General features: G+C 46.4%; 1 protein-coding gene and 1 long non-coding RNA gene across 3 annotated transcripts; one reads left to right on the top strand and one right to left on the bottom strand.

The window, feature by feature from the left end:
- The first annotated feature begins 3,350 nt into the window (after nt 1-3,350).
- On the top strand, nt 3,351-17,009 carry LOC139053103 (uncharacterized). Its single transcript, XR_011510220.1, has 2 exons — nt 3,351-3,484; nt 16,645-17,009. It is a non-coding gene; the product is annotated as an uncharacterized lncRNA (long non-coding RNA).
- A 32,659-nt stretch (nt 17,010-49,668) lies between these two features.
- LOC139053101 (uncharacterized) lies at nt 49,669-123,474 on the bottom strand. Of its 2 annotated transcripts, XM_070530258.1 has the most exons (8): nt 123,367-123,474; nt 123,091-123,188; nt 120,174-120,318; nt 119,396-119,636; nt 101,249-101,387; nt 94,431-94,472; nt 85,030-85,257; nt 49,669-49,901 (listed from the first exon to the last, which is right to left on the bottom strand). In XM_070530258.1, exons 3-8 carry the CDS (start codon nt 120,298-120,300, stop codon nt 49,728-49,730), a joined length of 951 nt encoding a protein of 316 aa, XP_070386359.1. In that variant the 5' UTR covers nt 120,301-120,318; nt 123,091-123,188; nt 123,367-123,474; the 3' UTR covers nt 49,669-49,727. The 2 variants fall into 2 exon arrangements, with proteins under 2 accessions (XP_070386359.1, XP_070386358.1); XM_070530257.1 differs by lacking the exon at nt 123,367-123,474 and having other exon boundaries at nt 123,091-123,281.
- Between the last annotated feature and the right edge of the window lie 20,705 nt (nt 123,475-144,179).

Here is a 144,179-nt window from a genome sequence, read left to right as displayed (position 1 = left end):
ACACATAAAATGATCAGGCAGGATTATCACACTGAAGGTACGTAGTTGAAGAAGTCCAATAAGCAGGGAGTGATCGGAAACAGATAAAATGTCGACGGGAAGGTGGTTCCAATCGTTAGATCTGTGTAGAATGAAGGCACCAGAAAAAGTGTGTGTGTCGCAGAAGGCGCACCACACTTTGTGTTGATTATGTGTCCGAGATGAGCGATGAGTCGGAGGCATCCCGAGTTTGATACGCAATGATGAATGGCGGTAGATTCTGTCGAAAAAGGCAAACACGGTAAAGCTGACGGCGCACGGTTAGATTCGGTAATGACAGTCTACGTTTCATTGCTGCCATACTTGGTGCGCGTTGGTGAATAAATGGAATGGAATGAGTGGCGGTATTTTCAATTATTCAAGAGCCTTAATTATAGTTGCGTGATCAGCATCCCAGATTGCGGCGGCGTATTCTAATTCTGAGCTCGCAAGAGTTTTATAGAGAAGCAGCTTGAGTAAAGGTAGTGCTTTATTGAAATTACGTCGCAGGTATCCTAACGTACGGTTAGCACTGTTGCTGATCAGGTCAACATGACTTTTTCATGTTATACTGAAGGTAACAGCTACAGCGAAGTATCGGTATAGATGAAACACGCTCAAGTTCAGTGTCACCTAGTTTATACGTTGAAAAGCTTTCGCGTTGCCGGGCATTTGATAGGATTTAAATCTGTGAGCCGTTTATCGCAGCAAGTTCTCATGTTATTACAGCCCGTCTGCAAAATAGCTTTACCCGTTTCGTATTTCCCTGTAAAGCAGACTATTTCATTGCCAATTGCTTCAGTACCAGGACTCTCTGTCTACATATAGAATCTGCATACCCGACTTGAGCGACCCCTACACCGCTGGATGAAACTTCTATCTACGACTTTCTTAATTTCAGTGACGAAGAGCGGCATAATCATGGCTTACGTCCCATAATGGACCATTTCAGCTTCGGGGCCTCTGACGTATTCCTCCGGGCATTTACGGTGCACAGGGAAACTTGATGACGCCACAGCGTATTCCCCCGCGTACCTAAGCACTCGCTCGTTTTACCTGCCTAGCAGCCCTCCACGGTCCTCAAACGACTTCACGCTGAACACGCAGCAGGGACTTCTATTGTGACGCGCACTTATAAGTACAGCGAGGGGCGTCGTTTCTACTGTCCTGGGCTTTTTTTTTTCTCTCTTCAAGAAGTGTGCTGGCAGCTGCGAACTGTTCCAACTCAAAAGGTGACCGTTATTGCTTACTTGCCTCTCCACGATTAATTTACGCATCACGGTCCCCTTTGTCAGCTGCTCTCTGACCTGCTCGGTTCAAGCTTTCTACTAGACACAAGCTCACTGTAATCTGAAACTGGCTCACTCAAGTGCGCTACAATGAACATGCCCTATTTCAACATTCTTTATACTAACTTGAGAAGAAAATGTTGTGCTTGTTGGTACACAATAAGGAAAGAGCAATAGTGCAAAAAAAGAGAAACAAACAAGGACAGAGCAGAGGAGACAAACAAGCGCTAACTTTCAACAAATCTTTATTGGAAGGTGGACAGTAAATATACGTGCATGATTTCACGGGAAATGCGCCTGCCAGGGACACACGACTTTAAAAACTATCTAAAGTTGGCCCGAAGGAGCGGAACTTCTTTTCACCATAACCGAACAGACGGCGAACCAAGGGAGCTTGTGCAGAGCCTGTCAGTCATTTCGGCCTGAAATGATTTATATTGCTTGCTTGTCTTTACCTTTTAGAAATTACTTCAGCTTATTCTCTATGTGCTATCGCGCTCAGCATGAGCTGCAACGTGCGACCGCTTTGTCCCGCGCTTTCGAGCTGTGGCTCACAGTGAAAGCGATAGCACGTTTCCGCCGACCTACGCGACTGGGACGCTTCTGTGCCTTCTCGCATATTCATATTCCCATATAATTGATCACACCATGACACTGCCGGCTGTCACCCTTTTATGTCTGTTGAGGCCTTCAACCTCAATCATCGGAGTAGGCGCAAGACGCACTCGCACGGGTAAGCGCTGCACGTTGTCAGGATTGGGGGCTCAATCCCATCGCTCGTGATCCTTTGTCAAGATTGGAGTCCGGCATGAATTCGAAGGTAGCTGGCCCATGCCATCGTCCATCTTATCCACGCTGAGGACGTTTATGAAGGGAAGGGCTGCTTCTCATCGAGAACGAGGAATATGGGTTTATTTACAGTATTTAAATCAGTCTAACATGACTGCTTGAGAAAAGAGTGTCAGTCCAACATGACTGCACGAGAGAAGTGTCAGTCCAACAAGACTGCTCAAGAGAAGTGTGTCCAGCATTCGCACCACAGCAGTTTTTAAACACTCGGTCCTCCCGCGATACAAGGTGACGCGAACGTTCGTTTACTCATTGTCAACTTGCAGCCGCCCCGCAGAACAGTTTACGCACACATAGGCACACACATTCCGATGTCCGGCGCCGACGTCAGAGGGGCGCCGTTCCGGGAAGCTCGGAGCCATGGTGGCTAGCTCGTTGTCCTGCGTCCCGGAAGGCGCGTGGGAAGCAACAAAAAACGGCTTTCCCGCGGCAGCTCGCTCACGCGTAGCAGATCAGGTCCGCGCTGGGGAGCTCGGGCACAATAGTTCGCCCGCCGAACTCATTCCGTCACAACGGCGATGGAGCTGGAGGATGGCGGCGGTGTCAGCACAAAGCCCGCTTCATCGAACGCATCCTAGCTGAAGCGACGGAGAGTGGGGGATGCGTGTCTTGTTCCCCGGTCGTAACTGGGTGGCAATCTTGCATTGCAGCTCGCCATTCTTAACAACGTCATATTGCCCGTGGCCTGCTGACGATGTCGGATGGGTCACAGAAGTCCAGTTACCATCGACGTTACAAGCATGCCTGTTACTCTATCTCCTGGTTCCCTAGTGCTCATTCGGTCCCCATTTTGAAGAGGCTCACAACGAAGCTATACTAGCACGCTATAACGGTTCGTATAGCGCTTTGAATCAAGGCTCCAACGTAGCCTACGAGACTGCCCTGTTGAAACTTGTGGCGCCATCTGCGTGCTCCCAGACTGGTAACTTTCATGCTGTTTGGCCAGAGCCATTCAACTAGGCCTTTGATGCGCTGTCTTAGCTGCTGTCATGCGTGCGTTTCTTAGTTTGCCTTCTAAGTGATATGTGCTTATCTTATCATAATATCCTAAATATCTGTAATGTGCGTATTTGTGAAAGTGTCTCTCCAGCGCGAAAAAAAAGTTTTCCTTTTGCATTTATGTACTGGCCGTTGACCTGTGTAAGTGATGCGCATTTACAGCGCGTATGTATTTTGTCCAAACTGCTTCAGAGCTGCTTGCGCGGCTACACCGCTCAGTGCACCCCGTTCGCGGAGCTCAGCTGGCTGCAAGACTGCTTCGACCCTGAAGAGTTGGAATCTCTACGCAGCCTGTGGCCCACGCCCGCTAAGAAGCGCGGACGTCCGAGGTAAAGGACCGGACAATGCCTGGCACAATAGAAGCTGGAAGCTACTTAAAGGCACCCTAGGGCCAGACGAAAAGATTTGTAAAAATTACTTTCGCCCTTCCTCGTCAGTTGATACGAAGCCGCGTCCCGCCATCACCGGAAGCGGCCACACGTCGGGAACAGTAAAAAGAACAGAGTCGCAAAGAAAAGAATTGCTCCACAATACGGCCCTTGGACTGCACTGTGCGAGAAGGGTGTCTGATAGTAAAAGGCCACTCATCTATAGAGTTTCACACTCGCGGTATGAAGATCAGGCGCCGTGCGCATGCGCCGCCAGTTTTGCTGCTCAACTTGCATGACGAGCAATACGCTGATTCGCAATAACTTTGCGGCTTCAAACGACCTTGTAGGTTCTTAATCTACTTAGCTAACTTTTTGGTGCGAATTCGCTGTAAAGCAATAATTAGTCTGACTTTAGCCTCCAGTTTCTAGCATTTTTTTTTTCAAAATACTGCCAACCAATGTAATCATTAAGGAAATAAAAATGATTTCGCATAGCCAAATCTGGCAGTGTTAACCAGCGGCGCGGGCTAACACCGCAGGCTCATCTTGTATAGACATGCATGAGCAAAAAAAAAAAAATCTAAGCAAGTGGGCAGGAGTATGGCCGCCGGGGTAGCTGAATTTGTAAGAGCCCCACATGGATAATGCGGAAGATGTGGATTATGCTTTCACCTGCGGCAAGTTAACTATTCGTCCACTTTCATTTGCCTTTAGCTAAGTATTTCTACATTTCAATTTAACGTAACCGTTCATCTGTACTTTTGGTGGCTTCATCGTTTGTCACTTCATGTGGTTGTGAATTACAAATAATCGAGCCCCTCCGGTCCCTTAATTATTATCGCTACGCATGCAACAAGCGCTATCTAGATTTAGTGGTATGCGCGTCGTGTGGCGTTTCATAAATTGTGGCACTCATGAATTGAAAATTTCGTAATGAAACTAATTGTAAACTCATAATTACTGAATTACTGTAAAAATAATTCTAGCTAGCATGCAACAGAACTGAGCCACAAAAAAGAACAATTTTCATTTATTTCTTCATTTTTTTGGACACGCTAAATGCCTGGAAGGCATTAGATAGAAGGGAGGGATTGAATAGAGAGTAAAAAAATAGTCACAGTGCAGGCGAACACGACAATTCAGTAAACATGCAAATGCAACGGCAAGTATAGCATGGAGAAAAAAAACTAAAAGCAAAAAGTACAGTACTAACAGGGACAGTACAATATAATTTCTTTTTTCTAAGGACTCGCCAACCGAGCACCCGGACGGCTCACGCTAGGATCAGGGAGGGATCGCATGGTCAGTTACCAGGAAATAACTCAGCACTACAGGTTAGCCAGGGCAGTGTACCCGCCAGCACACAAATCGCTTAACAAGCGACAAGAAGTAGCTTGGAGACGACTTCAGACGAACACCTACCCCAACGCCGTAGCCTATCACTACTACTACCCGGACCAATACCCTAATACATGTAAGCATTGTAAGCAAAAAGCGGATCTATTCCATATTATGTGGTCGTGCCCAGCCTAAAATCACACAAATCACGAAGTGAGTAGTACTGAGCAGTGGGAGGCCGTGTTGCTCAGCTCCGACCCTGACCTGCAGACCAAGGTCATCGAGAGAGCTGAAGAAGCCGCCCGGGCCCAGCGCCTCGTGGCTGCCTAACAACAAGGTCATCCGTCAATACCTTGTTTCCAAATAAAGTCTTTACTCACTCACTCACTCTAAGTGCAATCTAGCAACACTTCATAAAACAATGAGAGCATCAGGTGGATAACTTTTGCACTTTGTTTCGTTTGTAATAAAAAACGACAACAGGCACCACACGCAGCAGCGCATGCAAAGAGGAAAACAATTGTGAAATGTCTTGCCTTTCGAAAAAGGAGTGAAGCCTGCATGACTGAAAAGATTGAGAATCGTTGTTAGTCGCAGTGCTAGATATCAAACAATTCCGTTGATCTATATTGCTAGTACGAGATGTGAATTCCGGTATTTTTCAGCGCGAGCAAAAAGTGGTTTGACTTTGCACACGTGATCCATTGAGTTTCCTACAATAATTACTAGAGTGAACTCTGGTGCTGCAGTCGTTGTACTGGTTGTACCACCATGGGAATGACGGGAAGTGCATGGATTTGTCTGATCTTCGTGCTCGTGGATTGAGACGATGTTGTGGATTCGTTTATTACGCTCTGCATGCCTTAATTGTCGTAAATTTCTGAGAACTGTATACTCTTCGAAGTGCAGAAGACGCTGCGAACGCGCACAATCGCTACTAATTGCAACGATTGAGCTTGTCGATGTGGCCAAATCAAAACGCGCCAAGCGTCTCAAGGCACTGGCTTGCCCGCTATAAATTCGAAAGGGCGTTCCATATTGCTCGTCGGCGCATGCGTCCGTGGCGTAATGCTTTCAATATCGGCCGTCTGTGCCAGGGATCCTGTGTTCGAATCCTGCCGTCGGACACGATGTCCAATTAATTATTTATTACGCAGCACGATGTTGAGAGTTACGACCTTACAAAGCCGTTTGAAGCCAGAAGGACAAAGTTTAGCCAAATCTATGCACTTCCCACAATTCCCGTGCTGACTCCGCCGCTACCATTGCAGCTACCGTAGACACTAGCGCCAGAGTTCGCTCTAGTAATTATTGTATGGAACTCTATGATCTAACCTGGTCGTGATGTGGTGGCCTCGATAACACGTGAGCTGGAAAATGACGTGTTACTATGGTGCAGGGTGTGACAAAAAGATAAGCGGACAAATGCAGTGCGCATGGTGAGTGATGTCATTGTGAAGGTGTCTCTGAGTTTGGTGACGCCTTGAAATCGCGAATAAGACCGCCTCGAGGTGGTTAGTCTCGGTGATATGAAGGGATGCCAAATGATAGATGCGCATTCTAACGAAGGTCGAATGATCGAGTTATATGCTAATAGACAGGTGTCACGGTTGGCGAGGTGAGGGGGCCGCTTGAGGAGGCCGAGTCTCTTTAATGCTTTTGAAGTTGTGTTCTATATCATCGTTTCATGTTAAGTTAGAATTAGATTTTTTCCCTAGGTATTTAAATCTCGAGATTGTATCAACTGGTACATTGATAATTGCGTATGCATTGACCTGTGTTTTCGATGTCGGGATGTTTTGTTTTGTCTATTTTGATTTTCCCCTGCCATACTGAACACGATTCTGTTAGTTTAATGAGGGCAGACTGCAGATTGGTAATGTCGGTAGGGCTTGTTATATATTTATCTAGTATGCAGTCGTCTGCGAATAATCGAACTTTCGCGTTTAGGTTAGTTATCATATCATTATAATAAATAAATATAGATGTGGGCCCAACACGGACTCCTGTGGTACCCCTGATATGATGCGTGCACGGCTCGTGATATGGTTTTGTGGTTTGACGGACTGATGACAGTTTGTTAAAAACTGTTTGATCCATTGCTTGTTTTGTGATAAGATTACGGATTGTTATGATCAAACGATTATGCGATGAAAGAACGCGATGAAATGCATTTGAAAAATCGACAAAGGCTGCGTCGACGTACAGCGATGAGTGCAGTGAACGATGAAGACCAGTTATTTATTGAAAGGGTTGAGTATGGCAGGAAAGGTTTTTCCGAAAGCGGTGCTAGTTGACGAGGAGTAGGCCGTTTTCTTTTAGATGTGTTGTAATATGCTTGTGTATTATACGTTCTAGTAACTCACAGCTACCTGAGGTTAACGAGAAGGGCGTGTAGTTGCTTGGAAGGGCACTGTCACCAGGTTTAATACAGGTGTATAATCGCCGACTTCCAATCTTCTGATACGCATCCTGTGTCGATGGATTGGTGAAATAAAAATGAAAGTATGGGAACTGAATACTCACTATTTAGCTTTAGAAATTTAGCGCTTCACCGTCGGGATCTGTACTTGATTTAAGCGGGAGGCATTCTATTGCACGTTGTACGTCGTGTGTTGTAACTGCGATGGGTGTAAAAGGAAACGCAATACGAGATTGTTAGAGATGAAGTGAACTATGAAGATGCATTTCATCTGTAAAAACCGTGGCAAAATTATTGATGAATTCTTCGGCGTAGTCGCCTACTGGCAAAGCACAGTCGTCATACCAGGCACGTACCCAGGATTTTTTTTTTCGGGGGGGGGGGCACCACCTCCATCATCATCATCATCAGCCTGTTTTATTTCCACTGCAGGACGAAGGCCTCTCCCTGCAATACGATCTCTAATTACCCCTGTCCTGCGCCAACCGATTCCAACTAGCGCCCGCGAATTTCCTAATTTCATCGCTCCGTCTAGTCTTTTGTCGTCCTCGATTGCCTCGATTGCCTTTTCTAACCGGCGCATTACATGACCTGCCCAGCTACATTTTTTTCCTCTTGATGTCAATTAGAATATCGTCTATACCCGTCCGCTCTCTGATCCAAACCGCTCTTTCTCTCTCTTAACGTTATGCCTAGCAATCTTCGTTCGCTCGCTCTTTGCGCGGTCCTTAACTTGCTCTCAAGTCTCTGCCCCATATGTCAGCACTGGCAAAATGCACTGATTGCACACCTTACTTTTCAATAATAATGGTAAGCTTCCAGTCAGGAGCTGGCAATGTCTGCCGTATGCGATCCAATCTATTTTTATTCTTCTGTGAATTTCCTTCTCATTATCGGGTTGCCTGTGATTAATTGACCTAGGTAAACGTGCTCCTTCACAGTCTCTAGTGGCCGACTGGCGATCCTGATCTCTTGTTCCTTTGCTGTTGTTGTTGTAGCCTGTGGCACGTGTGGCTCCTATGCACGATAGGGGATTGGCCAAGAAATGGGTGGATTATTCCAAAATAATATAGAGCATAAATTTCCTAATATATATGCGAATAGCATTGAATAGGGTTGAATTACCGGCTAAAATAAAATCAGGAACGTGCTGTTGAATGAGGAATAATTAATTTAAAAGTAATAAAAAAATCGAATTTAGCATGGCATTCGTTTAGATTCTGTAAGGAATGTTTGGACAGCGAAGCATGCATCCCTGTGGCTGAATCCCAAAGTGGACGCCCCGAACGAAAGAATTGCAGGTTCTGTCAAGTCCAGGCCAATTCTTCGAAAAGGTATCTCCAACAATCTTTTTCTTAACGCAGCAAAGCGGCGGCAAGATAGAAGAAAGTGCTGTATCGTCTCCTCCTCCTCACAAAAAGAACAAAGAGGAGAGGGAACCAAACCCAACCTGTATAAATAGAAATTTAGGGAGGGAATGCGGCAGCGTAATTTGGTGAGGCAGACCTCAAGCATCTTTGTGTAACAAGATTCGCTATGCCAGGGAAATGCCAGGTGTTTATACTCTGGAGAAGCTGTGAAATGGGGGTTTCTGGGTCTCTGTGGGTTTCAAATGTGGTTTCTGTCAAATAGGAGTTTCTGTATCCTGTTCATTACTGTTTCTAAGTGAGGTATCGTGACTCCTCTTGGTACTGTATACAGGTCAGCTTAGAATTTTTCCGCTGCTTTTACTATATCTTCGAGATTGCTGGTGATATTCCCCTTTTTACCTTTTAGTGCATACATCATGGTTTGTCCTATGCCAGGTTTCTTTTTTACTGATTTCAGGCTGCGTTCATTTTTTACGGCTTCTTCAATGTTTCTCATGTTATAGTTTCGAATATCAGTTATTTTCGCCTTGTTGATCAGTTTTGACAGTTCCGCGAATGGCGTAACGCTGTGCGGCCGCCAGTCCCAGACAACCGCGTAGAGCGCAGGACTCTGCGATTCTAGGCGTACTGCGCTCACCGCGAAAGGTTAGAAAAACACCCACATAAGCACAGCAGAGAAGTGGCTACGTGAGGCGGTTCGACCGATAACTGTAGAAGCGTCATTCAAAACAAGTAGTTGTTCTCCACTTCCGGCGGCGTTTTCTCTACTTCCTTTTTCAATAAAAAGATGTTGATCCATAAATAGTCTCATAAACAACGCTTAACTTTTTTTTTATTATTCGCTCTTGCTTGCAGTTTGTTTGTTGCCTTGGCTTTCTCCCTTAGTATATCGCTTAATTTATCAACTCCTTGCGATTTTTGTTTCCAGTTGCCAATTTTGCACGAAAAGTGATATACAGTTAGGGAAAAACAGACGAGGTAACGGGCGACAGTCATCTTGCTTATGGGTTTAAGGGTTATTGCAGGGTTTCATGATGGACGCTCTTTCACATTATTTTATTTCCCACCTTATCTAACCCCTATCACGTGTATATGGTTCTAGGCATCTGCCAGCGTCGCGGCGAGCCGTAACTCAAGAAAATAATGAAGCAAAGGGAAAAGTTAAACGCAATTGGCGTTTTCTCCGGCCGCAACTCGTTCCATGAGAATACAGACCAGCTGAGTAACAGCCGCATCCCTCTCCTGGTCCCAGGATCAGCCTAAACAAAGAAGGTTGAACTAACAAAAGCAACAGCTATGCGCGTGACGGTTGAATAGATGGTGACAACTGAGCGCATCTCGAATTAATCGCGCGGGTGCGGAATCTATGAGAAACCTGTCCTTCACATTATTAGAGGTGCCGATAACTACCGCCGTCTAAAAGGAGTGAAAAAGGCGGCATAATGCTGACCGATGAACAGTTGTCAAGTCTCAACATTGATCTGGTGGCGCTTTAGGAATGTGTGAGGAGTGGTGGCGTGGGTGGGGAGGGGAGGGGGAGGTATGCCACTTGATTTCGGGGGAAGGGGGGGGGCGGGCCCCCTCGGCCCCCCCCCCCCTGGGTACGTGCCTGCGTCATACCCTTGCAGTGTTGTTACGGAGAGCTTATCTTTTTCTTTTTTACTTTCCAGGTTTCTTTTGGGATCCGTTCTTAGCATGTTCGGAAGTGCTAACTCAAAGTACTGATTTTTGGCTTCAAGAATATATATATATTTTTCTGCCAATCCCGGCATGCTTATGTAGTTCTGCCAATCAGAAGAGATGTAGGTTCATGATGCCTTTTTGTACGATCCTATTAAAGCACTTGTTCACTTCTCGTGTGGACCATAGAGAGTCAGCACGTGATATTATCGTAAATTTGGGCACGGAGGGAGCCTCTAGCTCCTTTAAATTATCGCGAAATATGCGCCAGTTGTGATTATTCCGTTTCAGCCCTCTTGAAATTCGCTTGAAAAGGTTTTCAGCATTCCGTTCATGTTTTTAGTGTCGGCTCGTGCATAGTTCAGAAATCATTCTTTAATTTTTGTTTCGTCAGCACATGGAAGCGAGGAGTGCTGCACTACCTTGTGGTCACTGATGGCTTCTAGAACCTGTGTTTCGGCAATATCAGGTGTTTGAGAATAAAAGATATAAAATGTGATTGCCGCGCTCGGCGTCGTGCACTAGTTAAGTGAGGTCATGATAATGTAGAGAATCCACAAACATAAAGGGTTTATGCCCGGTTAAATCGTGTATTAACGGATGGTATTCACAATCCTATGGCAGGGTAGTTGAAATCACCGCCTATTATTTAGAAGCAATTAGGAAACCTGTCACTAATCAGCTCGACTGCTTCGGTAAATGAGTCAGTAAACTCGGGAGGGATGTATGCTGGCCGGTAGCAGACGCCTAAAACGCACCGTGAGTGGCCCAATTTGAGCAAACTCCAAAGTTATTCCTGGAGTGCGTGGGCAGCAATGATGAACTGTATCTACGCATATGTGTTATTACATATCCAAGTAAAATCCTAGAAAGACATCTGTTTACACTATACCCATGTTTCCCATGGAGGCTGGACGATTGTAGCGCAAGGTTTCGTATGCTCTGTGTTTGAACTTGGTTATCGGCAATCAGATACTGGCCCGTCCTCGCAGCATTCCGCACCTTTTAGTCGCACTTACCTGCGCTTAATGTGCCACTGTGCCCACGCGAACGATATCCGCCATGGTTCGCCCATTATCACGTCGACAAAAGGTCCCTGCGTTGAGCATGTGCATGTAATGTCCCTGCACAATGAGTATAAACTTCGCTACGGTGAACTATATGGCTCTGTATAGTCATCGGTAGCTTTTCTTTGTAGCTTCCTCGCAGGAGAGCTTTACACGTTCCCCTACAGGGAACATAGAGAGGAACGTTACACAGAGCCTGGGTGCATGCCGCCATGACCTCGGTATCGTGCTGTGTTATCATCTGTCACGTATCCGGTTCTTTGAGGCCATAGTGTCGGCCGGCCTAGTGGTATCGTTCTCTGTCTACAAAAGACGTAGCCGCCCTTCTGTCGGGCAAAAAAAGTCTGGAGACGACTGAGCACATTCTAATGCCAAGATAATCAGTGAGTTAGTACCGTGGGGAACGACCACCTTCCAGAAGCTCTGTGTTTCAAAGCTAATGAGAGTGTTCAGTGGTATTATAGAGTATTGCAAAAAAAAAGGGGGGGGAACAGGGAAGAGAGAGAGAGAGTCTGGGTCGTTAAAGCCATTAAGAACTGTGGAATATACAGATAAAGGTTTGAATGAAGAGAGCGACCATGAAGAAGAGATGAGGCAAAATGGAGACTGCAGTAGATGTAGTAAAACCTGATTAGCTCCAAGGTAAAAGCAGCGCAGAAGTACCGGCAACACGAGCCAGAGAAATGCCCGGGGCGACAGGCGCTGAGCTACGAGTCTGAACTCAGTCGTTAGTTCAGCGCGTGTCCCGTATATTTCTCGGTCTTGTGCTGCCGTTATTTTTGCGCTGCTTTTACCACGAAGATCAGCCAACTCGCCCAGTTTTACGCTCTATCGCTGATTAGCTCAAGCAGGTTAGGCGACTCAATGTCGCCGTCCCGCTTCAAATGCGATGTCATTAAAGATTATCATCATCATGCGATTTCTCTCCCTCTCTTTTATTTTTTGATTCCGCTAGAGGCACCAGTTCGTCGTGACGGCCAATGTCAATCGTATTAAGCAATGTGTAAGAAAAACAGCGGTAGGTATGAGGAACATTGAAAGAAGGGTAGGCGGTCTTTTGAACGGACCTGAACACTTCCTGTTTGAGCGCAGGAGTATTATTCTGTTCAGACATTCATGACTGAATTGTCTAACGTGTAAATATGCATACTCCGAATGGCCAAAAAAAGTACACCACGGCCTGTTTAAGAAGAAAGCACATGACGCGATTCTCTCTGCGAGATTCGATGCACCAATTATTTGCGCTAACAGCTGGAACCAACGAGGTTAAAATAGGTTGCAACTTTCGGAACAGTCGCCTTCTGGACGCCTCGTATACGCTGTATAAGGCGCCGCATCCTTCCAAATGTGCCTCTTTCGGACAAATCTGAAAGTCGTCTTGAAACGTGGATTTCGGCTCGCTAAGATTTTAGTTCGTGAAAGATGTTTTCTTTTTTTAATTACCGGCCGCCTTCCATAATATGCTCTAAACCTCGATAAGTTTACGCTATAGATGGCTCTTGCGAACCGTTGCAGCCCGCCAACGTGCTGAAAGAATACTGACCTCCCGTTTTCCTGCTATATTGGCTCACCGGTCTTTTTTTTTTTTACTTCGAAAGCATGCCCTCAGGCATAATACAAAAGATGTTAAAAATACACGAACAGATTCGACTCGTGCAAAAAATCTAGGAGTGAACGATGATGTGGTCCATGAATCCAACGTTCCAGGTCGGGTGGGCGGCCAGGCCGAAGGCTTGTTGCCCGGAGGTGGCGGAGACGGCTTAGATGAAGTCCGGGGCACGTCCATAATAGGTGTGTCACTGTCACATTTTGGATTTCTGTGTTGCAAAATGGGCACGATGAGCCGTAAGGACCATGCACCCCTCACCGGTCTTGCAACTTTTACTCCTCGGCAAGCGTTTCCCGCGGGCATATACGTTATTCAGGTTAAACAACCGCTACGCCAAACACAAATAAATGCGCTCCTCAAGAGATGTGAACGTCTCTTATTCACTCTTGTATGGAACTGCGGTGTCCCAGATTGCGTTGGGGACACATTGCTACAACCCATGTTCCGGAACAGCTCGCCTCAACGCGAAGAGTCGCTTGTGTGTCCCTTTCCCATGCTTTATCGACAACGCATACTGCAGCAAGCGCGCGAAAGTGAGTGCACACGAGAAGAAAACGGAGATACAGCGCTTGATCCACAAGTAAAGTTTAGTTTGAAATGTGCCCACCAATAGACACTTTTAACGTATATATGTACGTTCTAATTATACACGAGCATTTATGATTGTCTGTATTTGTTGGCGTATTCAGAAATGCTTCAACGACGGCTAGTTGGTACGGCACGACATAGTGGTGTCAGTTTCGTTGCTTAAGTGGCGCCAAGAGACAGTGCAACCAAGGAAACCAGAGCTGTTTTCGCACTTGCGCGGGCTATGTAGTATGACGCGGGGTATTCTAGGTGGCAAACGCTTCTGTGAGACGTACTGAAGCGATTTAAGTCGGCATGGGCGAGTTTTGCTGGCGTTTAGGCAGGCGGAGCCTATACATCAGCCTCGGAGATGAGTTTCGTATTTCTGAAAATTCGTTTCACGAATTTGACCTTGCTGCAGCATTCTCAGTGTATTTCTAAACTGTGGTTTAGCAGCAATGAGTAGTTTCAAAACGTATGACGATCCTACGGCGTGGGTACCGTTATGTTGCGCAATAATTTGTGCAGTTTACTTTGACGAGGGCTCAAACTGTTATCTGTATACACATTGCGCGACTGCCTCGTTTGTTGGACGATGTTCCCGCTCACGAATACAATAGTTTTCCCTAGTAATGGCAGCATACCGTACAATGCGAATAACACTTCTCCAGTGGTATAGTTCACTTAGCAGTGGCATATGCTCGGTTATAGATCTGGTTGTTTTAAAATATAGCATGTTCAAAACATTGGCAGCAGCGATTGCACCACCTCCATACTCTTCCAGTAATACCTGGACCTGTACGATATATATATATATATATATATATATATATATATATATATATATATATATATATATATAATTTTTGATCGAGGGGCCCGATTTTTCATAATCATAAGAAGCCAACAAACAAAGACACCAAGACAACATATGGGAAATTACTTGTACTTACTAAGTGACATAAAGAAATTATTAATTTATGGAATTGAAAGTGGATGAGAAACACGTTCCCGCAGATGGGGAACGATCCCAAATCTTCGCATTAGGCGTGCGATGTTCTACCAATTGAGCTACCACAGCGCCTTCTTCCCATCCACTTTGTGGAGTATTTGTGTGTTACTACTAGAACTAAACCAGGGAGGTTTAGCCAGCGCCACCACTACCAAACCTTGGCAGCGGATGTGAAACATACTTTCTGACGCAGGCGTCACGAGTACGTGATCTTTCTGGGTGAAGGCAACTGGTCAATAAACCCACACGTGCTACCCGACGGTATAAATGTTGCCGAATTCGAGACCCTCGTTATGTAATGAACTAGAAGAAAAGGGGTTAACCGAGGGGTGGCATTGATGCGATGGCTTCCGAAGCTGCGATAGATACGCAGCGCGTCCATACTACATCCAAACGAGACCGTTTAGTTCTCTGACATGGCACAACGATAATTACGATGACAGATATGCATTCGGTACCGCTGTGCAAGCAAACCTCAGAACGGTGTCCTCCATTTTCCTTTTGTCTTCGAATCTCGCCGCGCCGGCGCGAACGCGCTCGCGCGTTCCCTTTTATAAAGATGATGGTAGTACACTGCAGCCTCTGGTTCTCACCTTGATGTTCTGGACCGGTTGTGTGGATAAAGACCACCCGCAGGCATGTACGAAGGAAGACGTTCAATAAATAGAGCCATGAGCCAGTGGTGGGTACATAGTTGAACATGCTGCGGACAGTTAGTAAGAACTCGTCGAAAAAAAAGGGGGGGGGGAAGAAAGACACCTCCTCTCTGGAGAAACAGGTAGGGGGCAGCGAAAACTCATCTACAGAAGGACATTAGTATATGTGTCCTCTAGTAATGCAGGATATTTTTGTCGTTGTATGTGTAAATGTAATGTATATGTAAATATGTAATATTCTGTCGAAACCTCAGCAGTCATGGAGGCATTACGAAATCAGGGTGTAGACGAGCCGTATGTGAAAATACTGAAAGATATCCATAGCGGCTCCACAGCCATCGTAGTCCTCCATAAAGAAAGCAACAAAATCCCAATAAAGAAAGACGTCAGGCAGGGAGATACGATCTCTCCAATGCTATTCACAGCGTGTTTACAGGAGGTATTCAGAGACCTGGATTGGGGAGAATTGTGGATAAAAGTTAATGGAGAACACCTTAATAACTTGCGATTCGCTGATGATATTGCCTTGCTTAGTAACTCGGGGGACCAACTGAAATGCATGCTCACTGACCTGGAGGGGCAAAGCAGAAGAGTGGGTCTAAAAATTAATCTGCAGAAAACTAAATTAATGTTTCACAGTCTCGGGAGAGAGCAGGAATTTACAATAGGTAGCGAGGCACTGGAAGTGGTAAGGGAATACATCTACTTAGGGCAGGTAGTGACAGCGGATCCGGATCATGAGACGGAAATAATCAGAAGAATAAGAATGGGCTGGGGTGCGTTTGGCAGGCATTCTCAGATCATGAACAGCAGGTTGCCAGTATCCCTCAAGAGAAAAGTGTATAATAGCTGTGTCTTAGCAGTATTCACGTACGGGGCAGAGACCTGGAGGCTTACGAAAAGGGTTCTACTTAAATTGAGGACGACGCAACGAGCTATGGAAAGAAGAATGATAGGTGTAACGTTAAGGCATAAGAAAAGAGCAGATTGGGTGAGGGAACAAACGCGAGTTAATGACATCTTAATTGAAATCAAGAAAAAGAAATGGGCATGAGCCGGACATGTAATGAGGAGGGAAATTTCAAGTGAAGGGAAGCGTAGCAGGGGGCGGCAGAAAGTTAGGTGCGCGGATGAGATTAAGAAGTTTGCAGGGACGACATGGCCACAATTAGTATATGACCGGTGTTGATGGAGAAGTATGGGAGAGGCCTTTGCCCTGCAGTGGGTGTAACCAGGCTGATGATGAGGATGATGATGCGAATGCGCAGTTAACTTCATTACGAACAAATTTCGAGAGTTGCAGCCTGTCCTGCCTGTCTTTACCTTCTGTGAATGTTCGTCGGACTAGTAGTTTGGAGCAGTGCGTATACTGAATGACCCGGCTTTCGTTTCTGCAGCTGTCGCCAGCATACAGCCTCCACCAGCAATAACGGCGCACTCACCGAGCCTGGAGCTGCGACCGTCCCGGTGAAGGCAACGCAAGTGCCCCAGGCGGACACCACTTCCCTGGGCTGTGAAGCCGAGCCGACCACGCTCCTCTGCTGGCCAGAGGTGACTTTCGGAGGTCGTTCTTGGCTGAACTTGTCAGTACCCCACAGCGCTCTGGCCAAAGCCTCCTCGGTGAAATTGACGGAGTTGCTTCCAACTGACGGCACTGGAATGTACGTTCTGCCGGACGGCCGTATCTTCCCAGTGGTCGGCCTCCGCAAATGATGAATAAAGCATATGCCACGATGGGAGGAAAAACGCTCGCGTGCCCAGATATTTGTGCACATTAATCAGATCAGACTGTCGTTTTGGTCCACAGCACCTCGTAACACTTTGTTGAAAACTTTTAGTTGGAAGCTAGCCAGCGTCCCTGCGGTCCGGTAGCGATTTGCGCTGTTTGCCGTATTACGTCGTCATACCAACTTACTCGGCTAAGAACCATGTTGCAAACCCATGTTTTAATTTTATTTTAATTGACTCCCACCATCGTTGTTTGTGTGTGGTTGCACGACCTTTCTTGCGGTAATTTCCGGCCTGCAGTGCTACATTGTGTATTTGTTTTTAAAGAGAACCACCATATGTTTTCCGTATCGGACAGCTTTCTATAGTCGGATACAAATTTAGAAAAAAAGGGGGCGTTTACTCTTCCGAGGCGGATGCACACGAACAATCGTACATTGATCCTCAAGAGGCTTGCACCCATGATCGCGACAGTGGATAGCCAAGAAACCCCCAGAGCCGTTTTTAACATTGTTGCTGTGCTCACGGAGCCGATCATTGAGGCAACGCCCAGTTTGTCCTATATATTTCTTCCCACATGAAAGCGGAAGGTTGTACACCACCCGGTGTACACACTCGACAAACTTTTTTCGGTGATGCTTTCTGCACTTATCGGAAGGGACGGCATTTGGATCCGTCAGCCTGCAAAGCCTGCCGAGCTTGTCGGGAGCAGAAAAAACAACTCTTACATTCGCTCTGAGCACAGCAACAATGTTAAAAACGGCTCTGGGGGTTTCTTGGCGATCCACTGTCGCGATCATGGGTGCAAGCCTCTTGAGGATCAATGTACGATTGTTTCCCGTGGCAGTACGCAGCTCATCCGTGAGATATCTGAAGCGCAGATGATCGCGAAATTGGGTGATGCGTGTGTCAGCTTCCCGTCTCTGGCTCTCACAGAAAAAGAATTACGTTACTTGGACGCGGCATTACATGAATTCGCACTTCATTTCCTTGTAAGCGCATGCGCGATCTACGTTGCCTGCCATGTATATTATGACGCAGTGGCACAATAAACTTAGTTGAAAGTTTGCGCTTGGTGTGTCGTCTTCTTTCACCTCCGTGTCGTTTTTATGTCGCGCAATATCATTTAAGCAATGGATTACCAACTTGCCCGGAATGCTGCTCTCGTGATGTGTCGCAATTAAAAATTCCTAAGGCAGTGTTAAGAGAACGGTTAAAAGAATGAAAAAAAGAAAAAAAAAACATGCGAGAAGGTAGGCACAGCAGCTTGTGAACCCGCTCCTATAATACCTCTACCCAAGTCTGTTTGTAAATGTGTGCATGTTTTCTTGCGTTTGTCAATTTTTTTTATTTCCCACATTTCTTTATATTTGAGTTTTTCTTAGTTTTCGCGTTTGTGTGCCTGCTTCCATGCGTGTCTGCGCTTACCCTTATTTCTGTCCTTTTATCTTATATAGGCATTTGTTTTCTGCTAGTTTTCTTTCAGCGAAGTCTTTTTAGACATTTTCATTCACCCATCTCATTCAAAGCACCAACTCCTGTAAACTGCAGGGCTGGACTCTTCCATCTCATTAAAGCCTTTCTCACTGGTCTACATCGTCTTGTCTATCTGTCTAGTTTCTGTGTTTTCTGTTCTTGTTTCTTGTGTTGTTGCTGCAATGTGATTAACCAACTTGCTCAAGACACATTTTGATCGCCTATGAAAACAAATGTTGACAGAAACATTTTCTTAAAAACGTCATGTCGGTTGCACAGCAACTTTGCCTCTTACCTTTGTTCATGTTTATGCATCAGTACGTGTAGCAGCTCGCCAGAAGTGCACATGAAAGGCTGCATATTGCGAAGCAACATCTTTCTATGCTGTTGCATTTTTCATGCATTCAGTCTTAGTAAACAGACTGTTTCGCTGCCCATCACAAATGATGGTAAAAGTTTTCAACACGAATAACATTGTGCAGTGGGGAGTCATTTCCTGTCTGACGCTTTCGTCGTTTCAAAGGCATCTTTCAGTGAATGGAGCCCAGCAAAGCAGTGCACTGAGAGCTTTTGCAACTTTCACCATTTATTACTTCACCAATGTCATTGTCTGAACCTGGCCGTCGACTGCTATGCCAATGGCTTGTGAATTAAATAATTGCCTCAATAGAACACATTCAGCTTCACTCAGCATTTTTTAGTACAAACAATGCTAGCAGAGCTATTCAGGGTGAATAATTGTGCTTACATTGATGTTACTTGCCCGGCCAGATAAACAAATACAACAATGGCTGCGGCATGACTGTGATTTGATGTGCAGACTGCAAACGGTGCCTTTCAAGCGTGCCCTCAACTACCGCTATTAATAGTTACCCGAATGAGTATTTTGGTCCTCACTAAGCTAATGATGTTTGATAATTGTTCTCATATTTGCATTGCTTGCCTAGGCCAGGTAAGCAAAATAAACAATGCCACCACATGAATGTGTGTTTGCATGCAAGCTGCCAACAGTGGCTGTCATTTTCGCGTTGATTGCTGCCATTTCACCAATAGTGGCAACGCTTTGACTGCGCTTTGATGTGCAGACTGCTAATGGTGCCTTTCAAGTGTGCCCTCAACTACTGCTATTAATAGTTACCCGAATGAGTATTTTGGTCCTCACTAAGCTAATGATGTTTGATAATTGTTCTCATATTCGCATTACTTGCCTGGGCCAGGTAACCAAAATAAACAATGCCACCACATGAATGTGTGTTTGCATGCAAGCTGCCAACAGTGGCTGTCATGTTCGCGTTGATTGCTGCCATTTCACCAATAGTGGCAACGTTTTCACTGCGCTTTGATGTGCAGACTGCTAATCGTGCCTTTCAAGTGTGCCCTCAACTACTGCTATTAATAGTTACCCGAATGAGTATTTTGGGCCTCACTAAGGTAATGATGTTTGATAATTGTTCTCATATTTGCATTGCTTGCCTGGGCCAGGTAGCCAAAATAAACAATGCCACCACATGAATGTGTGTTTGCATGCAAGCTGCCAACAGTGGCGTTCAATTTCGCATTCACTACTGCTATTTCACCTACAATGGCTACGACATGGCTGCGCTTTGAAGTGGAGATGCTAAAGGTGCCTTTGAAGCGTGCCCGACGACTGTTATTTCATCACAGATCCCGTCATGCTCGTAGGTGGCTGCCCAATAGGGTATTTTGGGCCTTCTGAGATTGGCATTATTCATCTCAACGGGCTGGAAAAAACAATAGGGGCAGCACAACTGCACGCAAAGCACAATGCACTTTGGCTTGCAGGCTGCTAGGAGTTGCTGTCACTTTCACGGTGACTACTGCTTTTTTGGGTGAAGCTGGACAGTGGCTGCCCGAATGAGCATTTTGGGCCCCACATAGTTATTCAGGGTCAATAACTGTATTTGCATTCAGAATTGCCAGCATTTCAGCACGTTTCCATGCCAATTCTTATAATGAGCACGATCTGTGCAGGACGTTGCTTTTTCAGAATTGGGCTTCCATTAAAAGAAATAAGTCACCACATGAACTGCTTATTTATTTGAGAGGTCACAGGAGAATGCTTGGCTGCTGCGAACCCACCGGCAAAATTTTGGTAGCCCTAATAAGGGCTGTTCTTTTGTTAATAAGAAGCTGTTATGCTTCATCGAGTGGCCCAATGCCGGACAGCTCGCAGTTGCTTTCTTCACTGTCATCTTCACCCACTTGGATGATGATGGGTTGGATGCGGTCACTTCCAGACGTATCAAGCCTGAACTTTGCCTCCAGGTTCATCACGTGGCGAATGTTCTTCCTCCAGTCTTCTGCCGTTACGTGTTTGATTTTTTCTCTCAAGATGTCTTCGACTGTGGGCAGCTTGAAGTCTCTGTTGTCCGCAGCGATCCCATCTTTCACCTTTACCCACACGAGCACCATAGGATTAAATTCGCAGTGGCACGGTGGCAGCCTGAGTACAATGCAACCGGCCCTTTCAGCTGCATTGTCTACGATGTAGCTCAGAAAGCGTGGCTTTACAGATGCTACCAGCTCAAGCAGCTGCTTTCTCCCCATCCTTTCGCTGTAGGTGATGTTTTTGCTTTTGAACTACTCCTGTATTTTTTTCCTTCTTCCAAGCTGTCATTGGCAATTTCTCTTCTCTCCGGGAATGGTAAGGTGCATTGTTGAAAACAATGACGCTACCAGCGGGCAACTTCTGCAGAACGTCATTAAACCATCCCTCGAAGCGATTGCGGTCCATTTCTTCATGGTAGTTGCCTGTTTTTTGGCCACGGAATCTATCTAAGCAGCAGTCGACGAAGCCATCCTCGCTGCCGATGTGCGTCACAATCATGCGGTGGCCTTTTCCAGAAGGTTGTTTCAGACCCGTCGACAGGCCATTAGCTCGAGCGCATAGGCGTCCGCGCTTCTGCACCACAATGTCTGTCCACACGATCGAGCCACTGTGTCCCACCAACACCCATGTCTCGGCCAGGAAAAAGATCTTTCGACCTTCTGCCTGTAGCGTTCCACGTCAAGAAGGTAGCGATTCCACCATTCAGCGATGTCATCCCGGTCGATCAGCAGCGAATTGCGGCTCCTCTTCTCGTGTTTGAATCAGATCTCGACAAGCAGGGTATGCACAGTTCACCGCTTCAGTGATGGGAGATTCATAGTTGCGTGTGCCGAGGTATGTATGGCCGGCAGGAGGTCTGGACCCCAATTCACGCAGAGTCAGAGACAAGGAGAGTTTTCTCGGCAAAGAAGTCTTTATACAATGTTTACATGCTGTCGTCTTTATCAGGAGAGAGACCAACAGAGCAGCTGCAAGCTGCTTAAATAACACCCCTCAGTCCCCAGGTTCCCCAGACAGTCCCTAAGGACGAAACAAGGTCGACAGAGAGAGTGTCCGGGCAGCCTCCGTGGTCATATATATAACGCCGCTCTCGGTGGCCGGCGCTTTCTCGAACCGCGCTGCGGCGTCGGGCCGATCTGGCGGTCGGTCAGAATGGTGCGCCGGGAAAGATTTATGGTCGGCATAGGTCAAAGGGAACCAACTGCAAGGCACAGGGTCGAAACACAGCCCTCCTTTGGAAACCGTCCCAAACACAGCGGGAGTCGTTTGTGTTGCGAGCGCCGCCGGACAAAGGAGGAAGGGGGGGGGGTTGCATTGCTGCCGGCACGGGGAGGGGCCGAATAGCAGTCCGTGATCCGGTGGCCGCTCAGCCGCGCAGCACGTACGTTGCCACAAAGTAACGAAACGCGCTTGGCCCTGAAGTGACCATTAAACATTTCGAATAATTCAGCTTAGTTAATTAATTAATTCAGCGGAATATAAAAGATACTCTTGGGGACGCCTCATGACGACACGCTTTATGTCGTTCGTTTCATTCAGCTGCGGCTAACCGATCTTTTTAAATCCTTGGCACAAGTTACGTGAAACACCCTGTATAACTAGGCGAGAATTTAGTACAAAAACAGAGCTAAGCAATAAAAGCACATTCTTAAATGGACAGTATAAAGAGAATGTTAAAAAGCTTTAGTAAATTACCGTTCTACAAAGCCACATTCCATTGTTACTGTGAGAGTAGACAGTGTGCCCAAAGACACGCGAGAACAAAAAACTGTTGACGACGCACGTTGTCATGTTGAGAGCAACAAGTTCCCGCATCAGCTCACTATGAAGTAATCGATTTGGACGACGTCGGCTCGAGCCTAGTCCATATTTTATCACTAAATATGTAGTGCATAGACTTCTACATATAGAGTTTCCTACCATAATTGCTAGAGGGAACTCTGGCGCTACAATCGTTCAGCCACCGTGGGAATGATGGTTAGTACGCGGATTTGTCTGACCTTCGTGCTTGTGGATTCAGACGTTCTTGCGGGTTTGCTTATTACGCTTTGTAGGCATTCATTGTCGTAAATTTCAGAGCAATCTATAGTCTTCGATGTGCAGAACACGCTGCGGACACGCAAAATCGCTTCTGATTGCAACGCTTGATCTTGTCAAGGTGGCCAAATCGAAAAGCTCAAAGCATTTCAAGCATAGGTCGGCGCACTCACTCAGTAGTGCACTCACTCACACTCGCACGCACTCATTTCAAAGGCGTGAGTGCGAGTGCGCGTGAGTGCCAGTGAGTGTTAATGGAGGTGAGTGCGAGTGTGAGTGAGTGTCATTGAGTGTGAGCGCAGGCGAGTGTGAGGGCGAGTGAGTGGAGGTGAGTATGCGTGGAGGTGAGTGTTGTTAAGAATGTGGAGGCGCTGTTGATAACGGCCCAGCTGAGGTGCAAGTTTTGCCAGCCAGCTGCGACAGCGGCGTCAACTTTCTTGGAACGCCAACGTTACGCTCTAGCCTCGTCGCCGTGTTGACTGAATGCGATCAGCGAACCAACTATTGTTACGGAGCCCGCCACCGCCGCCCTGGTCTGCCGCGAGCGGGGCAGTGCTCGCGGGAACGTAGTTCCAGGCTCCTTCCCACGCGCCGTCCAGGACGCAAGACAATGGGCACCGGGCCGGGCTGCGGGGGTCAGCTCGGGGAAGAAAGGCACCTTTCCTGACACAAGCCCCGAGTTCTACGAAGTCCGTCTGACGTCGGCTCCGGACCGTGAACCTGTGCGGAAGTATGTGTGTGTAAGCCGTCCCGCAGAGAGGCGGCTTGTTTACGATGTCTGGACGAACGTTTCCGTCACCTTGGGATTGAGGTGGGGACGGAGTGTTTATAAACCGCTGCTGTGGGGCTGCTCAGTGCACTTTCTCAAGCAGTCATGCTAGACTGATGTAGATACTGTAAATAAAGCCATATTCCTCGTTCTCGATGAGAAGCAGTCCTTCCCTTCATCAACGTCCTCAGCGTGGATAAGTTGGTCGACGGTATGGGCCAGCTACCTTCTAATTCATGCCGGACTCCAATCTTGACAACGGGTTACGAGCGATGGGATTGAGCCCCCAATCCTAACAACTAGCTGACAGCGATGAGATGGACTTTGCGACGTGGTGCTGTGTCTGCGGTGAGTGCTTGGTTCTTGCTTTGACTCTCTAGGCTTCATTTTGTGGTTGTTCTGTTTAGAACAGTAGGGAAGCTAGATTGTTGAGTATTAGCTAGGCTGCGTTTTCCTAGCTAGATTTATCGAGCAGGACCAAGGCAGTAAAGCAGCGATCATGAAGTTAAAGAGACTGCTGAGAGACGAATTGTTGATTGTTGGTGAGGAACTGGGCCTAGATGTACGAAAAGAAATGCAAAAAGCGGAATTATTGGAGATAATATCCGAACAGGGCAGTGAGGAAGAAATTGAAATGGGGTTGGAACTTCTGAAAAAAGAGAGAAACGGGAGAGAGAAAGAGAAGACCGGGACAGAGAGAGAGCGCGGAACGCGATAAAGATAGCGAGTTAAGAAAAATACAACTGGAACTAGAAAGCAAACGTTTGGAGTTGTCTCAAGGAAGTGAAGGGGCTCTGGGATGATCAAGTGAGGCAGAATCATACCGCATGGACAGGCTATTAAAGCCAGTTGAGGTCGGGACAGACATAGGCTTGTTCCTAAGAAATTTTGAAAGGACTTGCGAGAAGATGAACTTCACTCCGAGTACATGGCCACAGCGGTTGCTGTCTATGTTGCCGTGTGAAGCTGCAGAGTTAATCGCCAGACTCAGTGCGGAAGATGCATATAATTATGCGAAGGTCAAGGCCAGTCTTCTGAAGAAATACCGCCTTTCAGCCGAAGCTTTTCGGCAAAGGTTCAGGAGCACAGGCAAGAAAGATAGCGAGGGGTATCCGGAGTTTGCCTACGGCTTAAAGGCCAACCTAGACGAGTGGCTGAAAAGCGCGGTAGCGTAGGACAACAGAGACATGTTCATTGAATGCATGTGTCTAGAACAGTTTTACAAAAGCATCCCACCATCTGTGAAGCTGTGGGTGCAAGACAGAGGAAATGTAAGCACTGTGGAAAGGGCGGCTGAATTAGCCGAAGAGTACGCAACGCGTAGAAAGTTGAACGCCGAGGACGGTAATTGGGATGGTCGAAATGGACCGCGGAACCCATTTCCGTTCAAAAAGGGTTCCCAGACTAGACGATCGGAGCCTGGGGACGTGGAGGAAAAGCCTGCAGAAAAGAGCGAGGAGATAACTAAAGGGGAAACCGCACAAAAAGAACAGAAAAGAAAATTCGAATCTTTTAGACCAATTCGCTGTTACAAATGCCACAAACTGGGACATATAACTGTAAACTGCGGGAAGCCTAGCGTAGTTTCTTCCTACGTAGAGGAAAAAGACGAGAATATGGAACTTTTAAGCCCATATCTTCACGACCTGCAAGTTAATGGCAAACCATGCCGAGTGCTAAGAGGCAGTGCCGCCACGATGGACATTGTGCATCCGTCTTACGTTACGGTAGATGACTTCACCGGAGAAGTAGCATGCATCAAACAGGTTGAAGAAGAACACAGCGTGTGTCTGCCCATGGCCAAAGTCAAAATCAGTGGACCATTCGGGGAGCTAGTGACCGAAGCTGCAGTTTCCAAATTCTTGTCACTACAGTACCCTTACATTTTTTCGAATCGTTCAAATCGGTTACTGCGTGAAAAGGGGGCTTAAACTGGGAGAGAGCGCAGTACAGGCATTGACCCGAGGCCAAGCTCGTAAAATCGTGTCGCTTTCGGCTCAAAATGCACAAGCTGCTCCAGCTGAAGACGAAAAAGGGATAACTTCAATACCCGAATCCGAGCTAGGCCCGAGGGACAAAAAAAAACAGTTGAGGAGAGCCTGCCAGCTGACCAGCTCAATGATAGCTTATCACTAGAGTGTCAAAGGTCAAGCCTGCAGGGAGAGCAGGCTGACGCAATCGCAAGTGAGACAGGGTCGTTATTATCACCGGCCTCAAAGAACATTGATAAGTTCTTACGTGTGGACAGAGAGTCACTGGCAGCGGACCAAAAGAAGGATGAGAGCTTAGCTAAACTACATGACACAGCTAAAGAAGGCATTGCTAGGCGCAACGTGACGATACATGAGAGAGGAGGATTGTTGTATCAGCACTGCAGAGATCGATAGGGTAGGATTCTGGAACAATTAGTCGTACCTACAAAGTACAGGGGTGACCTTTTGAGTCTGTCATGGAAATGGGTGGTCCGGCCACCTGGGCATAAACAAATCAAAGAAACGATTGCTTATGGAAAACTATTGGCCTGGCTGTTTCAAAGACGTACAAAACTTTGTAAGATCATGCGACGCCTGCCAGCGCTCGGGTAAACCAAAAGAGACATGGAAAGCTCCATTAAAGGTAGTGCCCTTAATAACAGAACCTTTCAGACGACTTGTGATAGACAGGGTAGGGCCTCTACCAAAAACAAAATCGGGTTACAGGTACTTGTTTAGCATGCTGTGTCCGGCTACAAAGTTTCCAGAAGCAGTCCCTCTGAAAGAGCTCAGCTCCACCGAAGTAGTAGACGCGCTCTTGAGAGTGTTTGCACGAGTTGGGTTTCCAGCCGAAATTCAGGCGAATCAAGGGTCAGTGCTCACCAGAGCACTGACTTCCACTTTCTTGCAAAGGTGCGGGGTAAAGTTAATACACAGTTCTGTCTATCACCCTCAGTCAAACAGTGTAGAGAGGTGGCATTCGGTGCTTAAGGGAGTTTTACGTGCGCTCTGTTACGAGCGCAAGGAGGAATGGGAGAACTGTCTGCCGGCAACTTTGTTTGCTTTGCGAACGGTTCCACATGAAGCGACAGGGTTCTCGCCAGCAGAACTAGTGTTTGGGAGGACACTCCGTTCTCCACTAAAAATGTTAAGAGAGATGTGGGAGGAAAGAGGAGAGAGTCCTACAGTGGTTGAATACGTGCTAAATCTGCTGGAACGGCTAAGCACCACCCAAGAACTATTCGGAAAGAACATGGGAGTAGCTCAAAAGAACGCCAAATTCTATTACGACAAGAATGCGAGGCTTCGTACGTTTAATGCCGGAGATCAGGTAATGATCCTCAAACCTTCAAGAAAGAACAAGCTTGAAGTTCACTGGGATGGGCCCGTTAAAGTGTTGCACAAACTTTCAGATACTAACTATGCTATGAAAATGCCCGATCGCAGGAAGGGGGTGAGGATATATCACTGCAATTTGAAGAAGCCGTATATAGAGCGGAGCGGAGTCGTTAACTATACCATCAAAAATCAGGATGGCACTAGCAGCAAGCTTAAGGACTATAGGGCGACCTCCAACTCTCAAATCGGCCTAGAAGTAGTAAAACATTCGGTAAGCTCGCACGCTCTAAGACCTGAGGAGCTAGATGAGCTAAAAGGTGTGCTAGGGGAATATCTCGACAGGTTCAGCGATCGGCCAGGTAGAACCGAAATAATAACGCATGAAATAGAGTTGACATCAACCGAACCCGTAAGATCAAAGCCTTACAGGGTGTCTCCAAGACAGAGAAAAATTATGGAGGCAGAGATACAGCGCATGCTATATTTGGGAGTTATTCAGCCCGCTGAGAGCGAGTACACGTCACCGCTAATACTGGTAGAAGCCCCTAACAAGGACCCTCGTCCATGTGTTGACTATAGGAAGTTAAATGCCATCACTAGGGATCAGCTGTACCCGATACTCAACATTGAGGAACGAATTGAAAGAGTTAGCGCTGCTAAATACATTTCAACTATAGATCTCGTGCGGTGGAACTGGCAAGTTCCCCTTTCAGAAAGTGCCAGCCGCTATGCCACATTCATATCACCTGCAGGCACTTTTCGCCCTCTCGCACTCAGCTTCGGGATGAAGAACACGCCCTTTAGCTTCTCTAAGTTAATGGATATTGTCCTAGAGAGAGAGAGATAAAACTTTATTGTGTCCTTGATGTAAAAGACTTTCAGGAGTTCGCCTTGCCATATCTTGATGATGTAGCAATTTTTTCGGACAGCTGGGAACAACACCTATCGCACCTCAAACAGGTGTTCTCACGGTTGACGGAAGCCGGCTTAATGATGAAAGCGGAAAAGTGTAGATTTAGTTGTTCACAGGTTGCTTATCTGGGCCATGTTGTCGGCCAGGGCACGAGACGGCCGGCCGAGCTGAAAATAGCTGCGATTGGAGAATTTTCTCAGCCGCACACGAAAACAGCCCTTCGTTCATTTTTGGGACTTGTGATGTACTATCAACGATACATTCCGAATTACTCGCAAATGGCAAGTCCATTAACGGACGCCCTCCAAAAGGGAGCACCGAGTAGCGTACACTGGGATAAGGACAAAGAGAACGCTTTCCAAAGTTCGATAACGCTATTGGTTTCTCGTCCTGTGCTTCGCGCGCCAGACTACACAAAGGAAGTCATAGTTCAATGCGACGCAAGCGACAGAGGTATGGGCGTGGTACTTAGTCAGGTCGGCGACGATAACGAGGAGCATCCTATCCTCTTTGCCAGCCGTAACCTAAATGTAAGAGAGGAAGCCTACAGCGCTTCAGAGAAGGAATGCGCTTGTTTAATTTGGGCCGCCCGGACGTTGTCGTGTTTCTTGTACGGAGCGAAGTTCATCTTCGAGACCGACCACTGTCCTCTGACGTGGCTCAATCAAATGTCACACAAAAATGGCCGCTTGCCCCGATGGAGTCTCACTCTCCAAGAGTACAACTTCTCCGTTAGATATAGGAAGGGAAAGTTGCATAGCAATGCGGATGGTTTGAGCAGGCTAATTCGAATTCTGCGTTTAAGGGTCCCGCCTAAATTTTAGGGTTATTATAGTTAATTTTGTTAAGCCAAGAAGATCCCCTCTCATTTAGCAGGATTCCCTCCATGATTGCTGAATTTGTCAGCACGAAATTGCTTCAAAAATTGGCATAGCGAAATGCAGTATTTTTTGTTTCTGCACTTATGTTTTCTTTGAAGCCTAGCGGCTCTAAGGAGAGAGCCAAGGTACGTCATCTCGGCGCGGAGCCGTGTTGTCGGGTTCGTTTTGCAGTTGCCTGTCCTTGTTGGATGTCTTGGCGCGGTGACATCATTACACAAGTGGTTGCTGCGAGCCAATACATCACCCCCTGGCCACAAGCCGTTCTCTTCCTGCCCAGCGGTTGTCAGCGCTGGACAGTCGAGATTTTCCGGGCCATGGAGGCGCTATTAAGAACAGCCCAGCTGAGGTGCAAATTTTGCCAGCCATATGCGACAGCGGCGTCAACTTTCTTGAAAAGCCACCGTTACGCTGTAGCCTCGTCGCCGTGTTGACTGAATGCGATCAGCGAACCAACTATTGTTACGGAGCCCGCCACCGCCGCCCTGGTCTGCCGCGAGCGGGGGAGTGCTCGCGGGAACGTAGTTTGAGGCTCCTCCCCACGCGCCGTCCAAGACGCAAGACAATTGGCACCCGGCCGCACTGTGGGGGTCAGCTCGGGGAATAAAAGGCACCTTTCCTGACACAGTTCTACGAAGTCCGTCTGACGTCGGCTCCGTACCGTCAACCTGTGCGGAAGTGTGTGTGTAAGCCGTCTCTCAGAGAGGCGGCTTATTTACGATGACTGGACGAACGTCTCCGTCACCTTGGGATCGAGGAGAGGGGGGGACCGAGTGTTTGTAAACCGCTGTTGTGCGGCTGCTCAGTGCACTTTCTCAAGCAGTCATGTTAGACTGATGCACTTTCTCAAGCAGTCATGTTAGACTGAGGTACTTTCTCGCAGTCATGCTAGACTGATGTAGATACTGTAAATAAACCCATATTCCTCGTTCTCGATGAGACGCAGCCCTTCCTTTCATCAACGCCCTCAGCGTGGATAAGCTGGACGACGGCATGGGCCAGCTACCTTCTAATTCATGCCGGACTCCAATCTTGACAACGGGTTACGAGCGATGGGATTGAGCCCTCAATCCTAACAGTGTGAACGTGAGTGAGTGCCTGTGAGTGGGAGTGCAGGTGATTATGAACGTGAGTGAGTGCAGGTGAGTGTGAACGTGAGTCAGTGCAGGTGAGTTGGAACGTGAGTGAGTGCAGGTAAGTGTGAACGTGGGTGAGCGGAGCTGAGCGTGAACCAGAATTGTTGAGCGCGGGTGAGTGTGAAGGTGAGTGAGTGCTGGTGAGTTGAGGTGACTCAGAATATGAGTTTGAAGGACGGTATGAATGCGATAAGTGCTCGTGAGTGTTAGTAGACGTGAGTGCGAAGGTGAGTGAGTGAGCGTGAGTAAACGGGAGTATTAACGTGGTTTATATCACAGCTAGCACAACTGAAGACGTTGGAAGTTCCCTTAAAGAGTGGAACCCTATCGAAGAGGAAATGGATGCAGCATCGTAGGCACGTGAATGTGCCGCGTCCGAACTTTATACAAAAGCCCGGTTAAGAGCATACACTCCATCGACCGACAGTGGCTGAATTTGGCAATGAAGAAAAAAAAAAGACGGTGGCTGTTCCACTGAACGCCTCACAGGAATACTTTTTCCGTGCGATGCCCTACCCGAGCTATGGACATGCTGTTAATATCAGTTACCTCGTCTATCAACGCGAACAGAAATTCACATCCAAGAAAGTGGTCTAAGACTAGAGTACAATTTTTCCTCAAGCAGACGCTCTCGCCGAGCGCGCGCCGGTCCGCTGGCGTTGAAGTCGTCACATCCGCCGCCACCGGAAGTGGATGGATGGATGTTATGAGCATCCCCTTTGGAACGGCGCGGTGGATTGCGCCACCAAGCTCTTACTATTAAACTGCCTAATGTCCTACCTAGGTTAAACAATGCAAAAGAGAAAAAAAAAACACTATGAATTACCCCACCCAAATTTTCTGATCCTCTATTTCGAACTGTGCTTTTGTACGTCTATGTTTCTTGTCGTTTCCCTACTTTTCTTCCACCAATCCTCTAATCGCCGCTTACTAATGCCTATTGCGGACATGTATACTTTTCTACTGCTCTCTCTGAACCCAAGTGCTTCACGGAGGCCAGTGGCGCCTAAATCGACCGCTGGGTTGACGTCTTCACATTCTAATAAAACATGCTCCGTAGTCTCCCTCACTTTGCCGCAGCAAGCACATGCTGCTTCTTCATTATTAAATCTCGCTTTATATGTGCGTGTTCTAAGGCATCCCGATCTTGCTTCGAAAACTAATGAGCTTTCCTTTGAGTTATCATAAATTGTTTCTTTCCTGATTTCGTTTTTTCCTTTTAAGTAGCTACTCGTGGCAGGTTTCTTTTCCATTGCCGCCACCCATGGGATTATTTCAGCCTCTGACTTTCCGCTTGACCTTATTTGTTGCTGTACTGCCCACCCTAAGGGCCGCATACTTGCTGGTAAGCTTCCTGGTACTTTTCCTCCACTGTGAATCAATGTTTTTCCTGTACAGATACCTGAACACTCTCCCAGCCCATTTACTTTCTTCCATATTCTTCAGCCGTTCTTCACACGCAATTTTACAGCGAGCTTCCTTCACTTCGAAACTAGTTCAGCCCATATCACCCGGCACAGCTTCATTCGTAGTCTTCCCGTGAGCGCCCAATGCGAGGCGACCACTCACAGAATGACTGGAAGAAGCACTGACTTCATTTTAGTGCAGCATTTTGCACCATACTGGTGGCTTTCATGTGAAAGGAATTTTGAAAAAAAAAACGACAAACTGCGAGCAGTACTGCAGGGCTGCAATGCTGGGCTCGACGAGCCATGAGCATGCATATTTAACTGCACTAAAAGAGTAGGTTCATGATGGTAAGAACTTATGTTATCCGAGCGGTGAATTTATGAGCATGCTCACATCCTGAGAAGAGCACTTTAAGGGAATCACGTCCTGGACTGACAACCTGTTCACCCTGAAGTCTCCTCTAAAGGCTGTGACAGAATATTCAATCAAGAGGGCTCAGTGCAGTCTGGAGGCATGCCAGCGAAACGAGGATTCTCTGGAACACATGCTGATATCAGGTTAAGCAAGAAGAGGCTACGCATTCACTTGCGCCAGCTCGAAGCTGCGAGAATTAGGCGGCATGGAAGCAAGACATGCGCTGCAGTTAATTTGCAGCCAGTTGTAGCGCTTGTTTTTGAAATCCTTAAAGTTCCCGACCAAATAAAGATGCTATCACATAGGAAATTGCCATCTATTGAATGCAATTTTTCTTACTGTTCAGAAGCCGTATGGCCACTTTGTTTTAGCAACATCGATGACCGGTTTATAGCAATTACCAGTTGACATATATTCGTGCAGAATATATGCTAAACAGGGCTTTATAGTCAATTACTACGTGAGAGTCGTGATTTAGTGCTATATAAGCCACATGTAAGGCACCAAATATTTGGTATGCATTCAATATTTTGTTTACCCTCATCTGCATATTTACAGTAAGGTAAAATAATTCAAAACAAAATTATCTATGGAAGCACTGCTAAACAGAATACAGCCACAAAATAAAATGTTCAATGAAAGCGCATGCTATATACTCAAGCTAAGCATAAAAATGCGCCAGAAATGGTTCATTTCGTAGTCCTAGTGTGTAATATCCCACAGAACAAATATAAATTACGTTTCGAACTACAATGAAGCAATAAAAGCGGCCCGGAAGTGTAGGCTCCGTAGTTATCGCGCTCGACTGCTGATCCTGAGGACGTGGGAGCCACCCAGCCGCGGCGGCCGAGTTTCTACAGAGGTTAAACACATGGTGCTCTGTACTAGTTCGGTATCGGTGCATGTTAATAAAACCTCAGGTGGTCGAAATTTCCAAAGCCCTCTACCACGGCTTCATCACACCCGATGCTACGAAATCACAAAGAAAGGCCATGGATGTGATATCCGTTGAAATATGCGACGTTAAAAAATTCGCAAATGTCAGCACAGGTAACACAGACACAAACAGGTAAGACTGACACAAATGAAAAGCTGCCACATTCACTGCAGTTTCCGTGACCCCGAAACAACCATTCAACATTGGTATAGAACTTCACTCATCACTTACAGACGGCCTCGTTTCAACCGCAGAATGGTTATTTGACTGTTACGATCATTGCTTTCTACTCAGCGTTGCAGCATTCAGCTCGTAAATGGGCTAACTGATGACTGATTGGAAAACAAGATTTGAAAGTAGGGTGTGCGATGACACTTATTCTTTTGTCCCGTGGTGGCACGCGGTTTGCTAAACAAATTCGGGTTTCAGCTGGCAGCCAAACGGTCTTTGCGCTTTGGTTAAAGGCACGAAACTCACACACAGACACAGCGAAAGACCGCGGGACTCGTGCCTGCGTATGTTTCGTGTCTTCAACCAAGGTGAACAGTCACCAGCTAGCCCAACAAGACGTTCTTTTAAAGGAGTACTGACATAAAATTTTGAAGTCGAGATAACACACACATCGTCTATAAAATATCAACGGATATTGCTTAGAACATATTTAAAATCAATTACGTGTGCGCAGCCAACCGCAAAACAGAGCACCTCGCGACATCAACCGGGATTGCAAATAGCCAAGAAAACGCTACGTCATGTGGCTACGTCACGAATTTTCGTTGGCTGCCATGCGGCTTACATGTGCTCTTCTCCTCTGTTGTTGCTTGTTCTAGCTGTTGTAGGGGGACGCTCTCCGTGTCGCTGCAACTGCAGTTTTTGTCGTGTCCATCGGGATATTTCCCACACTGGGCCTCTTCGATTTTCGGAGTTCTCGCAGCCCGCTGGGAGCCAGACGGCAGCCAGCCAGTTCCGGTTCTGACACGAAGTCACGTGGGCTGGGATCCCAAGACAACCCGAACCTGCCCGAAGTTCGCAAAATCGAACGGCGGTACAGCTGGCCAAATGTAAACATGCTACCAGCATGGCAGCGCCCGTCGAGGCTGACACGCGCTCGGCGCAGTCAGCCCATTTATGCGTTGCCAGCTTGAAAATATATAGTTGCATTCAGGAATGCGATCACTTTCGCGCGACTCGGCGCAGGACGCGTACTGGGCCACCCTCGCCTTGCGCAGCGCAACAGATGGCCTCCGACGAGGCGGATGACAAGATGCGAAATCGTATTGTATACTCGAAAGCGATAGCTGGAGGATCCCTGCTCGCAGCGATCACGTCGACCACCGGCGACATTGATGAGTTGGCGTTGTGTCATCACAAGACATGAAAAAGCAGGTTATCGGGTACGTCTCATACGCATAAAATTTCGCGCCGACCTGCTTGGGCTTCGATTTCAGAAAGTTTGTTGTGGCTGATGGTGCTTCTCATTTAAGGAGCTGGGGATGCGGCTGGCGCGTGAAAATGCACGTCGCCTGTAACCAGCGAAACGTTTCACACGAAAAAACAACATTGGTCGCAATCATGAGAGCAGTACGCCAATGTACCGAGTGCAATCAGTGTATTCTTAGATCAACGGCCTGCAGTTCGAACACATATCGGTTTCGAGCTGCCACCTAAGCATACGATGGAGAGACGGAGCGAACACAGGCTAACTGCAAAGCCTTCGCTAACTGCAAAGCCTTCGCTAACTGCAGAGAAAGGAGAGAGATATACATACGCGAAATATGTGAAAAGGAACGCCACCAGAGAAAGACGAACCCAAAATGTACAGCAATGTGTGAATGAGCGTCTACAACTTGCGTGGAACACGATGCAGATAACATGCTCGCATGAGAGCGCGGCGCGCTGTTCACCGCTGCGAAGAAGCAATCAGGGGACACACAGGCACACACACAAAAGCTTCAAACGGTTCACCACGGCTCGTATCACGCCGCTTTGCGATGCGGAACGGAGCGTTAGCACCTAAAAAGATAACGCTAGAAGTAAGGAAATCCGAAGATGACCGTAGACAGTTGGCTGAGCGAGGTAAATTTAAGTCCTCAAGCGCCCGCGTTGCAATCCGTGAAGTCCCCGTAAAGATGGCGGCGAGCGCCCATCCTCTTTTAGTCGTCTGCTAGCCAGTGTTATGAACTCCAACCGGTGCCACCAGTGTTACGACTTCCAACCGGTGCCACCAGTGTTACGAACTTGCACCGCTGCACCACGATTACGGCTTTGTGGTCCCGTAGCGCTCTTCACCCGTTTCGTGACAGAGCGTTGGTAGCGAAGACTCCGAGCCTGGCGTCGATGAGAATAACAAAAGGGACTTTATACATTATATACAGGTTATCATACAGGACATAAACGGATCGGCACTGGGGCCGAGAGCTCACACAAACGCGACTGTTCTCGCACGACGGCGTCCGGCGAAAACGCGTGACACATCTCACCCCAGTCGGGAGCGACCCTCTCTCCAGGTGGGGTCGGCGGATCCTGTTTTCGAGGCGGCCTGTCGCGGCTTTTATAATCCCCGAGGACCATTGTCACTCAAACGGCCCAATACAAAGTCAGCACACGACGGTCGTCCGAGGGGTCCAACCAGCGACCGCGCTGGCCACCCGGTTCAAAGTTCGCGCGCGCGGTGACCTCCAGGCAAGGGAGGTGCGGCGCCGGGCCGTCTGGCACACGCGGACACGTCTAAACACGCTGCTTCGCCGAGGCTTCTCCCGCACGAAGGCGCAGCATCTTGACTTGTGAAGCGAGAATTATGGCGCTCGCAGGATAGATTCCGCATCTTGCAGATTCGGAATCCGGGCTTGTGGTAATGGCACAACAGCATCCCCGCCCTCAGATAAGGCGCCGGGAAGACGAGCTGCCTCCACGTGGCTCGGATGCCAGGCGCGCACGTTCGTCAGGCTCGTCCCAGTTCACGTCCAGTGTCGGGACGCCAGGTAACATCACGTGCCCAGGTCCGACTCGCCAGGACAGGAGCTCTGCTCACCACGTCGTCGCCAAGGCACCTTGACCAGCTCCGCTCGGGTCGTTCCTAAGACCTTGCTTCTCGCCACTGGTCCCGCTTGGTCGTTCTGCAGCTTGCAAAACCGACCGGCAAAAGGCAACACCCAACACGAACAAGTGCCCTCTGTCTCCCGTCAAACACCAGACAAGGCCATAATTCAAATCAACCTAACTAAATTGTTTTCCCCTTTTTTTCTCCCGCTGCAACAAGAGGCAGGTGTACGATCTAGCACACAAGGCTTAAACAATCAGTTTTCAAATCATCAACATAACAAAATAGAAACAATTAATAATCAGCAAAAATAATTACAAATAGAATGGTCCCCTTGAAATCGCTTTGGACCGAAAACATACTTCTGAGGAAGCAAATGAGGTCATTCATTTTTCCCGGCGATATTTTCGCGGAATCCGAAGCTGCTTATATTTGCGACCCTGCTTATCCGTGTAGCGGCGGTACAATAAGCCAGATTCCTTGCCAAATGAAACCCCCTTTTCTTTCACTCCCCGTTTGACGCTCTTCCTCAGATCGGCTAGTGAACAATCTTCCTGTTGTTCGCGAATCAGACTTTTTCTTTCAACTGCAGCCTGCTCCTGCCGGCTGGCGGAAACCGGAGCGAGTGTGGAGCCCGCGTCGCCTAATTGCGGCGTCGAGTCTATATCGCGGCTAGCACTGCACGCGTCACTCCCACTCACTTCCAGGACCCGCTCGTCTAGGCCAGCCTCCGAGCTCTGCCTCTCCCGTGACTGCTCGCCACTCAAGTTACCGTGATCGGTCCGTGTGCCGCACCGCTGTTCGCTCACCGACGCTAAGTCAAGTTCCCTCGACAGCGGGCGCGCTTTGGATCGCGTGGGGGCCACGTACGCCACGTCGGCAAAGAATGATTTGCCGTGATCCCTCAGCAGCTGCTCCGAGCTATTTGAGAAGAGGTAGGAAAATTGCTCCGGGAGGGCGGCTGACACAGCGGCTTCGGTGTTAAGTTTCCCAAATTCTCCTTCAATGCTAACCGTTGCGATCGGTAAACAGACACTCTCCTTCTCGGCCACTTGCCGTATCCTAACGCACTCTCCCGTAAAATCACTCGAGGAGACGAAAGACGGGTGAACAACGTCCATAGTTGCTGCAGAGTCCCGCAGTGCTCGGCACTTCTTGCCGTTTACCTTAATTTCCTGCACATAGGGCTCCAATAGACGTATGTTTTTGTGAGTTTCCTGTATCGTTGCAAAAGCAATTCTCTCTGGGCAGCTTGCAGCGATGTGCCCTTGCTTTTTGCAATTGTAGCAGGTTAACGGTCTCCGTTTTTCAAAAGAACACGTCATTTCGTTTCGCTGTTTCGGACCATCGTCATCATTCTGAGATGCATTCTGTCCATCCCTTACAGTTTCTTTGGGAAGGGACTCGTCGTCCCGAAACTCGCGACGCGTGATTTCCTTCCGTTCGTCGGGCTTCCCGTAAAACCCATCTCTTCTATCTGCTTTTTCTATGCGCACTGCCTTGCTGTGCAAGCTGCGGCGAGTGTAATACTCTTCCGCTAACTCTGCTGCCTTGTTTAGCTTAACCTCCTTTAGCCTATCTTGCAGCCAGAGCCGGACATCCTCATCAATGCAACGGTAGAACTGCTCCAACGCGATGCATTCGACAATTTTGTCGCGGTCGTCGAAAACCTCTTCGCCCTTCAGCCATTCCACCAAGTCGGCTTTTAGACGAAACGCGAAGTCAACATTCGACTCCTTACCCTTTTTTGCATACCGGAACCTCTGCCGGAAAGCTTCGGGCGACAATTTGTACTTCCGCAGTAGCGCTTCCTTCACATCACTGTAGCTCTCAAACGCCTCTTTCGATAAGCAAGTTATTACGTCTGATGCCTCCCCAGGAAGCAGCGCTAACAGATTCTGTGCCCAAAGGGATCGCTCAATGCTATTCCGTTCACACACGTGCTCAAATTTCACGAGGTATTTGGCCATATCCTCTCCGACGACAAAGGGTGGAAGCTGATCTCGTATTCTTGGAACATTAGAAGTAAGACTAGGCGCTGGCGAGCTATTTCGGGTCTCCAACTCTTTCATTTTAAGCTCGTGCTCACGAATCTCTCTCCTTTCCTCCTTTTCCTCCTCGCGACGTTGCTGTTCTCTCCTTTCCTCCTCGCGACGTTGCTGTTCTCTCCTTTCCTCCTTTTCCTCTTTTTCCCGTCGTTCATTTTCCTTCCTCTCCTGCTCGCAACGTTCCTTCTCCTCCCTTTCCCGACGTTCATTGATACCCGCCCAGGCCTCAGCGGCTTCCTCAGCCGTTACGTCCCCGGTCCTCATGACCTCAAGGATCGCATTCTTTCTTTTGGTTGAGCCCAACTCAATGCCCAACTCCTCACAAATTTCGAGAAGTTCCTTCACCTTGTACTTCTCCATCGTTCACACTGTCCTCCTGCTGTTTACCCTTTTTGAATATACCTGCCGTACGCTACTATAACACTACTAGTAACACCTATGCAAGTATTTCACACACTGCCCTGTTTACCCCCTCAGCATCCCCTGGTTTTCAAAACACTCTTACTAGGCTTGAACCACACAAGGTTATCACAATGCAACACCAAATCCTTCCCTAAGCTACTATAACCTGTGTCAGAGAAAGTCTGGTGTTTGAGGTAAACTTCAGGCACTCACCGCGCCGAGGTAGCTGATGCCGGTCAATCCCGTAGCTGCCATCCAGTGTTATGAACTCCAACCGGTGCCACCAGTGTTACGACTTCCAACCGGTGCCACCAGTGTTACGAACTTGCACCGCTGCACCACGATTACGGCTTTGTGGTCCCGTAGCGCTCTTCACCCGTTTCGTGACAGAGCGTTGGTAGCGAAGACTCCGAGCCTGGCGTCGATGAGAATAACAAAAGGGACTTTATACATTATATACAGGTTATCATACAGGACATAAACGGATCGGCACTGGGGCCGAGAGCTCACACAAACGCGACTGTTCTCGCACGACGGCGTCCGGCGAAAACGCGTGACACATCTCACCCCAGTCGGGAGCGACCCTCTCTCCAGGTGGGGTCGGCGGATCCTGTTTTCGAGGCGGCCTGTCGCGGCTTTTATAATCCCCGAGGACCATTGTCACTCAAACGGCCCAATACAAAGTCAGCACACGACGGTCGTCCGAGGGGTCCAACCAGCGACCGCGCTGGCCACCCGGTTCAAAGTTCGCGCGCGCGGTGACCTCCAGGCAAGGGAGGTGCGGCGCCGGGCCGTCTGGCACACGCGGACACGTCTAAACACGCTGCTTCGCCGAGGCTTCTCCCGCACGAAGGCGCAGCATCTTGACTTGTGAAGCGAGAATTATGGCGCTCGCAGGATAGATTCCGCATCTTGCAGATTCGGAATCCGGGCTTGTGGTAATGGCACAACACCAGAGAACTTCCATTGAGCAGCCAGACCAAAATCGTCCTGGCAGGTTCTGGCAGCCCGCGGGTAGCCAGAACCGTCCAGCGCGGGCAAAACGAACGCCCGGCGGAAGTGCGTAGCGTGGTGGGCGAGCAACCCGAGAAAAACGAAGACGCTCTGGCAGCCCACGGGTAGTACAGCCAGTACAGCACAATGCCACGTAGTACATACTGCTGCGTTGACTTCTGCGGAACATATTCAGGGTTGGGTATAACTATGCATAGTTTTCCCCACGGATACCCTTCACTGGCAGAAGTGGACCGAGTTCGTGCGCGCTTCTGGACGCTTGGACTGGACCCCGCTGAAAAGCAGCGTGATCTAGCTGCTCCCTTCATTTCACGCGTGCATGCTATAAAGAAAACCCGCTGGACTTAACGCAGTCCGATTTTCCACCAAGACGACGTGCTCTCAGGCCTGGTGCTGTGCCGACTATTTACGCCGCCTTGTGTCCTGCTCCATTGCCCAAGCGTCCTCGACCACAAATTCGTACTACTCGCAGCGGTGGGTACGCATGATGATAACCTCATATGTGATGATGCCTGATAATGTGCAGTCGTGCTCGGACACGGAGCTTGAGCCAGCTGCCCCCCATCCCGGGTCGATGGACCTCAACGCTGACTACGAGATAAACGAGGCCGCAAATGCATCAGGTGGGTGTTTAGTGCACCGTGCGATGACTAGTCATAAGCGTAGATTACCGTTTTGGCGGTTGCTCAACGTTGCTTCTTGGTGCTGTGCGCGATGTACTGACCAATGATCGTGCGAACGGCAAATCATCAAGTCACGTTTACAAAAATTGAGATATGTTTGGCCTTTCATGAAAGGCTAGGATGCGCCCATCGACCCGGTAAACGAGCATCGCGATAGAAATAGGTGATATTACACTAGGGTTTGGACACAGAAATAAAAGAAAGATATGAAAGTTCTTGCCATTTCAGCGGACATTCTACTGTGCCCGCTCTTTATACGGCTCCGTATTTCTGTAACGCTGCACATGTGCTTTTATCTTTGATGAAGTGCAATAAGTGTAGAAGTGCCCAATACATTTCTGTCCAATACATTTGGCTGAACTGCCAAATTATCGAAATTTGGCAGTTTAAAAGCAAGAAAACGTCCTGGAGACTACCGGAGGCAAGATATATAAAAGTCGTGAAGTACATACAGCAAACAGCAGCTACTATGTATTTTTAAGAAATCAAGATATAATGGCAAAATACCAATAAATAAAAATTTTATTTAAGGCAGACAGCTGACTACAAATTTCCACAGGTCACGTAAAGCTGGGTGCACCATCCCAGTGCTTCGTTGACGTTTGTTCAAAGGCCGCTCAGGCGGCTCTGAAGGCTACAACAAAATCTGCAAAGGTGCAAGCAAGCCGAACTGTCAAGGAAGTAGGTAAGTGCCTGTCACGGCAGTTTTCTGCTGCCAGCAAGTCCAGTTGGAAATTCCACTTTAAAAATAAAAATGACCGAATATTAAATTGATACCTTCACACTGCTGATGCGAAAATTTCGTGTTCTCGACGTATCATTAAAGCAGCACACGCTACCAAAGCGAACTGTACATGCAGCTGCGCGACGCCCGTCGACTGCCTACGGAGCGGGCACCATAATGGCGGACGCCGCAGGAGACGTCGCGGTTGTCTTCACCCTGCACGGCGACGGAGGGAAGCGAGCGCATCGAGGCACCCTAGGTCCGGGCTCGGCCGATCCGCTTTGAGTCCGGTAAGGGCCGGTCATGGGCCGTTCGCGGGGTGAGGACAGTGGAGTCAAGTAAACAAGCCCAATTAATCTCGCAACGGCATCATTGCGAGGCCAAAGCAAATTGACCAGTAAAACCAATGCTTTGTCTCGCCACCTTCATGTTCTGCATTATAGGAGCGCATCATTTATCAAGCAGCTAGCGTTCGTTTCTATGTGCGCGAAGGCGAAACAGCGAGTTGTGTCCGGCTATCGCTCGAATAAGCGTCGGCAAGGTTTTCACTGGCTCCGGTTACCCATCGCAGGTGGTCTAGCGTAGCTACTGTTTTAACACCAGAGTTTGTTTTCCGCCGCTCACGAGCGACCTTCATGGCAATAACGCCGTGGGTTTAAAGAGAATTCACAGGAAGCAGTTGCAACATCTTGGCCCAGAAAGAGACTAATAAACTGTTATAACCCTCGCAACCTTATTCTGCTGTGCCCAACAATGTGTCTACGTGTCTTTGGCAACTACAAATTCGATGCTGTCTGTCACGTATACTTTGTATCTAAGTTTGATGTATACAGTTTTAAATCTTGTTCATGAGAGGAATGCACACATTTGTGAGGATAGAAATCGGGCATTGACCTCATGAATGTAATTTATTTGCAATACAGAAAACTTACATTGGTAAGGGTGGCAGTGTACATGACAACAAAGGCACACAAAAGAAAAGTTTGTCGGACATGTACTACACATAAGCACTATATTACACACTGCGCTCTCCCGGATAAAAGAAATCTTACAAGTTTCGACAATTTATGCAAGTCTTGGCTTTTTTTTACATGCTTGTTTCTCAACTATCGGCAGTAGTGCCGCATACCAGGCACACGTAATAGTGTAAGGGCTTAGCAAGCATTTCTTCTTTACGAGCAGCACATGGAAATGTGAAGTCGAATTTTTCTAGCACAGTGTCAGTCGACCGATCATATGGATCTCTTTTGCCAGCATATTTTGCGAAGTGCTCCTCAGCATTATTCAAAATAAAAAACAGATGCATATTCGGATGCATGAGCCTTCCTCTCGTTTTAGTTTACCAAGGCTGGCTTCAGGTAGTGTTGAAATGCCTTTCTGTCCAACCAGAGCCTCATCACCAACTGTGCAGCATGTTTGAGAACCAAGCTTTCGTGACACAAATCTACCAACATTATACACAATGCAGTTGATAACTGCAGCACTCGAATAGTGATTCTCAAACACATCATCGCATTCCCAGGTTTCCTGACTGATGAGGCCATCCAGCTTCTGCTCGAGTCCCTGAATTTTATCGGTGCGCTGAACACTTGCAGATTTCAACACCTCTCTAAAGTCACTGGGGGTGGGAAAAGCAGACAGCTCTTTCTAGGACGCCACAGAGTTTCCAAAATGTGGGGGCCTCAATAAAGAATAAAAAGAAAGCATGCGGTAAAGCTGCAGGAATGTTGAGAATGTGGGATGCTCATTTTGGCCCCCCACTCGTATTAAAGTAAAAAAAAACCACTCCAAGCGATCCTGGTTCATTTTGGCTGACAGCACATACTACAGAAAACTAAAAGTAATGTTTAACAGTTTCAGAAGAGAACAGCAGTTTACGATATGTAGCAAATCACTGGACGTGGTAAGGGAATACATCTACTTAGGGCAGATAGTGACAACGGATCCAGATCATGGCACTGAAATAATCGCAAGAATAAGAATGGGCTCGGGTGCATTTGGCAGGCACTCTCAGAACATGAACAGCAAGTTGCCATTATCCTTCAAGAGAAAAGTGTATAACACTTGTCTTACAAGTACTCACCTACGGGGCAGAAACCTGGAGGCTTACGAAAAGGGTTCTACTTAAATTGAGCATGATGCAACGAGCTACGGAAAGAATAATGAGTGTAACGTTAAGGGATAAGAAAAGAGCAGATTGGGTGAGGGAACAAATGCAAGTTAATGACATCTTAGTTGCAATCAAGAAAAAGAAATGGGCATGGGGAGGACATGTAACGAGAAGGGAAGATAACCGATGGTCATTAAGGGTTACGGACTGGATTCCAAGAGAAGGGAAGCGTAGCAGGGTGCGGCAGAAAGTTAGGTGGGCACATGAGATTAAGAAGTTTGCAGGGACGACATGGCCACAATTAGCCCATGACCCGGGTAGTTGGAGAACTATTGGAGAGGCCTTTGGCCCTGCAGGGGGCGTAAACAGGCTGATGATGACGACGTGCTTGAAACCGCACTCCTTCAGCAGAAATGCCGACAGTTCCTGAACAGATATAAGGGTAACATGCAAGCCTTCGGCTGTAGATGCTGCTAAAAAAACAACTTTGCGAATATCACCCCTCACAACTTCCTGCTCCCAGCTATCTAGCCACCAAGACGCAGACTCGCGAACCTGGAAATCTTTACATCCAAGCGTAAGGCCTTCTGCGGGAAAGCTACGATTGAGAGCGTCAAAAAGGTTATTCATCAAGAGGGTAGAGTCCACAGTTGGCTCAACATTGTCAAGCCGAGGTGCAGCTCTTCGTGCATAGAAAAATATTTCCTCGGCAACCGAGTTGCGCAAAACTTGCGTGGCCAGCTTCATCCGCATATTGAAGATATGTGAAGGATTTACATGTCAATACGTGATCTTTGGGCACACCCCAAGTTCAGCTGCATTTTCGGTATCTGCTACAAAAGGTGCATCATAGCACAACCATTTCACTAGCAGCCCATTTCCTTTCAAAATCTTGTCATAGAGACGATTCCGAATGCACTTGAATAAATGAGGTGTGTCTGCCAGGACATAAACTTTTCTTGAGGCATCTAGCGGATGTTCAAAACCATTAACAACATGTTCTAGAGCGCCGCTTACTCCGAGCTGATTCCACATGGCGCTGTTGGTAGATGCACCATCGCGGACTACACCATCAATAAAAATTCCTACACCTGCTCTAAGTGCACAATGCACTGCAGCAACAGCTGTGCTAGGACAGTCCCCTTTGTGGTTCCTTTTGAAGCAAACGCTGCTACAGGTTGTAAATAACTGTCAGCAAAAGGTGCGAAGGCGAACACTAGACAGTGGTCTGCCAGCTCAAAATTTTGCCCACTTTGGGCTCCATAGTCGACAAGAACGGCATACGTCATAGTCTTCAAGTTTACAATCGTAAATTTCCCGACCTGCATTTCATCTCAAATCAGCATCGCTCTGCGCTGAAAGTATGTCTTCCTTCCTACTAGTTTAATTAGGAGAGCTTTAAAAATGTTCTCATCAAAACCACATTTCGGCCCAACTATGTTTATGTACTTTCTTAAGGTGGATGTGCACGGCATGGGCAATATGTTATTACTTTGCAAAAATGAGCAAGTAGCGGGGCTCCTGATGTTTAGCAAGAGGCATAGGAGTAGCCAGTCATCTGTAGAGCGCCTATTATTCTTTGTTGTGCACTTAGCTGCGGATATACATTTCTGCATAAGTAGGAGCTACATTGGTGGAATGTTAAGAGCTTGCCGTTTCTTTTTGACTTCCTACTCCCGCAATTTCATTATTTCATCTTTGCTCTCTTCAAGTTTAGTTATCAATCGGCTGCATTTCAGTAGCCGTGCCCGTGAATTTTGCAAGACAGCCCTTGCGCGACGCAAGGCATCAACCTTCCGCCTTTTTGGCAGGCGACACAGACAGCCTGATGCACCTCAGTGGTTGCCGTTGTTTCGCTCGAGCAGCTTGCCGGTCGGCACGGACTCTGACAGTATCAGATAGGATACTGCATGCACAACACCTTTCTACCGCAGGTAACAGCAGTGGGCATCTTTTATGCCTTCATTTATTCTGGCAGTCAACGAAAGCTCATTCAGGAGCCACAGAAAGAAAGTCCTTCATATTAGGTCCCCCGCTGCAAATGTGCAAGTTGTCAACAGTCTTTAAAATATCCTCAACTTGGGAAGTTGAAAGAGCAAAATTATGTATGCCTAGTGCACGTACTGCCTTCAACCGGTTTGCCGAATATGTACACTTGCATAGCCATGTACGTTTCATATGCACAGACCTTTGGTTAAAAAGCACACATGCACCATCACTTGTGCGCAGCCGAGAGGCGTCGTGGATTTTCATGACAGCACTCTATGAAATTGCTGTTTTCTCGATTTCTGCTGCATATTTTGTTACAATATTTCACCACGAGGTAAACAAAGGTCCGTGGATCGCGAAAAAAGATAAATCAGAACATCGAAAATGTTGACAGTTTGACCACATCAATTACCGCGTCCCCCCTCAAAACGAAAATGATTTGAACGTACACCTGTCCGATGAAACACCACAGCAGCTGCGTGGCTTGCACTGCGTCAGGCTGTGAGCCATTGAAAACGCCATTACTTTGAACACACGCTGCCGAGCTTTATTGAAAACACTCCGCACAAGTTTTGGAGACACTTGTCCAGGAAAAACAAGCCTGTCGACTAAATTATGCACAATGACATTCTTGTCACCGATAAAGTCAAGCATTGCTGAACATTTTAATACATATTTGTACACTGTTTTTTCCAATTCCAACTCCCAAGTATGGCAAACAGCTGCATCATGTTCTCTCGAACCAAGCATTGTATTTTCTGTAGGCGTGTCATCCATGTCATTGAATCTGAAAAGGAAAGTGTCTCCTTGTCCTGATGGGATTCCAAATTAATTCTTGCAGCGTTATAGTGAGATGTTATCCATCATAATTTTCCGTGCAAGCATATCAACTAGCAGTGTTCCTTCGGATCGAAGAGTTGCGCAGATTGTGCCAATACTTAAGAGAGGTACCGCATCATCTGTTACAAATTTTCGTCCAATATCGCATCTTCCTGTAAACTCCTTGAGCACATTGTAGGCACTTATACAATTACCTTTCTAAATGACAGACACATTTTATCGCCATTTCAACCCTGATTTAGAAAGGGACGTTTCAACAGTCACCCAACTAACATCTATAGTAGCTTTGCTGAAGCACTAAACAGGTCCGGGCAGAGTCCCGTTATTTTTCTAGATTTTAAGTGCACGTTTGACCCTGTTCCACATGCAAAACTAATATACAAGCTTGAATCTAGTGGGCTGCCTTCTTTCAAAATTAACTGGGTGTCTGCTTACCTTTCTAACCGCGCAGTGTTCGTCAGTACTGATTTTCATTTTCAAGCTACCTCCCAGTCACTTCTGGCGTGCCGCAGGGAAATGTGCTCGGACCATTACTCTTTTTGATATACACAAATAACATTGTTGGTATGATTAGTCAACTAGTGCATATTAGGCTTTTTGCCAATGATGGTGTATGGTTTAATGATACAGTATTATGTCTTCTGAAGATTGTCATTCTTAATCAGAACATTAATTCCTGGTGCAATCAATGGGACATGAAGCTTAAAAATGACGAAACAGTCTTCACGAAAGTTACGAATAAAAAAAAATAGCGTATCATTTTCACATAACCTTCCACCTCACCCGCTCGAGGAAGTTAATGAATACCTAGGTGTTACCATAACCAATAATCTTAGTTGGAATAAACATATATCAAACATATGCCCGTCTGCATTTAAGAACCTCTGCCTGCTCAGGAACAAATTAAAAGCTGCCTCTGCTAGCGCAAAGCTCTCAGCCTACGCCTCCATCATCAGACCCAAACTCCAGTACGCAGGCACCGTCTGGGACCTTTACACAAAACATTGACACGTTGGAAAAGATCCAGCGAAATTCTGTTCAATTTATCTTTAACAAACACCGCTCCACTGACTCTCCCACCACTATCATGGCGCAACACAACATACAGACACTGGAAATATGAAGAAAAGTTCGAAGATTGCAGTAACTTTTTTAAAATCAAAAATAACACTCCAAGAGTCCTGATCGATTTATTAAGTCCACCTCAACAAGCCTCCTAACACAACAATCCTCCACAGCCTCCAAGCCTCCACAACGATCCCTAACACCGTACAACGCTAGACTCAATGTATTTAAATATTCTTTGTTTCCGCGCACAATAACTCGCTGCAATTTACTCCCGACTGATCTACTAACCAGTATTGATGGCTTTGACAAAATTGCTTATTGACAGTTGCACATTTATCGTTCCCTGTTCCTGCTATGTGTCATTCTTTACATATTCCATTTACTGCAATGTAATTTGCTGTGCTTTTGTAGTTATCATTGTTGTCTTTTTGTGCTGCCCCTCCTGCTAGGACCCATTGAGGGTCTGCAGTATGCTGTGAATAATAAACCCATTAGTAATGCGCTCAATAGTCTCACGAAACGTGATCGTTACATCAGTAGTTCCTTACATATGAACTCGCTGTAAAAAACACTAAAAAATTATACACACTTAAAGGGACACTAACGGTTACCAGAAAGTCAAGTTAAAGTGGTAGAGCAATGTTCCAGAACGTCTAAGACGTCAATATAATCGCGAACAGAGCTTTAGTAACCGAGAATTTGAGGTAAATGCATGACACGATTTGAGACCCCCCAGCGACATTCCGGTACTAAACCGATGACGTAAGGTCTCCCCGTAATTTATGTTACTAATACTCAACTACTCGTATTAAAAATATCATTTCATTCGATTATAAGACGGAAAAAAATGCTACTTGTCTACGTCTATTCGATTCTAAGAAAAAATAACATTTTGACGTTGCCCTTCAGTAATATGGGCGTTCGAAAGGTTTCGTTTTCGCTCGACTCTGCGCGCTCGACCCTGCGCCGCGCACGCTTTGGAGTTTCAGTACTTTCGTTATCGCGTCGTGCTGTGAGGGTTCTGCTGGCTCGCGAAACATTCATTTGGAACAAGCAGCGAGAATGCCACGTCCATGTGATGTCGTGGGAAGCCCTCGTTGCTTTCCCGCTCCGGAGAGCCGGTGTCGAGGCCGCCGTCGTAGTACGCAACGACGCCGGCAGTGCGAGCCCTCAGCAGCAGGTTGCGCTCGTCGGTGCTCAAATCGCTGAAGTTGAGCCCACCATCGCGAGCCAATCTGTCGGTGTCAGGGTCCATTGCGACGAGCGTCGAAGTTAGCGTCATAGAATGAAGTACCAGCTTATGGGCGTATTGCGGTATAGTAGCGGCGCCTGGTGGCGATGCGGGAAACGACATCTGGGTCATGCCAGCTTGGCTGTGGCGAAGCACGTTTCTAGGCCGAGTTTTGCGTCGATTCGCACTTTTTTATGCCCTGTTGCGAGTGCGAAAAGGCTCACAGACCAATCCGACCACGCTGCGAGCTCGCCGCAGCCTATAGTTTAACGAAAACGGACTCTCCGTGTGCCGTGGGACGTAATGCGTTCCTCCTTCCGCTAGCAACCATACTCCCGCTTTCGCACTGCTGTCGGCTTTGTCTTGGCTCTGTTTCTGGCCGCGCGTTTGCGTTTTGCGCAGAAAAGCCGTAGCGCCGTCTGCGGACGCCGTTCTACTCACCGATGGCGCAACGTCAATATGAGACCATGATGTCAGTTCTCCTCGATCGGAGGGCGGGCGATTTGAACTGCGCTAGAGGTACGCGGACGCTTCAGAACGCATTTTCTCTTAAAATAAGTCTCTCCTTGGCACGAAACAAGCGTTTCGAGGTTTCTGTGATGGTATTTCAACAGTCCACGTTGACTTAATAGTAACCTTTAGTGTCCCTTTAAGCTGGCTTGAGCAGTTACAATTTGGCAGCTCTTCATTCCGAAAACCATAATTTCAGTCCGATTTTTGTTCCCGGTGCATACACGCACCTATATGCAATTGTGGGTCAGGAACATCCGTCTAAACAAGGAAATGCAGCGTCGTATAGCTCTTTAAAAACAGTGCCCGGTTCCACTCACCTGTCATCTAAAAACTGGGAGCGCAGCCGCTATTATTTATTCGATAGCTTGCGATATTTTTTGCTACCAGCAGAACTGCATTACGGTCAAGAAAGCTAAGCGTTGTAGTTGGCTGAAAGCGCAGACTTCAGTAACTGCTGCGGCAAGGCACCATTCCGCGAAGGTCAAAGACATCGTGGTCTCGTCATTACAACTCTGCATCAGCTGCACGAGAGCCGTAAAATGACGTCATGTAAGCTGCTTCGGAAAAAAAAAAGAGGAAAATTCGATGTTCACAAAATCGAATGTCACTGTCACCGAACCATGATCTCCCGATAACAGCGTAGTGACCACCGATCCTTCGCAACAATGCGTGGCGGCAGCACGTGCGGCAGCATTCTCGCCGAATCGGGTTACGTTGACAGGAACGCTTGAGTGGCCGGTGTACATACGGAGGAAGCACCGTGGTTGAGAGAGGCGCAATGCAGGTTGTGCCATTCGACATCACACCGGCCCACGCCCCACCCTATGCCGTTTATGCTGTACCCATTCTCCCTGGTGGCGTGCCTTCAAAACGGAAGGCCATGCATGGCCTTCTTCGTGGCTCCTGAAGTCTGCCCGTGGGGGTCGCGCTTACGTGCTTTGTTACTTAACGCGTGCGTCTTCTTTTTACCATCACCGGGTTCGAAGCATTAGCTGCAACAGTACAGACATTTAAAAACATTTAGTTATATCTGAAAGCAGTTTCAACAGGCCGGGTCAGAAAATCCTAAATGCTCTGAAATGTGGTCGTTATAACCGATGGATCGTTATAAGCGGGCTCGACTGTATGTGTGCAACGTAGGCTGTTTGCTCGAGGCAAAGTTTGAAAAATGCATGATACAGTCACTAAAAGTGCAACTGAAGCTAGAGTGACTAGAGGATAAAGTGACTCTGGCCCAACTTATTCACTGTCAACATTGATGTTGGAAGATGCAAACAACTGTCGCTGCAGCAATGTGAGAGTGCCACTTGAGGGTAAAGATTTTAATATTTGATACGCAACGTGGGGTTGTGTCAGCACAATGTAAAGGAATATGCCAACATTCGTAAAAATGCGTAAACTTTACTAAAAATTTGGAAAGTTTGGAAGGTATGCCGCTACAATAATAAAGAAAAGTTCATCATTTGTACAGACGTCGCGTTCGTGAACCTCGTCGACGATGACGTGCGACACTCCTTGAAGTTTGACGTTCTGCTGTAGGTGCCGCAGGAGGCGCCGTAGAGAAAAGTACGCCTCCACGGCTCGTCAGCAGCTGCTTCTTTAGGCGGACTTGGTAGTCGACGATGTTGCTCAGCTGCAGGAATGAAAATTACCAGGCCGTCATCTGTAGCATCTCGTGCAATACACTGCCTATGGCATTTCAATGTTAAAGGGATACTAAGGAGAAAATTAGGTTCAGCAGTAGTTGCAGCTATGCTTCCGCAATACCAAAAATTATGCGAAATACCTTGCTAACCTTCACAGCTTGGTATGTGATGCACAAAAAATGAATAGATCAATCTACCTTCTGCTGCAGAGTTAAAGAAAATATGAGTCTTCAAAGAATGCTTTATCGGTCAATAATGTTTTATCGTTTCAAGATAGTGAACTGCACGCAAGTACACAACAGCCAGTATCAAATTGCAACATTAGTCACGGCCATGAAACTACTACCGGCGCTTGAGTGCGCGGCCGGCCGTGAAGCTGAGCCGCAGTGAAAAGTATAATTTGTGCACGACCAGCACTTAGCTTGCAATCTGTACACACGATGGAGAGCTGCCAATAATTTGCTGCCAGCCACTTCACCAGCCACTGGCGAATTGTCATCGCAACCATACTGCCTAGGCCACTGGTCCTAACAAGTGCTTCTTGCATGGCAGCCTGCAGCCATAGTGGCAATTCGCTACGTGGCTGCAGCTTTGTTCACAGCTGAAATGGTTGCACCACAACACATGTGCATCGCGCGAACTTAAGTGTTGATTTGATGTGTGGTCGCTTCCACAGTGTCGCCTAGATGCCATGGTGCTTTAAGAGGAAGCTTTAGCTCGGGCCCAACTCCGACGCGGCCTATTCAAATACATGTAAAACCCAATAACAATTTTTTGAGGTAAGCCCTGGACCGATTTTAATAAAATTTGTTCCATTTGAAAGAGGAAGTTAAACTCTAGTGACTGTTGGCACTGCGATTTCTATTTAGGGCCTAAATTTGCTTAATATAATTTTCAAAAATTCAAAATTCGAAAGTTCAAAAAAAAATAGAAGTACGAAGTTCACAAGTTAATAGCTCTGCATCACGAACAGATATCACGATTCTGTAAAAAGCATCCATTAGATCATTCAAGGCGGACAACATCAATATGTCAATTTATATATGACGTGAATTTGTTACGTTCTGTACAAGGGTTCTGCAAAAGCTGTATTTACACATCACTAAACATTTTGAGATTCATGCGTAACATATCAATTGTGTCCGCTTTAGATGTACTATTATACGAGATTCACAGAATGTTGTACGGATGTTACGGATGTTGAGAACTTAACCCTTTGAAGGTTTTCGCCGTACATGTACGTCGGCGGTTTTCTGTCCCGCAAGGTCTTCGCCGTACGGGTACGGTTTCGACCCTCCGTTTGAAATTTCGCGCCATAATGACGATGCACGCTCACTGGGAGGTGCTGCCACCTCTTAGGGCTTACAAGAAGCGTTTGAAATTCGTGCTACCTTCTTGGGGAGATAAACATAACTGACTTCTAGCTTCAGCGCGTCATCGCGCAGACTGCGGCAACACCCCTTTTGCGGTTTCGGTTTCGCCGCGTGATCGCAACGGAGGCGCGCGAAACGTAATTTTTCTCTTTGTCGGCACTCTCTTGCAGATGCTGTGGAAGTTGATTTCTATCTTCATTGGCGCTGCTCTTAGCTTGTTTATAACGCCGCTCGCGAGGTATTCTCGCTTTCAGCGGCAACGCGGTTTCGGTTCCGCTGCAACGGAGGTCGCGAAACGTGATTTTTATCTTTGTCGGCACGCTATCGCAGGGGCGGCGGAAGTTGATTTCTATGTTGATTGGCACTGCTCTTAGCTCGTTTATCACCGCCGCTCATGAGGTATTCTCGCTCTCTGCGGCTGTTCGGGGACTCGTGTTTCAAGGATACCACACTCTGAAATACTATTGAACATTTTGCAGTTCTGAGTGATGCCGACACCAAAATACTGTTCCTAATTTTTTTTTACTATTTATTCCCGACTTTATACATCTTGGACATTCAAGATCCGCAATAAAATAATTTGACCCCCTGGGAAAGTTTTCTTCAAAACAATTCGACCCTCAAAGGGTTAATAGTTCCATTTCCTAAAAATTTGCGATTTTTGCCAATCTTTAGCAAAATGTTAACATCCTAAATAAAAAATTCAAAACCAGCAGTCTTTTAAGTGCAACAAACCTCGTCAAGTCTGGTGCAGTGGTTGCCAAGGAAAACGAGTTCTCATTTTACATGTGCTTAGCTAGGAGAACTCGAGCTAACGCTTCCCCTTAATGTGGCTCTGCGCCTGCGTACACTGCGTCAGTAGTTCGCAAGGCAAATTTGCACGCCGTCTATTTTCAGAAACAGTAGAAACGCATTGTACCACGCCTTAAATGTAACTTGATCCAGTTTGTCCGTAACTGCTGTCATTTCTAGCAGTAGTGTTTCACTGACTGACGTCACCTTTTCCCTCTACCGCCCTTTCGCCACCTGCGTAGGCTGTGAGCGAAGAGCCGTAAGGTTGTTAGTCACTCGTTTCATCACTGCGTTGGTTTTATCTGAGTCTCTGCTTCCTCTCCCTACCTCCTCTCTACCATTCTCTCTACCTCCCCTCTGGACTGCTGCCCGTTTGTACAACAGTCCACACTACAGCGTCTGCAATGTTATTGTAGGGGGTCGTGGATAATCACAGCAGTCAAGGGCAACTGTAGCAACGCCTAGGGGGCTCCAGAGGGCATTATGGCAATGCGGTGGAAAGGTCCAAATTAGTTTCTCCCGTCGCCTTTCCTCTATGCCACGCTCCTGCCTAGAAGCACCTCCCGCCATGGCGTGTAAGACAGTGACAGCAGCAGCAGCAGCAGCAACGAAAAAGATGCAGGAAGAGGCAAATGCTTCAATACATTAACTAACCTCTCAAATCACCACCACAGAATCACGGTGGATGGTACTCATAACGCCCTCCCTGCCGGGTGAAATGTGGGTCAAGTGCTTTTTCAGCATTTTAGTTTTCCTAAACATGACCATGCTCTTTTGAATTCCGATTGAAGTGCAGCAGAACTTTGTCATAATAACAATGAAATCCCATGCAACATGGAAATACCTTCGTTACACAGTCAAAACTTCATATAATGAATTTCAATATAATGAGATTCTCAATATAATGAACACCTTTTCATAACTCTTTCTACACAAAAACCATGCATTTTGAATCTGTACATATCAAGGTGCGTTAATGCAGTTCATCTTTGTTACAAAGAACTTCAATTTAGTAGGCTCATTGATTCGGCTTCGGTTAATACTGACCGACGGCCCCGGTCAGTTCCCATGCGTTATTATGATCACAAACATTCGGTATTTCAATCGTAAAATTAAAAAAATTATGGGGTTTCACATTCCAAAACCTATTTCTGATTGCGAGGCACGCCGTAGTGGGGGACTCCGGAGATTTGGACCACCTGGGTTTCTTTAACGTGCACCTAAATCTAAGTACACGGGTGTTTTCGCATTTCGCCCCCCATCAAAACAATCCTCAAATTCACATTCGCCAGATATATCGAACTTGACCAGCCAGCAAGCATGCCTCTGCATAAGGGGCATGCTTAAGGCATAAGGACCCCTTTAGTGGCAGTGTCCGCCTCCGTGGAGTTTAGGGGACAGTGCATGTATGAACACACATCATATACGATTGAAACGCCTATTTTTAGCCCATCCCAGGAAAAGTTTCAATGTCTGATTACGGTAAGTGCCTAATTTTAATGTGCACTTTTTGCTTTCTAAGTAAACTAGGCTGAAAACTACTTTCGAGACGTTGACTTGCACTACAGCACAACAAGGTTCTAATGTGGGAAGCTGAAGTTGCCAACTGTGCAGTCAAGCTGATCTTAGGAAACCGGTCGCCCTTTATTATACTAAACAGGGTGCACATTATTTTCTACTTTGTTTAATATCCATGTTACTTTTACACTTTCGATACATAGAATGTGGGAGCACATTTGATTCAGGGGCGTTTTAGACTCGGGCAAATACTGCGAAATGAAGCAAAGCAGCATTTTGGCATTTTTTTTGTGCATCTTGTTTAATTTGACTAGCTGGATAATTCGATCATTTTCGTCGGTTCCGTCTGGGTCTAATTAAATGAAGCTGGCTGTATAACAAAATTCTCAATATAAAGATGTATACTTAACTTCTTCTCCATGGAACAACATGTGTTAAGAATCTCCGTATAACAATGTGTGCTTCTACTGCGATTTCAATATGTAAAAAAATTTTACTGCCACAGCTAAGGAATACTGAGACAATATAAATGCAAACTTCCGTGATCTGAAGTTTCAGGGAATGGTGGAAGCGAGACGCAAACGATGCATTCACTTTCCTCTGTTAGCGCTTTTCGTGATAGCATTGTCCCGCTGTGGGTAGCACTATCAGCCGCGAGATCAGAGTGGACGAAAAGCATGGCTGTCGTAACTTTGTACTGCTGATGCGATGATATCGTCAACATGGCATGAAAACATATCTTTCGACGCCGACTCTCCAATTCGGCAAAATGAATTTTTAAAATTCAAATTAGCTTTTTCCGACTGCCCGATAATTCCGACAATTTTGCCGCGCCTTTCACGCGAGAATCCATTGGCAACTGTACTTATTTGCAAGAAAGATGAAATTTCAATAAAACTAAGAAAATTGCCGATTTTAACATTTTCATTTCGTCATATGTACGTCAATTGTATAAGCTATAGGCACGTATTTGTCGCATGCTCATAGTGATAAGAGACATTGTAGACTTACATTGCCATGTCCCTACAGTAAAAGCTCATTAATTCGGAAATTCGGACGGCTCTATTCGTCACGGCCAAAGTGCATGTTAGTCTATGGGACCAAACCTTCGTGAATTTGTCAGAATTTGGACCCGCACCGCCTAATTCGGAAAAATGCTGATGGCTGCCAGTACACGAAAGTGAGGTGAAGCCGCGCTTGCACCACTGGATTGAAACCGAAACCTGAGAGGCATCAGAAGGGTGTAGGCTTGGGCCGGTTGGTAATACATAGTTACGCCGGAAGGACGATCGACAAAGACTGGACAGGACAAGCGCTTGTCCTGTCTAGTCCTTGTAGATCGTCCTTCACACGCTATGCTTCCGGTGTAACGGAGAGGTATCGCCATCGTCATCAATTAGTAGGGGGGATCGCAGCGTCACCGATCGTCAGTGTCTTCTTTCTTCGCTCCACTCGGCCTTCGATGCCATTTTCCCTTGTGTTCTCAAGTTGGCATGTCTTCTTGTGGAGTTTTCTTATTTCATTACGACCATGTTGTGCATGCCACCCCATCGTGCGCTAAAGTGATGGCAACACCGGCAAAGCGGCAGAAGTACGAAGCGAAGAACCTTGGCGGCTAAGGTGGAAATCTTGCCGGCTTTCAAGAATGGCAAATTGCGACACCACGTTATGAGCAAATACAACGTGAAGCAGAGCACATTGGGAACGTACATGAAAAATAAAGAGATTCTTGAAGCCTTCTTCATCCCCAGCTTGAAGAAGCTTTGCTCCAGTGAGTTACTGACTGCCGCAACGTGCATCTGCCATTGAGCGGACCTCTCATCGTGGCACAAGGTGAGAAGTACGCTGCGATGAGGAACGTTCAATCGTTCAGAGCTTCAGAAGGGTGGTTCGCGAGCTTTCGGGAGAGACACAAACTCGTCTTCAGAAGTGGGTGTGGCAAAAAGGCCAGGATTGGCAAAAGCGTCACCACCCAGTGCAAGAATGTCAAGCTGCTTGAGCACATCGTCGCATATGAACCAAGTGACGTGTTCAATGCCGACGAAACTGCTCTATTTTTCAGAGCTCTGCCCGACAAGACGGTGACTTTCTAAGGTCACTTGTGCATTGGTGGCAAGAAGGGCAAGCAAAGGATAACTGTGCTTTTCGCCGCCAATATGACTGGCACGGAACGCTTGCCACTTGTTGTCATCGGGAAGGCGCATAAGTCACGTTGTTTAAAAAAAACATCAAAAGCCTTCCTGTCGAGTACAGAGCGAACAGGAAGGCTTGGGTGACCTCGGACATTTTTCGAGGCTGGCTGGAGCTGTTACACCGAACCCTTCACGTCTAAGGACCGCAATATACGTGTGCTTGTTGACAACTGCAATGCACATAACTGTACAGTCGAACTGAAGAGCGTCGAGGTAGTTTTTTTGCCGCCGAGCACTACATGTGCCCTTCAGCCGATGGACCAGGGTATCATTCAGTACGTGAAGACGAAGTTCCGGAAGCACCTGCTACAGCGAATGATCTTATGCTCAGAAGTTGGAAAGCTGTACGAAGTGGACTTACTCGGCGCAGTGCATATTGTTGCCCACGCGTGGAAAAATACTCCTCCGCAAGTCATCGCCAACTGTTTTCGGCACAGCGGTTTTGCTAGGCCCGACCGTGCGGCGGTAGCCTACAAGGTGTCAGCCGAGTCCACCGATGATGACTGCGCGCCCTTCGACTCTGTCCTTCCCACAGATGTGACCCTTCAGGACTACATCGCGAATGACGATTGTGTCGCCACGACTGGTCTCCTGACCGATAAAGCGATTATTAATGATGTCATGGCGACCGGGAAGACCATGATTAAAACGAAGGGTCACGAGAGGAGGTGCAGCCCAGCCTCATCGCACCTCACAAGTCACGGAGGCGCTTTTTATATTGGAGGACATTTGCATGAGCCCTTCCGACAGTTTGTGGGCTGTTAGCCACATGGAAGAATTAAGAAAAATTGTGATGTCAGTTGGAATCTGCATGAAAAAGCAGACTATTGCAAAATACTTCAGTAAACAAAGGTATGCATCTCCAACTTGATATTAAAGTTTGTTTTCCTGTTCATTCGTTAATTCGGCATTAGGATAATTCGGACATTTTCCCCGGTCTCGTGATATCCAATTTAACGCGCTTTTACTGTAATTCGTATACGTATACATTGCGTATACATATACGTATACGCAATGCCTCATGACGTCGAGCGTACCGGAATCTTGGAAAAACGCTAACATAATCCTAATCCATAAGAAAGGGGACGCCAAAGACTTGAAAAATTATAGACCGATCAGCCTACTGTTTGTTGCCTACAAACTATTTACTAAGGTAGTCGCAAATAGAATCAGGAACACCTTAGACTTCTGTCAACCAAAGGACCAGGCAGGATTCCGTAAAGGTTACTCAACAATAGATCATATTCACACTATCAATCAGGTGATAGAGAAATGTGCGGAATATAACCAACCCCTATATATAGCTTTCATTGATTACGAGAAAGCGTTTGATTCTGACGAAACGTTAGCAGTCATGGAGGCATTACGGAACCAGGGTGTAGATGAGCCATATGTAAAAATACTGAAAGATATCTATAGCGGCTCCACAGCCACCATAGTCCTCCATAAGGAAAGCAACAAAATCCCAATAAAGAAAGGCGTCAGGCAGGGAGATACGATCTCTCCAATGCTATTCACAGCATGTTTACAGGAGGTATTCAGAGACCTGGATTGGGAAGAATTGGGGATAAAAGTTCATGGAGAATACCTTAGTAAGTTGCGATTCGCTGATGATATTGCCTTGCTTAGTAACTCAGGGGACCAATTGCAATGCATGCTCAATGACCTGGAGAGGCAAAGCAGAAGAGTGGGTCTAAAAATTAATCTGCAGAAAACTAAAGTAATGTTTAACAGTCTCGGAAGAGAACGGCAATTTACAATAGGTAGCGAGGCACTGGAAGTGGTAAGGGATATATAAATACATCAACTTAGGGCAGGTAGTGACGGCGGATCCGGATCATGAGACGGAAATAATCAGAAGAATAAGAATGGGCTGGGGGGCGTTTGGCAGGCATTCTCAGATCATGAACAGCAGGTTGCCATTATCCCTCAAGAGAAAAGTCTATAATAGCTGTGTCTTACCAGTACTCACCTACGGGGCAGAAACCTGGAGGCTTACGAAAAGGGTTCTACTCAAATTGAGGACGACGCAACGAGCTATGGAAAGAAGAATGATAGGTGTAACGTTAAGGGATAAGAAAAGAGCAGATTGGGTGAGGGAACAAACGCGAGTTAATGACATCTTAGTTGAAATCAAGAAAAAGAAATGGGCATGGGCAGGACATATAATGAGGAGGGAAGATAACCGATGGTCATTAAGGGTTACGGACTGGATTCCAAGGGAAGGGAAGCGTAGCAGGGGGCGGCAGAAAGTTAGGTGGGCGGATGAGATTAAGAAGTTTGCAGGGACAGCATGGCCACAATTAGTACATGACCGGGGTTGTTGGAGAAATATGGGAGAGGCCTTTGCCCTGCAGTGGGCGTAACCAGGCTGATGATGATGATGATGACACTGTAATTCATTACATCTTTACTTGTACCGAGAGAAATATGCGATCATAGGAGCTCTATTATAGGCTTCTCGTACATAAACAGTATGGCATCCATGTTCATTGCATGGAAGCTAGAGTGTACTGACATGACCATCATCAGCAGCCTATTTTATGTCCCCATATTCTATTGTAAAAACTCCACAATACACTTCTCACACGTGAAGGGCTGCATTTTGGATTCACTTTGTTATATAGAATAATTTGTTACAGGCACTTACCCATGGGGGGGGCTCGAGGGGGGGGCCTAGACCCCCCCCCTCATCGAAGTTAAGACGCATACACCCCCCCCCCCCTGCCCCCACTTCTCACATACATTCTTAAAGCGCCGCCAAATCAATGATGAGACTTGACAACTATTCGGCGGTAAAATGTGAAGGCCAGTTTCCTCATCAATTCGGTGCCCAGGTGAATAACTCGAGATGCATTCATTTGTCGCCGTCTCTTCAACAGTCACGCGCATCGCTGTTCCTTCTTAGTTCAACCTTCTTCGTTTAGACTGATCCAGGGACCAGGAAAGGTATTTATAGTTCGTGGTCAGCTGGTCTCTATGCACGTGGAACGAGTTGCAACCAGAGGAGATGCCAATTACGTTTAACTTTTTTTTTCGTTATTTCCTCGAGTTACGGCTCGCCGCGATGCTGAGAGATTCTCAGAACCATATACCCGTGATATGGTTTATATAAGGTGGAAAATAAAATAATGCAAGACAGCGTCCCTCATCAAACTCTGCAATCACCATTAAACCCTGAAGCAATAAGACTGTCACCCATTACCTCATCTGGTTTTCCCTAATTGTACAGCATTTTCGTGCAACATGGGCAACTCGAAACAATAGTAGCAAGGTGCTGACAAATTAAGCGATATACTAAGGGAGAGAGTCAAGGCAACAGCCAAACAGGAAAGAAAAGCGAAAATTACCAAATTTAACCGTTGCTTGTGAAAACGTTTCTGAAGCAATATTTTATTTAAAGAGGAAGCAGTCATAACGCCGTCGGAAGTGGAGAACAATTCCGTGTGTTGGTGATGCTTCTACAGTTACCATTCAAGCCGCCTACGGTAGCCGCTTCTCTGCTGTGCTTATGTAGGTGTTTGTAGGTTTTGCTTATGTAGTTTATTGGTGCAAGGACCAGAAGTGGCCAAAGAGTGCCAAGGCTATGATAATAGACTGCCATTGATAAATGAATAATGATCATTGAGATGTGCATGCAACTTGGCTGAACAGAAAGCTGAATAATATTAGTTGGAAAGTGCATAAATTAACTATACAATTACACATACATATGCTATGGAGAAACAATGTACTATGAAGAGCTGATGCACTAAAATATGCCAGTGCAGGTAGCACTGCCACACCAAGGCCCTTAAGCACAAGGGGCCAGAGGCATGTGCCATACAGGTCGCTACTGTTGCAGCATCAGCTTCTCGCGAGAGGGTGTGCTACGAATATCATGGGCTTTTATGACGCACAATAAATTGACATCTCGTAAAAAAGTTAAAACAGATTTATGATCAAAAATTGGTTCTGCTCTAAGAAACATTTCTGGATGAAGGGGAATGTCGAATCGATACGCTAGAAGAAAGTGCTTTTTTGGTTCAGCTTCTGCTTCCCGACACTCCACCAAGACGTTGAGAACTGTCAGCTTCTTACCACACCTACCACAGAGGGTAGGTTCACCACCAGTCAGCAGGCAAGAATGAGTACCATATGCGTGTCCTATTCTCAATCCACAGAAGTTGACATCAGTTTGTTATGCTTTTGACCAAAGTCCAATTTCGTACTTGCGACTTAATTAAATGAACTTTATTAGAGGTTTAACAGCCCCAGATGGATTGCCAGAAGTTTCTCAGCGTTCTGAGTAAGAAAAGCTTCAAGTCTGTCAGAGGGACAGCTATGGTAGTGTTACAGGCTCTCGTTGTTATGGATGTAGCAAGTTTGTCTGCAACCATATTGCCCACTATGCCTCTGTGGCCTGGCAACCAACATGCTACAATATGTTGGTTAGATGCATATATAGAACACACAGATGAGTAGAGGTCATTACCTACTGGATTTTTACTTTTCCCTAAAGTCGCCAAAGCTCTCACTACACTTAGTCCGTAAATACAACAGCTTCTTGTAGCTTTAATGCCTTGATATGCTTTACAGCCGAGAGTTATGCAAAAGCTTCTGCCATAAAAACACTCATTTCTGCATGGAGAATATTGCATTCCGAGAAGGATGGCCCGACTGCCACGTAGGATATACCATCAGGTGACTTCAATGCAGTAGTATAAAATTCTGGATAGGAGTACTTCAACTAGTGTTCCAGAAAGTGCGTATGGATGTGCATCGCTGGAGCATGCTTTGTAACTTCGACAAAGGACGTATCGTGTGCTATCAAGTCGCCACGGCCACAGTGGCAACAGCCTTGGTGGGGCCATCAGTGGATGCACATGTGGTGGGATGCTCATTTCCTGGCTCAGCTTCCTCACATGTAGTGAGAAAGGTTTTTCATTGAAGGTCGGTTTTGAAATAGTGCGGCAGACGTCAGATCATTAACGGTTTCATAACAAGGGTGCTCAGGATTAGATTGCACTTTTAGGAACTATGTGAAGCTTATATATGTTCTTTGCAGGTGGAGTGACCACTCATTCGATTGTACGTATAAACTCTGTATAGGACTTGTTCTAAAGGCGCCTGTGGCCAGGTGAATACCTAAATGGTGAAAGGGATCCAAAATCTTCAATGCATTGGGAGCGGCAGTTTGATACACTGCGGAACCATAGTCCAGACTTGACCCTATCAGGCTCCTGTAGAGGTTGATTAAGCAGCCCCTGTCACTGCCCCATGTCGTGTGTGCAAGAATTGTAAGAATGTTGATTGTTTTCAAACATTTAGCTTTCAGATGCTTTATACATGGAAAGAATATTTAAAGTCAAGTATGGACACCAAGAAACTTGTGCTGCATGTTCAAAGGTACGCGTTCACCATGTAGCGGGATACTGGGCTCTGGGACAAGGCTCCTCATCCTGCTAAAGAAGATGCACGAACTTTTTTTAGGTATTCAGCTTAAAGCCATTCTGATTTGCTCATGTCGAGACTTTGTTCAGCACAAACTGAATGTGTCATTCGCAGAGTGCGATGTTATACGATTTCAATCCAATCTGCACATCAACATATGCTGAATAAAATACCCTTTGTGGAAGAAACGAACACACAGAGTTCATTTTAACAATGAAAAGTGTACAGCTAAGTACGTGACCCTGCGGTACCCCAGTTCCTTGTGTAAATGACCTAGACAGAGCATTACCAATTCTACAGAATGTACAGTGCGAGAGATAGCTTACAGTTATGCTGAGCATGCTACCACGGATGCCCACTCCCAATAGACCTCTGATAATACCGTAGCACCATATGGTGTCACAGACCTTTTCCATATCTAGAAGAACTGATAGGAAGTATTGTTTATGGGCAAATGCATTTCGGATGTTATCCTCAATGCACACAAGATGGTTGGCTGTGGAGCTGCCTTCTCTAAAACCACAATGGTAGGAATCCAGTATGTTCTATGATTCTAAGAAATCCAAAGATGGCGATTTATCATTTTTTCGGCAAGCTAACGCAGGCAGATTGTAAGCACCATCAGTCAGTAGCTTGTTACCAAGGGTGTGTCTTTACCCTGTTTCAAGACTGCGACAATGATACCTTCTTTCCATAGAGCTGGGAGGTGTCTCGCTGCCCAAATGCTATTAAAAAGTGTAAGCAATGTAATTGACGTGTCCGTGTGCATGTTCTTGATCATGTCCTACATGATCCTGTCTGCTCCCGGCACAGAGCCTTTGCAGGCATCGAATGCTGCTCTAAACTCAGCAATGTTGAATGGACGGTGATATAAATTCTTTCCTATGCACTTGTGGTCCAGTCTCTTGCATGCTATTTCTTTGTGTTTAAAGCATGTCTGTGCATAGTGCACGGAGCTAGGTACATACTGAACATGTGTTCCACGAGTGTCTGCCTGATCTTCGAACCTGTTACATTGGTTATCTACACAGTGCAGCGGATGCAGTTCCTGCCCCATTCACCTTCTGAGTGCATTCTACAGTTTTGTTTCTCGTGTAAAAGAATTTATTCCCGACAGAAACCTCTACCAGCTTGCTCTTCTTAGCCTGCCTTTGCATGCATCTTCCCTGTGATTTTGACTGAATTCAACAACGTTTTGTGCAGTTGGGTATCCGCAGAGAATGACCCATGCTTTGCTTCTTCCGAGCTTGTCTGCAATCATTGTTCCACCAGGCAATTCGTTTTCCATAAGAACAACATTTTGTTCGAGGTATGAACTTTTCTGCTGCGTCAATGATTACAGCAGTAAAACATGATATGACATGATCTGTACTAAAATTATTTATAAAATCTCGTGATAAGTAGGCGGATTCTTTAAAACATTTCGAATGAGCCTCGGCTAGTTTCCAGTGAGGGACATGAGGAGGGGAGTCGTGTTGTGTTACTAGGTTTAGAGTTTCTGAGAAGTGGTCACTTCCAAATGGATTTTTAATTACATGCCATTCTAAATCAGGGAAAAGTGAGGCCGAACCATTCAACAGGTCTAATAATGAATATGAATTATGATGAGGATTATAATGCATTGGTTCCTTTTTATAAGACGCACGCACTATAGTTCACAAGGAAGCCTTCTAAAGGTTGTCCTGTGGCATCGCATCACCGGTGATCATGCATAGTTCTGGGAGCTGGTGGATGAGGCTGTAAAATCCCGTTTTACTGAAGTGATAGTCGGGTGCTACGTAAATGGAGCAAATGGTTATCAGCTTGTTGAACAATATTGCTCACACAGATACTGCCTCTAGGGGTGTCTGAAGGACAAACTGTTGGCAAGCAACAGACTTATTTACAGCTATAGCTGCTATGCCTCTGCACAAAGCAGAAGTGTTGACGTGGTCTTTACAGAAAATGGCACATTGCTTGAGAAAGTTCGTTTGTGTAGGCTTTAAGTCCGTTTCTCGTACACCACAGCACCTTCGGATTAAATTTATTTCGAAGTTCTCTGATGTCGTCAAGGTTATGAAGAAGTCCTCAGGCTTTTGATTGTAGTAGCTGTATCCACGTTGCGGACGATGTTTATACTGTGTGTCTAGTAAAAGAAGACTAACTTAAATTACAGAGCCTGTTTGTGGCCCTGTTACGTTAGCTTTTTCTTTTTTGGAGCGTTTGCAAGAGTCTCGCCGCTCCTTAGGCACTGGCGGCACCGCCTGGTTGGTTGTTAGGTCCATGGCCTCTGCCGCGGTGTTGGATACACGCTCTTGCAAGCGTGTGAAGTGAAGGCCTTGTCTATGGAGACAAGGCCTTTGATGCCACCAACCCGGATGTTGATGGCCCCTTCTGCTGGCGCGGCAGAGCAGCGCTAGCTGCAGCCGCCAAGGGGGCAGATGGCATCAAAGGCAGCGCACTGTGCGTGGCCCCGACAGTCACGGGAAGCCGCTGTGGCACTGCTTCCTGGCGCGCCACATTGGCAAAGCTTTTCTTGGGCAGGTATGACACCCGCCTTCGTGCCTCTTTAAATGAAATATTCTCTTTGACTTTGATAGTCACAATTTCCTTTTCGTTCTTCGATGGCGGGCCCAACCACGAATAGGCGGCGTGCTCCCCATCACAGTGGGCATAGTGTAGAGTACTTTCACAAGGTTCTGATGGATGCTCATGAGCACTGCATTTCGCACAAGCTTGGCGGCCTTAGCACTTCTGTGAACTGTGGCCAAATCGCTGGCATCTGAAACATTGCAGGGGACTTGAGACATATGGTCTGACCTGGATCTTCAGGCACCCTTTCTCAGGAAGCATACTTGGACCAAAGGTAAGAATCAGCTGCTTGGTCTTGATCCCTCTGCCATTGCACTTTAGCAGAATTCTCTTAACATAGATTAAGTTTTGCTCGTTCAAGCCTTCTAATAGTTCAGCTTCTGTGAGCTCCATCAGCTTATCATCGGAAACACCACCACAGGTCGTGTTGATCATGCGGTGGGGTCACAGTCACTGGGACCTCTTTGAATGATACTAGGTTATGCAGTTTCTCGGGTTCCTGTCTATAGCGGAGTTCTAAGAGCATATGGCTGCTAGCCATCCTTGATGCTTTATGGCTTCGTCCAAGTGCCTCAGTTAGTGATTACAAAACAACAGAAGGTGAGATTCTTTGCCGTTGTTTCTCCCGCTAAAACAAAAGATGCTCATTTAGGTTGGCTAATCACCAAAACACTTGCCACCGCGAAACGCAATTCCCCCTTCTCGTTCGAGGCTTCAATGCGGCTCATCCCGCTTGGGGCAACACGAAACCCTGCTCGAAACTCACCTTCATCACGGACCCACAATAGCCCTCTAAGATAGACAGCAGCGTCACTGCGGATACCTGTCCCGATCTGACACTCGTCACCGGGGAGCAAGTCACGGAGAGTGGGCAAACGCAGAGGGAACGCCTAGGAAGCGATCATTCAATACTCATAGCGATAATACATACCAACATTACTCGCCGTTAACACATTAGGAACTCACTGACTGAGACGATTTTCGCAAATGCAGGACGCCACGACACATCGACGATCTAAACCAATGAATTCGAGATCTCCAGGCATCGGTCGAGAAACATTCACAAACGCTTACATTATACACAGAATCCAGCTGCAGATCCTCATCTCCTTTATTTATCGGACGCTTGCCACAGCTTAGTCAAAGGCTGGTGAAAGCAAAAACAGGACCGGCAACTAAGGATCCGCATTATGAAACTCACTACTCAAGCAGAGGAGTACGCGACCGAACTCACTTGCCAGAACTGGCAGAAATTTTGCACTGCATCACAGGGAACGCAAAACACGGGAGAAACGCGGGTACTTCTCTGCCACCTTCTGGACCCCCAGCATCCTACAATGGAACCGCGAATCAACAGATGGACCAACCGATCACAATGCAGCAAATCAGAGAAGCCCTACACACCCTTACCAGAAACACGATACCCTGTGAAGACGACATGACGAACCGCGTTCTCAGAAACCAAGTTGGCCCGTCTATCGAGTCACTACTCGAGCTCTTCAACCACCACTGGGAACCAGGTATCCTACCGGCAAAGTGGAAACACACAGACATTATCTCATCCCAAAGCCAGGAAAAACCCCGAATCTAACGAACCTAAGGCCGTTTCCCTCATGTCGTGTCTCGGAAATTGATCCGCGCATGTAGTTCTGAAGAGATATCAACCGTACCTGGAAACTATCCACATGCTCCCGGACCCTATGTTCGGCTTCAAGAAGCACCTCTATACGCAGGATACTCTACTCCAATTGAAAAATGAAGCGGTTGACCACATCACCCCTCGCAGTGCGAGCACGGTCCTGGCCCTGGATCTCAACGGAGTGTCTGATAACGCAGCACACTACGCCATACTTGCAAACCACAGCCCACCAACTGCGGAGAAACACATACAACTACATTACTGCATTCCTCACGGACCGCACAGAAACCATCGGTATCGACAGCATTCGCACCCAAACACTATACACACCTAACAGAAGTACACCACACGATGCAGTGCTGCCGCCCATGTTCTTCAACATAGCAATGATGGGTCTCACAGTCGAACTCATTTTCATCCCAGGCATCCACCATGCTCTCTACGTCGACGACATCACTGTCTGGATTACTCTGGGGTACGTGGTAGGGCAACAGGATGCCCTACAGCAAGCCTTGGACACAGTTGAACACTCAGCAAAGTAGCCATCTAAATTAGCTGCTATGAAACCGGGACTTCTCATTCTCAGGAGAAAAAGCAGAAAAAAACACGAGAATACCAGAAGTCAATATTCTTCTTGGCAGCAAATCAATTCTTGAAGTACCGAATTTACTCTTTTTAGGCCTCTATGTCCATCGAAATGGGGGCGGCACTTACGCTATCAAACGTCTAATCCAAATAGCCCTGCAGGTGATGAGGATGGTTGGCAGAGCAACGTGGCGCCGCCGTCGCCTCAAGGAGGAAGACGTCTTCCAATTCATTTAAAGCCCTAATAATAAGCCCTGTGGCATACACGACTCCGCAACACCCACTTAGACTGAGAGAACTGGAAAAAATTGACGCACTCCGCCGTAAAGATTACAAACAAACACTAGGCCTCCCGCCGGGAACTGCCAATCTTTGGCTTGAATATCTGGGACTCTACAATTCAAGGCTGTTTCACATGCAGCGACTGGAACGACGAAAATCGATGCAGTCGCACGCGTCGCAATGCGATTGGTGCGACGCCCAGGGTTGCTTACTGCCAGGTTTCGTGGCACACGCAGAATAATTCATTTATTGTAAGGAATAAAACGTTTAAATTATATTATTATTGACTTTTCTTGATTAGGAGCAAATAAATAACATGTTTAGTAATTAAAAAACGTGTTGAGGTTTGTTTGGAGTGCGCAACGGTGGTCTCTGAAGTTCAGTGCGACATGGCGCACGCGAACAGCTGTTCTTAGGTGATTCAAGGCTGTGTGTTGTCTCATCTGCCTTCTATGACCGTTTCGTTCTGCCTGCGCTACAACAAACTACAAGATGACCTATCGACAAGTTCATATAGCTACCCTCACCGCATATGCAGTATTCGGAATTCGGCTGCCACGAAGTCGTCGTGACAGCCCATGGTCCTCGCGCTACCCGTGCTCGGTGTCAGCTTCTGGAGAAATGATGTGTGTATATTGCTCGTGATTGCGCATATGCGGTGCCTGCTCCTAGCCACGTTCTTGCGCTAAACGCAACACCAAGCACCAACCCGAAAGTCCGTGTATGCCCCTGAACGAAGCCGCAAATGATCTGTGTGATTACTGGACGTGGAATAAAAATTGTGTTGTGAAATGCAACCTTAGCGCTAGCCTGGTTCGTCCATCGCCGTGCGTCTGCTGTGAATATATATGTGGGAGTCCTCTCTAAATATTTCTAAAAACGCAGAAGGCGACGCATCAAATGTTTTGAGCAGCTACCGTCACTTTTGTAGGAACCTGTACGTTGTTACATAGCATTCTAAAGACACGCTTCTCATCCACTTGGTTATCCTGTGTCACGCGCTGGTAGTATACTCCGTACTTTTAACAAGAATACCACATCAATACGCGCTATCCACAATGCAGAATCGTAGTCTCAAGGCAGGCGCTATTGCCGTATGCTTTTTCAGCTTTCTGCTCAGCCTCGAACGTCGCTCACGGTTAGCCTGTTTTGAGGAAATAAATATTATTATTATATGATTAATATTATTAGATATTACATTTTCTTCACTTATTTACAGGAATCATCCATATTTCTTAATCTAGTCACGTATTTAAGCTGAATTAGATCAATATTGTTACGACATGCATATGAAAGTCATTTCAAACTAGATTGCTCAGCCAGAGAAAGTGAAAATGCATGTCTTAATGTTTATTCAAATTTGGTATTCCCAAACGGATTATATTGGCAGAATTTTATGCCTGCTTGTATTACCTGCAATTCAATGTTCAGAGCTGGAAAAACCGATTCCTTTTCTTGCTGTCGAAAGGCTGCTTCAATGTCGATAGCAAGCTATAATAATTCATTTAGAAAGTGTTAAGCAATGACTATATCTCTAAGCTTATCAATGCGCTTTTGTTCCACGAACACAATTAGGTTTTCTTTCTCCCTCTAATTGACTGCCACAGAATGAAACTGTTCGCTTTTATAAGTATCAGGATGCAAACATTCTGGAGTTTGTCCTGAGCATCTCATAGTGTGCATGTTTGTATCAAGCTCTGGTGTTGCAATCGCAGTGACCTACGCATATTAGTGAATTGCAACAAGCGAATTTATTGAAGGTTGTTTTCAAATCTACAATGTAGCCATGCAGTAACGACCGCATTATTAAGTAAAAAAAAAACAGCAGATTCAGTGTACGTGTTGGAATCTATGCGAAGTGACGTTTTTGTCAACATTATACAATACCTAACAAACAATGCCAGAAAATATTACTGCCCATGCACACTGTACAGATGGTAAACTAGCGAAGCTGAAATGTGCGGCCCTGGTGTTTTATGGCTGGGTTAATTCCGATGGTTTATTCAAGGCTTTCTATATTATTGGTTATGTCTGTGTTTCTTAATGATGTTATGCAGGCGTTTGGCTTGAGTTTATCACATTGTTTATTTGGAATGCCACACATCGCGCTTTGCAAGGTCACCATCATGGAAAGTGATATGAGTGGTTTATTGTAATACTAATACAGTGGGTCCATGAAAGTCTCTGAATTATGTTACGCATTTGTGTTTTGTAATGCGTATTTATGACTCAGTTATGCACTGTAGTTACCAAGTGACGCACCGCGGGTGCACAAGTCATTTATTTAAATTGAGTGACACATATTGAACCTATTAGGAAGTCGGAGAGAGACTGCTGCACGTGTGCTCTGCTGCTAAAGAGAAACGACGTTACAATCGGTATAGCCAATGGCCCACCACACCTTTGTTGCCAGATAATTATGACATCATGATCTTGTCTTAAGCCCATCCCCCTCTGTGTCCCTTCCCTGCAATAATACATAGACAACTGTATGTTTGAAATGCATCAGCATTTCCATGTCTACCGAACAAGAAATTTCTTCGTCCATCATGCCAGACGAATGCAGTGACCGCCACCCACGTAAACAATGGCTCATACTCCTACGCTAGTATTTTTGGGACCAGACCATGAGTGTTTTGCCTAGGCATATACAGCTTCACTGTTAAAAGAAAGCACACCTTTCTGCTAGAGACCAAGACGATCATGAGGCGTACTAACAAATTAAAATTTATTGAACATGCCGAGTAAATGCTGGTTGACAAGCGATAAATCGAAGTTACACAAAAATCGGAAGCAAAAACTTATTTGTGTCCATACAGATCCCAACAGAAAACGCATCCGTCTATGAAAGTGTAACAGAGGCCATGCTGACAAGATTCTCCCAGTGTCATTGCATCTACAGCTTCCATAATTACTCTGGGCAGCCAATCTCCACAGAATGCTAGCTTCCTCCTCTACAATGCACTCCCGACATTTGAGCGGCAATTGTCGACGAAGAAGCTAGGATTCTGTGCAGATGGGCTGACGAGAGAAATTACAGAAACTCTAGATCCAAATATGCTGGTAGAATGTTGTCAGCACGGCCTCCGTTAGAAATGTATGCATTTCCTGTCGGGAAACACACATGAATTTTCGCTTCTCCTTTTTGTGTATGTTTGGTTTATTGCTTGTCAGCCAGCATTTACTCGGTGTGTACATTAAACATTTGGTTGTTAGATCATCTCAGTTTTTCTTGTTCGTCCTTTGTGCTCTCTGGTGCCATTTGCAGCCAGGCTATTCATTATTTTTTTAGACTGCAACAAATCACGTTAGTGGCCCTTATGATGCTTCTGTTTACCTTATAAAATCTTTTATTTTGCCAATGTAGCAAGAATGTCTAGTGTGAAGCGTAAGAACAGGGTACGCTAACTTCTAATTAAAAGGTTTATTGTGAAAATGCAGTGGTCGATAAAGGTTACCAGAAAACAGTACAGCAATAAAACCTGATAATAACTAGTGCTTGATGAAACCAAACATGAAAGCGGGAAAGGGAGAATATATATATATATATGTATATATGCAAATGCAGGGCAAACAACATTGTCATCACCAAGTGTGCATGTGGCTGCTTTCCAAGAAACTATTTTTTTTTTCAATAGCATGGAACTGGAAAAGTGTGCTTACATAAGCAAGCTGTCCGTCTGTCTATCTGAATAACTGCAGTGTTTCTTGGAAGAAGCTGGCATGCAAGATTGGCAATTGTAATAATTTTTTCCTGCACCTGGAATTTTTTTGTATTTTCTTTCTGTGGCATTTTTATCTATGTTTGGCTGCATCAAGCGCCTATTTATATCTTGCCTTCAACGATGTCTTTCTTTTTTCTGGGGGAAAACACTGGAAAAGCGGGAGATGGAAATTCAAGACGATGAGCAAAACGAGAACAAGGGGAAACAAGCAGCCAACGTTTCGACAAGTGGACCTTGACGAAGACAGGTCCATTTGTCGAAACGTTGGCTTGTGCTTTATTTACTTATTTCTTTCACATGCTGTCAATCCCTCATGGGATTATAACAGGAAGGGCAAGCACATATGTTAATATTAGCGAACAAAGAATATAAATACATTGTATAATCATGAGTGTGTTATTGCAAAGGTTTTCGCTTCCCTTAACCAATGAATTAAGCACTTCATCACAAATTCAATATTTGGGGACAACATAATATAACAAAGAAGAATCTGTGAAAAGAAGAAACCAAACAAGAAAGAAAACAAGGCACCTGAAAACACATGTGATATAAAACACGTAATGATCATGACAAACAGGATGCAGTCATGCGTATAATTCATCATACAAACGGAACACTCATAGATTAAAGTGTTAGTCTATGAAGATCGGTAATAAACCGGAGTATGTAAATCAGAGCTGTAAGGCGAGGAGATGTTTTTCTACTGAATTACCAAATGTATCTAATGAGGAGCTATTACTAATGGACTCACTCAGTTTATTCCACTTTCTTATCGCTAAATGAAAGAATGAATTCTTAAAGCAATCGGTATGAAAAGAATACTCATTGAGTGTTTGCGTGTGTTTATGTCACGTTCGCCATGTTTCATTTCGGGAGATGTATTGAGAGGCATCAATATTAGGTTTGATGTTAGGAAGGGTAGATAAGTTTAGAACGGGCTAGTACAGCTCGGTTTTGTACTGTTAGGATTCTGGCTTTGTTAAATAGTTCGGTGGGCGAGTCTCTTAACTTATGTTTATTGTATGTATACCGTAGAGCTTTCCTTTGCACACCTTCTAGTTTTGTAATTAGTTGTTTAGTCCATGGGAACCAGATAATTGCGAACTCAAGGACTAACCTGACAAAAATTTTGTAAGCCAGAAGTTTTGTATCGGGTGGTGCTAGTCGGAGGTGTCTTCCAAGAAAGAAACGGCGTTTCATTGCAGTTGCTCTAACGTTATTTATATGGGAGTTTCCTCTGAAGTCATGTGTTAATATTAATCCGAGGTACTTGTGTTCATGAACTCACATTAGTGGCACGTCGTTAACGGTATGCATAAAGGTCGAGCTACCTTTTTTCTGGTGATTGAAAGAACAGCACATTTCTTAGTATTGATGGTCATCTGCCAGTCGGCACACCATTTAGACACGAACTTCAAGTCGTTGTTTAATGTTATGTGGTCATTATGCGAGTTAATATTTCGATAAAGAATGCAATCGTCTGCAAATAGCCTGATGTTTCCTGTGATTTTCGCGGGTAGGTCATTCATAAAAACTAGAAATAAAAGTGGAGCCACAACGCTTCCTTGGAGGACTCCCTATGCTACCCTGGCTGCTGGGAATTCTGTCCGTTCACTTCCACAAACTCGGTATGGTTAGTTAGATAGTCGCAAATCCAGGCAAATATGGAGCCTGTGCCTAATGTAATCTCAAGATTCCTTATGAGCTTTTTGTGTGATATCCGATCAAATGCCTTCGAGAAATCGAGCAGGATGAGGTCTGTTTGTCTGTGTTCGTCGATAATAAATGATATGTCGTGGGTTAGTTCCAGTAGTTGAGTGATTGTAGAAAGGCCTCTGCGAAAGACATGTTGATATGGTGATATGATACTCTCCTTTTCTAAGAAAACGGTTATATGTTTTAGCATGATGTGTTCCAGAAGTTTGCACACGGTACTTGTAAGTGAAATTGGCGGAAAGTTGGACGGGTCACCATTGCAGCCTGATTTCCAATCATGTGGAAGAACAGATGATGATAATGATGTTAAATCTTATACAAAGGTATTTCGTTGTCCATTCTGCATATCGTTTCAAGAAGGAATTGGGTATTTTATCCGGGCCTGGCCCTTTTTTCGTGCCCAGGTTTAGGAGAAGGTTCAGTATTCGGGCCTCCGTGATGGTAAGGGCGCTCAGTCTGCTATTAACGGTGATGTTAATTAGAGGTAGTTTCGCATCGTTAGTTGTGAAGATAGATTGTTCATCTTGTTCTCGTTTTTCTCATCGTCTATTTTTGGGGGGGGGGGGCAACTTGTATGACTCCCCCCATTTTTACAATGATCTTCAGTGTAATGTTAGTCCTTATCCTTCTCTAGTGTCGTCCTGTTGATACTGCTTCATGCTATGAAATCTTGCAACATTTGTGTGTGTGTGTGTACGTGTGTGTGTGTGCGTGCGTGCGTGAAATCGGGCCCTTGGGCGGAGGTATCAATATTTTCCTCTGCAGCCTTACGAATTCATTAACTATAGTGCAACAGAAATACGATGGAAAAGAGCGAAGTGAACACAAAGGGCGCTCCGTTCTTGTCCGTTGCCTATCTGTTGCGCTTCAGTTAATAATGAACACACCAATTCGTCCAGTTTTCAGTTGTTATGTCGGGCTTATAAGCTTGCTTGTGTCCTGGAATATCTGCATGGCTATGCATCATGTATTTAATTTCTGGCCATGTGCTTCCAAGTCGCATGTCAATCTCCTGATTTTCCTGACAACATCGTGTGATGTGCAGGGTGTAATCTGCACTACAAGTGCTGCTTTGATTGCTTTCTGTTCAGCTTTTCTAGGGGTAGAATGAACTGGAATGGTACTCATATATATGGGGTTAAATTTTATGTAGTTTCATACTACTGTTACACTGCTATTGCCACATCAGTGTGCCATGTGTGCCTGATGTTTGTTTGTATATTCATGATTAGCAACCTCCTCTGTTTATTTGACAGTAGCATATAGACTCCTGGGCTAATTGTTCGCTCCCATATTGCACGGTATGGGCCTGTTGTGTTTCAAGTTCAGGTGCTCCCGAGGTTGTTTCAGAGAGGAGGGGTAGTCGTCTTTACATCTCATATGCTAGCTGGCATAGTACTTTGGGACCAGGTTCTGAGCTCTTGAGGCAAATAATTTGCGCAGCAGGCTGCAACTCTACTCTGTCTGGGTGCTTATTCGTTTGCTCTTTCTCATAGAGGTCTTGTGCATGGAAAGTCCTGTTGTTATTTGATGAGTTGTCTTTTTTGTGTGCTGCTGGTAATTCATAGCGTACCATACCTTGGACACAAGAACAGCATATGCGATTTTCTATAGTATCCCCTCATCCACCCCCCTATCATTTCAAAATTATTCTTTTCACCAGGTGTTGAATTTGCGTCCAGGCATGGCATAATTGTTTCACCCACGTGCTGGCTCTGCCGTCATGGTCTTACACTAGCTGAGGATCTGTGGATGTTGACTTGCAGGTATGTTTCTCTAGCTATCGGGAGCACAATATGCAATCTGGAGTAGTTTTTGATTCTAGTATTGTTTCCGACGTCGACGTAAGCTTACTTATGAGAAAGCGAGAGGCCAGACTGGCCAAGAAAGTCTGCAGTGTTGTCGAAAGCTTGTTGCATCATTCTTGAATTCTGTATAAGATAGCTTTCCCTTGGGCTGTAATACGCCATAGGCTGAAGTATTTCTTGTAGTATACATGTGCTGTTGGTGTAGGCGGGCCAAATGTACCTCCAACTCTCACCTGGAATTTCTTGTCTTTCAGAAAGTTGCTGTTTAACCTAAGTGCTCCACCAAAAATATTTTTGCTCATCGTTCCTCTTATTAGAGGAGTGTGAGGTACTGCTGTTGAAAGCCTCTTCACTCTCTTCACTCTTTCATAAGCAGTATTATCTAATGCCCTGCAGTATAGTTGCTGCTGCTCATGGCCCTCTCATATCTGCCAGAAGGGACAACACATGAAAACGGTTTCCTTTGTGCCATGCGTGCGACATAGTATGAGCATTCATGTCTTGACATTTATGCATCTGTAGAACCAGAATCTTGACAAGAGTACTTGCTACACCCGATTTTGCTTATTTGAGGAGTGCGGTTGAAAAATACATCTTGATATAATGAATGTTTACACACTCGAATTATCACGAAAGATGGTTGTTTTGCAATTAGGCCCTTTGCTTTCGATTGGTGTTAGATTTTGCATAAGCATGCCCCCCCTATGCAGTGGTATTTTGAAGTTGAAGGGTTCAATAAAAGGTGATGAAATACATCTAAGTGCAAGAGCTTTTTTTTTACTTATGAGTCCCATCGAAATGTGACTTCTATGACTTGCAAATCAACCCCTCGCCTTGTGTTAGCAGCAAAATGCCGTGGCCGGCTAATAAGGTGACGGACAATAGTTTTGTCTATAGATTTTTTTCTTGCCTGTATGTAAGTAAAATTTGGAATAAGTTTGTGATTGCAAAAAAGCCCAGTGTGTGCTCTTTATTTATTTACCACATATTGTTATACCCTAGTTGAAATGCAGAATTTTTTTTCTAAAATCCTCGGGTGATATGTTCTTGCAAGTAGCATGGTATTTCATTACTTGTAAAGAGTAATCGCAGCGCATATCGCTATATGGGTTTACACACTAATATATGTGATCACAACCTAATAAAAGTTTATTAAAAAGATGTGGGGCATGAATGTTTCTGCGCACTTGATCAGCTGTGAACGTGCATGAACTGTTTGTACTGGCTAAACTGGCTGACTTCACTGCACAGTTTTGATTTTCTTTTCTTCAACGTGTCGTTTTGTACTGTTTTATCCTCACAATAACTGGCTGTTTGCCTGCTTTTCGCATTGTTGCACGAGTTTTAAATGACAGTACAGGAGGGTACATTGTCACTGTGCCTCTATAGCAAGCGAATAATTTACATAATTTACTAGCTGTAGAGTTAATTATCTTTCAAAGCAAATGCTAATACAGGTGCAGTAAGGATACGAATTCCACAACGTAGTCAATGTTTATCGGTTGCTGTGCAAGAAAAAGAATTCTCCAGAGAAGAGGTGCCACTTAACGTTCATCTAATGTTCAAAAAGAAATTAACGACGCTGTTTATTCAAGCCATGGATTTGATGTTATTGTAGAAAATTCATTCCGATAGCGTATGCTTTTGATGTGTCAAATTTAATGAGTGAGGTAAGGTTACCTTTGAAGATGCATTGGGAAATTTACGCTTGAAAACTGACAGGAAAATGCAACTGAATGGTACCGCGTTGAGCATAACGTTGAAACTTCGGGTACGTTGCTGTCTTGTCATTAGCCCTTGCCGAGGTTCAAGTAATTCAAGCTGCTCCGTAAGCGCGATTTTTGCATGCTACTCAGCAAAAGAAAATGGTGACGACCTCATCGTCTGTTGGGCATCGAACACCTAGTACTGACAACTCGCATAGGCGTACGAAGCAAACGTGAAAATGCACTTCATTTGCTGCGTAGCGTGTCAACAAACGCATAGAAATGGGAGGACGAAATCTGTGATACAAGTATTTTATTCTCCCTTCGAGTACGTACCGAATTCGCCAGTTCACGTCTCTGCGCATTGCACTTGTTTTACGAGACGCCATTTTCCAAAACAAACAGGCGAAATAGCTCCATGATTGGTCTCCACGCAACTTTACAGGAAAATCGCAGGGATCGCTACGACGGTGTGACTGTGCACCAACCGGTTGGTCGCAGCCGAAAATTGGGGGGTTGGCACTGCGAGTGCGATTTTCATCGCAAAGGACGGAAATCGCACTTCCGGTGCGATGAAAATCATCATGTGAAACAGGCTTCAGCCAGAGAAATTATTGAGGCCCACCACACAAGGCAGCGGGAACGCGTAGGCCTCACAATCAGAGGCAGACACGTGCTCCAACGCGGCGGCTATTCCACACAAGAAAACACAGACAAAGTGACACCCTAGCCTCCGATATCCGAGATCACTCCTACATAGCCCCCATACCACGGAACAAGCAGCCGAAGGATCATGTGGCTCGCCGGAAGGGACGTGCCAAGGAGCTCCAACGGCACTACGGAAAGCTCCACAGCACATTCTGCACAGACGCAGCCGCACACCCACGCGAACCCGCTAATACAGCATGTGTGATAAAATGAATTCCGAGAAGTCGTATCTACCTCTTTTAAGAACACTACCATTATCGAAGCTGCAGAAGCAGGTATAGCACTTGCCATGCTATCGAAACGAAGCAGTGAGGACAGCGTAATCATCACGGAGTCGCGGACGGCCTGCCGTGACTACGCAAGAGGAGGGAAAGCTTCCCACGTGACCAGGAGCAGCTGTTGTGGCGGGCTCGGGATGCAGCAAAACTTGCAGGAGTCCTGAACTGAGGACCCCTTCATCTGGACGCGTGCCTAAGGAAGAATATTATGCTTCGCTTGTGTTTTATTGTTTCTTTTTCCGAATAAAGTTATTTCCTCCTCCTCCTCCTCCCTTCGAGAGTGCACTGGTGCCGATGCGATCTCGGAGCTAATGTCTAGCAGTGCCAGTCTGCGTGGCGCTCAGTAGTGGGAGAGATAATTGGGTGCACAGGTCTTGCGGACCTCCGCGCACTAGCAGCGGCTTACCATTGGTATGATACTTTAACAATGCAGCACGTTTTTCGCGTTGGTTGGCACGGGTTGGGCGCAGCAACGCGTAGCCTCCGAGATTACTGCAGCGCAACCTCAGAGGCCACGCGAAACTGCACTATCCTTTGAGCAGCCGCAGTGAAACGTCACTTCAATGGCGATAATTAGCGAATACTTACACGCAGCTACGCCTAGTGGTGAGAAAGAAGAGTGATGCTTTACTTCGTAATCAACGTGGGGGCTCGGGTGTTTAAACACCTGCATCGTACTAGAGTTACTGTATATGGCTCTCCTTAACATACAGGAACTACACCGAATGCGTGCCAAACCCTGCAATATATTGGGTTTGCAATAGTCGGGTATTTTTTGGTTGTAAAGATAAATCTAGTATGTTTTATCTATTGGCAGGTCAATTTATTTTATTAAAACGAAGTTCTAGGCACATGAATTTATGAGGATCCGAATGGGAATTTCGCATACTTTATATCCATTACATAGTTATATTTCGTTTCGTTAAAACGAGCTATGACCTGATTTCCGATCAAAACGTAGGTTACCGCAGAACGCGGGGGGCACTGATTGGCACAGAAATAGGGAAAGTAGTCACAAGTGTGCGAGTATATGACTATGACTAGTGTACTAAAGCGTGGTCAACGAATGGCATAGTTAGAGGGATTAACTGAAAGGTCGACCTAGAATGAACAATCTTGTTCCGTGCACTCGGTGATAGCTGTCGGGGTGGCCATCGCTACGTCGACACAGCGAGTAGCCCTGCGTAACAGATGCTGATGAGACAGAGTATAATGATTCATCTAGGTGGGGGTAGACATCGTTGGTTGCACAGCATTGACGTGACAATCTCTTAGTAGGCCACGACGTGACTGACGCGCTTGTAAAAAAATTTAATTTGTTTTAGTGAATTTGTGCCTTGACGGCTTATATATGTAGGGTCCTCAAAGCATTTGGCCAGATTCTGCTGTCGGTTACAGTGATTATGCTCTGCTATCCTTGATGTTGAGCCTCGGTGGGATAAACTTGTCTAGATATAGCCCAATATAAACAGTGAAGCGGGGTCACGTCAGGTGATTGTGACTGTCATTGGGTCCTTCGTGGTAATGTCACTTATCGCAAAAGTCTGGTTGACCCAGTTTTTCACACAAGAAAATACGGTAGAATCATTCTGACGATGAATGCTGTTATTATTGGGATTGGAATTTGAGCAACGTAGCGACAAACCTGATGTCATCGCCTAAAGGCGTCGGGGATGGACCGCGTATGCGGACGCGTATCTCCCTTTCAATTCCTTCTGCACACTCTGCGCCATCTAGCGATGCAACCGCGAAGTCCGCGCGATTGCGAATTTTTATTTAGCCAAGATTGAGTACATGTGACAAGAGTTTGATTCTGCCCAGCATCGAAACTTTAAAAAGAGAGAAAGGGCGTGGGAAAGGCAAGCACGTTTAGTGGAACGTATTCTGGTTTGCTACCTTGCACTGGAGTAAAGATTAGGGAAAATGGAAGACGGAAAGAATGGCCGAAAAATAAAGCAAGGGCACGAAAAAATAGTAGAGTAGGTGGAGAGCTGCTGTGAGAACTAGTCTCTCTAATAGACCACTCGAACACCAAAACTTCAAGAGTGCCTTGACGGACTTGTGGCGTGGCGACAATTTTACATGGTATTTATTTCGTCATTGAAGAGCGACACACACTCAGTGACCCAAGTTAGCATCAAAAGGATTCATCGAGGAACTTCACAAAGCCAGCGTTCACTACCCTGTGACCCATGTTGGTCCGACGGTCGGTTTCGACCTTCGTTTGCTCCACACAGCAGCCCGATGATGCAGCTATTAGTTCATGGACTACCCAGTAACAAAAGTTGGCGTGAAAAGTTAGCCGTGTACAGACGTGCAGACAGGCACCCATATTGCTAACTTAGTGAAGTTACTAAAGAATGCTTGTTGCATAAATGTAGGACCCAATGACTTTTCTTGGGCCAAATTTCGTGAGTAGCCCAGTAAGCTTGGTGTTTCTTATTGGCCTGCGATGTGGTTGGGGGTGCGGCACTGCTGCAATAAGTGTAACACATGTGTCGATGCTTCCGCCAGGCGGAACTCTGTCTTTCTGCAAATAAAATTTTCTCTTGTGATGCTTCCGTTTAAGCCAACATAGGTCCCAGGTGCCCGTGTAGACAGCAGCGCGAAGAGGTAGCCGCCGTAGCCACGACTTATTTGCGCAGCGCAACCATGGTGCCGCGGGATCTCGGGAGCGGCCGGTGCCGCGGCCGCTTAGGTTGACCGCGTTAACCTGTTCTATTCCCGCGATACATGCACTCGAGCCGTCTTCTTCAGTGGCTCTGTAGGCGATGGTCGCACCGCTGTAGGGCCTCCTTCCTAATGTGAAGTGCGACTGAAATATATGTGCAAAAGGCGCGCGTGTAGAAAGAATAGAGACTGCAAGCCTACGTACATGAGAGCAATTTGTAGCATCCGTTAAGAAGTCTACGTAAAGTGCGTGTTGCCGCGAAGGTCGTGGCTGAGAGTGCGCGTTGAGGACGTCGTCTTACGTTGTCGACGTCTTGACAGCCGGCGCGGTTAAACTGGGCAAACATAGTTGAGGCGTATTGGCCGGTTCTTTGCGCACACCGAGAGTTCAGGCAGTTGAAAGGAACAAGGCCGAAGACGGTGTCGTTTAGCGGCACGTAATGATGGCAGTGGCGATGAAATGTCATGGCACTGTGCCTTGCTGCGTCACCATTTCACGTACGGGTGCAGTTGCGTAGGGAGGTTTACTGTGACGACCAGGAAGACCTCGGTCTCGAGATGGCAGTCAGTCTGGCGGCTGCTCGTTTGGTGCGTAATTTGTCAAGGCTATTGTCAGGGGGGTATGGAAAGCAGATGCTGTCGTCATTGCTACTGTTGGGTTTATGCAGTCCGAGAGAGATGTGCCAGGTAGCACGGGCAGCGTACGTTGTGAGTGAGGCGCAGCAGCAGTGATGCCTTAGTACGAGCTCACGATCTGCCGCAGGTTCTCGTGGATACCCGGGCATGGTAGAAGTCGGAGCTCCGCAAGAAGACCATATGGCAGCTCGCGAATTGTGTGCAGATAGCGCAAGTGTTCGTCACCCACGTTGTTGTCATAGAAATGATACTCAAACTGAAGAAACCATATGATCGAGCTGCTCCTGCAGAAGTTCTGTAGGCCATGCATCTGCAGAAGGTGCGAGCACAGAACATCGGAAGGCGCACCTGCTGCTATGCCGATAGCGTCAGGGTTGCGGTGGTCGCTGGAGGCATCGCCAAGGTAGTGCTTGTGGCGTCGCCATGTCTACCAGAGTGATACTGGCGCCTACTGAAGCCGGTGAGGGAGCGTCTAAATCAGTGATGATTGAGGTGCCGCAAACGGAAAGCGGATAGCTTGGGGGAACTTCAAAGGAAAGAGAGCGGCGGGTCTCTAGGGTAGCAGAAAACGCTTGCGTTTGGCCCGGCGAAATCCCAGGAAAGATTCGTAGCACAGCTGCCTCAAAAATGGGAAGCAGGCTCGCAGACTGAGTAGAGTTTTGATGCTGGAGTCGGCGCATGCTGACGATGTACACGGCTGGACGCAGGCGATGTGGATCGGCAACCCGCGGCGGCTCAAATGACGATAGCTGTTGTGACTGAGCGCTTGAGGTGGCCTAGTGAGCAAGAACAGCATCCTGCAAGTCCTCTTAGAAGTCGGGCCAACTGCCAAGCAACTGCCGGAGAGGTTGGAGAGGCTTCGCACGCTCGCTTCTAGAGAAACGGAAGCAGACGACACGACGTGCCATCATGCCGCAGAGCCAGTGAAGGCGGAGCTTAGCCTCGATCACTCGGCGAACGAGTTGAGGAGAATATGCATGGTTATGAAGGAGGGTAACTTGTAATCGTCCGTAGCCTTCTTGGTATGAGAAATTTCACACAAATTGTGGTGCGAATGATTAACTGTAGGTGTACGCTACGCGTTTACAAAATTTGTCCGAACCGTTACAGGGGCCCTTTAAGGGTCATTAACCATGATGAGCGCCATGTGCTTACTGCATTGAGGTCAGTTCGTAGAGATTCGCGGTCAGCGTAGGTGGTAATATTACGGTAAATTACGCAATCATCAGCAAAGAGTCGAAATCTGGAGCCTACACAGGAAGGTGACTCAAGTAGAGGACCGAGCACACTTTCTTGGGATACACCAGGTATCTCGTGAACAGAACATGAGTTTGAATTTTCAACAGAGGTGAACTAAGTTCTTGAAAATTAGGAAGTCTTTAATCTAGGCGACTACATTAGGGTGGATGTTAAGCTGTGCCAATTTCTGTAGAAGTCAGTGGTGAGGTAACCGATCAAAAGCCTTTAAAAATCCAGAAATACACCGTCCACCTGAAAGTCCGCGTCAAGTGATAAATGCAAGTCATTAACAAAGCCAGCGACTTGAGTGTCACATTAAAAACCTTGCGAAAGTCATGCTGATATTTGAAAATGATGTTATCATCATCGTGGTAGCTAATTACTTCGCTATGAATGACATGCTGAAGAAGTTTGCAAATGTGGCTGGTTAGTGAGATGGGTCAATAGTCAAGAGAGGAAGACCGCTTACCGGACTTGAATATGTGCAAAAGGATAAAAAATTGGGCGAGTTGGTACGGTAACAATATGAGAATACGATTATTACCCTGGCTACCCGCTAGTCTTTGGGAATTAGCTCGATTGATAATGATTGTGAAAACAGAAAGGATAAGAAACGACAAATGGTTTGCGATCTACTCTAAAGTATCTTATTGTTAATGTCAAGGAGATCCGTACTAGTAATTTAAAGGTTGTTTAACAAAGCTAAGACGTCAGCTTCATTAAAAGCTAATTTAGCCATGCGAATATCATTACATATATTTTATTCGGGAGATGAACTAATATCTTCGTTGGTGAAAACTAAAGAGGAGCTTTTGTTAAAAATCTCAGCACATTCAGATTCATCAGTTACGACGCCGTTACTGTCAGTAAGCAAAATGTCGGGATGAAAACTACGGTTTTTAGTGCGCCAGAATTTACGACGGTTGCTGGTTAATAAAGGTACCAAATCATGATTGAAAAACAGACGTCAAGTGGATTTTAGGAGTGACCGGTACTTTTTATCACATTTCTTATACTTATCCCACGCATTCAAACGGAAATTTCGTACTACCTGCCCACAAAGTCACTTTTCTTTCTTATTTTTCATACGACGCAACATCTGCTTAAACCACGGTAGGCTGCTACTACATTTGATGGACATGAGAGGTACAAATTCATTGATGAGGGTTATGACAGTGTACTTTTAAAAATCTCAATTTAGCTCAACAGTTCGCACGTAAAATTCATTCAAGAACTCAGCAGAGAAACAATCCAATTCAGTTTTTTTATTATGGTTGGCTCTGCAATAACATCTGATTGGTTCAATAGTACATTACGTTAAAGGAACCTACAATGCGTCCAATTCTTACGTCATGATCCGAAATGCCGTCTAAGTGAATTGTGTCTGTACAAATGTCAGGATTATTTGTTAATATTAGGTCCATTATGTTGGTGGTGCTCGATGTGCGACGCGTGGGATCAGTAATAAGTTGCGATAGTAAGAAATTAAGACACGATTGTGGAAACATATGAGCTTCGCTTTCACTCGCTGTGACGGATTGTGTGAAGCAGTTTATACTAGCGAGATTGAAATCCCCGAATATGAGTAGGGTTTGGGAAATGTGTACATATTGCACACAGAACTCAATGAAATTCAGAAGAAAAGCAATCATTCATATTGGGAGGGCGGTAGATGGCACCAATTATAATATCAATAGAAGAGCACTTTAATGAAACCCATACACATTCGAGAAATTAACTAATAATTACCGGCGCAATCAACAAATCACATTCTATTACCAAGAGTACAACACCTCATCTACGGTTTGATCTGTCACATCGAAAAATATTAGGACGTGTTTTACTGACAAAAATTGCGTTAACTGTTATAACGTCAGTGAGCCATGTTCCAGTTGGTGTTATTAATGATGCGAATGAGTGAATTCTGAAGAATAATGAATCAATTAGTGAAGCTATTGCCACCCTCTTTGGTACTACCCTTCTGATGTTAGTGTAATGTACCCGCCGGGGTTGCTCAGTGGCTGTGGAATTCGGCTGCTGAGCACGAGGTCGCGGGATCGAATCCCGGCAACGGCGGCCGCATTTCGATGGGGGCGAAAGGCGAAAATACCCGTGTACTTAGATTTAGGGGCTAGTTAGAGAACCCAAGGAGGTCAAAATTTCCGGAGTCCGCCACTATGGCGTGCCTCATAATCAGAAAGTGGTTTTGTTACATTGAACCCCATGATTTAATGTTAGCGTAAAGTAAAAGTATTGTGTTATCGGTATTATACATCGAGATTTGAGAACGATAGGAAGCTGGGGTCTGATCTGAGATAAAAAAAGGAGTGGGTCATTCGTCTGTGGATTGCTGAGATACACAAATTATGCGTCTAGCGTGACTCTTTGACACATAGGTATCATTACTAATGTGAAGCTTGTTAAAGACGAGGCGAATGCGGTGTCTATCTTTCCTTGCGAATTTCGCGCACTGCCACAGGTGACGGTGCTTCAGTCGGACGGCCTCAGAATAAGCACAGGCGATGCTGAAGCCTGTGTTCCTGAGCCTGGAGCCGTTTCCTATCACAAATTCAACTGCTATATCATTGTAGAAGCAAGTAATGATCGCCCTCGTCTGACTCATCGAAAAGCGACCGAAACGATGAGCTCTCAGGATTGAGGTCACCACAGCAGCAAGTTTATTAGAGCAACAATCACGCACGAGCTGCTCCGAAGCCGCCCAAGTCTCTTCTTCTGTACGAGGAACGCAAAAAAAATGAACATTCGACTGTCCAGACCAATTTTCCCAATCGTTGACTTTGTCTTTCATTTTTTCTCTAAATTAGGCATTAACCAAGACTGTGCAGATCGCGCCAATTCTATTTACGATTCTAATTCAACAACACGTTTTGACATTAGCTCTAGTATTGACGTAAACACACTGGTCGAAGCCCTTTATTTATTTCGAGAGAGCATTTGACAAACTTCCTCATAAACGCCTGTTCCTAAAGCTTTCATGTCTTAACCATGTATATTTTGTATTTAATGAATTTGTTACTTCCTAATCAACCACCAGCAATTATTCAATGCCAACAATCAGCCTTCTGCTTACCGTCCTGTCATCTCAGGTGCACCTCAGGGCATGGAACTGGGCCTAATGTTATTCATAGTATATATCAACGATTTACCGAGTAACATTTCTTGTAATATCAGACTCTTTGGTGATGATTGCGTCCTATATCGTCAAATTAACATGTCTGACATTCACTCACTTTAGCCTGATCTTCATCGAATCGAAACCTGCTGCATCAAGTATCAAGTGGCTCATGTCATTAAACACGCACAAACCATCACTACTTTTTTTTTCATCGCCGGCAAAATTACCCTCCACCGAATTATCTGATTTATAACTCCTCACTTCCATTTGCAAGTGCAAGTATCTAGGTGCTCTTTTGTCGCCATATTTAAGTGGGTTGCTTCACATATTGCACGTTACTAATGAAGGTGTCAGCGTTCTTGGTTGTCTACGTCGTAACCTTTATCTAGCACCTCGTTCCGTCAGTTCCCGCTATAAGACATTATTAAGACCGAAACTTGAATACGCATGCGCTTTCTGGGACTTACACCACAGTAACCACAATAAAAATGCAAGAAGCTGTACAGAACCGTGCCGCCGGATTCATTTTCACAGAGTACACATAGCACTGCAGTGTCAACGAACTAAAATCTCCCGCAAACCTTGGAAGCCTTTCATCATGCGGCATAATAGGACGTCTGTGCCTATCACAGTTTTATCACACGTCCCCCTGTATTCCAGCCATCAAGCCAGCCCATCATCATTCAGATCATACCAATCAAGACAAAGCTGCATATCCGTGTGCTGGAACCACTGCGCACCTTCCCTTTTTTATCAAAGCATCACAAGATTGGAATGACCTTCCCGCTGACTTTGTGCTCACGCAAGTCCGGCAGCAACGGCTTCAAGAAAACGATAAAAAAAAATTTGTAGATCATTGAACACATATGTAAATAGCCCTTGCTTCATGACCGCCTTCACTGCGGACTTTCTGCTATCGCAAATAAATAAATCAATGTGATAGCGTCTGCGCCGTCGTAGGCCTACCTTCCCTGCCGCACAAGAACGGCGGCGAAACTATGGGAAACTCCCCTGAAATACTTTACTGCAAAACGGCTAAAATGGTGAGATGCTATGCAGAAAGCTCTTGAGCTTATCTATATCCAGCAGTAAAAAAGTGATTATTCACCTGGCATGGTATGCCGTGCAGGGAGCAGGAACAGCTCTTTGGTGTGCACGGCTCAGAGCAGTGGCAGCCGCAACGTCCCCGCGACTTCCTGATGGCTCGGCAAGCTTCGCTCTCAGACGAATCTAGGTTTCGCACGCCACTGGCGTGAAGCAGCTGACGTCGGCGACGCCATTGCAGGGGCTCCAACTGCTGCCGTCCATTCCTTCCTTCATCCCAAGCAGTGGCTTTCTGTAATCGAATACATAAAATGCGACATTTGCCTCGCTGGCCTGAGTCTTTATCATGTTGATTCACAACATTCAGCAAACAATAGCTGTCGATGTGCCTATGCATGCTAGATTAAAATGTCATATCTTCCTAAGTTGGTATGAGCCCATACATAGCCAAGCGCAGATAAATCTGTCGCGCCAGCCACACACAAAAAAATGACCGCCTTTCCACTACTATGAAGAGGGGTGAAAGCGAAGCTCGGGCTGCGCAGCTCTTCGTTCGTATAACGCCTCGGCTTCGCGCTCCCTCGCGGCAAGGTCGGCACGTCGACGACAAGCCCTTTCTCGAGCGTTTTCATGGTAACGTTCATCAAACACCGCCTGTTCTTCGGCAGAACGCACGACGCGCGGGCCGCTCCCGCTGCGGCTACTACAACTCAGCCTGCTCTTCGGCAGAACGAACCAAACACGGCCTGCCTATCTGATTGTCGGGCCTGAGCTGGCGGGAAATGGTGGGCGTCGAGGCGAGTGAACGCGCGATCACACCCTTTCCCTCTTCCGAAGAAAGAGAACGCCTGTGATTGGCTCGCGCTTTGCGCTGCGTCTACTTCACACATAATACTCCGCTTTAAAGGGTGCGTATTATGAACCGACAATGGCTGAATCGGGTAACGGCGTGGTCTCGCAACACGGAGGTCGGTGGTTTAGTTCCGCAGCCCTACAAGCAATTTTTATTTTCACGTGACTGGAATTTCTTGTATTGCAACACCCACGCCCAAACAAGTGAGGCAATACATGCTTCACTTGAAAACTAAACTACGAAGCCAGTCGGCCTGCGTTTCAATTCACAAGTATAGCATGACACCTCGTTAGGCGCAGGACAAATTTGTCCCACCAGCTGCGATATCGACCCTGTAAGGTCCGCTGCAAACGACCTGTCTGGGCGCACAACTGGGTCCGGAATGCGCCTAGAAAATTCAATGTCTTCAGTGTACCCGGCTCGAGCAAGTTGATGCCCAGAGGCCACCGCCGCGAAACTCCTTGGTCAAGTAGGGGGTCTGCTTGACCGAGGAAGAGCGGTCGTGGAGGGGCGCATGCAAAACGTGTCCTGCGCGTTCTCAATTTTATTGTGTTTTCACTGGTCGATGTGGACGGGTCGTTGAAGACCACGAGTGAGTGCTCGGGTATCCGCAATCCAAATCTGCGAGCGGAAAGCAAAAGTGGTTTGCTGTGGATCATACCGCAGGTCTGTGCGCACACGTCACTCAAGCCGACAACCACTCTCCCATGGCAACCAATGTCGCTGTCCCTCAATGGTCAAAGATGGCGTATTCTTCTTGTTCACTCGCAGCTGATGCCAGGCGAAGTGTCACCAAAACAAATTGGCTCCTACCTAACGACTGCATATCTTCCACATTTGCCTTTCTCTATATAACATGCGGACATTGTAAATTTACACATGTGCATAAAGGAGTACCGCGAGGTAGTTGATGGCGACGAACGTCCACCAGCTGGTGCAGGCGGCAAGAGGCGAAATATACCTGTGATATGGGCTCTCTGAAATCTGTTGAGCGGCACGTAATGCTGTTTCTCCACCAAGGCGATTTTAAAATTTTGCGATGCGCAGCTCTCCCTGTGCAAAGGAGACACTGGGCCTCAAACGATGTTGTCATCGCGCTTTCAGTGGAGGACGTCAGAAAGCAACTACTCGGAATGGTTATCGGTGCAATGGTTGAAATGCGAGAAATTTTAGTTTCTTAGGTGCAGTTCACTCAATGTTCACAAAGGAAAGGGTTAGTTCTGCAAAAAGAAATCTACATTAATCTTCACACATATAGATTGTCTGGAAAAATATACTGGTATGCAAAATTAAAAAAGAAGAAAACTTGCGATCGAATTCGCTTAATAAGTCGGAATTATTCTGGCTCTGCGTGTCCTCAAAATTTTTTGGAATAACCAATTCAGGCGTATCTCAAAACGTCTTTGCATTTTCATGAAAATGCTTATTCCAGGTTGATGGTCATTGCCTCCAACCTAAACAACGTCATAACAGGCACATCTTGTCGCACGGCGATGTTCTTAAACGGTGGCTCTTCAATGCCGCTCTGCCACCATGCCAAAACTGCACAGCATTTCTTGGGTGAACCTAAATGCTTACGCAATCCGATATCGATATCCACAACATGTAAATACATCTAGTGAGCAATGATTATGAACTACGTGCCCGTAAGAGAGCCGAAGCATCGTTCAATTTCAGTTCCTTTTTGAAGCGGGTCATCGCGCCGCATTTACTGAACGTGTGTATTCCAAAGGAGAGAATTTGCTGTCAAACTTCGGCTTTAATATAAATACATGAATGAAAGAGACCGACATCGCCGTCTGTCTGAACCGACTTGACCACGCGCCTTCCCCACCGCGTTTTCTTTCTCAGCCTTTATTGGCCTACAACAAGCGTCTTCTCATAGCAGAAGTGGCGTTTTCGCTATTGCAGAGGTGCTTTACTAATACAGGTGAAATACTTTGCCTCTTTAGTGTCACTTTAAGGCCACGGCCACTCTGCGCGACGCAAGTACACTTTCGGGCCCAGGATTGGCGGCAGATTGAACAAAACGCTTGTTATTGAGCCATAGACGCACTGTGAAGAACTCCTGCTGTAAGACCACCAAATATTTCATCCTAAAGAAGCAGCAGCGATCCCAAAGTGCAAAATCATAAGGCCACGTGAATTGGTCTGCAGACATCGTTTTCAATCGAATGCCTTGTGCAATAAATAAATGTGCAGGTCGAAAGGTGTTTTCAAACTCTCGATCCTCGCTTTGAGAACCTGAAATGCCGAGTCTGGTAACGCATGATATCAACTGTGTGCATATTTACTCCTAATAAAAAACGCAGGCAGTTCACCCTTCAAGATACAGCACAAAAAGACTCGAGTTATGTATGATTATAAAAGCAAGCTTTCTCTCGCTAAACTTATATCACATCACCCTTGAAATCTTGAGGTGACATATTGGGAAATATTATGTTACCGATGTTACAGTATTGCTATTATTGTCACGTAGTAGTGACGGTGAAGAAGGCAACAAAAGTGTGATGGAGGACACTAGGGTTTTATTGGGTGAACCTGTGCCCTCAAAAGCAGGCTACACTCAAAGAACAACAATAGTGGCGAAAACAGTCAGCGATGGTCGAAAATGTGATCAGCGGATAAAGCGCGTCGACATTTATGTGTCAGTCATCGAAGGTTCCAGAGCAATCGCTTGTGCCCCGCGTGTCTTCCAGAAAGTTCCACACCATTCGCGTGACGCATACATGAAATCAGACTACACAAGTTTCGGTGACAAGAGACAGTGGATAGAATCATCATAATACATTCGAGAAACTTCCGTTACCTGGAGCCGCGTCCTATGCTGTGCGATAACATTTGTTATGCGGTGAAACGTGATCACCCGATAAAGATAAACAAGTACATATGTCAATACCCGCTCTTAAAGAGCATCGTCGCGATGCTGCAAACAAACGAAAGTGATAAACAAGAACAACCGTACCAAAGAAAACAAAATAACGAAGTTCGTCACTGTGCGTAAAAGGACATAAGACGCACCCCACGTGGACTTGAGATTGCGCGCCGCGCTGCTGCGACTGCGAAGTGCCGTCTAGCACGACCTCATAGTCCTGTGCGCCAATACACAGGATGGTCTCGTAGGGTCGAAACAGTGTCCTTTCGCCAGATATTTCGTTTCAGCGATGCGAGTGAAGTAGTCCATCGCCACGATGATCTCCTTGTTTCTAGTTGTTGACAACGGAAACAGTCCCATCAAATCCATCCCACCCGCCATGGTTGCTCAGTGGCTATGGTGTTGGGCAGCTGAGCACGAGGTCGCGGGATCGAATCCCGGCCACGGCGGCCGACTTTCGATGGAGCGAAATGCGAAAACGCCCGTGTACGTAGATTTAGGTGCACATTCAAGATCCCCGGGTGGTCGAAATTTCCGGAGTCCTCCACTACGGCGTGCCTCATAATCAGAAAGCGGTTTTGGCCCGTAACACCCCATGATCTATTGTAATTCAATCCATCCCAATCTGCTCAAATGACATAAACATTGTTACAGCGCAAACACATGCAACCACAAGTATCAAGGACAGGACACAAGCGCTGACGGATACCTTATATAAGACGGATACCTTATATAAGGGGAAAGGAAGAAGTGAAGGGGGGAAGGGAGTGATACAATCGGGGAAAATGATATTGCGCGTCGGTGAATGAACGTGCCAGCAGTTGTATCACTCCCTGCACCCCTTCACTTCTGCCTTTCCGCATATATAAGGTAGCCATCTTCGATAAATAAAATTTAGTTCACAGTCAGCGCCTGTGTCCCGTCCTTGATACTTGTGGTTGCAGGTGTTTGCGCTGTAACAATTTTTATGTCAAGTATGCACCGAGTCACCCAGAAAGAAGTTTCAATGACTGCTCAAATGGTCGGCAAGATGGCTCGATCGGCTGTAATAATCACGCTAGCTTGTTGGCGGTGTCTTGCGTCGTTGGCAGTCACGGCAAGCCTTGACGTAACGGGCGATGCAGGCACTGCCAGTAATACTTCTCTTGCGTTCTTGCAAGTGTACGACAAAACCCGAGGTGCCCGGCTGTCTTACCGTCGTGCAGGGCCTACAGCACTTCTGACCGGAGTGCTGCATTCACAAAGGTAGTCTGCACGGGCTGGGGAAAAGCTCTACACCAGGACGTCTTTTGTGGGCGTATTCTTGACTTTCAGGCTTGGTCGAGATGGCGTCGTCTTGTCAATACATCGTCGAGCTAGATCTTGAAGTGTTGTCGTAGTCGAAGGGGGATCTTCGTTAGTTTGACGAACAGCAACAGCACCTCCATCGGTTGCTGCTTTTGGTTTTCCGGAATATGCGCTCGCATACCGGCCCTTGGCTGAGCCAGTGGTCGGTGTTGAGGCGACAGGTAGCGGCCTGGGGACGCCAAACAGTACGGTCGTCGAAATCTCCACTGAGTCACGGTGACATAGTCGCCGATGCCACGAGGGCGCTTCCCAGCTATGGACGCGGCGCGTTGACGGCGAACTCTCGCAGTCCCAAGTCGCAGTACGGGCAACGGTGGTGCGCATGGCCAGCTTCTCCGCAATGGTACCAGAATGGGTGGTGGACGCGGGCGCGCCAAATGTCTGGCTTCCTCCGTCTGCTTCGCTGGCCGACAGGTGGGCAGTGTGGCGGTGGCAACGGTGTCGGCGTCTCAAATTGTATCGCGGCATCATGGGGCCCTGGCACCGGCATGCAAGGGAATCTGGCGGCGGGCGACGGTTGCGTAGGTCATCGCTTCCGGCTGAAGCCGCGGGGATTGGTGGACTCTATGTGACTTCTGAATCTCCTCTCAGACGACGTGGGCAATTGATGCTACTTGAGGTTGCGACCTTGGTAACATCCTCTGAAGCTCGTCTCACACGATCGTTCTGATGGTCTCGCGCAGGTTGTCGGTGCTCATTGGCTGAAATTCGGAGTACTTCGTTGGCACCGTGCGTACGTTGAACTACCTGTCCCTAATTTCAAGTGTATTCTCGATGGTCGCAGTCTCGGAAGCAAATTCAACAACTGCTTTGGGTGGGTTTCGCATCAATCTGGCGAAGAGCTCTTGCTTGACTCCCCTCATCAAGAAGCGATATTTTTTCTAGTCAGAGATGCCGGGGTAGGCATGTCTGAGCCGACGAGTCATCACCTCCGTGAAGATCGCAATGCTCTCGTTGGGAAGTTGGGAAGCAGAGCTTCGGCCTTTTCCTTGCACACAACACTGGTAAATATCTGCACGAAGCCATTACTGAACATGTCCCATGTTGTCAGGGTCGATTCTCGGTATTAAAACCACGTTCTGGTGGTGGCTTCTGAGCCGAAGCATACATGCCACAGATTGTCGGAGTTTCAGCTGTTGAATGTGGCGACTCTTTCGTAAATTTCCAGCCAGGTTTCTTGACCTCCAGTCGGTGATCCATGGAAGGTTCATGAGTCCCGAGGTTGTTCAAGCAGAAAGGGGGACGCTGGGCTGCCACTGTGGTTGTTGACTTGTGCTTGATCCCTCTGGTCTTCTATTCCGGTAGCAGTACTTGCTGTCTTTGACTGGCTGGCTGGTCCATGACGACGTTGCTGTTGTCCTCGCGTTTCGTGCTTGGATCCCAGCTTTGCGCGGGCGTTCGGTACATGAACGCATTAGCACCTCCACCAGATATCCCGTTGTAGTGATGGTGAAACTAGCGTTTTCATTGGCGAGCGTGTGCCCTCAAAAGCAAGCTGCACTCAAAGAACGATTGTGGCGAGCATAGTAGGCGATCGTCGAAAATCTCATCAGCGGACCAAGCACGCCGGCTTTGATGCATCGTTCATCGAAGGTTCCGAGTAATCGCTGGTGCCTGCGTATTTGACAGGAAGTGCTACACCATTCGCTTGGAGCATACATGAACTCACATTATACATGGTTCGGTGACAACAGACAGCGGATGCAACCATCCATAACATTCGAGAAACTTCAGGTACATGCAGGCGCGTCCTGAGCTGTGCGATAACATTTGTAAGGCGGTGAAGCGTGGTCAAATGATAAAGATAAACCAGTACACTTCTCACTATGTAGGATTTTAGCGTACCCGCTATTGCGACTGTCGAACCATGGTTTGGTGTTTGTAATACGCGTACCGATTACATTAGGCGTGAACCTAAATATTGTGTGTAGTGCGCATTGGAACTGTGTAATTAGGCATAACGTTCTGGCCAAGAAGTTCAGGCCAAGGAGTATACTCTAAGTAACAATACACGTTAGCAAAAGGGGGTATTGTTTATAGGGGAAACAATGCGGACGATCATTTCTGTCTGCTGAGCATACAAAATAAAAGTAGCAATGAACCAAACTGCTCTTGAAGCTTTGAGCACGCGCATTCCGCTGAGGCATTGTGTATGCTACGCCACTTGGGCGGTCTAAATCGTAGACTCCATAATAACGCGCTCCAGTAGCCCGCAATGGTCACCGTATTAAAATGTTTAACAAACTTCTCTCAACGAATAGAGGAACACTGAAGAGAAGCGCTAGAAGACATGACTGGTAACTTAATATTCAAAATTATTTTTGTTAACTTTAGAGTAAAGGTTGAATATTAGACTAATGATAGGACAATGCTTCGCTTTATTTTTTACTTTCCCTCCGAAACCCCAGTGCCGGTACGTCACAGCGACGCCACTAGTTGACTTTCAAATATATTTCGTATTCATGCCGTTGTGGCACATTTACAATTCATCGAAACTTGCTAAGAGCAGTGCTTCTTAGAGGTTGTTTCTTTTATTTTTCAGAGTGGATCACATGTAATCGGGGGGACAGATTCTTTTTTGGCGACCAAAAAACGGCAAGACTTCATCGGTGCGCCCCGTTCAGGAAGTGATCAGGTAGTGGGTGGAAGGAACTGGCCATAAGTGAGTGTATTTTTCGGCAGTAATGCCATCTACCCATGATGAAGTCCTACAGGCGGATGCTGCAGGACCTGTAAAACAAGCCCTGCAAATGCCAGCTGTACGTTACCCCTATAACTGAATATGACATAACCTAGGTTGGCTATTTACACAGGGTTAATCTTCGCTGCCTGGAAGATAGGAAGTAATACAGAAGAGAGGAGAAGACAGAAAACATTGAAAATGAGAGAGAAAGACAAAGATTGCAGAGGAGGATAGGAAAAGACAACTACCGATTTCTACCGCGTGGATCAGTACGGGGGGTACCATCTACGTGAAGCCGAGGGGCCATAAATATCCAAACTCCAAGCGTCAGCTCAACCCCCAATATCTCCTTTTCACCGGACACAACTAAGCTACGCACATTTAGGCGCGAAAGGGTTTGACCCCCATATGCTCGGGTACATGGTGGCGCAACTCACTGAACGCCTGCTTACGCAGGTGCCCCTGCAGGGCGGAACCCAAGAATGAACCCTGTATTTCACACAAACAATTTTACGTACAAAAAGCAGTGTCCTTTCTTGGGTGCTTGTGTGTAAGCGCATGTATGTGAGTGCTTTCTGATGCTCTTAAGCTGTTACCAAAACGGTTACTAGAAGAGAATAAGAAAGCCAAACCTCCATATTTCTTTATTCGCCGCCAAAATCCCAGAGCCAGTACGTCACTGTGACATCACAGATTGTAAAACCTTATTTCGTATTTGGGCCACTGTGGCTAGGTAAAGGTTTTTGAAACTTGCCAAGTTGCCTTTGGCTTTTTTAGAACACAGTGTATACCCTATTTACCAATGAAAAAATTAAGTCGAAGCAGGCACCGTTAAAATCTGTGTCATTAGAGCTAGCTGGCGTAGGGAATTACAAGACAATGTCACCATTGGCCTTCAGCTTTTTCTGATGAGAGTGGCTTTTTTGATAGTGTAACAGTTAAATTATTTTTCGCTTAAGTGCAACATTAAATATAACAAGAATGCCTTAACTGGGAAATGAATTATTTCCATGAAGTATTGTTTCTTTTTATTATGGTGAGATAAGCATTAGATTACAAGCTTGACGAAAGTCAAGGTGCCCACGGGGTAATTTTATGAAGTACTATTGTTATCCTTATGAATGAGCGTTCAAGCACGTGGCAACTAGCCTAACTACCTGCATGTCACACAGCGCAGTGGCGACACGCAAGAAGCGCAAGGAGAGAGGGGTGCCATTCCCGCTAGTCTGCACCTCTTCTAGCGCACTTCTTTCTGTGTTGATACTGCTTGTGAGTGGAGAATAATGGAAGAACCTGTTAGGGCAATCACGCTGCCCGTCAGACTCACGGTTTAACTTTGAGCACTTCCGAAGCTACGACTTCAGAAGCTATGCAGCGAGTCTAAATGAAATTCACATGAAACTGTTCACATTCGCAGGCATGGCACAAGAAAGATGCCAATATTTTAGACATGCTCATGAAGGGGACGCAAGAATAAAAAGGAACGGTGCCCTTCTCATTTTGTTTTTTCATCTCGGTGCAGCACCACACAACAAGTGGCCGACCAGGCTATTGGCCATGTGATTGCACATTCCCTTTTTCACATAGCTGGTGATCATACAAACCAGACTAAGCAAATCGCAAACTTGAGTCCTTGTATTACCAATATACATGGTGCAAGTGAACAAGCCACTGCTCACAGCTAACATAAACAATAGTGCAACTTACTGTGGTCTTTTGCAGCACTTGCAAATCCAAGAGGTATTGGACCTGAGAACAAGTAAGTGGCAATTAATATCAGAAGGTACAATGCAAGAAGCTTGCAACTTAAAAAAAAAAGATTAATTAAAAGAAGCAAGCTCACATCTGGGTTGATGAATTTGTGGAAGGCTCTTATAAAACCTTGTTCAATTGAGTACTCTATTTATAAGTCCAATCTCTAGCGCGTAGTAGATCCCTTTTGCCTCGCAGAGTACATTAAAGGATAATATATAAAATGGCCACCTTTTAATCTCTAGATGTGAAAAAGAATCATGAAGGTCATGCGGGGGTGACTTGATATATCACAATCAGATGAAACAATACTAACAACGGCAATGAGCATCCTGTTACTTGACACAGCATTAAAGAGACTATGATTAATGGCGAAGTATGCATACCACCAACTGATCCAATATCGTCAACGTAACGATGAACACGATCTACCATGTCTCTGCACAGCTGTATTCTTTCGTTACGTTCTTACACTGTGCTCTGAAAACGGTGCAATTGCTTTGTGAATTTAAAATGACAAACGCGCCAAAAGGAGCGAGCCAAAGTTTTTGCCAAAGTCATGTACTTTGCTATGGTGCAGGCATAATGGCAGGGACACAGAATGGCACATTAGACAAACACAGAACACTGTGCATTTTTCTGATGTGCGATTCTATGTCCCTGTCGTTTTGTCTGTGCTATAACACAGTACAAGGTGGTCCTTTATCAAAGGGAACAAGCGAGTGCATGGCCTGTGCTCTGTGGAGGCTGCTTAGAGCACCAGCAAGTGACTGCAAGGAGACGCACGTCCGCTTGTGGAGTCATCTATAGGCTACCCAAGCACCGCGAGCGGCGCCACTGCTCCTGACGGGTAGCGCCATCTGTGGCAGAAAAAGTCGAAACTGGGAATATCCGCTGCGCATTTCTGCTGCGCCGCGCTGCAGCCGCTCGCTTTTTGTGCAGGTGCAGGGCCCTCTCCTCGCTTTGCACGTGCGGCGCGTCACAATGTATCGCCTTCAGTGCGGCTTCAAAAAGATTGGCCAGCTATTTTAGGAAAGCCAACTTGTTAAAAGGAAAAAAGCTCGTCAGTCACGTAAACTCTCTGGAGCAGACAATCAACGGCAACGATGCACAGCTCAATGCAAAATGTATTTCATATCGTGTACGACGTGTACCTCGAGGTGAGGGTCACTCTGTCATATGTTAAAAATACTGATTGTCAATACACACTGCGAAATGAAGCCGCGCACTCTCGATGTTTTTCGTTGTCTAATATGAAGCGTATGCTTCAGTTGTTTTGATATGGCAGCCTTACAGTTGTTGTCGTGTGCTGTCGGAGTCGAACGTTTGCGGCATGCGAAAAAAAAAATAATTGTACGGCCATGGCATCCCACTGAAAAGCCTGGGAAGATACAACACTTGTGCTTCGCCCGTTAGAGGATCACCCACTGACTGGGTGGCGAGGCAGCTGAAATGTAAGCACTGCGAAGCTAGTTGAACTGCTCACCTCGTTGATTTCGGCGGTCGCGTCATGCCTGCACTCGAGTTTTGTGAAAGTACCGGCTTTACAGGCGCATAAAACCTGCTGTGCGAACGCAGTTCAGTGTGAGTGATGCAGAATTAAAGGCGCGATATGGTACCGTGCGCGTGATGCGCTCCCGTAATTAGCGCGCTAGTGAACGCACACTCGAAACACTGTGCTGAATGTTTATATTAGTAAACGTAAGCACATTATGTTGCCTTTATTTTCGCTTTATAGGGCAGGCTGGAGTATTGTGGCAGAGGTGCAAACTTGGAGTTAGCTTTGGAAATGCGCACCATGCCATGTTGCTGAATATTTGTAGAGGCAAGTTTGGAAGGCAGCTGCATTTGAAAAGTAGTGGCAAATGGCTTCACTGTCTCGCCCTTATTTTCATTCTTTCATAGCTGCAGTGGTCGTGTCATAAAAAGAGGAATTCTTGCTTTCGAGAAGGAGATGCACTGCAAAGCTGGCATCACGGCTCAGTGCAAGCACGCAGCTGCGGTGTGCATTTACGTCAACAATAAAGAAGTAAATTCATGCATCAGCCAGCCCCAGAAATGGGGCAAGCCAAGCGGAAAGCCAAAGAGACGCCTAGAACAAGATGTCTTGGACCTTTTCCCAAATGAGTTATAAAAACATCCATGCTGTAGAATGCACTGCTTCAGTGAAGTAACTGTGCCAGTACTGAAGGTACGAGAATTAGGGGCTCGTTACGACACACCAGCCCACGACACAGCAGTACTTCGGACCGCGCTATCGCTTCGGCGGGGCCGCTTTTGCCATTGTGGAAACTCAAGTTCGCGCAAGAAGCCTTTTGACAACGTTCCCAGCTGGCGGCGCGACGCCCCAGCGCCCCGGCTCGACTGAATAGCGCGGGCATGCACGTGCAGTGGCCGCCTGCAAACTGGTTGCGCCTGGCAGCGCAGGCGCCATCTATCCCCAGTTTTGCACTGCTCGCTCGCTGGGGCAGCAGTGCGCCCAAACTTGAGCTTGGGTTCCCCATAGACTACTTTACGTAAGGCAGCTGGGTGCTGCATGCAGGGATGCCTGCCTTGTGACAAGAGAAAGTGTACCCCACCAATTGCCAGCAGAAGCTTGCAAACAGTGGGACATGGGGGGAGGGGAGGTCTTCTGTACCCATCAGTCTGTCTTTACTACAACCTTATTTAGACCCTCAAGAACAGACTCAATCGTACATTTTACACGACTACATGCAAAAGTGCTCAAGGTTTTTTTGGTTAAGCAGCTAATCTGCCACAAATTGGCTGCATTGAGCATTCCACTACTGTAACAGCATCATTTTAACTGCATGATTGCAAGGCATGCAGGGATGCCTGCCTTGTGACAAGAGAAAGTGTACCCCACCAATTGCCAGCAGAAGCTTGCAAACAGTGGGACATGGGGGGAGGGGAGGTCTTCTGTACCCACCAGTCTGTCTCTACAAACATATTTAGACCCTCAAGAACAGACTCAATCGTACATTTTACACGACTACATGCAAAAGTGCTCAAGGTTTTTTTGGTTAAGCAGCTAATCTGCCACAAATTGGCTGCATTGAGCATTCCACTACTGTAACAGGATCATTTTAACTGCATGATTGCAAGGCATGCAGGGATGCCTGCCTTGTGACAAGAGAAAGTGTACCCCACCCATTGCCAGCAGAAGCTTGCAAACAGTGGGACATGGGGGGAGGGGAGGTCATCTATACCCACCAGTCTGTCTCTACAAACTTATTTAGACCCTCGAGGAGTCAGTCAGAAAAAGAGTCAGATGTCTCAATCTTGGTTTATTGTACACAGACAAACCTGGATATGTCGAATCTGAAGGGGATCACAAGAAAGTTCTATATATAGGTTTTCGCTCTACAGTCGAATCTCGATAATTCAAACGAAGGGGCCTAAGTATGGTTGTATTAATTTGAAGTTCGAATGAAAAGAAGCTCTTGCTCTTGAAGTATTTGCGCACCATAGCACGATGCACAAACAGTGCAATTCGTGAACTATCGCGGCGCGCAAGCGCACAGCAAGCGTGGACCACGAAACTGCCCATGCCGGTCAAGGCTTGCTTCCCGATTCCGGCAGAAAACAAACGTTCAAGGAGTAGGCTAAGCTAGCACCGGCGCGGAGACCGTTGAGGGTGAGGGAGTTACGAGAGAGTTGAGAGGGAGGGCGAGGGAGAGTAATTGCGAGGAAGGGAGGCAAGGAAGCGGATTTGCTTTATCACCAGGTTGCTGGATGGCGCTAATTACCTCTGCACCTACTGCCACTGAAGCAGCGGGGTAGCTGAAGCTGGCACGGAACTCCGCTGCTGCTTCCACCTGCGTGCTCTTTTTTACTTTGTCTGCTGAAAGACCGGCATTGTTTCAACATTCTTCATCTTGCGTTCTTAACGCGAGTCATGTCTTATCAAGATAACGGAGTCGTTGCCATTGATCATGATTATGTTGGTGTGCTCCCTTCTGTTGCTGCGTTGTGTTCAAAAGACAAGGAGAATGAGGTACTCGGTGTTGCCTTGGTGTACTTGTATTATGGGTCTGCCTTGTCGTACAGAGTCAGATATGGCGCACTCTCTCTAACAGCCTTTCCATCCAGGCGTTACAATGTGGCACCTAAACGCGTCATTAAAAGAAAAAAAAAACACCACACGAGACGAACCAAGCCAACCAAAACAAGCGCAAGCAGGAGATGACGTGAGCAGACAATAGTGCAAAACAACCAGTCTGGCTGAATCAGACGCGAGTACGACCAGTCGCACGGGTCCACATCATACCAGTTTCCTGCGTGTATGTCACTGTAGGGGCCAGTCTTGCGGCTCGCTTGCTGCCACGGCAAGCCACGAAAAATCGGCACTGGACCAATCCCTCCCGTGATGCATGTTTTGCCGCTAGTGTGGCTAGGGCATTACGATGCGACGCAGAAACGGCGACCTTGCCACTTGAAAAAGGGCGAAATAATCCGGCACTTTTTTTTTTGTGCGCGACGTTGAGGGGTCTCGTAACCTTTTCCTCTATGGCAGGATCAGAGCAATGGTGCTTGGAGCGCGAGATGTTTGAATTCCCTGACACAAATGCTTGCGCGTTCAAATTACCGGCCGTTTTCGTCCATCAGAATACACACGACTTTGACGGGACCACGACATCAGTTCATAATAAGACGAACATTTGAATTAAGCATGTTTGAATTAACGAGATTACACTGAATAAAATACAAATTTGATACAAAAATTTTCAAGGGGATTTCACTGCTGTTTGTAATACAGAATAATTAATTATATACGAATAATTAATTATATACTATGATACAATTATATCCTAGTTGGGTACTTACCCAACTATGAACTTCAAAATTTGTAATACGACATGAATACAGCACTAAGCCGGCAGGGGTGAGTAGCATACATATATATTAAAGTCTGCCCCGAGCCCCTGGTGAACACAGAGGGGAGACCTGGGGAGGGGGGGGATTCTGTAAGTGTCCACCTAGCGGACATTGTCCATTTTGTCTGCTGCTGAAGTGCTGATTGGCTGGGGGCGCCTGTCCCCTTCTGACATTTACCCCAGGGCAGCCAAAATGGACCTGTCTACTTGGTGGACACTCACAGAACACCCCCCCCCCAGGTCTTCCCACAGACGCAGTGCTTCAGCACTGACAGTATTGGTCCCCTTGGCCTAACACAGAGATGAAGATGTAAAACCATGTGGTGGGTCGGAATGTTGATGCTGCATCCTAGATTTCATTCGAAACACACACCATGCTACTTTCCATCATCTATGACAACACTACTATCCAGACCTGGGGTTATCAAACTAGGTTTCGAAAACAGCACCTCAGGGCTCCGTGAGCGATCAGAATGAATCTAACCCCATCCCGTTTGTCCCCATTCACTTTTCGAGAAGAAGTTTCACAGTGCATTTTAGATTAAACGAAGCCCTCGTACGCCACACGTGTACCCCGGTAGTCTGTGCCAGAGACCCACGTGTGTCAGTAGCGGCGTTCAATATTCATCACTGTGCGATTTCTGAGCCCACAGTGTCTGCATTGAAAACTTAATTCACGCTTGCGAAGGCGGTTTGTGGCACGTGAGTGGGAATCTACTTGAAACTTGTCCCTTCCCCCTCACCTCTCCTTCCTCGATCCGCCCCGGGGCTGACATGGCTACAGTGAACGCTTTGTTAATTCAACACTCGTTAATACGAACCGGTCGCCGCAATCCGGTACACAGTTCATAGGAGCTTACGTGTAATACGACTTGTTATTACGTTTAGTACTTAGTTAAAAATTGGTGATTCCACTGATGATTTGAATGGTGCGTTGCCAAGCATCATCGTTTTAAACTTTCGTTAAAAGCCTTCATGGCTGAGAAATAGGTGTCACAACAGCCGGAGCGTTATCCTCATCGGGGCGCATGGCTAGCGGCGCTCACCGCGTGGCAACCCAATCTTAAAGGGAAAGAACAATGGGCATCAACATCGGCGACAGAGTGGCTGGGACCTGCACGAACTGGTTTTTTTGCGCATTCAAGCTCCGTGGCGCTGGCGTTAGTAGTGGTGTCCTGTCAAGTTATTGCATGCCAATTCTCTTGAGCTCGCATAAAAGCTGCTAGATGCCTTCAGGGGCCAAGTACTGCACCAAGACTGTCAAGGAGAAAGCTGAAATTCTGCAAGAAGTAGAAGGGAAAGCCTGCGAATTCGAGATTGCTAAGATCTACGGCATACCGTGGAGCACGCTTTCTACGTACAGCCGCAACACGAAGGCCATCAAAGATGCTTACGAAGCTGATGAGATTCCCAGCAGCCAAAAGAAAGGCTACACACAGCCAAGTGCTACCCACAACTGCAGAGTGCCCTGACTATATGGGTGAAAGAAATGAGTAGCCAAAATATTGCTGAGCTGCCCCTTAATCATGACAAAGTTGGCCGTTTTTGCCCACTGCTGGTTCCACTATATTGGGGAACCATATAACCTTGTCTTCCACAGATTATCCGGCGACGCGAAGAACGTGTATGCTGACATATGCACGACACGGGAAGTGGCACCCTGCAAGCAATACCTTGACAGCTACACGCCAAAGGATACTCATAACGCTGATGAGACAGCGTTGTTCTTTAAGCTGCAGCCACACATGCAACAGATGTGCCGGTGGCAAATGCAGTGGATCGCTGTGTTGGTCACCGCAAATATGACCAGAACAAAAAAGGCCCCACTTTTCAGAGTTAATTTTCAAGAGGATCAATGGCAATGTGCAATGTAGTGTGAGGAGGAAGAATACTTACAGGCATTTCTGGTCGTAGTCGTACAGCGAAGACTTCAGTAGCTTCTCTGCGTCCGCATATGAGATCTCTTCTCCCACCACACCTTTCAGCTTGCACAGAAGCGGCACAAGGTCCCAGGTTGAAAAATCCATGGTGCACCCTTTGAAAGAACAAAGAAGTAAACAGTGCCATTTACATCACAGCTGAAAGGTGAAACCAGCATGAAACTACTCACAACTGTCAGTGTTTTAACACCATCCATTCGGCAAAATACAAATGCACGGAATTAAGTCATTGTAGCATGATGAAAATCTGTGCAAGGAGCTATTATTGATAAGTGCTTGGCAGAGCAAACAGGTCTGCCATCGTCATATCAGCCCGAGCAACATTTAACAAAAAGACGGGACTTGTAGGATGATGTTTTTACCTGATGACCTTGCAACATATCGTGCACAAGACAAGAAAATTGACTGATTGACTGACTGACTTACCGATCAGGTCTAACATCACAAAGCGACACATGAGCAATGAGAGACACCGTAGACAAGGCTTTGACATTAACTTTGACCACCTGGTATTCGCTAATGTGCTCCTGGTGAGATGGAATATGGTTGCCACTTGCATGCCTCTGCCCATCACATTATTGTGCATTACTGAAAGTAAGCATCCTGCTATATATTTATGACAGTGCCCACTCATTTGGTAGTAACAAAGATGGTAGGACCAAAGACGCAGGTGATACCATACTCAAAAAGCTTGAAACCCTTTATTATTGCAATGCCCCAGGACTTCAAGTGTACCAGAGGGTTGGAAGAATGCCAGCACCATACCAATACATAAAAGGAGAGATGTTAATGGTTTTGCTTGCTTGCTTTGGGTATTGCATTAAATATTTACAAAAATGATTTCCAATAGAACCACGGCAACACTTTACTCAACCTAAAGAACAGACAGGCTTCTACAATGAGTATTTAACAATGGATCACAGCACGTCATCAGTCAAGTAATTGAGATATTCAAAGAATACAACCATCTACACTTAAACCTCGATATAACAAACTTCAATATAATTAAATTCTCAATATTCACTTCTCACTTTTCATAACCTCTTGTCCATAGTACACCATGTAATTAGAACCTCAATATCACAAAGCGCGTTTCTTTGAGATTTCAATATAACAAAATTTCGCTTCTGCAGCAAAGGAATGCCGAGACAATAAACGGAAACTTTCGTGAATGCAGACGGTCAAATGATTGAATTACAAGTGACTGCTTGCAAACACGCCTCTCAAATCGTGCCACGAGCGACCACCGAAGTGAAGGCACACTATGCGCCTTAAGAAATCCAGGTGAGATAAAATCCTAACGTGCCCCTTGCACTTAGTGCTTTAGATGAGAGTGAGTGTGCAAGGGTGATATAAAAGGTGGTGGCTTCACACACGAGCGCCGCCTCCCCACACGACCAAAGGGAAAGAGGAGGAGGGGAGCAAGCTCAAGTAGGTGCGAGGGGCGGGGCAATGGAGGGAAGGGTAAGGTGGCGCGTGTCTCGGCCGTGGCTGAGCATTGCTGTGAATATGGCTAAGCGCATACGCAGCCGCGAATGCTGCTTTAGAGGTAATCTGCTGCGTGTGCAAAGAGGGGGCTTGCGGAGCAGGCGTGGCATCAAGTCAGCTGTCTTACTGCGCATTTAGTATTGGAGGTCGTGTAATCTCGAGTTTCGGTGACTCGATGGCGCGAGAGGCAGACAAAGCATTCGCTCGCCGCTGCCAGCATTTTTCACGATAGCCTCGTCCCAGTGCAGGTGACGGTATCAGCCGCGGGGGTTGAGTGCACGGGAGAGCGCGGCTGGCTTCGCTTAATTCATACCGCCCATGAGAAGATATCATCGACGTGGCATGAAACTGTATCATTCGTCACCAACTCCAAAATTCATCAAATGTTTTATCATTCCAATTTGCTTTTTTCGATTGCCCGATAATTTGAAAAATTCTGCGGCCCCTTTGCATGTAAGAAAAATCGATTGGCGACTACTTATTTGCATAAAATGTCAAATTTCAATACAACAAAATTTCGATATAATGAAGCAAATCGCCAATTTTAGCTACTTATTACATCGAGGTTTAACTATGTACATAGAACATCATTCATAACTTTTGCAATAAGAAGAAGTGAAAGAAACAAACTCACCAGGAAAATGTACAACCCGGAGTCACTAAAACATTTGGCGCACCAAACTGTACTTACATCAATGTAATGCAAAGAATGCGCCAATTGTTGCAGCACGAGGTGCTGATGTGCGACACAGAGCTGGTAGGGCCCGAGTAGCCAGAGACGCACTTTGTCGTCCTCATATTGCATTGTGCTTATAGAGGGCCATGAGGAACCAAAATGACATCGAGCCAGAACATGATGCCACAAGAGTAAAACATGATGCTCACTTTGCACTTTCTGCAGCTTGGAACAGCGGAGTAATTAATCTGCTATTAAAAGTACGCAGTACACTTCCGATGGCACTATGCCACATGCTGTGAAACAGTAGATAAATATGCTTATCACAAAAATTTGGAGGGCGCTTACGCTTTGACTTTAAGAGTGGAACGCAGTAGCATTCAAAGATCCCCGACTGTTTCTCAAGCTTCCCAGCAACTGGAACTTATGTAACCGTAATGTTTACTAGGAAACACTGGCCGCGAACACTATGCGCGAAGCTGGGCTTTCTGGTAGAAACGCGGCCTCTTGCTTGGGCTATGACGTGACGGAGGTGAGTACTAGCTGGAGGTATGGCAAGGAACCCAGCATACCACTCCGTGGCCCCTCGAGACGCTCGCGTACCGGCACATGCAAATGGCGCACACCGCAGCTGGTTTGCGAATGGTACAAACGCTGGAAAAGGGGTTTCTTTTCGCTTAACAGAATTATGTTTTCTCCTACAGTCAAATTACAATGCGAGAGCTATCATGTCTGTAGGTTGCGTGTAAGTCATAGTTTACGATTTTTCCATGTATATTGGCTTGACAAATTCAATTATTTCATTAAATTCCTTGCATAACATGGAGAGCCTGGGTATGGGTGGTCCGAAAATCGTTTTGCCGAAACAACGGCCAACGCTGACATCAGATTCTCTGCGACATGGGCTACTTAACTCTATCGCGTTAATATAGGGTTGACGGTGATAGCTGTGAACGTGACTTGAAGAAGAAACTCGGTGCATGCGGAATTTTCATGTGACACGGCCAGACGAGCACTGCGGAGAAAGTGCCATGGCGGACACCTACTGCTCACAATCACATGTGCCTCACACCTGCTCTTGTTCACACGGGATCTGGCTGCCAAAAAACATTTCGTACGATTGCAGTTTGGCAATGTAATCGATGTTGGTAGAAGGGAGCATAACTGCACTGGGTAGTTTTCTTTTTCAATCATGAACACTGGCACCAGAAAATTGTACGAAACGGGCTTTACGAGTTTCTACTACCTTTTACTTACACAGATTACCTAACTGTGTTGATTCAGAAGAGGAACCCCCTTGAGCAATAGTACACGGACCAGCGATTGCGCGATAAAGTTAATTTTCTCCTCCGTCTGTGAATGCGACTTCAAATTAGACTGCAGTCCTAACTTAGCATTACGAATTGTCTATTACACTCATCAGTTTTCGTTAATGTGTACTAATCATGGAGAAACTGTTGTTTTTTTTTGGCGACCCTGTGGTCCGTAAACTTCTGCTCACGGGTGTACGAGCAGTCATGGAGGCAGTGCAAAGTCAGGAAGTACAGTCGAACCCACTTATAATGATACCAGTTTTAATAATATATCGGTTATAACAATGAGAAGCTGCTGCACCATCGACTGTTATGTTTTCCATGGTGAAATATTCCGCTCACTACAATGCACCGATGCCGCATTATCGGTTATAACGATGAAGTCTGGCTGCTGGATGTCCGAGCCGGAAGGTATTGAAATGCGAAATCCTTGAAAATTCGAGCTGCTGCACGATGGGCCGCTGCTCCAACAGCCGCCACGGGCTCACTGCGCCCATAGCTCTAAGCCACCCCACCCTCCAAAACACGAATGGATTGCCAACTGCACCGCAAGCAGATTGCTCGCATGTTGCTTGGCGACTCTTCATTCAGCACAGTTCTCACTTGCGTTTGTCATTGTCAGTTGCGTCAAAGTCATTCCTAGCCATGCGGTTTCTGAGGTTCACTTGACTCGCCGCCGAAACAGAGGATGGCTGATCCACCCGCTGATCATTGGCAATGCACGATGTTGCCGGTGAAAAGAAAGCGCATGGCTATAGATCTGGTAACTAAGTGCTTCTAACCGATCAGACACTCATTGCGAACGTGCTTGCAACGAATAGCGACGGCGGCGACATGACATGGTAAGGCAGGCTACCTCAACGTTGTCTGCACAGGAGGCCCGGCAGATGATTCAGTCCTTCCGGGGCTTCGTTTTCTCGAGGAACCTTCCACTGCACTACATGGAGCTCTCGAATGCCTTGGAGAAAAACGTCAGCAAGCTTCACGTAAAGCATGCACGGCTGATGGACATAGACTTTTCTTGTGCAAGCCAGTGAGAAATACGTGCCAAGATGCTTGTTACCTCGTTAACATTGATCTTTCGTTAGCATTTATTCTAGATTTCTCAAGCTGACAGGCTGCCATGGCAGCCTTCTTGCAATCTTCAAAAGGCCCCTTTTGGGGCCACCAATGCGATTCATCGGCGGTGCTCGCATATCGCCTGCCACCTGTGATACCTCTTGGCAGTTGTTATAGCAGTGCCATTCCTTAACGCCGACAGCCGCAGCTCGTTACATGCGAGTGGAGCGCCCAGGAAGCAGTTAAATGAGTGAACACAATCAGCAGCCGGGCGGAGGAATGTGGTGGGGAGGGGCTCTAGCTTCCCCGCCTGTATAGTTTTCCCACATTAGCTCTGCCATCCCCCTATTCCGATTTTTTCACGCTACCCGGTTATAACAGTTATCGGTTTCAACAACGTAATTTTAGTGGCCCTTCAATATTGTTATAAGTGGGTTCGACTGCACAGTAAGTATAGGCGAACATCATGGCAGATACCTATAAATATTCCACAGCTACGTTATTCTTCACAGAAACAATGGCAAAAAACCAGCCACAAAAGGTGTTAGACAAGGAGGTACAATTTCTCTAATATTATTCACAGCATGCTTAGAAACGTGACAACCACGATGGCAGTGTTCATGCGGTAGGGCAGGGTGCTTCAACATTGTCCCCGCGAAAAGTCCTGTATATGGTTCAGTCCTGCATACAGCTTGTTGTCGCGAGGGGCCTTCCGCTGCACTAGGTGGGCCAGCTGGATGGCTTGGAAAAGGATGACGGCAAGTTTTGCGTAAAGCAAGAAAGGCTGATGGACATGCGGTGTTTTCGAGCAAGCCAGAAGTATGTGGCGAGATGCTTGTTTTGCTCTTGCTCCAGCGTTTCTTCTGGATTTCTCAGGCTGAGATGCTGCTGCGGCAACGTTCGCACATTTTTTTAAAAGGCGCCTTTTGGGGCCACTAAAGCGATGCCTCGGTGGAGCTCGTACATCACTTGCCGCCCGCGACTTTTCCTTGCAGTTATGGCAGTGCCATTCTTGAACGCCGACAGCCACAGCTCGTTAACAACATGCGATCGGAGCGTGTAGGAAGCAGAGTTCAACAGTTAAACGAGTTAAATCAATAAGAAGCTGTATGGAGGACGGTGGTGGGGAGAAGAACTGGCTTCCTCGTCATTAGTCTTCTCGGAATAGCTACGCCATTCCCCATTCACATTTTTTTTTCATGCAACCCAGTTATAACAATTATCAGTTATAACAATAGAATTTTCGTGGCACTTTAATATTGTTGTGAGTGGGTTTGACTGTGTAATGAGGTTTGTTTTAGCACCTAGCTAAAGCAGTCTAGGTAATTATCTGTCACCACCTCGATTTAAAGTGGATGCCTTTAGAAACCACCCATCATCACGGAGAAGCAATGGCACAGGAGTGATAAGAAAGAAGACAGAGAGGCCAGAGATGTACAGCTAGCTTCATCAGTTGAGGGAATGCACAGGCTATTAGATTACATTTTTGGATAATGCCGTCATAAACTAGAATGCACGACATTTTCTTGAGCAAGAGCACACGGACCAGATATTCCTGTGATTAAGCAGATTTTCTTCTCCAACTATGAATGTGTCTTGAAACAGAGAACTGCAGCCCAAACTTGGCAATGCAAACTTTCTAGTGCACTCGTTGGTCTCGGCTTGTGGCCCATATACTTTAGCTGAAAGGTGTACACAGGGACTTCCACAAGCCATCTGCCACAAAGCTGAATGTTTGCAGAGTTGCCAGAGAGGGACACTCACTCATGCTGTGCTAGCATTTGTTCTCTTCAACAATGGACCTGCATGCACATATTGTGAACATAACAGAGATGTTTCAATAGCAGTTGTAGTTGCAGAATGCACAAAGGGGAAAAGCCTCTTAACAGTACATTTGCACACATCACCTTTCCATTATTTACATTTAAGGAGCACGCTGGTTTCGGCAACTTGGCAAGACATTAACAGAGTTACAGCGCCATTGCCGACGAAGATGACAAAGGTGGCAGGACAGGCGCTGACAGCGAAAAAAATACAGTCGAACTCGACTATATTGAACCCATTTCCATCGAATTATCCTGTATATTGTTACGCAGAGGACGAGTCAGTAAGACGAGCAACAATTTACAGGTTATATTTACAACAGCAGTTGCAGCGCTGACCGGTTAAATTCACAGCGCGAGCCCAGTTCATTCTTCCTCCTCTTTTCTCGATTGATGGCGCCCACACACCTCGTTCAAACAATCAAATACCACACACATGTAGCAATATCGAACACTTTCTGAAAAAAGTATAGTTACTATGAGTATATATAGCAAAAATTTGCTTCCATTGAACAAAAATAGCAGCGACTCCCGATAGATAGAACGTTAAACGGTGCGAAAATGCCCCCAGAAGTTGCCTTTCCATAGTGGCAGCGGGGAAACCAGCCGAATCACACCAGAAGCGGTTTAGCCCGGCGTGGCAGCTCCATCCACCTGCTCTCCCTACCGTGATCTCACCGCGTCGGGTCAGTCGGTGACACCACCCTGTAAAACATGATCGTGGCCCACCCGCAGCGCTTGCGCAGACAGCCAATCAGAGGCTCTTGTGCCCCCGTCGTGGAACATGGTGCAAGTCGCGAGTTGCTTCGCTGCTTTTCTCGTTTGTTGTGTTTACGCCTTGTGGGCCTTCTCCCGCAGCGTTGCCATGATGGCAAGCACAAAGCGCACTGAATTTGCCTTTTGCCATGAAGCTCGAAGTCATAAATCAAGTTGGAAACGGTAAGAAGCCAGCTGTTGCTGCAACGTACAAGATTCCGAGGTGCGCTCTCAGTACCATGTTGAATAAGGGGGAGCTTAGGGCTAAAGTGGACTAACGACCCGATGCCAGTGGCACCCGACAAATACGCACGGCCGCGACATCGAGGCAGCCGTGTACAAGTGGTTCACCTGAAACTGCTTCAGAGGTGCCAGCTTCCACAAGCCCAGTCACGACTCTGCAAATGCTTATGAGTGCAACGAAGCCATTGCTGGTGTCACCGAAGTTTGGAACGAGCCGTCACAATTTCCAGAAGCCGGGAACTCGGATATGCAGCAAGCAGAGACACAAGGAAGATTTCTGCTACGGCGCCGGGAATGCGATGTTCAGTAAGTAGCAGAAAACTCGCACTGAGACGCTCGCTCGCGCCCGGTGCCCGGCTAATGTCATCACGGTTTCATCTATGAACTCGTTGATACTAGATACTGGCAAGTCCACTGAAATCGAAAGGGTGCGATAGGAAGATTACGCATTTTGAATCTGAACATATCAAAGTGCGTTCATACCCCTGTACTTAGATTTAGGTGCACGTTAAAGACCCCAGGTGGTCCAAATTTCCGAAGACCCCCACTATGGCGTGCCTCGCAATGAGAAATTGGTTTTGCCATGTAAAACCCCATATTTTTTTTCAATTTTAGGATCGAAATACCGAACGTTTGTGATCATATTAACGCGTGGGCACTGGCCGGGGCCTTCGGTCAGGATTAACCGAAGCCGAATCAATGAGCCGACTGTATTGAAGTTCTTTATAACAAAGATGAACTGTATTAACGCACTTAATTGGAAATTTGGACCACCTGGGGTTCTTTAACGTGCACCTAAATCTAAGTACACGGGTGTTTTCGCATTTCACCCCCATCAAAATAATCCTCAAATTAACATTCGCCAGATAATTCGAACTTGACCAGCCAGCATGCATGCCCCTGAACCCTATGGTGACTGCGATAATGACCCCTCTAGTGGCAGTGTCCGCCTCGGTGGAGCTTAGGGGACAGTGCATGTATGAACACACATCATATACGATTGAAACGCCTATTTTTAGCCCAGCCCAGGAAAAGTTTCAATGTCTGATTAGGGTATGTACCCAATTATAATGCGCACTTTTTGCTTCCTAAGAAAACTAGGCTGAAAACCACCTTCGAGACGTTGACTTGCATTACAGCACAATAGGGTTCAATTGCGGGAAGCTGACATTGCCAGCTGTGCAGTCAAGCTGACCTTAGGAAACCGGTCGCCCTTTATAATACTAAATAGGGTGCATGTTATTTTCTACTTTGTTTAGGAGAGGTAATATCCATGTTAGTTTTTCACTTTGGATACATAGAAAGTGGGGGCCCATTTGATTCGGGCGAGTTTTAGACTCGGGCATATAATGCGAAATGAAGCAAAGCAGCATTTTGGCGTTTTCTTTTCTTTGTGCATATTCTTTAATTTGACTAGCTGGATAATTCGATCAATTTCGTCAGTTCCGTCTGGGTCTAATTAAATGAAGCTGGCAGTATAACAAAATTCTCGATATAAAGATGTATACTTAACTTCTTCTCCATGGGACAACACGCGTTTAGAACCTCCGTATAACAAAGTGTGCTTATACTGCGATTCGAATATGCAACAAAATTTTGCTGCCACAGCTAAGGAATACTAAGACAATATAAATGCAAACTTCCATAATCTCAATTTTCAGAGACTGGTGGAAGCGAGAAGCAAATGATGCACTCACCGCTGTTGGCGCTTTTCGTGATAGTGTTGTCCCACTGTGGGTACCAATATCAGCCGCGAGGTCAGAGTGGACGAAAAGCATGGCTGGCTTCAATTTGTACTGCTGATGCAATGATATCGTCGATCAGGCATGAAAACATCTTTCGTCGCCTACTCTCAAATTCGGCAAAATGAATTTTTTAAATTCAAATAAGCTTTTTCCGACTGCCTGATAATTCGGACAATTTAGCGGCGCCTTTCATGCGAGAATCCATTGGCAATTTAACTTAATTGCACGAAAGATGAAATTTCAATACAACTAAGAAAATTGCCGATTTTTCCAATTTCAATATGTCGAAGTTTAACTGTATAAGCTATAGGCACGTATTTGTCCCATGCTGATAGTGATAAGAGACATTGTAGATTTACATTGCCATGTCCATACAGTCCAACTCCATGTCCAAACTCCAGTCCAACTCCATGTCCAAACTCCTTAATTCGTAAATTCGGACGGGTATATTGGTCCCGGCCAAAGTGCATGTTAGTCTACGGGACCAAACCTTCGCAAATTTGTCAGAATTTGGACCCGCACCGCTTAATTCGGACAAATGCTGATGGCTGCCAGTACACGTTAAGTGTGGTGAAGCAGCGCTTGCACCACTGGAGTGAAATGGAAACCTGAGAGGCATCAGATGTAGGCTTGGGCCGGTAGGTATTACATAGTTACGCCGGAAGGATGATTGACAAAGACTAGACAGGACAAGCGCTTGTCCTGTCTAGTCCTTGTAGATTGTCCTTCACACGCTATGCTTCCGGTGTAACCGAGAGGCATCGCCATCGTCATCAATTAGTAGGGGCGATTGCAGCGTCACCGATCGTCGGTGTCTTCTTTTTTTGCTTTACACCGCCTTCGATGCCATTTTCCCTTGTGTTGTCGAGTCGGCATGTCTTCTTGCAAAGTTTTCTTATTTTATTACGACCATGTTGTCCATGCCACCCCCATCGTGCGCTGCAGTGATGGCAACGCCGGCAAAGCGGCAGAAGTACGAAGCAAAGAACCTTGGCGACTAAGGTGGAAATCTTGCAGGCTTTGAAGAATGGCGAATCGCGACAACACGTCATGACCAAGTACAACGTGAAGCAGAGCACGTTGGAAATGTACATGAAAAATGAACAACAGATACTTGAAGCTTTCTTCATCCCCAGCTCGAAGAAGCTTTTGCTCCAGTCAGTTATTGACTGCCGCAACGTGCATCTGCCATGAGCGGACCTCTCATCATGGCACAAGGTGAGAAGTACACTGCAATGAGGAACATTCAATCGTTCAGAGCTTCAGAAGGGTGGTTCGCAAGCTTTTGGGAGAGACACGAACTCGTCTTCAGAAGTGGGTGCGGCAAAAAGGTTAGCGTTGGCGAAAGCGTCACCACCCAGTGCAAAAATGTCAAGCTGCTTGAGCACATCGCCGCATATGAACCAAGTGACGTGTACAATGCAGACGAAACTGCTCTATATTTCAGAGCTCAGCCCGAGAAGACGGTGACTTTCTAAGGGGACTCGTGCATTGGTGGCAAGAAGTGCAAGCAAAGGATAACTGTGCTTCTTGCCGCCAATATGACTGGCACGGAGCACTTGCCACTTGTTGTCATCGGGAAGGCGCATAAGTCACGTTGTTTAAAGAAAACATCAAAAGCCTTCCTGTCGAGTACAGAGCGAACAGGAAGGCTTGGATGACCTCAGACATTTTTCGAGGCTGGCTGCAGTTGTTACACCGGACCCTTCACGTCTAAGGACCGCAATATAATTATGGTTGTTGACAACTGCAATACACATAACTGTACAGTCGAACTGAAGAGCGTCGAGGTAGCTTTTTTGCTGCCCAACACTACATGTGCCCTTCAGCCGATGGACCAGGGTACATTCACTACGTGAAGACGAAGTACCGGAAGCACCTGCTACAGCTACAGCTCAGAAGTTGGAAAGCTGTACGAAGTGGACTTACTCGGTGCAGTGCACATCATAGCTCACGTGTGGACAAAATACACCTCCGCAAGTCATCCCCAACTGTTTTCGGCACAGCGGTTTTGCTAGGCTTGAGCATGCTGCAATAGCCGACAAGGTGTCAGCTGAGTCCACCGATGATGACTGCCCGACCTTCGACGCTGTCCTTCCCACACATGTGACCCTTCAGGACTAACGTATAGTGCGGAATATAGGTCGAGGTTTTCTCCAAAAAATATTACTAAAAGGTCACCCCTCGACTTACATACCGGCCCTTGGCACAACATGAATAGTCGTCTGGCAACATGTAAGAGTGCAGACCATTCGGCATCCGCATCGTTATCGCCTCCTTGGTGACCAACGCGGCCTACGCTAGGGTGGCTAGAATGGGGAGGTGTGAAGACCGGCCTCCGGAAGCTGGCCCCAAAATGCGTTCCTGCCCCGTGCTGGCCGGGGCGCCGTTTAGGGCGCCATAGTTTCTCGGGGCGTTTGCATACCTCCGGGCGGGAAAATGATTTGGTAGCACTTAGTTTTTGCGTTTGAATGCGTTCAAATCTGACCAGACTTTTTTCTCTACATTGTAGATGCTGAGAGAATTTATTGATGTTTCGCTGCTCTCATTCCACATGGAAACAGCGAGCACCGACTACGCAGCCGACACAGCAACGCTTTTTGCGACCACCTCTTGCCGAGATTCGCGCGCTTATGCCTTACCGAAAATATAGTTCATAGGAATTGCCACGCAAGGCCAGCGCATTGGAATAACCTTGAATGTGTCACCCGCACATAAGTCACATATTTGGGATTGTAACATTACTTTAAATGGAGGAAGTTCATGCAATATATCAGCATTGTGGCGAAGAAAATCTAGAAAGTACAAAGCGCTTGCGACTTAATACATGCTTATTGGAAATAACACAGTTATTGCATAACATCACATTTTTACAAAATGCAGGGCTTAACCTTCTTGGCTTTGTTGTGGATGACACACTGATTTAAGCTTTTGAGGAAAAAGTGAATATGTGTTATACAATAAAACCTAGACACCGATCCTGTTAGATCAGCGGAATGCCTCCTGCAGTCAATCTGTGGCACATTGGCTGCTAGAAGCAAGAAATTGTTTACACCTTTTGCGTGCCGTCGCGTAGTGCTAAATGCACGAGTGAACTGGTCCTCGAGTGTCTGAATGAGGTTGTATAGACATGCTGAGGGATACAAAAGCACCCCCCCCCCACCCCACCCCACCGAGACGCGGTCCCGTATGACAACAGCAGAAGTCGGTCGAGAATACAAAGCTTGGACCATGTGCCGAAAACCCACACTAAAACCAGCCTCTTCCAGAACACGGAAAAGGTACCTACGGCTAATGATGTCGACAGCCTTCTCCTGATTGAAGGAGCAAAGAATACTGGGAAGTTTCCTGGTATTTCCCTCCAGGAGAAGGTCCCCCACTGCTAAACCGTGAAGCTGAGTAGAGCGCCCCTGGACACTAGCTGCCTGGTATGGACCCAAAAAAGTGCCGAGCACAGGTGTGAGTCGCGTACACAGGCACTTTGCTATGAGCTTATAATCGCAGTTCAGAAGCGCGATTGGACGCCATGCTCTCAGATCGGAGCTCCTCGACTCGTCCTTACAAAGGAGAGTGATTAGCCCCTCTCGTTGAGACGCTGACAAAGTCCCTTCACTTAGTAGCCTGTTCACCAATGATGTGAACGGCTTCACTAACAGTGTCCAAAATTTAACATAAAATTCGACTGTCATACCATCGGATCCTGGACTCCGATTACGCTTCATAGACCAAGGTCGAAAATAGCTCGTCCTCATCTATGGCTGAGTCACACGCTTGTGGCGGCTCAGCCGGTGAAGCAAACGGAAAGACAGCTGGAGAGGCACACAAGGTCATGTAAAACTGCCTCGCCATTGCAAGAACTCCATCTGGTGAGTCGACTATGCTACCATCACTTGGATCTATCAGGGAAAACAGAGTTGTGTTCTTCCTTGAAAGATGCTTACGTAGGACGTTTCTGCTGCACCACGCTTCCATTTCCCACAGCTCTGCTCAGGCTGTGGCCCTCAAGCCGTCCCAGCGTCACTGCAGGAGAATCCGAAGCTCCTTTCGGAGTGAGGCCAGAGCCGAAGCAACACCAGCCCCGCCGGACAGTGGCCTCGAGAGCAGGAGGATTGCGTCGCGAGACAATTTTAATCTCCCCACGCTCCCCGTGCGCTCGAAGCTTGCCCCAAGACCTGAATTAAGCGCTCACGCACTCTGACCTTCACGTCATCCCATTCTGTGCCACTTAGATTCGCTGTGTTGTGAAGCGATCGAAATTTAGGAAACGCAAGAAAAATACAGCTGCACTATACTGACCACGAGAGTTACTTCGCACTGCACCGTGGCCTGCCCCCGCGCTAGCCACCGTACCCGCGCCCCTGACGGAAGTGCCAAATTTGACCCCAGTGGGAGGAACGCGTAGCGGGGCCTCCCTAGGCAATGGCAGCGCCGCCGTGGTCTTCACACTTCCCAATTCTAGCCACCCTACCTACGCAGTTGGACCGACGCCATCTTCCCTTTTGTGCAGCGATCGTTCCTGGCGTAGCTAATTTCCCTACAACCCGCAAAATGAGTGCGAGTACTCGACGTCAGTTCAGCGCGGCGTTTAAGAAGAAAGTAATCGAATATGCTGAAATGCATCGGAACATGTCTGCCCAGCGGCAATTCGGCGCGTCGGAAAAAAGCGTCCAGTACTGGCGAACACAGAAAGTCAAGCTGTCTGCCTGCAATGCGCGGAAGACGTCCTTTCGCGGGTGCAGCGCGGTGCACCCGGAGCTCGAAGACAAGGTGGCGGATTTCGTCCGCGAGCATCGTGCCAGATCATTGCCAGTGACAGCGGAACTCATCCGCATCAAAGCTATTGAGATCGCCCGAGAATCCGGACTGCCCAAGGAACAATTCAAGGGCTCCATTTATTGGGTTCGTCGCTGCATGCGACGCAACGGATTTGCACTTCGACGGCGCACATCAATCTGCCAGAAGCTGCCAGAGGCATACGAGGACAAGCTGGTCAAATTCCAGCACTATGTTATCCGCCTCTGGCAGCAGCATGGTTACATGTTGGGACAGATCGGCAACGCTGATGAAACGCCGGTGTGGTTCGACATGCCGTCGCCCACCACAGTGCACAAACGCGGCGCAAAAGAAGTCAAGCTTCTTTCAATGGGGAACAAGCATTCGCGCTTCGCGATGATGCTCGCATGTACTGCAGACGGCAGAAAGCTGCCCCCATACATAATATTCAAGAGGAAGACGCAGCCGAAAGAGCCTTTCTCGCGGGATGCGGTTGTTCGCGTGAATCATAAGGGCTATATGGACGAGGCCCTCATGCTCAATTGGATTAAGACCGTCTGGAATCGGCGACCCGGAGCACTACTGCGGTGTCCGAGCATGCTCGTCTTGGATGCCTTAGGGCTCATTCACACCGGCGACTTGAGGAGGTCGCGCGACCATTTGCGACTCGCAATCAAAAAGCGACCGAAGGCGACTGATGTTCACACCGGCAAGCCCGGCTGAGCACGACCCGCAAGTCGCAATCCCAGAGATTATCGTTCTCAGCGAGAACTCTCGGAATCTACGCGGAATTTGAACGCGACGCCGGAGGAGGCCGGATGTAGACACACGAAAGATCACTTCCGGTGCACCACTGATGGGTTTATCAGTTTTGCGACCATGGTCGCGCGACTGAAAAATCGCGCAGAGAGCGACTGGCCCAAAATGGTCGCTTTTCAAGAAAGGCGACCGTTTCAGACCATTTGGGACCACTGTCAGTCGCCGGTGTGAATGAGCCCTTACGCGGGCACTTGACCGCAGGTGTGAAGCAGGCACTCCGCGACAGGAGGACGGAACTCGCAGTCATTCCGGGAGGCATGACCTCAACCCTTCAGCCACTGGACATCGTGCTCAACAAGCCCCTTAAGGACCGTGTCCGTGAACAATATAATCAGTGGATGGCCGGCGACAACCCGACGACTCCAACCGGCCGGCTGCGCAGGCCGCCTCTCGCTACTGTAGCCACATGGGTGTCGCAGGCTTGGCGCTCGCTGCCCGACGATATGGTGGTGCGGGCATTCAAGAAGTGTTGCATTAGCAAATCCTTGGACGTCACCGAGGATGACATGTTGTGGGATGCAGCCAGCGAAAAGCAGTCGTCTTCGGACGATAGTTCAGACAGCTCAGACGAATGAGCAGGTGACGACTCTGGCGGCACCACTAAATAAAACAGTTTTGTGCCTTATAATTTTTATGTTAACTTCTTTGCTTCAATGTAAGGGGGTCAACCTATATTCCGCCTCGACTTATATTCCGCATTATACGGTACATCGCGATCGACGATTCTATCGCCACGACTGGTCTCCTGACCGATGAAGACATTATTAATGATGTCATGGCGACCGGTAAGACCAGGATCCAGACGAAGAGTCATGAGAAAAGGTGCAGCCGCGACCTCATCACACCTCACAAGTCACGGAGGCGCTTTTTATATTGGAGGACGTTTGCCTGAGCCCTTCCGACAGTTTATGGGCTGTTGGCCGCATGGAAGAATTAAGAAAAATTGTGATGTCAGTTGGAATCTGCACGAAAACGCAGACCATTGCAAAATACTTCAGTAAATAAAGGTATGCATCTCCCACTCAATATTGAAGTTGGTTTTCCTGTTCATTCGTTAATTCGGACATTTTCCCCGGTCTCGTGGTATCCGAATTAACGAGCCTTTACTGTAATTCATTATATCTTTACTTGTGCCGAGACAAATATGCGGTCATAGGAACTCTACTATAGGCTTCTCGTACATAAACAGTATGGCATCCATGTTCATTGCATGGAAGCTAAGAGTGTACTGACATGACCATCATCAGCAGCCTATTTTATGTCCCCATATTTTATTGTAAAAACTCCACAATACACTTCTCACACGTGAAGGGCTGCATTTTGGATTCACTTTGTTATATAGAATCATTTGTTACAGGATCTTACCCAAGGGGGGGCCTGGGGGGGGCCTAGACCCCCCCCCTCGAAATTAAGACGCATACACCCCCCCCCCCTGCCCCCACTTCTCACACACATTCCTAAAGCGCCGCCAAATCAATGTTGAGACTTGACAACTATTCAGCGGTAAAATGTGAAGGCCAGTTTCCTCATCAATTCGGTGCCCAGGTGAATAACTCGAGATGCATTCATTTGTCGCTGTCTATTCATCGGTCACGCGCATTGTTGTTCCTTCTTAGTTCAACCTTCTTCGTTTAGACTGATCCAGGGACCAGGAAAGGTATTCAGTTCCTGGTCAGCTGGTCTGCATGCACATGGAACGAGTTGCGACCAGAGGTGATGCCAACTGCGTTTAACTTTTCCTTTTGTTTCATTATTTCCTCGAGTGACGGCTCGCCGTGGTGCCGAGAGATTCTCAGAACCATATACCCGTGATATGGGTTATACAAGGTGGAAAATAAAATAATGCAAGACAGCGTCCATCATCAAACTCTGCAATCACCGTTATACCCGGTAGCAATAGGACTGTCACCGATTATCTCATCTGGTTTTTCCATAATTGTACAGCATTTTCATGCAAAATGGGCAACTCGAAACAAGAGTAGCAAGCAGCTGACAAATTAAGCGCTCTACTAAAGGAGAGAGTCAAGGCAACAGCCAAACAGGAAAGAAAAGCGAAAATTACCAAATTTAACCGTTGCTTGTGAAAACGTTTATGAAGCAACATCTTTTATTTAAAGAGGAAGCAGTGATAACGCCGTCGGAAGTGGAGAACAATTCCGTGTGTTACTGATGCTTCTACAGTTACCATTCAAGCCGCCTAAGGAAGCTGCTTCTCTGCTGTGCCTATGTAGGTGTTTTTAACCTTCCGCGGTGGGCGCCGTACGTGTAGAATCACAGCTTCCTGCGCCATATGCGGTTGTGCACGACTGGTGGCCATGCATCGTTACGCAACTTCCCAAATAACAATAAGAGTTGCTTGTGGCACTTCTGTCAGAGCAGTAAACGAGGGATCCAAAAGAACTGCGATTGTTCCGCAAATATGTATTTCTCTATAATTCTTCCAGAGCTAATTAAAAAAATGCTGCTATAGTCGGATACAACTCAAGTCTGCAATGAGGAATTATATATTACATTATAGTGGAATATTATAGTGGAATGGCAAATGCAAATTCTTTATTGAACTGAAATCACATGCCTGCTTCGCTACAGCTATTTGTTGTGAAGTTGCACTTTAGTTCACAGTGAAGTTTCACGAGCAATACGGTTTCAGCAGTGAAATGAACTGCGCCGCAGACTTTTGAAGAGTGAAATGCTCAGACTCCTCACATTTAGTCCACGTCTGCCGCACAACTCATTGCTTCCGCCAATGAAAAGACTCTTCAAGAACAGCAGATGCTACGGCGGTGTAAAGTACTACGCGATTTCGGAAAGGCTGCATGATGACTATTTTGTTTGGGGATGTGATTGGCTGGCGCAGTAACAACTCCGCGCAGTCCCTGTGCCTTTGTTGTCAACTGCTTCATTTAACACAAAAAAAAATACCAACTTGATAATGTCAGATCAAGACTGATCTACAGGGACATTGTAATGAAATCCTGGACCACATAAGATAACCTAGACAATGGCATCAAGATGTGCCACAGAATGCTAGCGAAAATTTATACCAGAAGCCAAAACAAACACTACTGTCACCGCACACAAGAAATGGCACAGAATTCAAAGTGAGAACGAGAGCCCATCTGGGTGTCCAGGTACAACAGCAAAATCAGCGTACAGGCATGGTTCTGGGACCTTCTTCATATTTTCTGACCACCACGTGCTTGCATTGCCAGCTAACGTGTTATTTACAGGAAGGATTAGGCAACTGCTAGTTCTACAGCTTTGTCAAGGCTACTTCAATTGTGCCATACTGCTCATCCTCAACAAACTTTGCCAAAGTGAAATTTTGTCACGGTAGGCCTTAAAGGAGGAAGACAATTTCTGGTTCCCTGTTGGCCCAGGATCTGCGTGGCAGTGCCGGTTTCTCACCTGCATGCAAATGTTGGAAGTTGCCGTCTTGCTCGACGATATGTAGACGAGTAGTTCCAAGAGTTTTCGGCCGTGACCACGAGTGTACGGTCTCTCCGGTAATCGGACTCACTCGACAGCATGAGCAGCCGTCCTGTCCTGATGTCAAACACAATTTTCTCGAAGCCCGCATTGTCGGGTGGAAAGTCACCGCCAGCTGCCAGCTCTTCGATTTCGTCATCAGGGAGGTGCGGTGCATTGGCTACAACAGTCAGAAAAAAAAAAGATTTTCGCAGGAGCTCTTATGCAGCCTATTTGGCAATGTATGCACAGTCGAACCTCATGATAAAGAAGCAGCGTACCACACAAAACTGCTCTCGCTGTATACAATATTTGCAATAACATCGACTCATTGAATCCGACATCGTTATAAGCATAAAAGAAACATCGTGAATACAAAATTTCAGGAAGAAAAAAGATTTGGAATACCTTCGTCATACGACGTTGGAACAACGTGACTCCTTTCAGGGGTCAAAGTTAAAACGTCAAGTGAAACTAAGCATTTTGGATTTACTTCGTTCTATCAGATAATTCGCTTTATGCACGTTTCACTTTAATAATTTATTTGCATGCCTAACTGGAGTGGGTGATAACTGAAGAATACAGCAGGAGGAGCGAGAGGAGAAAAAACTTGTTTTGACAGGGCATTTGGGACCTCCCCGCACAACCCCACTACACTCAAACATTCACATTTCAAATGTCCATCACCCTGGCAGCTCGGCTGCTGGCGATCTCCTACCTTGCCGGGTCTGTGGAGCGTAGCGACATCTCCCAGTGCTCCCAGGTTTGGAGTGGCACCGGCCCACCGAAGGGAGGAGAAGCCAGGCAGGCCAGGAGTATACGGGTGAGGTTTCCTTCCGGCGCATTGCACAGAGGGCAAGAAGCTGAGATAGTTTGGTAGTGGGAGAAGAGGGATGGCATAGGTACAGTTTCCATTTGCAGACGGAGCCATAGGTGTTGTTCCCTCATAGTGACCCAGAGCCGTCCCTCCCCCCTGAGCTCTGCCCGTACCCGGTTTCGCGACTCTCGGGTTAAGGATCGGCGCCCTCATTTCTGGGGTTTCCTGAGGTCGCGAGCACCCAGATGAGCTCAGTGCAGAGCGAGAAAAGAGGGCTCTGGATCAGTACTTGGAAGGTGGCAGGGCGAACTGTAGCCCTAACATAATTTTGCAGTTTATAATCTCTCGGGATGTAGGTAGCACTGAACCTGCCGAGCGCAAGCGCTATAGCAATCGCTTCCGCTTCCTCTGGGACTGTTCCCGGGGGTAGTTCCTTTATTAAGGGAGGGGTGTTTGGTGTGTAGGCAACTGCCGTGGCTCCGTGCTGATCACATGCAGCATCTACCTGTATTGCATTCTGTTCATCGCCGTACCGTTTATGAAGGGCTGCTGCTCTGGCTTTCTGCGCTTGCAGTTTTGGTTGGGTTGAATGTCACGGGCGAGCGGTCGAAAGCGTAGCAATTGACAAATTTCCATGTGAAGGGCTTTTAGGGAGTCATGATTAGCAGGGATGCGAATTTGAAGTTTAGAAGGTATGTCTTCCGGTAGGGGAGAACAGCAGTAAATACAGTGCTGTCCAAGTAAAAGACAATTTGTATACCATGCACTACACTAATAGCAATACCACATATAAAGATATATCGCTTATAATGATGAGCCGTCTTAAGAGAGTCAACTTTTACATTAGGGCTATGAGAATAACATACCCTTATATAACGTTAGATTATTCACTGCATTAGCTGCACAGCGCCTCTCATTCGCGCGCCGACTGCGAAAGCCACGGAGAGTGATGCTAGTGCGTCGCCCACAAATGAGATACCCCTGAGGAGAGCGTTAAAAAAAAAAAAATTTTAGAAGCGAAACAGCGCCCGCCCTTTGCCCCATTATCAGCATGTACGGAAATTCGCCGCAAACGCAGCAGCAGAAAGGCCGGTTGAGGAAAGACGGCGCCGACAAAGCGCAATGTTGTATCACTTGAGACAAAGCTGCAAGTTTTGCAAGGCTCAAAGAAGCACCATCTCACGTAGGAGTGCCTGGATCATGATGGCTGCCACCAGGAGGCATGTCGATCAATGGAAAAGGCGGGCTTTGCGCGAAGTATAAAAAACGTAAAATACCTACAAGTTACCTGGCTGCAGTGCCATTTTATAGCAGTAGTAACCAATGCGTACAAAAGTCAGAATATTGTATGTAGCTCTTTAGTGCTTTGCAAAAGTCTTCTAACGAGCCAATTCCGTGATGTTGCTCCGTCGAGGGATGCCAAAAAGTTCCCGCTGTACTCATTCAAATACGGCACTTTTTGAACATGCACGGAACACATGGTAGGCAAGATATTTTTTTTTACAGGAATAATTGAATTTCACCATTACAAGCAAATTGCATTATGAATGCAAGACTTGAGGGAAATATATATGTTGAGCACCTGTGCCATGCAATAACATGTTGGTGCAAAACATGTAAACCAAGCAGCGGCATGTATCCAAAAATAGAAACATGCAATCGGGGAATTTGCACCCTTTCAAATTTCCGAACGTTGAAAGCTCGAGGACCGGCCTTTCTAGACAGTCGTCACATGAAGCAGACAAGAACAACCATAAAACAGAACAACCCGCACCCATTCAGCGCAAAGTGCATGCCCCTAAGGAGTGGTCATGGTAGAGGCTGTATCTGCATCCCTTGCACCCTCTTCTAAGAGTACCCAGTACACTTGAAATCTGCAATCTGAACCGAAATAATTCCATTCTTTTCTATTCCAATGCCATTCCTTGTTGTGCTTCGTCAGTGGTAAGACCAATGTTCTGCCTGCATTATCAATGTGATAAGTCGAAGCGGCATAGAATCGAGTGGTAGGAATCGCTCCATTATACCGACACAGTTTTCTATTTCAATTTGCAATGTGCTCACAAGGTTACCTAAATATTCAAATGGTTCTGTAGTCCTGTCAGGCTATACCCTTTACATTCCTGAACAAATATTTACCCCTTATCAACATATAAGAAGGTGTTGCTTTCTCATACCATTTCCAAAATTTCTACTTTTGAGATACAACAGAACATGGAAACACACAATGACGGTGTGCAAAGTAGCAACCGTTTATAATATCCAAAGGGCAACGTGTACGTATGCCCATGAAGAATAGTCAAAATGTAAATAGAAACATGCATGCTCCATGGATACAATGAACAAGAGTCGCTGAGTGGTTTCTTTATCCAGTTTTAGCGGTAAGCGTTCCCTGTCATTTCGCGTGTCCTTCGTATCAACTATACAGCGCAACTATTCCATGCTCAAGAACCAACTAGCCTACACATAATCGTTCATCGTTTTCTACCTCTGCTTGAAAATTTGCCTGCCCCACATCAGAGGTTTTATCTTTAGCTGCCTAGATAACCAGATAACCGCGTACAACGATCCGATATTCGAATCTGCCAATTAGGCTAAAAGCTAATTTGCGAGTAACTTGCTGACGTCAGCCTCATTTGTATCTGATTTCATTTGAATCGATCGAAAAACGCTACAAGTCATCGCAAATGACCCGCCAGTCCTCTTCCTCTTTCATTACGATCGCTTGCACCATCAGGGGCCGCAAGAAATGTGCGGGCTATCGATAAGGCCAACAGAGACAGCCGTCGTGGTTCGATCAGTAATTTTTGAATCTCACCCTTCAAAACCTTGCGAAACGACGTACAAGGCCCCGTTCCGCGGTGGTTCGCCAGGACGGGATCCAAGACCGCCAGGACGCTCGCGGGATCCACGGCACTTGCAAGAGAAGTTCGACGATCAATGGCGTCATGCCGTGAAACAGCACGCGTCAGACACGGAAGGTGCCGTTCTAAACTCGGACCAGAGTTCGGCTCCGTGGGGTCCGACGAGTTACGCAGCACTCGAAAATCGAACGCGCTTGCGAGCGCACGAGCACAACCACGCGCTAACCCACCTTGTTTGCCGGCACACGTCAAGTGACCATACTGCGTTACGGCACATCACATTGCCACCAGATCAATTTTTGGTACTTAACAGTGCTTGCGCCATCTAAGCAGCAAAAGATATATCAATACTTTTCACAACTGCTTATCGCTCCGGGTTAAAAGTTGGACTTGACGTGCTAAACACGGCACAACAGCATACAACAGTGTTTAAGTTAGCGGTCAATGTTTTATATGTGTTCTTGTAGCATGATGTTGACTGTTAGCCGATCGACGCGCCGCCAGACTTTGACCATTTCTTTGACAAAAATAGCCGACCTCACCGCTGCCTGCGAGTGACTAATGAAATGTGCTTGCTTGGTAGTGTCCTTCGTTTCTGAATATTAATTGGTGCATAGAGATATGCTTGCTGTTTCTCCAAGAAACTGCTTTCGTTATCTCGAGATTCTTCCTTTCAAGAAAAGTTTACACCCTTTGATTCGTCTCTTGCCACACAACGATAAACGTCATCTGTCTAGTTCGTGTTTCCTTTCTTTCAAGCTGCGAGCCTATTCCTTGCCAGCAACGAACGGCACGCGCGTTATAAGCATGAAATAGCATTGCCAGCAGGAAAGTAGCGGGCGCGACGTTTTCAAGAAAGGAAACGCAAGGCAGATGACGATTATCGTTGTGTGGCAGATATACACCCCAAAGGGTGCAAACTATCTTTAGATTGATTGTACTTTGCTTCATAGGCCGAAGATGACACGACAGTCAGTGGATACCATGGAGGAAGGAAAACTGAGAGGTCCCACCCCGTCCGCGCGCTAGGAGAAAAGTTTGTTGAAAATAACGTAATAGGTTCTCTTTTTTTTTTTGCTGTAGCGGCCACGCCTTTCGGGCAACAATGGCGGCTTGTTATGGTTCTGTGCGATCACATGCGTTACCCCGTAGGTTTCGTACCGTAGCAAAGGCGCCGTGTGAGCAGGTTTTCGTCAGTCTCCTTCAGTCTCCGTGTTTTGTTGCACTGTGTCTGTCTCGATAGCGGGCTGCGTCGGTGAAGACGGCCTCCACTCCACGAACACACTTGAAGATTCGTGGGAATGGAACATTTTGTACTTTGTATGTGAAAGTACTAAAGCTTGCGTCCCCATGCAACCTGAGCCGTAGATCGTTGTTAGAGCTCTACAGTCTGGCAAAGCATTACGTCGTGCTGATCATTGTTCATTAGTATCGTTGAGCATACCACACACTTCAGGGGAATCGCGGGAACCGTGTTTGTCTTTCTGGTCCTGTCGTCTAGCGCTGTCTGAATTTTATTGTTCTCCGTAGTACCTAGGCGAAGAGAAAGGACCGAAAGTCCCCACAATTCTCTGTCGCTACCACTGCTCCTCGCGTATGCGCAGAAAGAACGGAGAAATCCAATTATGGTGTGCTCGTACGGCACCCGCGTTATCAGCATGACAGAGCATTGCCAGCAGCTCCGTGGCCAGCAGGTAAGTAGCGGGCGCGACGTTTTCAAGAAAGGAAACACAAGGCAGATGACGATTATCGTTGTGTGGCATATATACACCCCAAAGGGTGCAAACTTTCTTTAGATTGATTATACTTCGCTTCATAGGCCGAAGATGACACGGCAGTCAGTGGATTCTATGGAGGAAGGAAAAGCGAGAGGCCCCACCCCGTCCGCGTGCTTGGAGAAAAGTGTGGAGAAAACGACGTGATAGGTTCTCCTCTTTTTTTTCTTTTGCTCTTTCTTTATTTTGTATTTTTCCTGTAGCGGCCATGCTTTTCGGGCCACAATGGCTGCTTTGTTATGGTTCTGTGCGATCACATGCGTTACCCCGTAGGTTTCGTACCGTAGCAAAGGCGCCGTGTGGGCAGGTTTTCGTCAGTCTCCGTCAGTCTCTGTGTTTTGTTGCACTAGCTGTGTTATCAGGACCGTGCTCTCCCGGATGTTGCTCTTGCCAGGTGGACGAGACGTTCCGGATTGCCAGCCGTTTGTGTGCAGGCGCGAGTTAGAGCGGGTACGAGAGGGAAAATCTGGGCATGTTGTCCCATGGAGAAGAAGTCAAGTATACATCGTTATATCGAGAATTTTGTTATACAGCCAGCTTCATTTAATTAGACCCAGACGTAACCAACAAAATTGATCGGATTATCCAGCTAGTCAAATTAAACAAGATGCACAAAAAAAAGGAAAACGCCAAAATGCTACTTTGCTTCATTTCGCAGTATTTGCCCGAGTCTAAAACGCCCCCGAATCAAATGTGCTCCCAGTTTGTATGTATCGAAAGTGGAAAAATAACATGGATATTACCTCTCCTAAACAAAGCAGAAAATAACGTGCACCCTATTTAGTATTATAAAGGGCGACCGGATTCCTAAAGTCAGCTTGACTGCACAGTTGGCAACGTCAGCTTCCCACATTAGAACCCTATTGTGCTGTAATGCAAGTCAACGTCTCGAAAGTGGTTTTCAGTCTAGTTTTCTTAGAAAGCAAAAAGTGCGCGTTAAAATTGGGTACATATCGTAATCAGACATTGAAACTTTTCCTGGGGTGGGCTAAAAACAGGCGTTTCAATCGTATATGATGTGTGTTCATACAGGCACTGTCCCCTAAGCTCCACCGAGGCGGACACTGCCACTAAAGAGGTCATTATCGCAGTCACCATAGGGTTCAGGGGCATGCATGCTGGCTGGTAAAGTTCGAATTATCTGGCGAATGTTAATTTGAGGATTATTTCGATGGGGGGCGAAATGCGAAATAACCCGTGTACTTATATTTAGGTGCATGGTAAAGAAACCCAGGTGGTCCGAATTTCCGAAGTCCCCCACTACGGCGTGCCTCGCAATCAGAAATTGGTTTTGGCACGTAAAACCCCATAATTTTTTTTTTATTTTACGATTGTAATACCGAATGTTTGTGATCATATTAACGCATGGGAACTGGCCGGGGCCGTCGGTCAGGATTAACCGAAGCCGAATCAATGAGCCTACTGTATTGAAGTTCTCTATCACAAAGATTAACTGCATTAATGCACTTTGATATGTTCAGATTCAAAATGCATGGTTTTCTGTGGATAAAGAGTTATGAAAAGTTGTTCATTATATTGAGAATCTCATTATATTGAAGTTCATTTCATGAAGTTTTGACTCTGTAACTAAGGTATTTCCATGTTGCATGGGGCTTCATTGTTATTATGACAAAGTTCAGCTGCACTTAAATCTGAATTCAAAAGAGCATGGTCATGTTTAAGAAAACTAAGATGCTCAAAAAGCACTTGACCCGCATTTGGGAGGACATTGAGTGCCATCCACCGTGATTCTGAGGTGGTGATTTGAGAGGTTAGTTAATGTATTGAAGCAAAGCTTTCTTTGCCTCTTCCTGCATCTTTTCCGTTGCTGCTGCTGCTTTCACTGTCTTACATGCCATGGCGGGAGGTGCTTCTAGGCAAGAGCATGGCAGAGAGGAAAGGCGACGCGAGAAACTAATTTGGACCTTTCCACCGCATTGCCACAATGCTCTCTGAAGCTGCCTGGGCGTTGCCACAGTTGCCCTTGACTGCTGTGATTATCCACGACCCCCTACAATAACATTGCAGACGCTGTAGTGTGGACTGTTGTACTAACGGGCAGCAGTCCAGAGGGGAGGTAGAGAGAATGGTAGAGAAGAGGTAGGGAGAGGAAGCAGAGGCTAAGATAAAACCAAGGCAGTCATGAAACGAGTGACTAACAACCTTACTGCTCTTCGCTCACAGCCTACGCAGGTGACGAGAGGGCGGTAGAGGGAAAAAGTGACGTCAGTCAGTGAAACACTACTACTACAAATGACAGCAGTTACGGACAAACTGGATCAAGTTACATTTAAGGCGTGCTACAATGAGTTTCTACTGTTTCTGAAAATAGACGCCGTGCAAATTTGCCTTGCAAACAACTGACGCAGTGTACGCAGACGCAGAGCCACATTAAGGGGAAGCGTTAGCTCGAGTTCTCCTAGCTAAGCACATGTAAAGTGAGAATTCGTTTTTCTTGGCAACCACTGCACCAGACTTGACAAGGTTTCTTGCACTTAAAAGACTGCTGGTTTTGAATTTTTTATTTAGGATGTTAACATTTTGCTAAGGATTGGCAAAAATCACAAATTTTCAGGAAACGGAACTATTAAGTTTACAACATCCGTAATATTTAGTGATGTGTAAATACAGCTTTTGCAGAACCCTTGTACACAACGTAACAAATTCACGTCATATATAAATTGACATAATGAATTTGTCCGCTTTGAATGATCTAATGGATGCTTTTTACAGAATCGTGATATCTGTTCGTGATGCAGAGCAATCGAGAACAATTTGTGAACTTCGTACTTCTATTTTTTTTTCGAACCTTTGAATTTTTGAAAATTATTTTAAGCAAATTCAGGCCCTAAAACGAAATAGCACTGAGAACTGTCACTAGAATTTAACTTCCTCTCTCAAATGCAACAAATTTCATTAAAATCGGTCCAGGGCTTACCTCAAAAAATTGTTTTTGCATTTTACATGTATTTGAATAGGCCGCGTCGGAGTTGGGCCCGAGCTAAAGCTTCCTCTTAAAGCACCATGGCATCTAGGCGACACTGTGGAAGCGACCACACATCAAATCAACACTTAAGTTCGCGCGATGCACATGTGTTGTGGTGCAACCATTTCAGCTGTGAACAAAGCTGCAGCCACGTAGCGAATTGCCACTATGGCTGCAGGCTGCCATGCAAGAAGCACTTGTTAGGACCAGTGGCCTAGGCAGTATGGTTGCGATGACAATTCGCCAGTGGCTAGTGAAGTGGCTGGCTGCAAATTATTGGCAGCTCTCCATCGTGTGTACAGATTGCAAGCTAAGTGCTGGTCGTGCACAAATTATACTTTTCACTGCGGCTCAGCTTCACGGCCGGCCGCGCACTCAAGCGCCGGTAGTAGTTTCATGGCCGTGACTAATGTTGCAATTTGATACCGGCTAAAGTGTACGTGCGTGCAGTTCACTGTCTTGAAACGATAAAACATTATTGACCGATAAAGCATTCTTTGAAGACTCTTATTTTCTTTAACTCTGCAGCAGAAGGTAGATTGCTCTATTCATTTTTTGTGCATCACATACCAAGCTGTGAAGGTTAGCAAGTTATTTCGCATAATTTTTGGTATTGCGGAAGCATAGCTGCAACTACTGCTGGACCTAATTTTCTCCTTAGTATCCCTTTACCATGGAAATGCCATAGGCAGTGTATTGCACGAGATGCTACAGATGACGGCCTGGTAATTTTCATTCCTGCAGCTGAGCGACACCGTCGGCTACCAAGTCCGCCTCAAGAAGCAGCTGCTGACGAGCCGTGGAGGCGTACTTTTCTCTACGGCGCCTCCTGCGGCACCTACAGCAGAATGTCAAACTTCAAGGAGTGTCGCACGCCATCGTCGACGAGGTTCACGAACGCGACGTCTGTACAAATGATGAACTTTTCTTTATTATTGTAGCGGCATACCTTCCAAACTTTCCAAATTTTTAGTAAAGTTTACGCATTTTTACGAATGTTGGCATATTCCTTTGCATTGTGCTCACACAACCCCATGTTGCGTATCAAATATTAACATCTTTACCCTCAAGTGGCACTCTCACATTGCTGCAGCGACAGTTGTCCGCTTGTTCCGACATCAATGTTGACACTGAATAAGTTGGGCCAGAGTCACTTTATCCTCTAGTCACTCTAGCTTCAGTTGCACTTTTAGTGACTGTACCATGCATTTTTCAAACTTTGCAAACAGCCTTTGTTGCACACATACAGTCGAGCCCGCTTATAACGATCCATCGGTTATAACGACCACAATTCGGAGCATTTAGGATTTTCTGACCCGGCCTGTTGAAACTGCTTCCAGATATAACTAAATGTTTTTAAATGTCTGTACTGTTGCAGCTAATGCTTCGAACCCGGAGATGGTAAAAAGTAGACGCACGTGTTAAGTAACAAAGCACGTAAGCGCGACCGCCACGAGCAGACTTCAGGAGCCACGAAGAAGGCCATGCATGGCCTTCTGTTTTGAAGGCACGCCACCAGGGAGAATGGGTACAGCATAAACGGCATAGCGTGGGGCGTGGGCCGGTGTGGTGTCGAATGGCACAACCTGCATTGCGCCTCTCTCAACCACGGTGCTTCCTCCGTATGTACAACGGCCACTCAAGCGTTCCTGTCAACGCAACCCGATTCGGCGAGAATGCTGCCGCACGTGCTGCCGCCACGCATTGTTGCGAAGGATCGGTGGTCACTACGCTGTTATCGGGAGATCATGGTTCGGTGACAGTGACATTCGATTTTGTGAACATCGAATTTTCCTCTTTTTTTTTCCGAAGCGGCTTACATGACGTCATTTTACGGCTCTCGTGCAGCTGATGCAGTGTCGTAATGACGAGACCACGATGTCTTCGACCTTCGCGGAATGGGGCCTTGCCGCAGCAGTTACCGAAGTCTGCGCTTTCAGCCAACTACAACGCTTAGCTTTCTTGACCGTAATGCAGTTCTGCTGGTAGCAAAAGATATCGCAAGCTATCGAATAAATAATGGCGGCTGCGCTCCCAGTTTTTAGATGACAGGTGATTGGAACCGGGCACTGTTTTTAAAGAGCTATACGACGCTGCATTTCCTTGTTTAGACGGATGTTCCTGACCCACAATTGCATATAGGTGCATGTATGCACCGGGAACAAAAATAAGACTGAAATTATGGTTTTCGGAATGAAGAGCTGCCAAATTGTAACTGATCATGCCAGCTTAAGTGTGTATAATTATTTAGTGTTTTTTACAGCGAGTTCATATGTAAGGAACTACTGATGTAACGACCACGTTTCGTGAGACTATTGAGCTCATTATAAACGGGTTCATTATTCACAGCATACTGCAGACCCCCAATGGGTCCTAGCAGGAGGGGCAGCAGAAAAAGACAACAATGATAACAACTACAAAAGCACAGCAAATTACATTGCAGTAAATAGAATATGTAAAGAACGACACATAGCAGGAACGGGAAACATTAGATGTGCAACTGTCAATAAGCAACTTTGTCAAAGCCATCAATACTGGTTAGTAGATCAGTCGGGAGTAAATTGCAGTGAGTTGTTGTGCGCGGAAACAAAGAATATTTAGATACATTGACACTAGCGTTGTACGGTGTTAGGGATTCCACGTGATGCTTTCTTGTTAGGCTTGTTGTGGTGGACTTAATAAGTGGATCAGGACTCTTGGAGTGTTATTTTTGATTAAAAAAAAGTTACTGCAATCTTCGAACTTTTCTTCATATTTCCAGTGTCTGTATGTTGTGTTGCGCCATGATAGCTGTGGGAGACTCAGTAGAGTGGTGTTTGTTAAAGATAAATTGAACAGATATTCGCTGGATCATTGCCAACGTATCAATGTTTTGTGTAAGGGTCCCAGACGGTGCTTGCGTACTGGAGTTGGGGTCTGATGATGGAGGCGTAGGCTGAGAGCTTTGCGCTAGCAGGGGCAGCTTTTAATTTGTTCCTGAGCAGGCAGAGGTTCTTAAATGCAGACGGGCATATGTTTGATTTATGTTTATTCCAACTAAGATTATTGGTTATGGTAACACCTAGGTATTCATTAACTTCCTCGAGCGGGTGAGGTGGAAAGTTATGTGAAAATGATACGCAATTTTTTTTATTCATAACTTTCGTGAAGACTGTTTCGTCATTCTTAAGCTTCATGTCCCATTGATTGCACCAGGAATTAATGTTGCGATTAAGAATGACAATCTTCAGAAGACATAATACTGTATCATTAAACCATACACAATCGTCGGCAAAAAGCCTAATCTGCACTGGTTCACTAATCATACCAACAATGTTATTTGTGTATATCGAAAAGAGTAATGGTCCGAGCACATTTCCCTGCGGCACGCCAGAAGGGACTGGGAGGTAGCTGGAAAATGAAAATCAATACTGACGAACTCTGCGCGGTTAGAAAGGTAAGCAGACACCCAGTTAATTTGGAAAGAAGGCAGCCCACTAGATTGAAGCTTGTATATTAGTTTTGCATGTGGAACAGGGTCAAACGTGCACTTAAAATCTAGAAAAATAACGGGAATCTGCCCGGACCTGTTTAGTGCTTCAGGAAAGCTACTATAAATGTTAGTTGGGCGACTGTTGAAACGTCCCTTTCTAAATTGGGGTTGAAATGGAGATAAAATGTGTCTGTTGTTTAGAAAGGTAGTTATATAAGTGGCTACAATGTGCTCAAGGAGTTTACAGGAAGATGCAATATTGGACGAAAATTTGTAACAGATGATGTGGTACCTCTCTTAAGTATTGGCACAATCTGTGCAACTCTTCGATCCGCAGGAACACTGCTAGTTGATAGGCTTCTACGGAAAATTATGATCAATATCATCTCACTATAACGCTGCGAGAACATATTTGGAGTCCCATCAAGACAAGGAGACACTTTCCGTTTCAGATTCAACAACATGGATAGCACGCCTGCAGGAAATACAATGCTTGGTTCGAGAGAACATGATGCAGCTGTTTGCCATACTTGGGAGTGGGATTTGGAAAAAAACACTGTACAAATATGTATTAAAATGTTCAGCAATGCTTGACTTTATCGGTGACAAGAATGTCATTGTACATAATTTAGTCGACAGGCTTGTTTTTCCTGGACGAGTGTCTCCAAAACTTCTGCAGAGCGCTTTGAATAAAGCTCGGCAGCGTGTGTTCAAAGTAATGGCGTTTTCAATGGCTTACAGCCTGATGCAGTGCAAGTCACGCAGCTGCTGTAGTGTTTCGTCAGAAAGGTGTACGTTCAAATCATTTTCGTTTTGAGGGGGGACGCGGTAATTGATGTTGTCGAACTGTCAACATTTTCGTTGTTCTTATTTATCTTCTTTCGCGATCCGCGGACCTGTGTTTGCCTCATGGTGAAATATTATAACAAAATATGCGGCAGAAATTGAAAAAACAGCAATTATCATAGAGCGCTGTCATAAAAATCCACGACGCCTCTCTGCTGCGCACAAGTGATGGTGCATGTGTGCTTTTTAACCAAAAGTCTGTGCATGTGAAAAGTACATGGCTATGCAAGTGTACATATTCGGCAAACCGGTTGAAGGCAGTACGTGCACTAGGCATAAATTATTTTGCTGTTTCAACTTCCCAAGTGGAGAATATTTTAAAGACCGTTGACAACTTGCACATTTGCAGTGGGGGACCTAATATGAAGGACTTTCTTTCTGTGGCTCCTGAATGAGCTTTCGTTGACTGCCAGAATAAATGAAGGCATAAAAGATGCCCACTGCTGTTACCTGCGGTAGAAAGGTGTTGTGCATGCAGTATCCTATCTGATACTGTCAGAGTCCGTGCCGACCGGCAAGCTGCTCGAGCGAAACAACGGCAACCACTGAGGTGCATCAGGCTGTCTGTGTCGCCTGCCAAAAAGACGGAAGGTTGATGCCTTGCGTCGCGCAAGGGCTGTCTTGCAAAATTCACGGGCACGGCTACTGAAATGCGGCCGATTGATAACTAAACTTGAAGAGAGCAAAGATGAAATAATGAAATTGCGGGAGTAGGAAGTCAAAAAGATACGGCAAGCTCTTAACATTCCACCAATGTAGCTCCTACTTCTGCAGAAATGTATATCCGCAGCTAAGTGCACAACAAAGAATAATAGGCAATATACAGATGACTGGCTACTCTTATGCCTCTTGCTAAACATAAGAAGCCCCAGTACTTGCTCATTTTTGCAAAGTAATAATATATTGCCCATGCCGTGCACATCCACCTGAAGAAAGTACATAAACATAGTTGGGCCGAAATGTGGTTTTGATGAGAATATTTTTAAAGCTCTCCTAATTAAACTAGTAGGAAGGAAGACATCCTCTCAGCGCAGAGGGATGCTGATTTGAGATGAAATGCAGGTCGGGAAATTGACGATTGTAAACTCTAAGACTATGATGTATGCCGTTCTTGTCGACTATGGAACCCCAAGTGGGCAAAGTTTTGAGCTGGCAGACCACTGTCTAGTGTTCGCCTTCGCACCTTTTGCTGACAGTTATTTACAACCTGTAGCAGTGTTTGCTTCAAAAAGAGCCACAAAGGGTACTGTCCTTGCACAGCTGTTGCTGCAGTGCATTGTGCACTTAGAGCAGCTAGTGTTGGAATTTTTGTTGACGGTGTAGTCTGCGATGGTGCATCTACCAACAGCGCCATGTGGAAGCAGCTCAGAGTAAGCGGCACTCTAGGACATGTTGTTAATGGTTTTGAACATCCGCTAGATGCCTCAAGAAAAGTTTATGTCCTGGCAGACACACGTCATTTATTCAAGTGCATTCGGAATCGTCTCTATGACAAGAAGATTTTCAAAGGAAATGGGCTGCTAGTGAAATAGTTGTGCTATGATGCATTTTTGTAGCAGATACCAAAAATGCAGCTGAACTTGGGGTGTGCCCAAAGGTCACATATTGACACGTAAATCCTTCACATATCTTCAATATGCGGGTGAAGCTGGCCACGCAAGTTTTCCGCAACTCGGTTGCCGAGGAAATATTTTTCTATGCACGAAGAGCTGCACCTCGGCTTGACAATGTTGAGCCAACTGTGGACTCTACCCTCTTGATGAATAACCTTTTTGACGCTCTCAATCGTAGCTGTCCCTCAGAAGGCCTTAACTTGGATGTAAAGATTTCCAGGTTCTTGAGTCTGCGTCTTGATGGCTAGGTAGCTGGGAGCAGGAAGTTGTGAGGGGTAATATTCGCAAAGTTATTTTTTTAGCAGCATTTACAGCCGAAGGCTTGCATGTTACCCTTATATCTGTTCAGGAACTGTCGGCATTTCTGCTGAAGGAGTGCGGTTTCAAGTATGTAGTCATCATCAGCCTGGTTACGCCCCCTGCAGGGCCAAAGGCCTCTCCCATACTTCTCCAACTACCCCAGTGATGGGCTAATTGTGGCCATGTCATCCCTGTAAACTTCTTAATTTCTTGTGCCCACCTAACTTTCTGCCGCCCCCTGCTACGCTTTCCTTCTCTTGGAATCCAGTCCGTAACCCTTAATGACCATCGGTTATCTTCCCTTCTTATTACATGTCCTCCCCATGCCCATTTCTTTTTCTTGATTGCAACTAAGATGTCATTAACTTGCCTTTGTCCCCTCACCCTATCTGCTCTTATCCCTTAAAGTTACACTCATCATTTTTCTTCCCATAGCTCGTTGCATCATCCTCAATTTAAGTAGAACCCTTTTCGTAAGCCTCCAGGTTTCTTCCCCGTAGGTGAGTACTGGTAAGACAGCTGTTATACGCTTTTCTCTTGAAGGATAATGGCAACCTGCTGTTCATGTTCTGAGAGTGCCTGCCAAATGCACCCCAGCCCATTCTTATTCTTGTCATTATTTCAGTCCCATGAACTGGATCCGCTGTCACTAGCTGCCCTAAGTAGATGTATTCCCTTACCACGTCCAGTGCTTTGCTACATATCGTAAACTGATGTTCTCTTCCGAGACTGTTAATTAAACATTACTTTTAGTTTTCTGTAGTATGTGCTGTCAGCCAAAATAAACCACGATCGCTTGGAGTGTTTTTTTATATTAAGACGAGTGGGGGGCCAAAATGAGCATCCCACATTCTCAACATTCCTGCAACTTTACCGCATGCTTTCTTTTTATTCTTTATTGAGGCCCCCACATTTTGGCAACTCTGTGGCGTCCAAGAAAGAGCAGTCTGCTTTTCTCACCCCCAGTGACTTTAGAGAGGTGTTGAAATCTGCAAGTGTTCAGCGCACCGATAAAATTCAGGGACTCGAGCAGAAGCTGGATGGCCTTAGCAGTCGGGAAACCTGGGAGTGCGATGATGTGTTTGAGCATCACTGTTCGAGTGCTGCAGTTATCAACTGCATTGTGTATTATGTTGCTAGATTTGTGTCACGAAAGCTTGGTTCTCAAACATGCTGCACAGTTGGTGATGAGGCTCTGGTTGGACAGAAAGGCATTTCAACACTACCTGAAGCCAGCCTTGGTAAACTAAAACGAGAGGAAGGCTCATGCATCCGAATATGCATCTGTTTTTATTTTCAATAATGCTGAGGAGCACTTCGCAAAATATGCTGGCAAAAGAGATCCATATGATCGGTCGACTGACACTGTGCTAGAAAACTTCGACTTCACATTTCCATGTGCTGCTCGTAAAGAAGAAATGCTTGCTAAGCCCTTACACTATTACGTGTGCCTGGTATGCGGCACTACTGCCGATAGTTGAGAAACAAGCATGTAAAAAAAAAGCCAAGACTTGCATAAATTGTCGAAACTTGTAAGATTTCTTTTATCCGGGAGAGCGCAGTGTGTAATATAGTGCTTATGTGTAGTACATGTCCGACAAACTTTTCTTTTGTGTGCCTTTGTTGTCATGTACACTGCCACCCTTACCAATGTAAGTTTTCTGTATTGCAAATAAATTACATTCATGAGGTCAATGCCCGATTTCTATCCTCACAAATGTGTGCATTCTTCTCATGAACAAGATTTCAAACTGTATACATCAAACTTAGATACAAAGTATACGTGAGAGACAGCATCGAATTTGTAGTTGCCAAAGACACGCAGACACATTGTTGGGCACAGCAGAATAAGGTTGCGAGGGTTATAACAGTTTATTAATCTCTTTCTGGGCCAAGATGTTGCAACTGCTTCCTGTGAATTCTCTTTAAACCCACGGCGTTATTGCCATGAAGGTCGCTCGTGAGCGGCGGAAAACAAACTCTGGTGTTAAAACAGTAGCTACGCTTGACCACCTGCGATGGGTAACCGGAGCCAGTGAAAACCTTGCCGACGCTTATTCGAGCGATAGCCGGACACAACTCGCTGTTTCGCCTTCGCGCACATAGAAACGAACGCTAGCTGCTTGATAAATGATGCGCTCCTATAATGCAGAACATGAAGGTGGCGAGACAAAGCATTGGTTTTACTGGTCAATTTGCTTTGGCCTCGCAACGATGCCGTTGCGAGATTAATTGGGCTTGTTTACTTGACTCCACTGTCCTCACCCCGCGAACGGCCCATGACCGGCCCTTACCGGGCTCAAAGCGGATCGGCCGAGCCCGGACCTAGGGTGCCTCGATGCGCTCGCTTCCCTCCGTCGCCGTGCAGGGTGAAGACAACCGCGACGTCTGCTGCGGCGTCCGCCATTATGATGCCCGCTCCGTAGGCAGTCGACGGGCGTCGCGCAGCTGCATGTACAGTTCGCTTTGGTAGCGTGTGCTGCTTTAATGATACGTCGAGAACACGAAATTTTCGCATCAGCAGTGTGAAGGTATCAATTTAATATTCGGTCCTTTTTATTTTTAAAGTGGAATTTCCAACTGGACTTGCTGGCAGCAGAAAACTGCCGTGACAGGCACTTACCTACTTCCTTGACAGTTCGGCTTGCTTGCACCTTTGCAGATTTTGTTGTAGCCTTCAGAGCCGCCTGAGCGGCCTTTGAACAAACGTCAACGAAGCACTGGGATGGTGCACCCAGCTTTACGTGACCTGTGGAAATTTGTAGTCAGCTGTCTGCCTTAAATAAAATTTTTATTTATTGGTATTTTGCCATTATATCTTGATTTCTTAAAAATACATAGTAGCTGCTGTTTGCTGTATGTACTTCACGACTTTTATATATCTTGCCTCCGGTAGTCTCCAGGACGTTTTCTTGCTTTTAAACTGCCAAATTTCGATAATTTGGCAGTTCAGCCAAATGTATTGGACAGAAATGTATTGGGCACTTCTACACTTATTGCACTTCATCAAAGATAAAAGCACATGTGCAGCGTTACAGAAATACGGAGCCGTATAAAGAGCGGGCACAGTAGAATGTCCGCTGAAATGGCAAGAACTTTCATATCTTTCTTTTATTTCTGTGTCCAAACCCTAGTGTAATATCACCTATTTCTATCGCGATGCTCGTTTACCGGGTCGAGGGGCGCGGCCTAGCCTTTCAGGAAAGGCCAAACATATCTCAATTTTTGTAAACGTGACTTGATGATTTGCCGTTCGCACGATCATTGGTCAGTACATCGCGCACAGCACCAAGAAGCAACGTTGAGCAACCGCCAAAACCGTAATCTACGCTTATGACTAGTCATCGCACGGTGCACTAAACACCCACCTGATGCATTTGCGGCCTCGTTTATCTCGTAGTCAGCGTTGAGGTCCATCGACCCGGGATGGGGGGCAGCTGGCTCAAGCTCCGTGTCCGAGCACGACTGCGCATTATCAGGCATCATCACATATGACGTTATCATCATGCGTACCCACCGCTGCGAGTAGTACGAATTTGTGGTCGAGGACGCTTGGGCAATGGAGCAGGACACAAGGCGGCGTAAATAGTCGGCACAGCACCAGGCCTGAGAGCACGTCGTCTTGGTGGAAAATCGGACTGCGTTGAGTCCAGCGGGTTTTCTTTATAGCATGCACGCGTGAAATGAAGGGACCAGCTAGATAACGCTGCTTTTCAGTGGGGTCCAGTCCAAGCGTCCAGAAGCGCGCACGAACTCGGTCCACTTCTGCCAGTGAAGGGTATCGTGGGGAAAACTATGCATAGTTATACCCAACCCTGAATATGTTCCGCAGAAGTCAACGCAACAGAATGTACGCGGCATTGTGCTGTACTCGCAATTCGTGCGTGGTCAGTGCAGCGCAGTCAAGCTAATAGTGTGGGAAATATCCTGACGGACACGACAAAAACTCCAGTTGCAGCGACACGGAGAGCGTCCCACTTCAACAGCTAGAACAAGCAACAACAGATGAGAAGAGCGCATGTAAGCCGCATGGCAGCCAACGAAAATTCGTGACGTAGCCACATGACGTAGCGTTTTCTTGACTATTTACAATCCCGGTTGATGTCGCGAGGTGCTCTGTTTTGCGGTTGGCGGCGCCCACGTAATTGATTTTAAATGTATTCTAAGCAATATCCGTTGATATTTTATAGACGATGTGTGTGTTATCTCGACTTCAAATTTTTGTGTCAGTACTCCTTTAAAAGAACGTCTTGTTGGGCTAGCTGGTGACTGTTCACCTTGGTTAAAGACACGAAACATACGCAGGCACGAGTCCCGCGGTCTTCCGCTGTGTCTGTGTGCGAGTTTCGTGCCTTTAACCAAAGCGCAAAGACCGTTTGGCTGCCAGCTGAAACCCGAATTTGTTTAGCAAACCGCGTGCCACCACGGGACAAAAGAATAAGTGTCATCGCACACCCTACTTTCAAATCTTGTTTTCCAATCAGTCATCAGTTAGCCCATTTACGAGCTGCATGCTGCAACGCTGAGTAGAAAGCAATGATCGTAACAGTCAAATAACAATTCTGCGGTTGAAACGAGGCCGTCTGTAAGTGATGAGTGAAGTTCTATACCAATGTTGAATGGTTGTTTCGGGGTCACGGAAACTGCAGTGAATGTGGCAGCTTTTCATTTGTGTCACTCTTACCTGTTTGTGCCTGTGTTACCTGTGCTGACATTTGCGAATTTTTTAAAGTCGCATATTTCAACCGATATCACATCCACGGCCTTTCTTTGTGATTTCGTAGCATCGGGTGTGATGAAGCCGTGGTAGAGGGCTTTGGAAATTTCGACCACCTGAGGTTTTATTAACATGCACCGATACCGAACTAGTACAAAGCACCATGTGTTTAACCTCTGTGGAAACTCGGCCGCCGCAGCTGGGTGGCTCCCACGTCCTCAGGATCAGCAGTCGAGCGCGATAACTACGGAGCCTACACTTCCGGGCCGCTTTTATTGCTTCATTGTAGTTCGAAACGTAATTTATATTTGTTCTGTGGGATATTACACACTAAGACTACGAAATGAACCATTTCTGGCGCATTTTTATGCTTAGCTTGAGTATATAGCATGCGCTTTCATTGAACATTTTATTTTGTGGCTGTATTCTGTTTAGCAGTGCTTCCATAGTTAATTTTGTTTTGAATTCTTTTACCTTACTGTAAATATGCAGATGAGGGTAAACAAAATATTGAATGCATACCAAATTATTTGGTGCCTTACATGTGGCTTATATAGCACTAAATCACGACTCTGACGTAGTAATTGACTATAAAGCCCTGTTTAGCATATATTCTGCACGAATGTATGTCAACTGGTAATTGTGTCCACGCAACCTTGAGCGATCGGAAAGCGCGTTTTCCACTCTTGGCTGGCGGAGAGGGGAGGCTTCGTTCCGGCCGCGAAGTTCTCCACATCTCTGTCATGTGCCCTGACGTGGTCTCGTGCTGTCGACGCCTTCTCGGTGAGCGCATATTTCCCTCCCCCCCCCTCATCTTTTAAGATGTTCAATACATACAAGCATTTGTCTCGCAAACCAGATTTATTTCAAGGGAACTTTCCACGTCTCAGTAATTTCTCTCGTCGTATTCGAGTGCTGATTGCCGTGTTATAGTTTGTTAACGAAGCTTTCCCCCAAGTCAAAATATTTTAAGGCAGTTTTCCTAGACTCTAAAGACGCTCGAGTTCACGCTGCTCCTCTAGCGGCCATTTTTCCAAGAAATTATGCCTTCGACTGTCGCGGACAACATCAGTCCCTTTCCACGTAAGTATGAGGCTCGGAGCAGGAGCTATGGCGCTTGAAAGTAACCTGGGGCCTGACGAACCAACCGACTGAGCTATCTTTCCGGGCAACATCCAAGGGTCATATATATATATATATATATATATATATATATATATATATCCTCAATTAGGTATGACGCCACATGTGCAAGTCATAAGTACCAGGTTCTCTAGTCGAGTGCCATCCGTGCGGTATAACCGATCTCAGATTAGTATAGGGCACCACTGTAGGTTAAATGAGGCGTACAACTCCTGCGGGACCCGCCGTGGTTGCTCAGTGGCTATGGTGTTAGACTGCTGAGCACGAGGGCGCGGGATCGGATCCCGGCCACGGCGGCCGCATTTCGATGGGGGCGAAATGCGACAAACACCCGTGTACTTAGAATTAGGTGCACGTTAAAGAACCCCAGGTGGTCGAAATTTCCGGAGTCCACCACTACGGCGTGCCGTATAATCAGAAAGTGGTTTTGTCACGTAAAACCCCATAATTTAATTTTTTAATTTAACTACTGCGGAGACGGTAGAGTATGTCTCCCGTGCAAGAAGACCGTGGTTCAAATCCCGGTGCCGCGCTATTCTCCACCGGAAAATACAAAAAGAAAGACCGTGTGTTGAGAAAATTGCACAAACAGGCCTGGAGTGCGGCCTGATCCCGGCGACCAGAACCGGTAACGCACTCTCTCACCAGAGCAGGATTGGCCACCCTGGTGCAATACTTGGCCACAACCTCCCATATGAATACAACAATCGAACCCCGGCCCTCAGTCCCCAGCAGCCGCGAAGCAACTGACCACGGCGGCGGTCAGATCTGTGACGCTGCAGAGGATGCTAAGAATACCTGGCTCCGGACAGGCCGCCATAGGAATCTGAACCTGGCAACGTTTAACGTTAGAACGTTATCTAGTGAGGCGAGTCTAGCAGTGTTATTGGAGGAATTAGAGGGTAGTAAATGGGATATAATAGGGCTCAGTGAGGTTAGACGGACAAAAGAAGCATATACAGTGCTAAAAAGCGGCCACGTACTGTGCTACCGGGGCTTAGCTGAGAGACGAGAACTAGGAGTCGGATTCCTGATTAATAAGGAAATAGCTGGTAACATATAGGAATTCAGTAGCATTAACGAGAGGGTAGCACGTCTTGTTGTGAAATTTAATAAGAGGTACAAATTGAAGGTGGTACAAGTCTATACCCCTACATGCAGTCATGATGACCAGGAAGTCGAAAGCTTTTATGAAGACGTGGAATTGGCGATGGGTAAAATCAAAACAAAATACACTATACTGATGGGCGACTTCAATGCCAGGGTAGGTAAGAAGCAGGCTGGAGACAAGTCAGTGGGGGAATATGGCATAGGCTCCAGGAATAGCAGAGGAGAGTTATTTGTAGAGTTTGCAGAACAGAATAATATGCGGATAATGAATACCTTTTTCCGCAAGCGGGTTAGTCGAATGTGGACGTGGAGGAGCCCGAATGGTGAGACTAGAAATGAAATCGACTTCATACTCTGCGCGAACCCTGGCATCATACAAGATGTAGACGTGCTCGGCAAGGTACGCTGCAGTGACCATAGGATGGTAAGAACTCCAATTAGCCTAGACTTGAGGAGGCAACGGAAGAAACTGGTACACAAGAAGCCAATCAATGAGTTAGCGATAAGAGGGAAAATAGAGGAATTCCAGATCAAGCTACAGAACAGGTATTCGGCTTTAACTCAGGAAGAGGACCTTAGTGTTCAAGCAATGAACGACAATCTTGTGGGCATCATTAAGGAGTCTGCAATGGAAGTCGGTGGTAACTCCGTTAGGCAGGATACCAGTAAACTATCGCAGGAGACGAAAGATCTGATCAAGAAACGCCAATGTATGAAAGCCTCTAACCCTACAGCTAGAATAGAACTGGCAGAACTTTCGAAGTTAATCAACAAGCGTAAGACAGCTGACATAAGGAAGTATAATATGGATAGAATTGAACATGCTCTCAGGAACGGAGGAAGCCTAAAAACAGTGAAGAAGAAACTAGGAATAGGCAAGTATCAGATGTGTGCGTTGAGGGACAAAGCCGGCAATATCGTTACTAATATGGATGAGATAGTTCAAGTGGCTGAGGAGTTCTACAGAGATTTATATAGTACCAGTGGCACCCACGACGATCGTGGAAGCGAAAATAGCCTAGAGGAATTCGAAATCCCGCAGGTAACGCCAGAAGAAGTAAAAAAAGCCTTAGGAGCTATGCAAAGGGGGAAGGCAGCTGGGGAGGATCAGGTAACAGCAGATTTGTTGAAGGATGGTGGTCAGATTGTTCTAGAGAAACTGGCCACCCTGTATACGCAATGCCTCATAACCTCGAGCGTACCGGAAGCTTGGAAGAACGCTAACATAATCCTAATCCATAAGAAAGGGGACGCCAAAGACTTGAAAAATTATAGACCGATCAGCTTACTGTCCGTCGCCTACAAAGTATTTACTAAGGTAATCGCAAATAGAATCAGGAACACCTTAGACTTCTGTCAACCAAAGGACCAGGCAGGATTCCGTAAAGGCTACTCAACAATAGACCATATTCACACTATCAATCAGGTCATAGAAAAATGTGCAGAATATAACCAACCCTTATATATAGCTTTCGTTGATTACGAGAAAGCGCTTGATTCAGTCGAAACCTCAGCAGTCATGGAGGCATTACGGAATCAGGGTGTAGATGAGCCATATGTAAAAATACTGGAAGATATCTATAGCGGCTCGACAGCCACCGTAGTCCTCCACAAAGAAAGCAACAAAATCCCAATAAAGAAAGGCGTCAGACAGGGAGATACGATCTCTCCAATGCTATTCACCGCATGTTTACAGGAGGTATTCAGAGACCTGGAGTGGGAAGAATGGGGGATAAAAGTTGATGGAGAATACCTTAGCAACTTGCGATTCGCTGATGATATTGTCTTGCTTAGTAACTCAGGAGACCAATTGCAATGGATGCTCACTGACCTGGAGAGGCAAAGCAGAAGGGTGGGTCTGAAAATTAATCTGCAGAAAACTAAAGTAATGTTTAACAGTCTCGGAAAAGAACAGCAGTTTACGATAGGTAGCGAGGCACTGGAAGTGGTAAGGGAATACATCTACTTAGGGTAGGTAGTCACCACGGATCCGGATCATGAGACTGAAATGACCAGAAGAATAAGAATGGGCTGGGGTGCGTTTGGCAGGCATTCTCAAATCATGAACAGCAGGTTGCCACAATCCTCAAAAGGAAAGTGTATAACAGCTGTGTGTTACCAGTACTTACATATGGGGCAGAAACCTGGAGGCTTACGAAAAGGGTTCTGCTGAAATTGAGGACGACGCAACGAGCTATGGAAAGAAGAATGATCGGTGTAACGTTAAGGGATAAGAAAAGAGCAGATTGGGTGAGGCAACAAACGCGGGTAAATGACATCTTAGTTGAAATAAAGAAAAAGAAATGGACATGGGCCGGACATGTAATAAGGAGGGGAGATAACCGATGGTCATTAAGGGTTACGGACTGGATTCCAAGGGAAGGGAAGCGTAGCAGGGGGCGGCAGAAAGTTAGGTGGGCGGATGACATTAAGACGTTTGCAGGGAACACATGGCCACAATTAGTACATGACCGGGGTAGTTGGAGAAGTATGGGAGAGGCCTTTGCCCTGCAGTGGGCGTAACTAGACTGATGATGATGATGAATTGCTATAAACCGGTCATCGATGCTGCTAAAGCAAAGTGGCCATACGGCTTCTGAACACTAAGAAAAATAGCATTCAATAGATGGCGATTTCCGATGTGATAGCATGTTTATTTGGTCGGGAACTTTAAGGATTTCAAAAACAAGCGCTACAACTTGCTGCAAATTAACTGCAGCGCATCTCTTGCTTCCATGCCCCCTAATTCTCGCAGCTTCGAGCTGGCGCAGGTGAATGCGTAGCCTCTTCTTGCTTAACGTGATATCCGCATGTGTTCCAGAGAATCCTCGTGTCGCTGGCATGCCTCCAGACTGCACTGAGCCCTCTTGATTGAATATTCTGTCACAGCCTTTAGAGGAGACTTCAGGGTGAACAGGTTGTCAGTCCAGGACGTGATTCCCTTAAAGTGCGCTTCTCAGGATGTGAGCATGCTCATAAATTCACCGCTCGGATAACATTAGTTCTTACCATCATGAACCTACTCTTTTAGTGCAGTTAAATATGCATGCTCATGGCTCGTCGAGCCCAGCATTGCAGCCC

Source organism: Dermacentor albipictus, unplaced genomic scaffold, assembly GCF_038994185.2.
Source record: "Dermacentor albipictus isolate Rhodes 1998 colony unplaced genomic scaffold, USDA_Dalb.pri_finalv2 scaffold_70, whole genome shotgun sequence".
Taxonomy (NCBI): domain Eukaryota; kingdom Metazoa; phylum Arthropoda; class Arachnida; order Ixodida; family Ixodidae; genus Dermacentor; species Dermacentor albipictus.
Note: the sequence above shows the minus strand (reverse complement) of the source record. Positions and strands in the feature narration are given on the sequence as shown.

What these genes read in the sequence shown, in the direction of transcription:
- LOC139053101 (XM_070530258.1), bottom strand. Translation starts at nt 120,300, where the DNA reads ATGCGCCGGAAGGAAACCTCACCCGTATACTCCTGGCCTGCCTGGCTT. An exon ending in GACTACGACCAGAAATGCCT is followed by an intron (nt 94,473 to 101,248) that starts GTAAGTATTCTT and finishes ACTTGTTCTCAG; the next exon opens with GTCCAATACCTCTTGGATTT. An exon ending in TGCACGGCATACCATGCCAG is followed by an intron (nt 49,902 to 85,029) that starts GTGAATAATCAC and finishes TCATTCCTGCAG; the next exon opens with CTGAGCAACATCGTCGACTA.